General features: G+C 37.7%; 8 protein-coding genes and 2 pseudogenes across 15 annotated transcripts in view; 4 read left to right on the forward strand and 6 right to left on the reverse strand.

Annotated features, from left to right (window-relative positions):
• Positions 1-22,992: 22,992 nt before the first annotated feature.
• On the reverse strand, positions 22,993-24,011 carry LOC113562708 (annotated as a pseudogene).
• Positions 24,012-27,908: 3,897 nt separating this feature from the next.
• On the forward strand, positions 27,909-35,482 carry LOC109611152. The gene is made up of 2 exons (XM_020032576.2): positions 27,909-28,027; positions 34,791-35,482. The coding sequence occupies exons 1-2, from the start codon at positions 27,924-27,926 to the stop codon at positions 35,320-35,322; spliced, it is 636 nt and encodes a 211-aa protein (XP_019888135.1). The 5' UTR covers positions 27,909-27,923; the 3' UTR covers positions 35,323-35,482.
• Positions 35,483-38,663: 3,181 nt separating this feature from the next.
• LOC105282186 (nascent polypeptide-associated complex subunit alpha) lies at positions 38,664-40,960 on the reverse strand. Of its 2 annotated transcripts, none has more exons than XM_026973152.1 (6): positions 40,834-40,960; positions 39,933-40,200; positions 39,714-39,833; positions 39,406-39,501; positions 39,150-39,308; positions 38,664-38,942 (listed from the first exon to the last, which is right to left on the reverse strand). In XM_026973152.1, exons 2-6 carry the CDS (start codon positions 40,188-40,190, stop codon positions 38,928-38,930), a joined length of 648 nt encoding a protein of 215 aa, XP_026828953.1. In that variant the 5' UTR covers positions 40,191-40,200; positions 40,834-40,960; the 3' UTR covers positions 38,664-38,927. The 2 variants fall into 2 exon arrangements, with proteins under 2 accessions (XP_026828953.1, XP_026828954.1); XM_026973153.1 differs by lacking the exon at positions 40,834-40,960 and adding an exon at positions 40,542-40,699.
• Positions 40,961-42,673: 1,713 nt separating this feature from the next.
• Positions 42,674-48,111, reverse strand: LOC105282184 (endoplasmic reticulum junction formation protein lunapark-B). The gene is made up of 9 exons (XM_011343960.3): positions 47,464-48,111; positions 46,266-46,307; positions 46,000-46,187; positions 45,702-45,888; positions 45,421-45,432; positions 45,011-45,245; positions 44,723-44,884; positions 44,455-44,640; positions 42,674-44,309 (listed from the first exon to the last, which is right to left on the reverse strand). The coding sequence occupies exons 1-9, from the start codon at positions 47,488-47,490 to the stop codon at positions 44,200-44,202; spliced, it is 1,149 nt and encodes a 382-aa protein (XP_011342262.1). The 5' UTR covers positions 47,491-48,111; the 3' UTR covers positions 42,674-44,199.
• A 2,149-nt stretch (positions 48,112-50,260) lies between these two features.
• Positions 50,261-55,447, forward strand: LOC105282180 (DNA repair protein REV1). 2 transcript variants are annotated; one of them, XM_011343950.3, is made up of 8 exons: positions 50,261-50,438; positions 50,549-50,652; positions 50,780-51,604; positions 51,695-52,211; positions 52,293-52,734; positions 52,822-54,031; positions 54,911-55,053; positions 55,247-55,447. In XM_011343950.3, exons 2-8 carry the CDS (start codon positions 50,599-50,601, stop codon positions 55,389-55,391), a joined length of 3,336 nt encoding a protein of 1,111 aa, XP_011342252.2. In that variant the 5' UTR covers positions 50,261-50,438; positions 50,549-50,598; the 3' UTR covers positions 55,392-55,447. The 2 variants fall into 2 exon arrangements, with proteins under 2 accessions (XP_011342252.2, XP_011342251.2); XM_011343949.3 differs by having other exon boundaries at positions 50,780-52,211.
• Positions 55,408-60,337, reverse strand: LOC105282181 (GMP synthase [glutamine-hydrolyzing]). 2 transcript variants are annotated; one of them, XM_011343951.3, is made up of 9 exons: positions 60,186-60,337; positions 58,612-58,875; positions 58,282-58,494; positions 57,816-58,113; positions 57,200-57,677; positions 56,883-57,124; positions 56,619-56,789; positions 56,109-56,540; positions 55,821-55,922 (listed from the first exon to the last, which is right to left on the reverse strand). In XM_011343951.3, exons 2-9 carry the CDS (start codon positions 58,824-58,826, stop codon positions 55,821-55,823), a joined length of 2,151 nt encoding a protein of 716 aa, XP_011342253.1. In that variant the 5' UTR covers positions 58,827-58,875; positions 60,186-60,337. The 2 variants fall into 2 exon arrangements, with proteins under 2 accessions (XP_026828662.1, XP_011342253.1); XM_026972861.1 differs by lacking the exon at positions 60,186-60,337 and having other exon boundaries at positions 55,408-55,922; positions 58,612-58,826.
• Positions 60,338-61,622: 1,285 nt separating this feature from the next.
• Positions 61,623-71,085, reverse strand: LOC105282182 (tektin-4). Of its 2 annotated transcripts, XM_026973074.1 has the most exons (8): positions 70,870-71,085; positions 70,418-70,541; positions 64,417-64,712; positions 63,841-64,150; positions 63,536-63,750; positions 62,184-62,406; positions 61,951-62,105; positions 61,623-61,884 (listed from the first exon to the last, which is right to left on the reverse strand). In XM_026973074.1, the coding sequence occupies exons 1-8, from the start codon at positions 70,968-70,970 to the stop codon at positions 61,671-61,673; spliced, it is 1,638 nt and encodes a 545-aa protein (XP_026828875.1). In that variant the 5' UTR covers positions 70,971-71,085; the 3' UTR covers positions 61,623-61,670. The 2 variants fall into 2 exon arrangements, with proteins under 2 accessions (XP_026828875.1, XP_011342255.1); XM_011343953.3 differs by lacking the exons at positions 70,418-70,541; positions 70,870-71,085 and adding an exon at positions 64,921-65,049 and having other exon boundaries at positions 61,625-61,884.
• LOC105282183 (retinal dehydrogenase 1) lies at positions 63,705-69,696 on the forward strand. 4 transcript variants are annotated; one of them, XM_011343957.3, is made up of 11 exons: positions 63,705-63,844; positions 66,009-66,130; positions 66,472-66,610; positions 66,718-66,822; positions 67,685-67,786; positions 67,863-68,028; positions 68,123-68,427; positions 68,500-68,602; positions 68,743-69,250; positions 69,345-69,419; positions 69,506-69,696. In XM_011343957.3, exons 3-11 carry the CDS (start codon positions 66,578-66,580, stop codon positions 69,573-69,575), a joined length of 1,467 nt encoding a protein of 488 aa, XP_011342259.1. In that variant the 5' UTR covers positions 63,705-63,844; positions 66,009-66,130; positions 66,472-66,577; the 3' UTR covers positions 69,576-69,696. The 4 variants fall into 4 exon arrangements, with proteins under 4 accessions (XP_011342259.1, XP_011342256.1, XP_011342257.1 ...); XM_011343954.2 differs by having other exon boundaries at positions 63,799-63,937; positions 69,506-69,686; XM_011343955.2 differs by lacking the exon at positions 63,705-63,844 and adding an exon at positions 64,548-64,656.
• A 25,259-nt stretch (positions 71,086-96,344) lies between the features above and the next one.
• On the reverse strand, positions 96,345-97,365 carry LOC113562709 (annotated as a pseudogene).
• A 1,196-nt stretch (positions 97,366-98,561) lies between these two features.
• The window catches only part of LOC113562701, a 66,777-nt gene continuing 21,159 nt past the window's right edge, over positions 98,562-144,179 (forward strand). Inside the window, exons 1-2 of the mRNA XM_026972848.1 lie at positions 98,562-98,726; positions 132,702-132,767. Of these exons, the coding sequence (XP_026828649.1) occupies positions 98,562-98,726; positions 132,702-132,767 (231 nt within the window). The remainder of the gene's footprint in view (positions 98,727-132,701; positions 132,768-144,179) is intronic.

Consider the following 144,179-nt stretch of genomic DNA (forward strand, 5'->3'; position numbering starts at 1 on the left):
TCAGGGTTTAGTTCCTACTTAACTTGGGTTATATATGTAAACGCGACCAAATCGTTAACCATCTTGCCTGTATTCTCTACGGTCTGCGGTTCGAAAGAAATTTAAGCCCGTGGAATGTGGCCGGATCGCCGTTAATAGCCTGCGAAGATCATAACTCTTCGGGACTATATTATTTGTATTAGTTATCTCTCGTGGAAGCAACTCGCTGAAATTTACTAGTAAATCGGCCGGTGGGAAATAGGCGAATCGCCGGGTTTGTTATGCCGAGAGCTCGTTCAGGAATCCGGCTGTTGTAAGAATATTTCCAAGAGAAATCACAGTCATGCAATGACTGCAAGAAATTTCAAACTGATGATTAAAATAACGAACGTACAAAGAAAACTCTTCTCATGCATATTATACACGTATACATTAAATTAAATTCAAGACGTTACTGTTGAAAATGAAACAATTAGGAAGGAATAACTCATTTAAAACATCCGTGCGTATGTCAAACCAATCATGTTGTTATGTGAGTTCCGTTAACCCCCTCAATCTCTCGCAGCTTCCCGTTCTCAATGAAGACGCAGCAAAAACGTCGATTGCCCGACGATGTTTGAGTACCTGTCAATTTAAAATTGGACAGGCACGATAGACAAGAAAAAAACGCAATGTGCCCGTCCCTTCGTCCCTCGTTCGCAAAAGAGCAAAGAGTACGACAGGGGTGAATCGGTGGGAGTGAAGAAGCTGCCCAGTCCGTGCGCCGCACGAGGGAATTGGACCAATCAGGGCCATGGTTTCTGGACGCGGAGCACTATTAATCCCGGAGGATTTGCCATGGAGTTTTTGCGTTCGTGATCTGAACCCGGGGTGGCGTTGCGGTTGGAGCTGTGGTTTGATTTATCTCCAACCGCTTCTCACGCAACCGCGATAACTCACCGGCCCTTAATTTCTATTTTTCGCTGCGCTCGCCCTCCCTCGACTCCCTCTTCCCCACCGTCGTCACCCCTGCTCTCCTCCTGCTTCTTCATCGCGATCGCTTGTACCCCGGATACTCGATGTTGCTACGTACAAGCGACCTTGATCCGATCGACCGACATGGATTAATCGTACGGCAGATCCTTTGCCACCCCCCCCCTTCCTCCTCCCTAATCATGAAATGCAATAATGCCTGGACCTCGCGGTAATGATATAGATTAACCCTCTCATTAATTTTCCGCTGCTGCAAAGTTCAGCAACCGCGAGACACGTAGATGATCGTTGAGCAATTGCAACCCGAGCAGAGGAATTTTAAGAGACGTTATTTTTATCCACGAAATACAAGACACGTGTAACGGAAAAATACGGCACGGCATTTCAACGTTTATCTGATCACCTTGCGGACAACGAAGGAGGCCCTCTAATTTCCTTCCATATTGGATCCGCCATGGGAAAGCGGCCAGAGATTCCGACCACTGACGGTGCAGCAGATGGAAAATCAGCGGGCGCGGCGCGTTAGATCCTGCCCGAAAGTTTGCGCCATTCATTTTCTCCGGAAAATGAGAAATTGACGGATCGTGGGTGGAGCGGCGACGGCGCCGGGAGAAAAAAATGCGAGCGGTGGCCTCAATGGAGATGAAGAGGCAGTAGAAGAGGGAGGAAACAAGGGGGCGTAAAAGAGTAAGTACTCACAAATGACAAAGCGATGACGATGCGCGCGAATTCATTGATGGTGAGGGAAATAAATTACAAGGGCCGACCGAGCGTTCGCCAGTAGAATATTATCGATTACGGGCACTCGTGACGATCGACCAGGAAGTGCACTGAAATCCAATATTCTGGTTACGTCTTGACGTTGATGATTGTCAACGACGCGACCATTCGACTGATCATAATTAATTGTAATCGATACGAAGCAACGCAACATGAATCGACTCGCCAAGTCACGAAGTGAGTAATTAACGTAGGCGCTTAAAAATTAATTTCGGGAGAACTGGCAAATCAATTTTTCTGGATAGCACGATCGCACAAAGTAGAATACGAATCTTGTTTGCAAGATTGTACGCGCAGATTGATATCCCTTGTGGATGTCGTTAGCGATGCGTCTCGCTTAAGGGGGGAGCCTGCTTTAGAACGTTGAAAATAAGGTATAATTTTACGAATTGTTTTGGAGAAACTATACAGCGGATCATTATAAAACTTTGATGCATTTATTAGTACATGTTTAAAGATAAAAAAAATTATTTTTTTATTTGAATATATCGCCTGTAGAGGTCGTCCTGGAGGCATCTTAGTGCAGCTGGCATCGTCGATGAACCTTTAATATTCATAAAAACATTAAGTTAAACAATTACTTTTGCATGAAAAAGTTCAACAACTTTGCCTAAAAATCGTACTTTTGTGTTCTAAGCTCCACCATTTTGGCACTTTTCAACTTTTTTCTTCTCTCTTTGGTTCATCGACGATGGGAATTCATAAATAACGAGAACATATTTCAATTTTTCAGTTTAGACGAAATTCGGAGGCAGGAGAATGCTCAGCAATTTGCAATGCCGGCGACGCGGCTGCACTAAGATTTCTCCAGGACGACCTCTACAAGCGATACATTCAAATCAAAAAATAATTTTTTTATCTTTAAACATGTACTAATAAATGCATCAAAGTTTTATAATGATCCGCTGTATAGTTTCTCCAAAAACAATTCGTAAAATATACCTTATTTTCAGCGTTCTAAAGCAGGCTCTCCCCTTAATGCATTCGTCTTAACGATTCGCTCGGAATCATGCAATCATCAATCTTATTGCCGGCGATTGTACGCTTCACCGTCTTAATTCTGGAATCGGACGCATTCGATAGGGAAATCGATGGCGTTAAATCAGCCGCGCTTGACACATTACATCCTCAAGCTGCATTCATACGTTGAATTATACCTCCTCGACAAAGAAGCACAATTCGTAGGTGAGGTTGGGCTCGTCATCGCGTGGTTTCTCTTCGTCGGAACTCGGAGGGACCTCGACCAACTAGTTCTGGTCTCAGAACCTTCAGGCAATTCGATCCTACGTAATTGCCTCCCCGGCTTCGCCTTGACCTCGACTTTGGCTCCGACAACGCACCCGACGATTCTATCACGTCATTTTCTACGCTTAAATGACTCGATCCTTTCGAATATTCGCTTTCCTACGCGGAACCGGAGCCATCCTTCTTTTCATCCCTCGTCAGGACAATAGGAATATCGGCAATCCTGATAAAAAAATATTTAAGATTAAGAGACTGCTGGAATGAACGTAGTTCTTGGTGGCAGGACGCTAATATTCGAGGACAGATAAGCAAGAAAATTAACAATTGCAGCTGCTGGCGAGAATCTTTGATATATGTGCCAAACGAATTAATTTTGGGAATGTTAATAATGTCGCGGTATTAATTACGTTCTGAAACCAATTAAGAGGCACGTGATGGCCGAGGCACGTAATTTGATATCGATTCAATTATCACGTTTGTCTATTTATTCGACACGCGCGCACGTGATTACGCGATACAATTCGCACTTGTATTATACGTCGCGCTTTATCTTTATCAATCTGTCACGCTCAACACGTGCCAGCACAATAATATATCGCTGCCAATTAATAAAAAGTCGTGACGTAACGCGGTATTTCGGTCGCACAACGATGCTAATCGCCCGAAAAAATTGCGTATCGCGCTATTAATCTTCCCAGCTGTCATCTGGCACGAAGCTTCTTCCTTGCCACTTGAATTTTCGCTTCTTCGTCACTCCTCTGCGTTGATGGCGAACGCACGATCGAGTAATCGATCATTCGCTTGATCACGCTTATGGCTCGCTGTTCTCACTGGAGCTTGTGCCAAAAACTTCTCATTACATGAGTAGCATGAGATTTCGGTTAAAGATCACCTAACTACGTTAAATCTGTAAATACCACGAGAAGAGAGAAAATAAAGTTTGCACGAATATGTATAGTAATTACATAATTTCTTTCGTTGCTATATGTACGAGTACACCTTTTAAAAGATTGTGTGATTTATTGTACAGCTACAACTTTTTTTTGTTGCCAAGAATTTTCCACTTGCCTTGCCAGATTTCCCATTTGATTGAAACGCGGTCCACCTAGATAGATAGATAGAGAGAGAGAGAGAGAGAGAGAGAGAGAGATAGAAAGATAGAGAGAACGCAGGGTTTGGTAACAATGGCTTATTTGAAAAATCACGGAGGTGTGTCGATGGATCGTACCACGAGATACGCCATGCTATTAGAACAAACAGCTATCGATTAGAAGATGTAATCGCGAAGGGAGATCTTACGAGCGAGAAAGCGGTTTCGGGAGGAGGTGGAGCTTAACTGGCCAGGGTGTGGCCCTCGAAGTACCCCGAGGGGTAGTTAGCACATGTAGGAAACATGGTAGAGAGGGGCTGAAAATGATTTAGGTTCTTCGGATGTTGCGGGAGGGCTCGGGGAGAGAGGAACACGGTGGTGGTGTTCGACGAGGGGGTTGGTTTCAATATGAGCCAGCTGGCGCCTCGCACGCGGATCATCACTGATACCTATGTTCCATTTCGATGAAAACCGGGTTTATGTCCTACGCTTTGCTGCTGCTGGAAAAAAAGCAACGATCGCTCGCACTTGATACCAGATTCGGTCGCAATAACGCGGCAGCCAAGAGGCCCGGGATGAAAAATTGGTTCCTGACCGAGCACAAGGGCATTGTATATCCCATTCCGATATAATCCAGAAATTCAATTGTGCAACGCACAACAGCCATTTTGTAAACACGTACGCTGTTCTCCATATAACAAAATTTTGGGAAATTAAGTTTTTCCTTGCTTTTATCAATTTTCTTTCTGCGGTAAATTTTCTTGAGACTTCAAACGGAGAGATGTGGAAGAGTGTACAAACGATATTTAAATAGATCTGAACTATATTAATTTTTTTAAATAAAAGGGCAATAGTAAATGAAAGGCACGAACGTATACAAGGGTGTACGAAATTGCCGCAATTTTTCAAGTTTCTCCGTACAATACCCACAGCGACGCCTTTGCGGGATCATCGCAATTGCGAGACCGTGTCCGAACTTGTCCAAATATTTCCAGCAAAGGAACGAAAGGGAGGACGGCAGGATGAATGGCGGGACGACGCGCGTGTCGTGCCAGCGGGATGCAGTCTCGATGTCGCGACGGGACCGAGAGGGCACCCAGCGCGCCCTTGGGGCGACAATAAAGGGGCCCGCGGGATGAGCGGCCGAAAAACACGGCTACCGCCTACTCGATCGTTTGTAACGCCGCATTGTCGTCGTTGTCGTTGTTGTTGCTGCGGTCGTCTCCTCTGCATCGCTGGCGACTGCACAATGCGCGCCAGCCGGGATCGACAATGCGTCAGATTTGTCCGAGCGGACATTCTGCGGCCGTCACAATGGCGAACGCATCAGAGCGATCCACGTGCGTTTGCCAGCCTTGAGTCTCAAGGGATGGTACCACGCGGCGTCTTTTCTGTCCTTTACCTTCAGGCCCTTTACGTGGCGTTGTTCGTCGCCAGAGTACTCGACATTTATGAGTACTCATGGTACTTAAATAGCGAAAAGAGAAATGGAATATCTTGTATATCTGGAAGGAAAAGGATATATGTTGTAAATGCTATGTACAGACAAATAATGTCCTGTAAATGTGTGTCACCCTCCTGCATTCTCGATTAGAGAAAGTTACAGTAATTCCTAGTTTTTATTACGCTTTACCTTATCTTTTGCATATATATATATTTAATAACATTATAAAACTCATTTTATTTCCGTTCCGAAAAAATTATCGGCTTCTCGTTCCAGGTATGTCATTATGTGACTTTATTGAATCGTTTCTGTTCCATTGACATTATAGTATATAAAATCGTCGGGGTCAATGCAATTGCCACATCGCTGATCTGCCTATCTTCGCTGTATTTTTTTCATTCTCGTATCTCGTAACATTCGATTTAAGTCTTTTGCGTGTGATCCGTATGTGTGGTACTGTGTGTGTCATTTTTATCTTCAATCGCGATGTTCACACGCAACGCACAATCCCCACATCCTCTTTTCTCTCGCTAAGCTCTTCTCCAGAGCTTCCTGACTCCTCTTCGTCTGTGACTTTCGTGCGAAAACACGCGAGGGATCGAAAAGCGCTCCACGCGGCAACTGAAAAGTTTCTGCCAACACAATAAGACAGGCCGCGCGAGTCGGCCAACGAGGCCGGTTTCCGACACCTGGCAGCCCCGGAGCGATCCGCCTTAGAAATCGGAAATACAAATTGTCCGAGGGTGGAATGAGAGGAGACGTGCGTTGTATGTTGCAAGGAAAAACCACAAATCATCTCCTGCGGCCGCGTCCGCCCTGCGCTCTCCCATCGCCGTAGCCGCGCGAGTGGATCCAAAATGGCGATAACGAGCTCCTTCGACAAGCTGCTGTTACACGCGGTGAAAGTCAAAGATCGGATGTCGCCGTGGTCATCGGAGTCCCCATTGTCGACTGACACGTAATGATGAAACCTGCGAACTTAAATATCCATTCATTGTGTCGCGAATTTCGGTGATGGTGACCATAGGTTCACTTTCCAAACGCTTTGGGATCGAGAGACTTGTATTGGGTTGGCCAAAAAGTAATTGCGTTTTTTTTATATAAATAAAAGGCGAATTTTTCATGGGAAACAAAAACTTTATTAAACAATATATTGTCCATTTTGTTTGATTATCTTTTGTCATTTTTCAGGCAACTTCATGATTCCGCGCTCAAAAAAGTTCTTATCTTTTTCAGCAAAAAACAATTCCAAGAACGATTTCATATCCTCATCAGCAGTCAAGGTTTTACCATTCAAGGCGTTTTGCAAAGAACGAAACAAATGGTAATCCGATGGTGCCAGGTCTGGCGAATATGGTGGATGTGGTAACATCATGGTAACACATCCCATCCAAGCTGCAACAATTTTTCACGAGTGACCAAACTTGTACGTGGTCTAGCGTTATCATGGTGAAACACGACACCTTTGCGATTCACCAATTCTCGACGTTTCTGTTTGATGGCATCGTTTAATTTATCCAGTTGACGACAGTATACGTCCGAATTAATGGTTTGATTCCTTGCAAGCAGCTCAAAATACACAGTCCCACCAGACTGACAGCATAATCTTTCTTTGGTGAATATCTGCTTTTCAAGTGCTTTCAGCAGGTTCATCGCGCTTGCTCCACGATCTGTTTTGTTTGACGTTGTTGTAGACGATCGATTTTTCGTCGCCTGTTATCATGCGTTTCAAAAATCGATCATTTTCCTCACGTTTCAAAAGAGAACCGCAGATGTCAATACGCTTAGTGAGATGAATTTCTTTCAGCTCATGTGGTACCGAAATATCGAGCTTACTAATGTATCCAAGTCGTTTTAAATGGTTTTCAACACTCGATTTCGATATGTTAAGATTCTCAGCAATCTCTCGTGTCGTTAAACGCCGATTCGAATCGATCAGTGCCTTTATTTTGTTATCATCAATTTCGATTGGCCTTCCTGAGCGTGGTGCATCTTTCACATTAAAATCTGCAGATCGAAATTTAGTAAACCAATTTTGACACTGCCGCAGTTTTAAAGCATCTTCGCCATATACATGACATAACTTTTTATGAGCTTGCACAGCGTTTTTCCCTTTTCGGAAGTAATAAAACAAAATATGAGGAAAATGTTCTTTTTGATTTTCCATTTTGAAATCGACGGCAAAGAAACAATTGTTAACGAAATCGTGTACTTTCTTTTTGTAAAACAAGCTTGAACTGTGAGTTGTTAACCTACATAATGAATTTGCGGTTTAGAATGAAGTTAGTTACATTTCAAGACATGTATGTCCATGTATTGGAAGAAAACGCAATTACTTTTTGGCCAACCCAATAGATTCTTTTTACCCTCAAATCCCACGCGAAGTCTAAATTCTACCATTTTTAATTTCAGGTGTCTTTCAGAGACTTTTTTCGCTGTATACCGTTTTTCCTTATATTCCGGCTTGACGTGCAACGTGTTCGCATACGAGAGCAGGCTTTGGTCGTAACACTGAAATTAATTATGAACGATACTCACGATAACGCAAACGCTTCCCTCGCTCCAGTTCATCCCGTCGGGTGCTCGCAACGATTACTCCGTTGCGCTTGACTGACTTAATTACGATGGTACCGAACGCGCGTTGTATTTCTCGCAGCAACTTGTTCGCCAAACGGACGAGGCCAATTATTAGATGTATGTTAATGAGGCCGGCGCACGTTTATAAGGTAATATATTAATGGGATGAACGCCAGGTAATTATTGTCGCGTTATTCTCTGCGTGCTGATGATGACTCGGTTCCCCGCGTCTTTAGCGTGCATCTTCCGCACCAAATTGAACGCCGTCTCGTTACCTCGCGAGCGAAATCAAATTCGCGCCGCGAATAATAATCATACGTCCCTTACTTTATGCTCGCTCTCGCCTGCCATTCAAATTCTTCCATGCAAGCGAGATCTCACGTACACGGGACGCCAATTAGCACTATGGACACGGCGGATATTTATTTCAATCTTCGTCAAATATCGCCGCGTCCGCGGCGTAACTTCTCTTGGAATCGGCGGATTTGTCTCCAGCAGCTTTCTCGATGACGCCGAAATCATTTCGATCGCGAAAGCCACGTTCCGTAAATCCCGCTCCGTAAACCGTTGGCGGCTCGACTTGATTCGGAATTTATTCCTCTCGAGTCGGCTGGAATGAGGCTCGACATAAAAAACGGCACGAGGTAAAAAACTTGAAATTACAACGATAGCGACAGATAACAGTAAGAATACGAAAATACGTACGTACATCCTGGAAGGAAATCCCAGTTAGGGAGGAGTGCCGCTTCCTGAAGCTACTGCGAATCGCGAGACGCAATTTCGTGGCGTTGAAGTAACTTCAGGAAGCGACAACCAGGCTCTCGTCACTATCTTGTTTTCGCAAATTATCCTGCATACTGGCGAGCAAAGACTAATTGCGACTGCACGAGTCTCGTCCAGCCATCGACCCAGATCCGCCAAAACGCAGTTCCTCCTCTGAAGCTGGTGTCGCGCGGATCAGTTCTGAAGAAACCAGTTCCGGCCAGAGTCGGTCGTAAAACTGATGTCACGGCCGAGAGAGAAGTCAAGCCTGTCGCATCGCAAGTGGTCGTTGTTTCGAGTAGCAGTCGAGATGAGAAAGAGACAGAAAGAAGGAGAAAGTACGTAGGAGAGGAGAGAGTCGATTAGCCCCAGAGCCGTGTTATATTCCCGCGGGCGAGGAGGCACGACCGGGGCGAAACGGACGATGGTGCCCGAGGACATAATTTACGCCGAGGAAGGGCGGGTAGCGACAGCATTAGTAGCTAAGTAGGGCCCTACGTTATCCTATATCCCCGCGAGGATTGCGCCTTCGCGTATATACGCCGGAGACCCGGGCGATTCTCTCTGCGAGGAGATTCCTATCTGCCGCTGGCACCCGCCAAGCCGGAGAACACCGAGGCCCATTCAGATTACGATCTTCCTTCCTAACCAGCGCGCGGCCAAGTCGGGCCTTTAAAAGAGTGGAAAAAGAGTCGCCCTGGCGGTGCCGTGTCGTTGCCGTTGTCCTTGCGTGTCGCCGTTGATACCGCCGTGGCGTACGCGCTTACGCACCGGCGACACCTAGCAGCCGTGCGGCCATTATGCGCAGATGAGCAGACTATTACCATTTCGCTGGGATAAAGGTGATATCGGTTCCTTCCCGCGCGCCTTCTGTATGCCGGGTGTCGCGGAAGAACACGGGGTCACTGTATTCTCTTAACTATAAACACTCTGTAAAAAGTATATCAGTCAGGAGAATTGATCGTTTTAATTTGACGTGGTGCTGACAATTGATTTATCGAGTTAAGGGGGGAGCCTGCTTTAGAACGTTGAAAATAAGGTATAATTTTACGAATTTTTTTGGAGAAACTATACAGCGGATCATTATAAAACTTTGATGCATTTATTAGTACATGTTTAAAGATAAAAAAAATTATTTTTTTATTTGAATATATCGCCTGTAGAGGTCGTCCTGGAGGCATCTTAGTGCAGCTGGCATCGTCGATGAACCTTTAATATTCATAAAAACATTAAGTTAAACAATTATTTTTGCATGAAAAAGTTCAACAACTTTGCCTAAAAATCGTACTTTTGTGTTCTAAGCTCCACCATTTTGGCACTTTTCAACTTTTTTCTTCTCTCTTTGGTTCATCGACGATGGGAAGTCATAAATAACGAGAACATATTTCAATTTTTCAGTTTAGACGAAATTTGGAGGCAGGAGAATGCTCAGCAATTTGCAATGCCGGCGACGCGGCTGCACTAAGATTTCTCCAGGACGACCTCTACAAGCGATACATTCAAATCAAAAAATAATTTTTTTATCTTTAAACATGTACTAATAAATGCATCAAAGTTTTATAATGATCCGCTGTATAGTTTCTCCAAAAACAATTCGTAAAATATACCTTATTTTCAGCGTTCTAAAGCAGGCTCCCCCCTTAACTTACGCTGTAACTTAACTCGTAGATTGAAAAGTTTGACTTTCAACTAGACTTGAAACTCTGCTTTCGATTAATTTGAATCGTTGCCTCAATAGATATTGAAGTCTATCGTATCATCGAAACGTCCAATCGCGGGCAAGATTGTCAATTGAAAATTTCCTAAGACCCGTGAAACCTGTTTTGAATTTAAAATTTCCCATGGAATTTGAGGAGGAATCAAAAGCGTAAGAGAGGTTTAGATAGAACACCTTGTATACGTGAATACATACGTGTGTACATACCTACATAAATAGTGCGGATAATAGGTGAACATCTGTACCGGCGATGGATGGCGTATGCGACGCTCATTTCACAAAACGTGTGCTCGATATAAGGAGACCTCCTAAAAAAATCATCCGCGTTCAGCATCGTTGGCAGTCATAACACCGGAGAACACCGGGAACCACACAGATTACGATCTGCCTCCTTAACAACCGCGCTCAAGGCGCGACTTTAACGAGAGGAGGAATCGGATCGCGTCCCCGTTGTTCTAACGCGCTCGCGCATCGGTAAACGAGCGGAGATGCGGAGATTATTACCATCTCGTGAGAGGAGTGGCCCTTTTGTTCCCATCCGGCTTTTCATATCGGTGTGTGTGTAACCAAGCCGAATGCGTATATAATCTTCCTCGCTGAAGCGTATTAAGTTGCGTTTTTATGATTATTGACTGATGCGCCGGACTTTCACGACAATTGTAACATGCAATTTGCGCGTTTTCGTTATTTCTGAACTAGCCCCTACCACCGAAAAGAATATCTTTTAAATATAATATCTAAAATTAAATATAATATATCTTTTCAATAATATATTAAAATGTCGTTAAAGCACTAACTTATATCTTTTAAATATAATATCTAAAATTAAATATAATATATCTTTTAAATAATATATTAAAATGTCGTTAAAGCACTAACTTATATCTTTTAAATATAATATTTAAAATTAAATATAATATATCTTTTAAATAATATATTAAAATGTCGTTAAAGCACTAACTTATATCTTTTAAATATAATATCTAAAATTAAATATAATATATCTTTTAAATAATATATTAAAATGTCGTTAAAGCACTAACTTATATCTTACGAAGCTTCTAAACACGTTAAACCGATTTCAGTGATTTTACGAAGAAAAGAATTATAGCCTTAATTACTGCAGCTGCTAATAATTATCTCTTGCTCTGATCTGTGTTAAATAAAATTCTAGATTTTCATCAACAATATATTTAAGGAATGAAAAGTCTGCCTAATGATTCCCATCCTCGAAGCTATACACGTATAACGTGCAAGGCCTATCAAGGCAGTCACCGCCGAACGTATCGCATTCAATGGCGGACGTTACAACCTCATCGATGCAAGCCTTAAACACGAATGTCGGGGACGGCGCCGCGGCACAGGCAGGTATCCGAATACATTAAGGAGAGGAGAGAGCCGTCGGGGACATTAGGTGGCCGGGCGTGTATCCGATGCAACGTCCCACCAATTAATTAGACCCAAAATGGCCACCACACGGACGGCGGACCACCATTTTATCTCGAATGTACCACCGGGTGGACTCCGACGTTAAGCGTCGAACGTAGTCAGTCGTAAAGTAGAGATAAGTCGCCGCCTACCAGAAAGGATCGCCGAAACGGCAGCAGCTGCGTCGCCGATATTATGGCGCCGAAAGGAGGCTGGTGAGGATAAATCCCGGCAGATTAGATCACGGCGGTCTCGGGTTTCCAACGTCGTGGAACCGACCGGGCTTTAACGTTTAAACTTTCGTCCCGATATCGCTCCCGATGCCGCCGTGCGCGTTCGCGACGTCCAGCACACGTGAAGAAGTCCTGGGATCTACCAACGCCCTACTTCCGGTAAACCGCTGACCGAGTCGACATGCACGAATTCTACCTTCGGCAGCAACAACGTGCCAAATAATATTATATTTCAAGTTGCGCGAATTAATCAACGAAAAAATATTCGAGAAGCACGAGGTGATCAAGTCTATTTATTTAAGCAGTAAATGGCATTTTATTGGTCAGCCTTAGGATGACCGATCTCAATTAAAAGTGCTTATTTGAAGAGGAAGCTGAGTACGGTGAAGTTAAACACCTATTGGCCTCCGTCCACTCCGTCCGAGCACTCCATTTCAATCGGCTAACCTAAGCGCTCCCTTAGTTTGCAACCTTCGCAAGAACATGTCGGTCGTCGCGCCGGTGCAAATTTAGAATCGACCGGTTACAACGATGACGTTAATCGCCACGTTGGCGTTGGTATTATCGCGCTCACCAATGAAAATCCCGCTGCGAAATGATATAAATACCGAGGCACAATTACCGCGAGCGTAATTGCAGCCTAACTGCAGCGACAAAATGGCGGTGCATCCATGATGCCTCATCTCGTATTTCCAGCTCGTCCTGTTCTTGTCGCTCGAGTTTATTGAGAGGAATAAACTTTATTTTATCGCATAACGCCAATGCAGAATTAATTATTACACGCGTATTCATTGCAGGACTATAAAGAGACCTCGGAATCATCACGGATTCTAACGTCCGTAGATGAACGAGCTCGCACTTGCGCACCTACAAGTTATTTTCAAACAACGGCCGAGACATTGTCTTCTGTTTTCTTTCGTCGTTTGCTGCTGTAGCGGCAATTTCGAATATACTTAATACCATTATTTTCCTCACTTTACGATGCATACACATTAATCATAGGAGACACAAGTACGGTTTCGATCGCGGCCTCGCGCGGCTGGGAAGGATTAAATTGGCGCGACTCCTCGCGAGAGCACGCACGACAAATTATCCCCGGCTGATTCCGATGGCGCGGCCGCGCGTTAACGCACGCCGCTCCGCTAAAGGGAGGCATTACCGGGTACTTTATGTACCCGCCTCGACCTGGAGCACGCATTCCTGGTGCCCGGGCACGGCCTCGACGGAAACGGCCGCGCGATGCGGGGCGGAGAAGGTTTTGTGACAAGCGACGAAAGCGCGCGCGGGGGAAGACGGCGCTAATCGCTGCAGAGCACTCGCCGTATTCGGCTAGCTGTGCCTACCCAATCGCGGGGCATGCACCCGGTGCACCCCCGGTGCCGGTGCGGCGCAAGAGAGGCGCGAATTCTCGGTCCCTGGCGCGCTCGTAATTACCGCCAATTACAGGCGGACGCGAGCACGGGACCGATTAAAAGCGGGTTTCGCGTGCATGCGCGAACGCCGCGACACGGCCGGCATCTCGCGAGCCGCACTGCCCGCGGAAAAACGCACGTCGAATGCCGCATACCGCCGCGTGGTATCGAATCGCGCCATGCCACATCGAAACGATCGCGCGGATTCCGTAGCTGCTGAAATACGCGTCTCGACCATGCGACGTAATCGAACGAAAAGAGAAAGAGAATGTAATGAAGAATTAATTTGGAATTAATTAAAATGATAAACATGCCGAGTGCAAATTTGTTTTCATTGACCGATCGTAATGAAGTTCAGATAAAATGTAGTTTTTACATATATGATTAATATATAATATAAGCGGAGAGATTTGTAAGACTCTGTTGGTTTTGTTCTTTGACGATTTGCAAGATAATTAACATCCGTAAGTGGAAAATTGCTACGGTGGCGGTGTGCCGCAGTGTGAACAAGAATTCTCGGCCTCTACTGGTAATTAGCACTAATTACAATACGCGGGAACGGAAATTGAAATAGGCTTCTATGTACACTACACTCTGTTATTACTCTGATATTACTCTTGTTGCAGTCACGTAGTTAGAGTCTTTGTCTGTCGTGACTGGTAAAATAAATAAAATAGTATTTTATCATCAGTTAAACCGCAGCTTGAACAATGCTGGCAACGAAAAGATAAGAACACATGCAATGTGAAGTTTAATGGTATAATAAACTGGAAAGATGAATTCAGAAGTAGGAATCTAAACCATAGGTCTGCGTGTCGACAGATGCAATTAAGATAAGCGACTACTCTCTTGCAACCCATTACTTACAAAATAACGTGATAAACTATATGTGATGTTCTCATTTAGTTTTCCAAGTCCTTATTCCAGGTTTTGAATAAAATTAGTAATTATTTTATTTTTCTAAATACACACAGGAAATTGAAAAGATACTTTATACATCCAAATATATTATTTATATAATATTTGTCTAGAAAAAAATAATGTATTGATAAATGTGAAATATAATATAGATAATATTCTTTATTTTTTATTCTTGCCATGTAGCATCCTTTGTCTTCTTAACTACCGCAACTGTCATTAAATCTTGTCAAGATTTTACATGGATATAAATTGAGTAATGCATAAAATGACAAATTACTGGTTGTAAAAAGCCACACATGACATTTAGAGTGTGACATTGCGGTATATTGGTCAGTAAATACATCATTAAAGCGAAGGACGCGTAGGTACGCTAAGGTAGGTATATAAATTTGTCACGCAGTCATCACTGTTGTCACGAAAACACTGACGTTTTACGGGATTGAAAGATGCACAATTTTATATAATTAATAATATTTTAACCAATCAACTATCATCCATGATAAAAAGTACTATTAGTCAAATGAATCAACTATTGATATTATCTTTTTCCATTCCATTTCTCTAAAAATATTTATTATTCAAGGATGATATCACATGCATCTCCTGCGATGCAGCTGGACGGGCGCGAATGCGAGAGTGGTGATCGGCTCAGTACACACGCACTTACGTAGAAAATGGACACACTAACGAATTGTAAGAGGCGAAAAATAACTAGGAGACTGCCTTAGATTTGAACTCGAACTCTCCGGGATCCCTGGTTCACACGCCTAGGTCTTAGGCTGTACGGCCAATACTCCTACTGTTGTGATCAACTTGTTTTCATTCCGATCCTCTATACGACCTGTCAGTCTCGACTATCTTTCCAGATCTTACAGCTCGGCCAGCCTGACATTACATTCGTCCCCGAATGTCTCCAAATCGTCGGTTCACTCCACTTGAGTCCCTCCCAACCTCCATTTTTGGTTCACTCTTCTGAGTCTCTCCCAACATCCATTTTTGGTTCACTCTTCCGAGTCCCTCCCAACCTCCATTTTTGGTTCACTCTTCTGAGTCCCTCCCAACCTCCATGTTGGTTCACTCCTCTGAGTCCTTCCCAATCTCCATGTTGGTTCACTTCTCTGAGTCTGTCCCGACCTCCATGTTCAGGCTTCACTACCGGCCAGCTGCTTCTCAACTCCCTCCTCTCCGAGGGGTAACGGATGAATCTCAACTGTCTTCGAGGGGTAGCGGATTTTATCCCACTTCTGAATTGTAAGAGGCAAAAAATAACTAGGAGACTGCCTTAGATTTGAACTCGAACTCTCCGGAATCCCTGGTTCACACGCCTAGGTCTTAGGCTGTACGGCCAATACTCCTACTGTCGTGATCAACTTGTTTTCATTCCGATCCTCTATACGACCTGTCAGTCTCGACTATCTTTCCAGATCTTACAGCTCGGCCAGCCTGACATTACATTCGTCCCCGAATGTCTCCAAATCGTCGGTTCACTCCACTTGAGTCCCTCCCAACCTACATTTTTGGTTCACTCTTCTGAGTCCCTCCCAACCTCCATTTTTGGTTCACTCTTCTGAGTCCCTCCCAACCTCCATGTTGGTTCACTCCTCTGAGTCCTTCCCAATCTCCATGTTGGTTCACTCCTCTGAGTCCGTCCCGATCCCCATGTTCAGGCTTCACTACCGGCCAGCTGCTTCTCAACTCCCTCCTCTCCGAGGGGTAGCGGATGAATCTCAACTGTCTTCGAGGGGTAGCGGATTTTATCCCACTTCTGAATTGTAAGAGGCGAAAAATAACTAGGAGACTGCCTTAGATTTGAACTCTCCGGGATCCCTGGTTCACACGCCTAAGTCTTAGGCTGTACGGCCAATACTCCTACTGTCGTGATCAACTTGTTTTCATTCCGATCCTCTATACGACCTGTCAGTCTCGACTATCTTTCCAGATCTTACAGAATAATATAAATGGTAACAATAGTCCGAATCGGTAAAGGGCTATGCAAAGATTACAGAGTTTTATGAAACAGCGTCCCAAAACGTATCAACGAGCAGTGGATGCAGCAATGTCCCTGCCCGACTGAAGGAAGCTATAAATAGTTACTGGATTGCGTCGCAGGTGCTCTTATCGCAATACCGGTAATCGCGACGAAGGACGTGAATTCCTCAAACTGTACGGTGGGGTTCTTCGAAACGCGACCGACCGATAGCTGACCCAATGAGAATGCAGCGTCTAGATTCGGGGTGTTTTTCGACGGGACACTACTTATTTTTACCCTCCGCAGGTATGAAAAGTGCATTATGTGCTGCTGCACGCTGCATTTTAATATACTCCGAAAACAGGAAAGAGAAAGTACGCACGCACGGTGGCGGCGAGGTGGAGAAAAAAGGGTGCATGATTTCGGGCCAAAGGTAATTGGTGTCTTAAAATGTTGCACTGGAAAGCATAATCTCCCGCGGCGAGAGGACCATGAGGCAGAACGAGATGAGAGTACGTACATAGCGGCCAAAGTGGTGGCTAGCCTCCCAGCAGTGAGGGCTGGACGGGGATGGTAGTTTCTCCGCTAAAAAGGAGCAGGATAATAATGCAATTATGCGAATGGATGCAGAGGCGAGCAGCCGCCACGATTCTTATTAGCAGGCAATATTTTAATCCCAAATTGGATCTAATGATCCCGTAATTCGCGGCCGGCGTTATTACTCCTTCGGGCAAAAACGAGATGAAGCAGCGCGGACAGCGCAGATTGGAGCAACGATACCACGCTCATCCGCGAAAAAGCCGCTCAGTGAGAGAGATGCTGTAAAGATCACATGATATCAATATGTTATCGAGACATGTTGATTTGTTTCTAATTTATTGCTAAAAAATTGCGAATGTGTAGCTACTGGTTCTGAAACAACATAAAATTTTTCATAAATTTAAAGTCCGTTTTAGACTATGCAATATATTGCGCTAGATTTGTCGCAATTTCTTGATGCACTTGTTTGCTGCAAGGAATGCTTGCCGTTGAATTGTATTGTGTTTTATACTGTACGTTTTATTTGACGCAAGATTTGTGCAATATGCACTTGTATACGTACAATATGTACAAACTGAAAACATAGAGGAACATATCAGTTATATAGGAATAGCGTGCTTATTAATTCCTATTAGAATAGAACTTATTAGAATAGAAGATATAAGAACATATATAACGAAACGAATAATACAAAGACAATTACCATAACTTTGCACTAATCATAAATAAACAAGTAACAAAAGTTTATTCTTTTTCAAGATTCTTTCTGCACTAATGCAGGCAGCTAAAACGAACAGATCTCGAAACGTACATGGCGCATGCCAGCAGACAAAAACTTGCTCGGGAATAGAGCACGTTTTCTTGCGCAATTTACGAAACACATGCAATTTGCTTGCAATTTGTGTATAATATTCTGCAATATTTCTTGCTTTAAAAATTGTGTCAAATCTTGCGCAATATATTGCATAGTCTAAAATGGACTTTAGGTGAGATTAGAGTTAGGAGAACAATGATGCAATTGACACGTGCATAAAGAATCAAAGATCATGCTATCGTCGGTCTAATATGGATCATGCTATCGACAGTCTAACACGATCTGTCGATCTAGCACCAATCAAAAGGTCGTCGGTCCAGCATCAATTGTTAACGGACTCATATCTAGCGGTTCAATTCGCTCGTCCGTCCGTTAACAAACAGTAGTCAAAATTCTTGCCATGACGAACTTCTTGTGGTCACAAGCAGGTCTCGAGATATTCGTAGCGGCGGTCGCGTTTCCTCCTCTCGTTGTTCCGCCCAGTGAACATATATAGGTATTGTTGTTAAATTCGTCAAAAGAATTAAGTAATTCCGATTCACGGAAGTACCCACGTAGAAATTGCCGAGGTTGTTTAACTGGCCCAACATTGGCCTAGTATTGGTAGCCCAGAGTACGGCAGCGGCGTTACACTCCAGTGTCGGATCTGTACTGGCACAATACTGGCGGCCAGTACTGCAAAGAGTTGGCAGACAGTCTTGTCCCAGTACTTATTAAAAACCGGGCCATGTGACGGGCCATTATAAAATACAGACATGGACCAGTACTGGTTGCGAGACAGGCCATGCTTCGGCAACCGACACTGACCCAGCATTGGACTACATACATTGCCGATAATATATAACTAGCAATACAGGCGCGCGCTAGTTTATTTTTCAATATTCACTGAATGGCGAAGTGTGCATTTTTTTAAAGATGATGTTGGAGGATTCTTTTCGAGGAGCATAGCCCAGGGCAGATTATCTGAGGACTCGGTAATAACAAAATTCGTAACAAAAAACTGATTTAGAATAACTTAACATAACAGTCATTGGACTACATACCGATAATATATAACTAGCAACACAGGCGCGCGCTATAAATAAAATAAGAAATAAAAAAAAATAAAATAAAAATAATATAATAAATACAATTGTCAATATAACCGCACTGACAGCCACTATGCATTCTGACATTCGCAACACGAAGTTCAAGTCACACGAAATTCGTCGCGGAAAAGAGGCCTCAATATTCGATAAAAAAGAACTTCACGAAGTTAACACGCCTTTTTTAGAATAGGATTATAACAATATATTGATTCACCAGCGACCGATAGATGGCCAGATCAGGCGTGACGTTCTCGCTAGAAACATTTGCGTTATCACGTATAAATAACCATCCGGAAAACCGATTTAACATCTTTTTCTTTTAAACGCGATATTAATTCACGCGACATTTACAAAATGATTTTACTAATGTTGTTTGCATTAGTCTTTGTTTATAATATTTAAGTCACAAATACAAATAGTACAAAATACATATTATATATACAGGGTGGCCCATTTTAATTTATACAGTCGATTTTTTAAAAAACTAAAAGAGATACGAAAAAATGTTTCAGACAGACATGTCACGATTTCGAGGGGGACATAAGATGATACCATTGGTTTGACCTTGAATAGTCGTTTGAAGGTCACGCGAAGATCACCTTCAATTTCTTAAATTGAAACCCCAACTTTTTATTGCAGATTCTTATTCTCCATCGAAAAGTAAGTAAGTTTTGTCTGAAACATTTTTCCGAAAAATGTCATCTTATGTCCTTAAAATGATCTTCAAGATGAGTTTTGAGGACATTTTAAGGACATAAGATGACATTTTTCGGAAAAATGTTTCAGACAAAAGTTACTTACTTTTCGATGGAGAATAAGAATCTGCAATAAAAAGTTGGGGTTTCAATTTAAGAAATTGAAGGTGATCTTCGCGTGACCTTCAAACGACTATTCAAGGTCAAACCAATGGTATCATCTTATGTCCCCCTCGAAATCGTGACATGTCTGTCTGAAACATTTTTTCGTATCTCTTTTAGTTTTTTAAAAAATCGACTGTATAAATTAAAATGGGCCACCCTGTATATATAAAAAATACATTTATACATTAATACATTAATTGGTCCACTTCTATGCCCAATGCTGGTGCAGTTATTTACCCAATACTGGTCCATATATTATTGCCAGTGTCGGATCAGTACTGGCAATTAAGTACGGCATGGCGTTACACTCCTGTGTCGAATCTGTACTGGCACAATACTGGCGGCCAGTACTGCCACGATGGCAAACGGTGCAGTCCCAGTATTGGACCGTTTTGAAATTTCTACGTGGGTAGTGGTCCCGTCGGAAAACATTCCGCGAATCCGCTGCATTCACGCGTCTCATTGGGTCAGCTATCGGTCGGTCGCGTTTCGAAGAACCCCGCCGTACAGTTTGAGGAATTCGCGTCCTTCGTCGCGATTCCCGGTATTGCGATAAGAGCACCTGCGGTGCAATCCAGTAACTATTCATAGCTTTCTTCAGTCGGGCAGGGACATCGCTGCAATCCACTGCTCCGACTTATCCGATACGTCTTGGGACGCTGTTTCATAAAACTTTGTGATCTTTGCGTAGCCCTCCGATACGGGCTATTGTTAACATTTGTACTATTCGTTAGTGTGTCCGTTTTCTTCACAAGTACGTGCGTAACTGAGCCGATCATCACTCTCGCGTTCTCGCCCGTCCAGCTGCATCGCGACAAGATATCCGCCATTCACGAGCAAAATTTCCTTTCCGTTAGGGTGGAGTGATCTTCGCTCCGCAAGAATTTCCTGTCGCGGATCTCTGCAGCAAGCGTCCGGACGGATCAGAAAATTTCCGCTCGATCAGTACGGTGTATGGCTCAGTGTTCAGTGTAAATATTATAATTCTTTATTGGTGAATTGTTGTAATAAATTGTGAAACTCATTCGCATTATGCAATCTGTTCTCACTCGCCCATCAAGCCCTGTCCTTTCAACGATCCAAGTAGTCGCGCCACATGTCTGTCGCTCACTTCCGAGCTTCAAACACACACACACAAAGAGTGGAAGCTCCAACAAGGTGAGCCCATTCCCCCTCATCATAGTGTTTGATCGAATGATCTTTGATTCTTTAGGCACATCTGCTTACTTTACATACCTCTTTGAACGTAGAAAATATTACGTTCCTATAAGAACACTGTCCTCTACTATCTTACCAATTTATTTGAAAGATAAAGAAGAGAATAAACAACTGAGGAGTGACGATCATGAATTGTTGCGCAGCTGCATACTAATTGCGATGGTAAAAGTTTCCCCGCGTCGCGATAAATCTTCTGCTGGAAGGTGAATCATTGCAGTCCTTGGCGAGGAAGACGAGTAATCAAGTGCGAAGACTGAAAGAAAAGTAACTCCCGCCGATTATGCGGGCAAAGGCGCGAAAGAACATCGAAAGCAGACGAGTGTCTTGACAGAGGAGAGGAAAGGCGACGCGCACGCAGAATACAGCACAGAAATGTATACTCAGCCGTTGCGTGTCAGGAGAGAAAAGTCTCTCGGTGCGCGTCATAAGTGCCGGTCGCTCGAGCGAGCGAGCCTCCTCCGTATACTCATTTCGGCGAGATCTCGAGGGCGTGACGAGACGAGGGGGCGAGGCGGGACGAGGTGAGGCCTGGGACCAAAAAGAAAACTGATTGCAGGTACCCACGCGCAGCACTCAATTCAGATAATGGAATGACTTGATCGTACCACCACCTTCATCTTCGCGCGCGTACATCGTCCACCATCGTCTACCACCAGCCAAGGCCACTCGCCTTGACGGAATAAATTGGCGCGCAGGGTGCGTCACCTCCGCCCGACCGATTTTAATAACAAAGCAACGGGAACATCCGGCTCGCAATCGTCCCTTTTCTTCTTCTCTTCCTCTCGCTTTCGCTGTACCTCTCCTTTTCTTCGTATCTCTTTCCTTCTCTCAAATACGTCGGCTTAACAGAGAGTTTAATGGTCAGCAATGATTAATCGCGCTTGTGTTTAATCCGTGGTCTCGTATTTTAAGAAATACAGAGCGTTTGACTGCGCTCGGTATGCTTGCAGCCGAGCCTTGATCGTTGCTCGTTTTGCCGATCTAATTTTCCGCGAGGCACGAGCCCTCCGCTTCGATAAAAGGGTGCAACGCGATGCGATGATGATAGCGGTGTTATTAATCGCTCTGCGTATTTGTTTCTTCTTACATCGGCGATTGGAATCTGCGATAAGTCAAGTTTTAGCAGAACGAGAGAATAACGATTAAATATTATAGAATCACGGCGAAACGAATTCAACTATAGTACAGCAATACTATAATTACCGAGTAATTTGAATAAAAAGAAACAGGCTTTACATGTAAGTCAAACGCCTCGCGTTTTACTGGTCTCATACAGATTTCCACGCGAGAACTATAACCGACAAAGAGATTACTTAACAACGATATGATTACCAGCATTAAAACCGAAATCTGTCAGTGCGGAATACAGCAATCTACAATCCCGAGATTACGACAGTTGAATAAAATTATGAAGCCCTAATTAGATACACGAAGCGGACAGTTGGCGCCAAATTGCGTGCACCTTTCACACGAACGAGGGGGCCCGTCTCGTTCAATCATTCCGAGATGAATCACCCTGCGAGCTCTCCTCGAGAAGACAAGACATTCTCCTCTCTAACAGGCCACTCTCCTTGCCTTCTCGCCTCTCGTCTCTCGAGCATGGCAAAACGACTGACAGAAACAAAACGGCATCGTCATAACAAACAGGACGGATTACATGCTGGTAAGAACCGAGTCGTTTACCCACCTATAATTTCGAGACGCGGCTGATCATGCGTGGCAATCGACATCAAACAGACATCCGCGCGTTGCATCTAGAAGAAGCTAATGGCGAGCGAGATTTGTTTCTTCATTGATAGTTTATCTCCTTACGATCAAACAGATTAACTTTCTCGATGCTGAATTTATAACCACAAAGAAAATATTGGGTCATTAAGTATGAAACTTTACAAATAGAACATAAACTTTTGCATTTTTGGCACATGGACATGATTTATTTATTTTCAATCGAAGTATGCGCCCATGTTATCTACACACTTCTGCCATTTTAGTGGTAGTTGGTCTATGCCTCTACTATAGAAGCCAGGAGTACGGGAATCGATGAAGTCGCGGAAGGCTGTTTCGACTGCCTGTTGAGAATTGAAGAATTTTCCCACCAACAAGTTGTCCAAATTCCGGAAGAAGTGATAGTCGGTAGGTGATAGATCTGGTGAATATGGTGGATGACGGAGAGTTTCCAATTCCAACTCCCGTAGCTTTGCCACGGTCAGTCGTGCAGTGTGCGGTCGAGCATTATCATGCAACAGGATTGGCATTGACCGATTGACCAATTTCGGTTGTTTAATAGCAAGTTGTTGCATCATTTCGTCCAGTTGCTTGCAATATACTTCAGCCGTTATCGATGTACCAGGTTTCATAAAGTTGTAGTAGATAACACCTGACCTGGACCACCAAACAGTCACCATAAGCTTCTTCTGTGTAATGTTGGGTTTCGCGTGATGTCTCGGTGGTTCATCAGCGTTCAACCACTGATGTGAGCGTTTACGATTGTCGTAGAGTATCCACTTTTCATCGCAGGTCACAATTCGATTAAAAAAGATTCATTTTTGTGACGGGAAAGCAAAGAAAGGGAAGCCTCTAGACGTTGCGCCTGCTGCGCATCGGTCAATTCGTGCGGGACTCATTTGTCCAACTTCTTTATCTTACCAATTGCAGCTAAATGAACCAATATGGTGGGTATGGAAACATTGAATATCGATGCCAATTCACGTGTACTTTGAGATGGATCGGACTCTACTACGGCTCTCAAGTGATCATTATCCACCTTCGTCTTTGGTCTTCCACGTGGCTCATTAGCGAGGCTGAAATCTCCATCTCTGAAGTTTTTGAACCAATTGCCCACCGTTGCTTTAGTAGTTGAACCTTCACCAAATACAGCGTTGATATTACGAGCTGTCTCCGACCCTGTGGTTCCACGGCGGAACTCATATTCATAAATCACACGAATTTTGGACTTTTCCATAGTTCTATAAAAAAGAATCCACCAATAAAACTAATGAAGATATTTGAACAAACAAATATGACATTTGAAGAGCGAACATACATCTATCACACTAACCTAACCTGATACTGACGTCTGGCGCCAAATTTGAGATAACAAATGTTAAAGATGGCGCTTTTATATTTGTAAAGTTTCATATTTAATGACCCAATATAGAAAACGCGTGATATAAATATCAAATTATCATCGTTTACTCATCAAAGTACCGACTTTTTTTTACACGAACAGCAACTGCCTTGCATTAGAGATAGTCTTTTATTATTGTTTGCTGTTAAATACACTTTGCTTAATTTAATGCAAATATAGATGCAAGAGAAAACCATTTGCCTTTCTTGCACGTTACTTGGACAAAATATATGCAATGGGCAGCTGTAACAAACGCGATGCTGAGCTGCAATATGGCGGACGAGACGATCTAACCCGACCCACTACGTAACTACTGCATCTTTCTTTTTACGTTCCGCGCGCGAGCACGGCCTGCGGCCTTCTACCTCCTGTGCCCTTCACCGGCCTAAGTGCTTCCCTTACCCACCACCTATCCGTCTCTGCCTTCGCCTATCTTCCTGTTCCTTCGACTCGCAGGTTCCATTCGTTCTCGCCCTCTCTTAAACCGCCTTAACACACTCGAGAGGACGCTCTTCTTCTCAAATTACGCCCGGCGTCTTTCTCTTAATTTATTCGATCCTTTATTCTTTGCATGCATCAACTTCAGCCCTTTCTCAAGCATTCCTCGGTTCTTCTCATAAGCTACCAAATCATCCGTCTATCGTCATTCGAGACCTTTATCATTCTTTCTGACAGGAACAAGACAAAATTGAAAATTGAAAATTTAAACATAAGAATCGTTCAGATGTATTAATCATATACTATGATAGTATCATAAATTGGAAATATGTTTATCTCTGTTACTTGTACTTATCACGACTTATCGCATATTTTATCATACAGTCGATTGAAGTGCATCGCATTTTACGAGATTCGTTTCTGCGTGTGCATACCTTGACACATCTTTTCGAGAGTCTCGTCAATTAAGACCGCTGAGACTATCAATTTAATTCTGTTATTGCATCGAGCACGGCCGACTGCACCTTATCTCGCCGAATGCCACGCTCGCCCTTCACTGCGCGCAGTATTCCCTTTGCCCTATCTCCCCGCCTGTTTATCTCCGGCGCGTCGCGCATTCCCTTCTGCCTCCCTCCGTTTATCTGGCCGCTCGCCACGCTTGCCCTCCGTAACCCCTGAGCGATTCTCTTTTTCCGGCTATCTGTCTCTGCCTCGCCGTACTTCCGCGATACGTTTCGTGCGCGGCCACCTCGCACAGGTCACCCTCGTCCTACGTTAAGTCGCTATCATATCTCTCTACCCGTTAGATCCGATCGTTACGTAATCAGCGTACAATGCCTCCGCTCCGCACTGCCCCGCGTGCCGCGCGTTCCACGCTTTGCGCGCCTACCTCGATCTCTCATCAAGCCAAGACGTATTCCCCCATTACTTTTCGATGCTGGGGATATACGTTCCCCCCTCACTCGTTTTTACACCGTAATCTCCATCTATCGTCACTCACTTATCTGGTTTCTCTATGCGCGCTCGACCACTCGTGACCTATTCCGCCCTTATTCCCCTTCCTCTCTTCTCTTTCGAGTACACGCTCCATCAGGGACTCCTCTCCTCTCACCGAACCCTCGAGTCTTTTTTTCTATCCACCTTTCTGGATACTCCTCCTCGCTCGCTTTCTCCCACCCCCTCCCCCGTTTTGGCCGCGCCTCGTTTTCTAAATCTTTCTATCCGACCCATCATCCTACTTGGATCTCCGCTTGGATCGCCTCTAGGACACGATCAGAGAGTCCAATATTCTCCTCCCTTCTTGATCCTTCACGAATCTTCGCGTCTCAGTTCTAGCCCCTGTTCACCTCTCTCTCCCCTCTCCCTTCACTTTCTTTTGGCCTCTCTATCCCGGCTGATTCCCTCGCTCTCCTTCTCATCCTCTCTCTCTCTCTCTTTTCTACTGTCCTCGTCCCTCGGCATGGTCTCTTCGGCTCTCTCCTTCGCACCGCCTTTCTCTGTTATGGTACGATCCGGCGGAGCCGCGCCGCTGGCGGCACGGAAAAAAGGCGGCCCTAAAAGAACTTCATATTTTTTATACTCTGACAGCGACTTGGGTGGTCCAAAATGGCCGCCAATGATGTAATATAGTGCTCTCGCGGCGAGAGGCTCTCTCTCCTGCTTTCCCCTCGCCCCTTGCGGCGCGGCAGCGTATATATAGAGGTAAATTCACCACCTTCCTCTTCCCTCCTCCCTGCCGAGGTCCGACGACCAAACGGACTCCCTCCGGATCTCTCTCGTCTCCGTCCCCTATTCCCCTCTCCCTCGTGCACACCTAAATCTTAACCACCTACTCCTAAACCGCGCGTGTTTGTCGGATCCCATTGCCGGGCTCCTCTCCTGGGGCATGTAATTACTCGAGGCACGATGTCTTTCGGCTCTTTTGCTCCTCGACCCGTATCTCTTACCATTCCCCGTTTGTTCGTGTATGTGGGAAAACTGCGGGGCGGCGACGTATAAATTTGTTGCCGTGTACGGCGGTTGACAACGGCGGTGGGACCCTACGAGATGATGCGTTCTTGTACGTGTGTAATTTACAAAGTCCAGCGCTACCTGCCCGACCCGACTCGAGAACAAGTCCTCTGTTTGGCGGAGATCTTCTTATCGCTGTTTTGAACTGAAAAAATCAGGAAACTAATTTAATCCCTCGTGTGGATGCGAATTGTCATGGAGTATTCGTGTCAGATTGCCTCCTGTCAAGACGTCGTCTTTTGTAGATGTGCCATAATCGTACAAAATAAGATTCTCCGGGATCGCAAAAAATGTTAATCAGCAAACAAATGTACGAATAAAGAATAATTTTTATGCGTTACGTCGCAAGTAACGCAAATTGCTAACGTAATTAAAGCTTCGTTAATTAAGTTCACGATTTCTGAAGTTTATCGCGCGCGTGGATCTTCCGACGTTCGTAATTTGCCACGCTATTAATGTCGAAGGTCCATCAACTCTTGATATATCGTCGTCGGACCGTTAGCTATCGCGCGTCTATGATCCTGACCCATTACCATTCGTATCATCAATTCTTCATTCATACACACGAGTCCGCCGTGTCGTACAGAACGACTCAATAGAGTCGTTCGACGCGCGATCGGCTGGAGACACAATACCGCCGTGAACAGCTCGACGAAAGTACCGAATTTTCCTGCGGGGCTTATCGCTATTATTACGGTCACGAATCGCCCCGAAGCGACAGACTGTAATTGCCGGACGTGCGAGGAAACCTAATGCCGGCGAGGCGCAAACTTGGTATCGATGAACGTGTCGCGGACATGTTAATCTAGGATCTATCGCGCGCAAGTGTCGTTCCTTCCGTTGCCGGGATCTAAATTGACAGTTGACCGATTATGGTTGTACCTATTATAATTTAGTTGTTTGAAAAATGACAACCTGAGCAAGCTAGTAGATACAAGTCCAGTGCAAAGAATATGAAATCTTATATCTCAGCTGATACAATTAAAGACAGGTAAAATATATATAGTATATTTCAAACGTCCAGAAAATAATTATGCTGTGCATTAATGAAGGCAAATTAAGATAAAAATGTTGAGAGGAAAGTTGAATGTATTCTATTCTGATAAACATATCTTCATACAACTGTCAAAGTTTGACAATTATATTTTTGAATGAAAATATTAATATTTTACATGTTTGAATGTGAAATTTTGGAATGTAACAAATCAATTAATCTTACATGTCATTTTACACAAAAGAAAAGTTTCTATGGATTTGACGTGTCTTTGCTTTAAGCAGTTTCAGAGCCCCTGGAGGAATATGGTCCAGCGATTGCTCCAAGAAAGAAATTATTCTTCGAACTGCTACGACGTAGAAGAGAAACTAGATTTTACAAAGCCGTGTTGCCGCTTTGTTTTGTACAGGTATGTCTTTAGACATTTCAGGCATTTTGTGAAAAGATAATTATTTTATTTTCGTGAAAGCGCTAAAAACCGGTAGGACCTATAAATTGCTGTGCCCATATTAGGCATGCTTTGTTGTTAAGCATTCAGAAACTCTCTCGCTTGAAAGTTGAGAAATGGTATTTTGGAAATGTGGTATTTTAAGAACTCGCATAAAGATGTCGAGTATTATATCTGGCTTTGTCGGGAAAGTAATTTAGGTATTGAGGTATCAAGAATACTCGGGAAACGAGAAATTTCTCGCAACCAGAAGTGAGTGTGTTCACAAAATCCGCCATACTGCGAGCGAGCGGTTGCACCGTGAAAATAAGCATTTTCGAGACAATTTCCGAGAGGAGTAAGCCGTGCCCGATTCTCGAGCGGGCAACGACGGAGCACTACCATTTGCGGCAGTTCACTAATTCCACGCCCATCCTAAGTTTTACGGCCGACCACGGACCGCCGAGGTGAATCGCTCTGTCGAGGCAGCTGGTGTTTATCCGCGGCGGGAAATCTCGAACAAACGCCGAACGGAAACCAATATCCCGCGAGCGTTGCGGTTACGTACTCTCGAAGGACCGTCGGAAATTAAGACGACGAGAAAAAGGTTGCGTGGCGTTGGGTGAGAATTCCAAAGAGGATTCTCGAAGATACTTGCAACTTCTCGGAGAGATAGACTATTGTGTTCGGGTTTATCGTCCGGTAAATATAACGGAGCTCTTGCCCGAATTGCCGGGCTCCGTTGCGCTCAAGTGCTCGTAATTAAGACGCAAATTACGTTGCTGAATTATTCAATATCGGGCAAAGACTCGGAAAATCGACGTTGAGTACCAACTTGATTACGCGCTTAATTCGAAATATATTCCGGAATTACGCCTTTTCATCTGTTCGTTTATAAATTTCTTTATAATACCGATCGGGACACAGAAATGGGACGCTAATGTGATTTTAAGGGGGGAGCCTGCTTTAGAACGCTGAAAATAAGGTATATTTTACGAATTGTTTTTGGAGAAACTATACAGCGGATCATTATAAAACTTTGATGCATTTATTAGTACATGTTTAAAGATAAAAAACATTATTTTTTGATTTGAATGTATCGCTTGTAGAGGTCGTCCTGGAGAAATCTTAGTGCAGCCGCGTCGCCGGCATTGCAAATTGCTGAGCATTCTCCTGCCTCCAAATTTCGTCTAAACTGAAAAATTGAAATATGTTCTCGTTATTTATGAATTCCCATCGTCGATGAACCAAAGAGAGAAGAAAAAAGTTGAAAAGTGCCAAAATGGTGGAGCTTAGAACACAAAAGTACGATTTTTAGGCAAAGTTGTTGAACTTTTTCATGCAAAAGTAATTGCTTAACTTAATGTTTTTATGAATATTAAAGGTTCATCGACGATGGGAATTCATAAATAACGAGAAAATATTTCAATTTTTCAGTTTGGATGAAATTTGGAGGCAGGAGAATGCTCACCAATTTACAATGCCGGCTGCACTAAGATGCCTCCAGGACGACCTCTACAGGCGATATATTCAAATAAAAAAATAATTTTTTTATCTTTAAACATGTACTAATAAATGCATCAAAGTTTTATAATGATCCGCTGTATAGTTTCTCCAAAGAAATTCGTAAAATTATACCTTATTTTCAACGTTCTAAAGCAGGCTCCCCCCTTAACAAGCGCTCGTGACGCTCGCACGTAACACGTAAGCCAAGCGAGATAGAGTTATTTAAAATTGCAACTCGCGCCCAAATAAATAATTCAAAGCTTTTTTCCCCATCGTGTAACGATCTGTGTTTCCGTTACCGTTGCGGAATGGATGCAACAACGCGCTTTACGCGATTGCGTGTGCATCGTGCGCGCCTCACAATCGGCACGAGCACCCCCGCTGGAACAGTGAGGCGTATAAAAATCTAATAATGGAATAGTATAGTTTATTGCCTGTGTCAAGATCGTATCGCGTTATTGTTCAGAGTTCTTTGTAGAACGGCAGCCGAGCAAGGAGGCAGAATAATGAGGTGCCGCGGCGGCACGGCTGCTCAAACATGGCCGATGACGGTCCCTACGGGCGAATCATTCTCGCGCGCAGCGTTTCCTCCTTTGTTCCTCTCGCAATTTTCTCAACAATATCGCGATTTGACATGCGCTCGGCGAGGCCTCGCAGCGCCCAAGACGGTGCAGAAATGCCGGTTAACCGGAATTACGGCCGAATTACCCGTGGGCCAAGGCGCGCGGTTTGCTCGCCGTCCCAATTACCCCATGACGTCGTTAAATTGATAAGCTGCAACACGATCGTCATCGGCACCGCGATCGCCGATCCGCTCGGCGATAAAGCGAAATTCCGTCATCGAGGTCGCGTCGCTAGAAGTATCTGCCGGTATAATTTTCTCGTTATAGTCGAGCGATTAAACTCGCCGTTCCTCTATCTCGTCGAATCTTCGCCGTCGGAAACGACGGATCATTCATCCGCAATGTTGCGGAACGCAAAAAGCACGAAGACCGCGCCACAACGATGTACTCCGGCCGGATAACGACGCGGACAATGATATTATTATGCTCGGCTTGCCCCATGCTGTACCGCGATCGCTCGTCGTCATGGCGCCTTCTCGAGCCCGCGTATGTAAAAGTGCATTTTGCACGATTAACGACTTTTTACTGTCGGCATCTCTTCCGCGGGTATATGCGGGTACGAAGGAACAACGAATACGCCGATCACAAGCCATCAATTTAATTTGCTCGCTCTCCAATCTCGAGAGACATGTAATCGGTTTCACGGTGACCAATTGCGATAATCGATTGCACGATCACTCTGCACTTTCGTAGCTTATTTTTGATATTTGATACAGGATGTTTCACGTAATCTTCACTCCGTCTGTAAACAAAGATAAACAAGGATTAACACGATATTCTTCTTCGCAGTGCTATTTTTTGATATTTTTTATAAGTATTTTAGCAATTAAGTGCCAGAAAAAAACATTTGCAAAGATAAAGAGTAGAATAAAATGGAGATAATGATTTGCAGTTAGTTGTTTGCATCGCCCTGTAGATAGTAATATGTTAGCTGCCTCCTTCGATCGTTCGCGATTGTATCCTACGCAAGCAAAGGCGCAAGCAAGCAGCTTTAATGTATAACGTATATAGGATTTACCGCATTCTTTATGCTTTTGTTTTTAATGAGCGACAGATCTACTCTCTGCCTTTCTCTCTTTCTCTTTTGATCCATCTCTTCCGATCTCCACCCCAATCTTCTGCAAGCAACCGTCTTCATTACCATAATATACGAAGATAGCAGCACACCGTTAACCGTGAGAAATTGAATCGATTTCCCTAATAACAAGGTGCTAAATGATGGCCAACTAAGCGCATCAATTATTATTGCGCCGTCAACCGATTATAGCACATACTTGTCCAACCGGAACACGTTATTAACGCGATTTTTACAATGTCACAACTGCGATGAAGTTAATCACCTTGGAATTATTAGGTTGGCCAAAAAGTAATTGCGTTTTTTTCCAATAGATGGACATACATGTCTTGAAATGTAACTAACTTCATTCTAAACCGCAAATTCATTATGTAGGTTAACAACTCACAGTTCAAGCTTGTTTTAGATAAAAAAAAGTACACGATTTCGTTAACAATTGTTTGTTTGCCGTCGATTTGAAAATGGAAAATCAAAAAGAACATTTTCCCCATATTTTGTTTTATTACTTCCGCTGTGCAAGCTCATAAAAAGTTATGTCATGTACATGGCGAAGATGCTTTAAAGCTGCGGCAGTGTCAAAATTGGTTTACTAAATTTCGATCTGCAGATTTTAATGTGAAAGATGCACCACGCTCAGGAAGGCCAATCGAAATTGATGATAACAAAATAAAGGCACTGATCGATTCGAATCGGCGTTTAACGACACGAGAGATTGCTGAGAATCTTAACATATCGAAATCGAGTGTTGAAAACACTTTAAAACGACTTGGATACATTAGTAAGCTCGATATTTCGGTACCACATGAGCTGAAAGAAATTCATCTCACTAAGCGTATTGACATCTGCGGTTCTCTTTTGAAACGTGAGGAAAATGATCGATTTTTGAAACGCATGATAACAGGCGACGAAAAATCGATCGTCTACAACAACGTCAAACGAAAAAGATCGTGGAGCAAGCGCGATGAATCTGCTCAAACACTTGAAAAGCAGATATTCACCAAAGAAAGATTATGCTGTCAGTCTGGTGGGACTTTAAAGGTATTGTGTATTTTGAGCTGCTTGCAAGGAATCAAACCATTCATTCAGACGTATACTGTCGTCAACTGGATAAATTAAACGATGCCATCAAACAGAAACGTCGAGAATTGGTGAATCGCAAAGGTGTCGTGTTTCACCATGATAACGCTAGACCACGTACAAGTTTGGTCACTCGTGAAAAATTGTTGCAGCTTGGATGGGATGTGTTACCATGATGTCACCACATCCACCATATTCGCCAGACCTGGCACCATCGGATTACCATTTGTTTCGTTCTTTGCAAAACGCCTCGAATGGTAAAACCTTGACTGCTGATGAGGATATGAAATCGTTCTTGTAATTGTTTTTTGCTGAAAAAGATAAGAACTCTTTTGAGCGCGGAATCATGAAGTTGCCTGAAAAATGGCAAAAGATAATCAAACAAAATGGACAATATATTGTTTAATAAAGTTTTTGTTTCCCATGAAAAATTCGCCTTTTATTTATATAAAAAAAAACGCAATTACTTTTTGGCCAACCCAATAAATAAATCCATGCGAACATGCAAAGCAGCTTGTCCGTAAAAGACATTTTTATATTCGATAAGAATTGAAACGTATCCCAAACGTGCGAATCGAGCGGAGTCGCAATGCAGACAGTAAAATTTTAACGATCTAGTATACTTTCATTACATGCCGCGCACGTAATCGGTCCACGTTTATCGTCACTCGAATCGTAATCGGCCGCTATCACGCCAACACGCGTGCAAGCAATTTTTCTCGCACGCGCGACCGCGCGATGCAATTTACGATTAACGCGACATTTTTGCGCGGCGCAGCCGCTGCCGCCGCGTGAATTCACGGCCGATCGTCTTCATCACCGTAACACGCGCTCGAGATAAGGTCGCGCAGGCAAGTATTATATCTTCTTCACGAACATCGAAGCCGCACTTTCGGTATAATTTTGTCATTAACCCCCTCCCCCCTTACTCTTTGCGCACCCTCTTTCCCTCCCGGTGCGTCGCTTGCTGAGAAGTTGAGGATAGGCAGACGAAGAAGACAGGGGCGGATAGCAGTTTCTTAGTGTCTGAAGCCCATTTCTGAAAACTCTGGACGGATGCATTATAATCAGAAACGCTGAGAAAATTCGTCTCTTTCACGTTCTTCGTATTTTGACTTTGATATATGGGAAAAACAACAGCAATAGAGAAATCATTGTAGATTGTGCCGATGTGATGGAACCCATATGATTAGATATTTAATTTTATGGATCAAGTTTATTATGCATCTGTGTGTTATTATGTATCCTCGATGTTTTCACAAATTTTGAATGATTTGCACATCGTTAACACACACGCCGTCCAGATTATACATCCAGAATCTTTGAAATAAACAAACTTGCGATCATGATTGGTGCTTGATTTTCTGGATTGAAATTTGATCCGCATATCTTTCTCTAATTTTCTAAAAGATTAATAAACGTTTCCGAACGAGATCATCCTGCGGTGCTTGACGGTTCCAGACTCGGAGCTTAAGTCTCATTAAGTCGGCGTGCAGATCCGCCCCTGACAGGGCAGAGAGACGAAAGACGAGAAGCTGACCGTGCGGCAAGGAGAGGGACGAGAACCGTGGATCCAGCGATGATAATGATTCCGACGATGATAGACAGCTCGTTATTACTATACGCGTTCGCGCGGGGAGGAGAGGGGGGCGGGCGGCCGGTGCGCTCTCGTGTTTTAGAGCTGGGAGCGATTGGTCGACGCCATTACTCACACCGTTTGCGCCTGCCACATGGTCCGATAGGTCTCTTCTCGTCCTTTACCTTCTTCTTCCCTTCCCCCATCGCTGTGCTCGCTTCTCCACATGCGTCTCTCTTTTCAACCCTTTCGCCGTCTCTCTTGTCCGGCTTTGCTGCTCTTCCTCCCTTTCCTCTGCGTTCTCTCACTCTTCCTCATCCCATATGCCCGTCTGCCTCTTTTATCCTCTTTCTTTCGCCTCTCTCGCCCCTTTTTCCCCTCCGGTTCTGACTTTCAAGCGCGAGATCTGACGGCTGTATCGTATCTCCTTAGGGCGCGTATTTTGTTTGGCGCGCCCTTCAATTACCTCGTACGCAATTCGAATGAAGAAGAACAATTGCTATATTAGATGCTCCGCCGGGTGGGTGTGTGTTAATACATTTTACTCGTGTCGATCGCAGCCGCTTTGTGCAGCAGTTGATTATTTTCTTCGAGGCGCATGGAGCGGAAATAAGTAAGCTTGTTGCGCCGCTAGGCGAATGCTCTTGCTCTTTAAAAAAAAGAAATAACTTATCCACTCATCTATTTTACTTAAAGATTAAAAGAAAAATAAATAATATTCTCAAAATTGTAAGAAACCATATAAATTTCTTTACGAAAAGCAAGATTATTGACTATCGATAGCGCGATCAAGGATTGCATTAACACACGCACAGAACGCGCTGATTGGTGAATAATCTCATACTGCTCATCGATCTCAATGATTGTGAGTTTCTCTCCTCGTACCAGCCGAGCTTCGTCACGTCAACGGCATTCGTGGGGCATGATACGACATGACGGTCGGTTTGTACGCGACATTATGAAGATGTCCCCGATGTACGGCGAAACGACGAGGACTACGACGAAGACGACGAAGACGACAGCGACGGCGGCGGCGTGCGAAGCATTTACAAACATCTCCACGCTCGTTTGTGCACGTGTAGTGCGCGGCGGCGCGAGATGCACGTGCGTGTACACGCGTGTGGACGCACACCGGCATTGCACGCATTATCTGATGGCACCGACATACGTCTTGGCTGTCAGCCGATCGTTAAGGGAACAATCAGGGTCGCCCGGATCAATTGGGCTGGTCCTCTTCCTGTCTCCCTTCTTCTTCTTCTTCTTTTCAGTTTTCTCAGTTCAATCTTATTCTCACTCTCTGCGTGCGCATATCGTTGATATCATCAACGTGATTGATATTTATTGTCAATATTTTCACGCCAACAATATCATTCGATGTCTAAAAACTATTTCCTACTATGCAAGTGACATCGTTTTTTGAAAAAAAAGCGAAGACAAATGATCTTATTTTGTTATGAGCTTACTAATCTTCTTCTATATTGGAAATATATGGAATCAGATCAACTTAAAATAAAATAAAATAAAATAAAATTTATTAAACGGGAAGAACCCTCTAGTATACAGTAGATTACAAGAGAAAATGAAAAAAAAAAAAAAGCTTGCTTACATATATTGGGTTGGCCAAAAAGTAATTGCGTTTTTTTTATATAAATAAAAGGCGAATTTTTCATGGGAAACAAAAACTTTATTAAACAATATATTGTTCATTTTGTTTGATTATCTTTTGCCATTTTTCAGGCAACTTCATGATTCCGCGCTCAAAAAAGTTCTTATCTTTTTCAGCAAAAAACAATTACAAGAACGATTTCATATCCTCATCAGCAGTCAAGGTTTTACCATTCGAGGCGTTTTGCAAAGAACGAAACAAATGGTAATCCGATGGTGCCAGGTCTGGCGAATATGGTGGATGTGGTGACATCATGGTAACACATCCCATCCAAGCTGCAACAATTTTTCACGAGTGACCAAACTTGTACGTGGTCTAGCGTTATCATGGTGAAACACGACACCTTTGCGATTCACCAATTCTCGACGTTTCTGTTTGATGGCATCGTTTAATTTATCCAGTTGACGACAGTATACGTCTGAATGAATGGTTTGATTCCTTGCAAGCAGCTCAAAATACACAATACCTTTAAAGTCCCACCAGACTGACAGCATAATCTTTCTTTGGTGAATATCTGCTTTTCAAGTGCTTTCAGCAGGTTCATCGCGCTTGCTCCACGATCTTTTTTGTTTGACGTTGTTGTAGACGATCGATTTTTCGTCGCCTGTTATCATGCGTTTCAAAAATCGATCATTTTCCTCACGTTTCAAAAGAGAATCGCAGATGTCAATACGCTTAGTGAGATGAATTTCTTTGAGCTCATGTGGTACCGAAATATCGAGCTTACTAATGTATCCAAGTCGTTTTAAAGTGTTTTCAACACTCGATTTCGATATGTTAAGATTCTCAGCAATCTCTCGTGTCGTTAAACGCCGATTCGAATCGATCACTGCCTTTATTTTGTCATCATCAATTTCGATTGGCCTTCCTGAGCGTGGTGCATCTTTCACATTAAAATCTGCAGATCGAAATTTAGTAAACCAATTTTGACACTGCCGCAGTTTTAAAGCATCTTCGCCATATACATGACATAACTTTTTATGAGCTCGCACAGCGTTTTTCCCTTTTCGGAAGTAATAAAACAAAATATGGGGAAAATGTTCTTTTTGATTTTCCATTTTCAAATCGACGGCAAAGAAACAATTGTTAACGAAATCGTGTACTTTTTTTTATCTAAAACAAGCTTGAACTGTGAGTTGTTAACCTACATAATGAATTTGCGGTTTAGAATGAAGTTAGTTACATTTCAAGACATGTATGTCCATCTATTGGAAAAAAACGCAATTACTTTTTGGCCAACCCAATATTATCGAATGTGGTATTTGTAAAAGGATGAACAGATGGAATGTGAGAATTCAGACAGCGATCATCACTTCCTAGCTGTGCGAATCCCTTGGTAAAACTTTCATTTGCGTCCGATACATCTCAATGATTTCGAAATTTGAAAAGACTTCAATAATTCTTCAATATATGCGCCTGCGACGTCCGCGCACATCCCCCGTTACGCGAAATATATGACCGTTTACGTTCCCTCCGGCTGCTCCCGGAAAAAAACCGTGCTCCTTTATTACGTGACAATATTGCGAACGCTTCTTGCGGGCAATAAATGCGCCTTAAGATCCATGCCAGATGTCGCCAACGGATAGCGGGTCATATACGAGACCGAAATCTCAAATATTAGTGGGATTCTGGACGGGAACACGTCTCCTCTTGCGGCAATATCGCGCCCAGTCCGACATCGTTCTTCTCGCTCGCCACTCTTCTATCTCGCCGATATTCGGTGACGACACGTGCGCGAAATGGCTTATAAAACTTTTCGCGAATATCGTCATGCACACGGCAAGAGATCATCCCAGCCATGTCCTCCCACCCTCGCATTACAGTACCGCAACGTGCGATATCATGGTTCAACATCCACCAAACATCGAAAGATATTTGTAGAATATTGTGTCGAACATGACTCTTCCAAGAGAAGATGCTTACTTTAATATAAAAATAATTAAAATATTTCGTTTTCTATATAAAAACTATTTTATTTTATTTTTTCATTAGAAAAAATTTATTGATGCAATAAATTATATTAAAATACAGATATAAAAATAAGATCTGTGTGGTATTCTTAAATATATGTTTACTCTTAATTTATGTATATCATATAAAATTGCAATAATAATAATGCTTCACAAGTTATTAGTGCTGCTATCTCTTTTCAAATTCGTACATTTATATGTTCCATATTGCATGTATAAAAAATTATGAATTCTTTAAATATTTTAATCAATATTGTATATGTATATTGAATTAATAAAATATCAATAAAAATTATTAAAATCCATTTATTGTATATTTATTCAATGTACCCTTACTTATCTATTGTCGTACTTGGAATATCTTATGTGCCATTTACCGATATAATACATTCTAATACCAACTGTAGATACTCGATTATATATCAGTACATAAATATGTATATACAGGGTGGCCCATTTTAATTTATACAGTCAATTTTTTAAAAAACTAAAAGAGATACGAAAAAATGTTTCAGACAGACATGTCACGATTTCGAGGGGGACATAAGATGATACCATTGGTTTGACCTTGAATAGTCGTTTGAAGGTCACGCGAAGATCACCTTCAATTTCTTAAATTGAAACCCCAACTTTTTATTGCAGATTCTTATTCTCCATCGAAAAGTAAGTAACTTTTGTCTGAAACATTTTTCCGAAAAATGTCATCTTATGTCCTTAAAATGTCCTCAAAACTCATCTTGAAGATCATTTTAAGGACATAAGATGACATTTTTCGGAAAAATGTTTCAGACAAAAGTTACTTACTTTTCGATGGAGAATAAGAATCTGCAATAAAAAGTTGGGGTTTCAATTTAAGAAATTGAAGGTGATCTTCGCGTGACCTTCAAACGACTATTCAAGGTCAAACCAATGGTATCATCTTATGTCCCCCTCGAAATCGTGACATGTCTGTCTGAAACATTTTTTCGTATCTCTTTTAGTTTTTTAAAAAATCGACTGTATAAATTAAAATAGGCCACCCTGTATATATATAAATTACTTTGTTAATTCTTTTGTATAAGTTCACACCCTTGCTAGATACTTCTGTTTCTAAATATTGCTTTATAATATGCCAAAATAGTATATCGTACGTCTTAATGTATTTATTTTCTCTTTTCTTTTACACGAATAATGTATATACACGTGGTTTCAATTTTTCGAGACAATTACAAATGCGATCGATTTTCTCACAATGCCATGTTCATTATTTTGCAACGCATTAAGATAAAAAGACAACGCAACAAAAAGAAAGATGATCCTTTCTGACGATGTGCGGATGATGAAATCATGCTCTTGGTGTGGCTATCATATAGCAGCTTCATCATATAATCTTACTTCTAAGCAACTTCATCACATTGTCAATTCCTGAAATGAAAAAAAAAACAATGGAATAAGTTATCAATTCCGTTACATAGTGGAAAGTCTACTGCGATATGACGCAAAGTCAGTCTGCCAAGATATTCAACATAATTTTTGTTCTGAATGTATATGCGAAACCCTTGGAGAAATCATCATGTATAAATATAATATGCACAAATGCACGAAGGTGTACGTGCACGTTCTGGAACTTACCATAATAGCATTGACGATGTCATTTTGATTATTCTTAAGAGCCTTAATAGCTTTTCCTCGCGACACGTTGGCTTGACACATCACCAAATCGATGTCTTTCTCCTCCACACCTGTTTCATCCACTTCCTCTTCCGATTCCTCTTGTATAGGGGCGACAACCTGCGTCATACAAAATAAAAGAAATCGCGTTTAATATTTAACGATGGCTTCTTACGCTTCAATCAAAACACATTTTCTATACAGAAAAGTGTCTTACCGTGGTGCTGCCACCAGCTTCAGTCGCTGGGATAACTGGCGGTTCCTTGAACTTCTCAGCTGCTGCAACTTGCGCTTGCTGACTGAGATCCTCGATCTGTATGGAAAAATTATTTACAATGTAAATATGGATCACACACACTATGACATGACTATGCATATGAGCAATTATGGAATATCAGTCTGCCAAGGTATTCCTCAACACGTTATTTCTGCTTACATATGCGAAACTCTCCTTATAGATCATCATAAAATAAAAAGTTCAACAAATCTGTGATATTTCTTATTAGATGCAATAAAACTTCTTACCTTGGCTTCCCCGAATACAATGTACGTGTCTGAAGCTGGATTCTTCAAGACGTCTGGTTTATTTATGACAAACAGAATATTCTTTGATTTACGAATGGTCACTCTGTTGACTCCTTGAACCTGCGCACACAAAAAAACAAAGCAAAATTATCATCTCATGTGAAAAGAATTATACCTGTCACAATATTCGAGCTTAAAGTTCAATGATATGTTACATACTGGCTTTAATCCTAACTTGCTCATGAGCTTCCTGGCTTTCTTTTCTCCGCGACTTTGTTTAGCCTTGGAAACCATGTCAATAGGAAGTCCGGTGACAGTCGTGCCAGGGAAACCAACGGTGCCAGGAGTTCCTGCATCCTCCAATTCTGGAATAGTGTCATCCGAGTCCGAATCAGTTGCGGAGCCAATGCCTCCAACCAACTCCACCTTGGTAGGCTCTGAGCTCGCTGCCTTGTCAAGTTCCGTTAACTCTGGCATGGTTACTGTCCTGCAAACAAAAAGACAAATATATTATTACGTGATTTCTTCCGCGAAAGAGCTGGATCTTTCTTGTCAAAGTAACTCGTCGAAACGTGCTCCAAGTGATGCGCAATCACTTCTTGAAAAGATAATTGAAGTTTTTCGAATCTCAGAAACGAGTCCGTACACGCGGCGAACCTCTTGAAACCGGAAATAAGTACCATCAGCAGACGATTTACGTGAGGAGCAATGCGAAATCACGCTTTCGTACGAACATTGTTATAGATGAATACAGATTATGGCGTCCAATAGAGCCATCCATCCGAAAAACAACTCGCTAAGCACGACGGAATTGTGATCGATTTTTACCTGACAAGTTACGGCACTCGGAGTCAATTGCGGATGTAAACCTTGCTACTGTGAACCACGGTTGGAAGATGATTTCACGTTCTACGTCATATTTTGTACACGAGGAACAGTAAAAATCCGCGGAGACGAGGTTCGCTCCGAGCCGAGCTCGGTACTCGCGTCGATATCAGTAACGATAAAGCATATCATGCGCGACTATTGACACAGACATGGCAATTACTGTCTGATCTTGCAACATACACGCATTTTTCGTAACATTATGCAGTGATGTCAGAAAAATCGTTAGATTTACCTGGAACGTTCGTCCGTCGACCCACAACACTATTTCTATCGTGAACGAACACTACAGGCGATTCACACGCACGCTATCGCTAGTGAATAAACCCCAGTACTTTTGATCGTGCGAGTTTGCGACCGAAGCAGACTTTCGCACATGCGCAATTGCTGCATTCAGCAGACTCAACGAATGGACAACGTCACTAGATTTTCCGCTGAATGACGCTTCGGATTGGTCATTCAATGGAAAATCTAGTAATATTGTCCTGAACACAGCAAATACCAGCGTTGACTCTGGACAAAATGGATGGGTGCAAACTAGGGTGCAAATTAAGGGGAAGTTGGAGTTGCTAGTGAACTATTTTTTCACTATAGCGATGGTAATTGCAGTTTCGAAAATTCTCTTTATTGCTTGTGCAGAATAAAAAATCCTTTTCCACAAATGAAGTATAGATAGAAAGAAAGTCCGCTCTACAGGACTTTATATTCAAAATGGAAAAAAGTTAAAAACTTGCATTTGTCTTTTCTAACTTTTTTCCATTTTGAATATAAAGTCCTGTAGAGCGGACTTTCTTTCTATCTATACTTCATTTGTGGAAAAGGATTTTTTATTCTGCACAAGCAATAAAGAGAATTTTCGAAACTGCAATTACCATCGCTATAGTGAAAAAATAGTTTACCAGCAACTCCAGCTTCCCCTTAAGGTGATCCTAGAGTTGCTAGTGAACTACTTTTTCACTATAGCGATGGTAATTGCAGTTTCGAAAATTCTCTTTATTGCTTGTGCAGAATAAAAAATCCTTTTCCACAAATGAAATATAGATAGAAAGAAAGCCCGCTCTACAGGACTTTATATTCAAAATGGAAAAAAGTTAGAAAAGACAAATGCCAGTTTTTAACTTTTTTCCATTTTGAATATAAAGTCCTGTAGAGCGGACTTTCTTTCTATCTATACTTCATTTGTGGAAAAGGATTTTTTATTCTGCACAAGCAATAAAGAGAATTTTCGAAACTGCAATTACCATCGCTATAGTGAAAAAATAGTTTACCAGCAACTCCAGCTTCCCCTTAAGGTGATCCTAGAGTTGCTAGTGAACTACTTTTTCACTATAGCGATGGTAATTGCAGTTTCGAAAATTCTCTTTGTTGCTTGTGCAGAATAAAAAATCCTTTTCCACAAATGAAATATAGGTAGAAAGAAAGTCCGCTCTACAGGACTTTATATTCAAAATGGAAAAAAGTTAGAAAAGACAAATGCAAGTTTTTAACTTTTTTCCATTTTGAATATAAAGTCCTGTAGAGCGGGCTTTCTTTCTATCTATACTTCATTTGTGGAAAAGGATTTTTTATTCTGCACAAGCAATAAAGAGAATTTTCGAAACTGCAATTACCATCGCTATAGTGAAAAAATAGTTCACTAGCAACTCCAGCTTCCCCTTAGGGGATGCTGCAGTTGCTAGTGAACTTCGCGATGGTGCTGTCATTTGCACAAAAAAATGCTTTTTATAAAAATTTCGCAATTTGTACGCACAAAATTGCGACCATCCCCTCTTGGGATAAAATAAAGGAATATAATGAAGCTTTTTGAAGTGACTTTAAAAGCGTAATAAAAAAGAAAAGTGTATTCTCCTTTACAGAATACAGAAGAATACACCTCTTTTTTAAAATAAAGGTTTTAAAAATTTTACAAACGTGGAATGACTAAAACATTAAATATTATAAATATTATAGCACGAGGAAATGTTTAAGAGAAAATTATTAGTTGTATATTGCTAGCAGAATATAATGTTCTTGAATACGATAAATAACAAAGATCGTGTCGAAGGTTTATCGAAAATTGTATAATACCAACGGCATTCCAAATTACTAAAATATTTTTTATATGTACAAGATCATAATCGCATTAGAAGTTACATTGAAATTCTGAAAGAAATTTTAAATAATGCTTCAGATTGGCACGGTACAATCCATTATTAGGGAAAGCTGAAAGTACATTATAACAGAATAGAAACGGATATCTTTATAAGAGCTAAAGATTGAAGTAAAAACCGATTACAATCACTATAAGTGTCATTAGTCTATAATCACAGTGGATTACAATCATAAGTAACATAATGCATTGTACAATTTTTCAGGGATGATCGCAATACCTAATCCAGAAATCACTTTATGTGCTAAATAATAATTTTCTATACAAAAAGTGTTATTACCAAATACATCTTTCTTTCATTCTTTTCTTTCGCAAAACTCCTATACAACACAATTCATGTTAGCCTTAATATCTAACTCTAATTCAATAATTAATGTGCTGAAACATGTAACGTTTTTTTGCTTTAGTAATATAACTTTAGTTATGCAACTATTACGCAGTACATGTAACTAGTTTAACAACCAGATAAAAGGAATTGCAGAGCTTAAGATATGTGAGAAAAAATGTGTTTTTCTGAAAAATTTGTGGCCAAATATAAATAACGCTTTGCCTCTGCAAACAAGACAGACAGTCTTATAAAATGTATAATATATTATTATGTTTAATATAAGAGCCGTTTGATAAGTCTTTAGAAAATATATATGCATATATATATATATATATATACACACATCAATTATTATGTCAATTTGATATTAATGCCGCCATCTTATACATTTTCCAAGGACTTATCAAGCGACTCTCGTACGAACGTTTTTCATAAATATTCAAGTATTTCGCCGCATCTACTATTGCCATAATTTGCAACATTTCAGTAGATTATGTCTCAAATAATAAAACTTTACAGAAATATCTCTAAATCTATACGAATTTTTTGTTATTTATTTTCAATATTTTGTTATTAATGTGCAATAATTAAGTATTCCAATATTAATTTTTTACATGACATTTCTTCTTGTTATTTCAGCAACAACTATTATATGCTAAGCAGGTAAAAATTTGGAATGATTCCATTTATAATCGTAAAGATATACTTTTCATGCATTCTTTCAATTTTCTTGCAAATACTAACGTGATCTTTAGACACTAGTTGACGCAGAAGATTTATATATTTTGTTATATGTATCACCAACAATCATGTAATATTTATGCTATTTCTATATTATAGAACAGTTTCGTGTACAGCAACGTTTCACAATCGACACACTGGGACATTTATTTCCGTAACACAAGTACTGACAAGATATATTATGTCTCAAGTTTTCTCTAAATCGCGTTGCGTGTTAAAAAAGTCAACGAATTTTACAATTGGCTTCCATGGCTTTCTTTCTTTCACTTATTCATTTTTTTGCATTAAATTTTCGACTTACTTGAAGTTCTGATTTATAAACATTTTTCACCATTGGACTAATTATTTAAATATAAAAGTTGTGATTGTTGTGTATTGATACGTCACGTCTCTATCTTATCGGATTCGTTTTCATTTTCTAATAATTCTTTAGATTCTGCCTCCGGAGTATCAGGTGTTTCGCCTGGTCTTTCGACTACTTCAATATCCGAATCTAAAATGTATAAAAGGATTATAAATAAACTCATATATTCCTGTCTTCTCTATCAGCTATCTCAGAAAATATTTGCAGTAACTAAAATACAATCAAGCTACTATATACGTGTCGGTGCAAGAAAGAAGAGGAAAATATGTCATACCTGTATCCGATTGCGTGCAAGTCTCCGACTCATTAAGTTTATCGGGTTCCTCGTCTGCGTTTTGAGACGTAGTTTCGGTTATGCTCGCACTTACGACGGTGTTGTTCATGTCGAAATCCAATTTTGGAGCAAAGGGTTTCTGCTTTCTTGCAGGATTCCAGAAACCACAGTAACAGCATCTGTATGCTGCAAGAAATATATTTTCGAGTAATGCCATTTATTACAGACATGCTCCTGAAAGACTTTGAAAAGAAAGCTTCTTGCTTACCAAAATATTCGAATTCTTCCTTCAACGCCATTCCATTGTGAAACTCACATTGACGACAAATCAAAGCGTAGCGATTTGCAGGACCGTCACCTACTAGGTAGTCGACTAAACGGTCAATCACAGTCCTGTGTTGCGGTAGTACAGGTCGCGGCAGAGGTGATCCTAAAATCATGAAACGCGTAATCGTTAATCACTCGCATACGATTAGATGAGAGAACGCAAAGCGTCTCTTAGCATATACAAATAAACATTTCAACAAGTCATCTTTTTTATTACATATTTACTTACGGAAACCTATAGTTGCGGGGTTAATAATTCTGGCGCTAGGCGGGAAAGGAACATTTGCCGGTTGATTCAATCTCATTGGCGTTGACAGACCAGGAGGAATTACACCAGGCTGTATATTTGGTGGTTGGTTTTGCGCCGGTATGAGTCTTCTTCTTAATTCGGAATTGCCAGGCAGAGGAGATATTACAGCCTGCGGTGTAAGACGCCGAGGTGTTTCTGACAACCTTTGCGTAAGCTAAAAGCAGACATTTATTTCTTACTTTGACATATCACGATATTGCGAATATCTGTAAAAATATTTCTTTTTAGCAATACATTCTTCTCATAGTTTAGTTTTACATGTTTTGTCAGTTTTATTCAGTTTACTTTTATTCTTAGGCATGCCTCATACTTGTTTTTGCGGTACAAACCTTCGGAGTTAACTGTAAAGAAAAAAGATACAAGGATAGTAAGTTATATTTCAAAGGAAAATTAATGGAAAATTAAATAATGACATGTATAACTTTTAACTTAACTTTTTAGAAAATTTGAAATATGTAACTATTTTATTTCCAATTGCTTTTTTCTTATATATTTTTTTAAATACAAAGGGATTGCATTATGTTGTTTAGCACATTATTATATATATTTGATTAAATATATGAATTTCCTAATAAAAATTCAGATGATTAGAAGAACACTAGTTACTTACAGGTGACATGGTTAATTCATCTGGTGCAAACTTCAATAGTATTTCTTTAGCTTTCTTATACGTTTCTGTTTCAGTAACTTCATTTAATATCTTCTTTTTTTCTGCTACAATTGTAGACAGCTTTTCTTGATTGTGAGTAATTTTACGATTATAATACCATGAAACCATTTTCTTTGTTAAAAGTATCCTGGAAAGGGAAAAAGAAATAATTTGGATTGTATCTTCTATCAAAATATTTCCGTGTAAATTGAATAAATATCTTGTGATTATAAAATATATCGTGTAATTACAAACTTACAAGATCGGGAAAAGTAGTAATGGTGTTATGTAAAAGAGTTGATCATATAATGAAGCTGGAAAGAAACAGAAGTAAAAGATGAATGCTATCATGATGTAAAGAGCAACGCCATAAATGATGATAGTTCCCACTATCTTCTTATGTTTTTGCTCTGTAGTTTGTCCATATTGCTGTATGTCTTTAATTTGCTGAAAAAACAAAATTGCACAATGTTATTTTGTGTTATTATATTATATACAAAACAACAAAAATAATATGCTACTTACTGAATCAAGATCTTCCAAAATTTCAATGGTCGTTTTCTTTTTCTGAAAATAATAAATTAATTTTTTATTAATTGTACAACTATCTAAGATTTATTTTATATAAAAATAGCATATACAATTTATTTTATTATAATGTTCTATAATTAATAATTGACATAAATGGTTGTCAAAAGTATGATTTGATAGTTCTATAGAAAGAATAACAGATATAATATAAGTAAAACAAATGTGACAGTCATACGTAACAACATTACTAACGAATTAATATGATTCATAAGAAAGTCAAATATCTTGTCTGAGATACATTATTTATGGTAACCACCAACAATGCTTAAACACACTTTGACTACTTTTACATTCAATCGTTTATTAAATGTTCTATTTACAATACTATTATCATATTAAAAATACTAAAATAGATAGGATAATGGACAGAAATAAAATTGAAAGATCAGATGAGATTTGGAAATATCAGGGGAAATATTAAAATATTATAAAGTATATTAAAATATTCCATATGCTGCACTAATTATTATACATTAAGAATGTTACATATAAAATTAAGTGTGTCATATATAAAAATAAATAACAATATAATTCTAAATTTATCTTCTTAATTTATGGAGTATTTTATGCCACTCATGCATCCATAAAACAATGGCTTTCGTGATGCCTGAATTAGAACAAAGTTCATTGAATGTTAATATCTAGCTCTCACAGTGAGCCTACGGAATAAATTTATCAGCCAATTTTGTATACTCATGGAACGATGGTACCCAACAAGGAAGTACCTTACGCACAATGAGTCCCAGATACTTATAATTGCGGCGTGTCTCCGCGTGTTTAGACGGAAGAAAATTTGTACATTAGGCGTGAACGTACTTATATAAACGCAATTATGCGTTACGCGACCGTACTAGTTCGACGTTTGAAAAAATTGTCGTTTCGCGCTTTCGAAGCTTGCACAACTCGCAGCTCCGAATCTGTCACCGTCCCGTACGGACGGGCGCTATAAATAGCGATGAATGACATTTAAAAATATTACTCAGCGATCGCTCGTAGGGGGGTGCACCCGGAACAAGGGGAATTATCAGATGCGAGAGGTGTTCGCACGCCGCACGCGTTTAGCGACTCGGTGCTAACCTCAAACGCCAACGCGAAACGTCAGAGGCAGGCACTTTCGTCGTGACGTACTTACCCGGAATCTGGACAGTATCAGCCCCATGTTGACGACGCTGCGATAAACAAGCTGCGAGCTGCGAATTAAGGCTGCGTCGATCGCGCTTCACACGTCGGACGCGATTCGCGCAGAGTCCGACATACAATATCCGCCAATCGTTTTAAAATAGCCGTCCTGCCCCGCGAGCCGGCTGTTCCGCTCGACGCTGTCCAAATTTAAATGCCGCCGCGCCTTTTATCGCGATATTTATAGCTCGAACCGTCTACGAACTCGCTCGACACGTCCTCGCCTGCCGACGGGCCGCCGTTATCATGTTCGGCGCGAGACGAGCGCGAAAACAGCCCTGACCGGCTGTCGGAGTGACCGGCAATCAACAAGGCGCTCGCGCACTCGGAAGTCTCGGACGAACTGTTAATATGCGCGCACGGTCGGTCGCGTTCCGCGCGATACGCGCACTCGTGCGTACGTGCACGCAACGACGATTCATCGAAGCCGGGAGTGACGCGCGCTCGAAGAGTCTACGTACGGCACTGCGCGACGAAATGAAACCACCGAGCGAATTTCCGACCAAACTGAACCCGCTAAGCCGGAGCAGGATCGGACGACGGACGGTGGGTGCACGGCGTGTCGCACCCCCTCGTTGCACCGCTCGCAAGTTTGAACGTGCAACTGTAGAGCATGAACTCGGCGATGTGCCAGATCAGCGTATTGCGTACTCGATCTGTTGATGTTGACATTAAGGGGATGCTGGAGCTGCTAGTGAACTTCTTCGCGATGGTGCTGCCATCGCACAATATTTGCACAATAAAATGCTTTTTACAACAATTTGGCAATTTGTACGCACAAAATCGCTGTTGAGCGGTGTTTGGACACAATTAAGGAATATGAGGATGCTTTTCGCAGTGACTTTAGAAGCGTCATAAAAGAGAATTCTGTGTTCTCCTGTATTCTAACCTCTAATCCTAAAGGAAAACACAGAATTCTCTTTTATGACGCTTCTAAAGTCACTTCGAAAAGCAGTCTCATATTCCTTAATTGTGTCCAAACACCGCTCAACAGCGATTTTGTGCGTACAAATTGCCAAATTTTTGTAAAAAAACATTTTATTGTGCAAATATTGTGCGATGGCAGCACCATCGCAAAGAAGTTCACTAGCAGCTCCAGCATCCCCTTAAGGGGAAGCTGGAGTTGCTAGTGAACTATTTTTTCACTATAGCGATGGTAATTGCAGTTTCGAAAATTCTCTTTATTGCTTGTGCAGAATAAAAAATCCTTTTCCACAAATGAAGTATAGATAGAAAGAAAGTCCGCTCTACAGGACTTTATATTCAAAATGGAAAAAAGTTAAAAACTTGCATTTGTCTTTTCTAACTTTTTTCCATTTTGAATATAAAGTCCTGTAGAGCGGGCTTTCTTTCTATCTATACTTCATTTGTGGAAAAGGATTTTTTATTCTGCACGAGCAATAAAGAGAATTTTCGAAACTGCAATTACCATCGCTATAGTGAAAAAATAGTTCACTAGCAACTCCAGGATCACCTTAAGGGGAAGCTGGAGTTGCTAGTGAACTTTTTTCACTATAGCGATGGTAATTGCAGTTTCGAAAATTCTCTTTATTGCTTGTGCAGAATAAAAAATCCTTTTCCACAAATGAAGTATAGATAGAAAGAAAGTCCGCTCTACAGGACTTTATATTCAAAATGGAAAAAAGTTAGAAACTTGCATTTGTCTTTTCTAACTTTTTTCCATTTTGAATATAAAGTCCTGTAGAGCGGACTTTCTTTCTATCTATACTTCATTTGTGGAAAAGGATTGTTTATTCTGCACAAGCAATAAAGAGAATTTTCGAAACTGCAATTACCATCGCTATAGTGAAAAAATAGTTCACTAGCAACTCTAGGATCACCTTAAGGGGAAGCTGGAGCTGCTGGTAAACTATTTTTTCACTATAGCGATGGTAATTGCAGTTTCGAAAATTCTCTTTATTGCTTGTGCAGAATAAAAAATCCTTTTCCACAAATGAAGTATAGATAGAAAGAAAGTCCGCTCTACAGGACTTTATATTCAAAATGGAAAAAAGTTAGAAACTTGCATTTGTCTTTTCTAACTTTTTTCCATTTTGAATATAAAGTCCTGTAGAGCGGACTTTCTTTCTATCTATACTTCATTTGTGGAAAAGGATTTTTTATTCTGCACAAGCAATAAAGAGAATTTTCGAAACTGCAATTACCATCGCTATAGTGAAAAAATAGTTCACTAGCAACTCCAGCATCCCCTTAAACGATATGGATTGTAGGGGTATATCACGAATTTGCATAAGCGCGTAAACAGATGCATAAGGAATTTGATTGGTCCATTTGCTTACGCACGTGCTTACGTGTGCTTATAGACCAATCACATTCCTTATGCATCTGTTTATGCGCTTATTCAAATCTGTGTGGATATACCCTAATTGTTAAACATCAAGGTGCGAAATTTGGCATCGCGACGAACGCCAAAGTACATAAAAAACTATTAAAAATTAAAACTTTTTGATCACATTTTTTGTAATGGCAAGGTATTCAAGAGAATGCTAAATTATACGTAAATATTCTAGTAGGACGTATGTGTTTCTGCCCTATTTCTTTAACTAAACAATTTTCTTATATTCTTTACATTTCTATCTGTCGTATCGAATAAGTTTTGATTGGTATTATCGTTGTCGTATAAACTCTCTTGATATTTGGGACTCCACTATCGATCCTTATTAAATTTCGTTAAAGTCAACCATAATGAAAATCATTACACAGAGTCGTGTCGCCACGTACCGGAATTTATTAGAACTAACTCACGTACATTTCCAAGGTTATGTACTCCAATGTCACTACCTTGCTCCGTCAACAATGTTTAAAGTATGATAATTAGATAATTTAAACTGGAGCAAACAATTAAGAGATGCAGCTTAAATTTCTACGTATTAAATTTGCATGACAAATACCTACAATAAATAATAAGTAAGTAAAGGATTAGTCATTTGCTTATAATTTATTATTAAACATTGCAAATTGTATAGTTAAATGTTTGCAAATTTATATGGGAATAATATAAACTTTTTTTTTTCCAGTGTATTTATCAACAATTAGCGATTTTGCACCGGATTAAATTAATATAATTATGTCAAGGAAGAAAAGAAATCATGGACGGGGAGAAACTGGTTTTGAACATTGGGTAAAGCAAAATAGACAGACCGTTTAAAATTCTCATTATATTTTTCATCAGTCTTATTTTCTTACGTATTGAGAACTCATGTATTTTTTTTCAAGAACAGATATAGCAATAAATATATATATTTCAGGGTGGTTACATGTCTGCGAAGAAAGCCAAACTGGAGGAGCAGTTTCATGACACCGCCAACAAGGAATTTAAAGAATCGTCAAAACTGTTCGAAGGAATCGCGATATTTGTGAACGGCTATACAGATCCCACATCCGACGAGCTCAGACGCCTAATGATGATGCACGGGGGTACGTATCATCATTACATGCGCCCCAAAATCACCACTCACGTCATAGCGTCCAATCTGCCGTATTCTAAAATAGTGACGTACAGGAAGAGCCAAAATCCAATTCCTATATGCACGCCAAAGTGGATCACCGCCAGCATAACAGCAGGAAAAATTCTAAACTTTCAAGATTATTTACTTTATTCAAACAGCAGCAAGGTGCAGCCTCAGTTAACGTATACATTAAATAAAAAACATAAAATTGATACCGCTTCAGCTGTGCATGATGAACGACGTACTGAAAGTTCTGAAGCTTCAATGAGCACGTGTCACGATGAAAATAATGTAAATAATGTATTGGAGCATTGTGCGACTAATGATGCGGTGAAACGTGATGCAGCTAGTACGGCCCAATCTTCCAGTTCAAGAACAGGCGCGCAGTCTACGAGGGACGCCGAGTTTCTGTCGGCGTTTTACAGTAACTCGAGATTGCATTATATCGCCACTATGGGAACCACTTTTAAAAACTACGTCAACGAGTTGAGAGACAAGAGCGATGGAGCGTTCCCCGGAATGGAGCGTTTAACAAAATCGAGAAACGCAAAGAACGCTACAGCTTCAGTCGCTTGCGAGTCGGATTCTGAAGATGATACAATTTGCTTTAGAAGTGACGACAAGGTGGGAGCCAAGCAGGAACGCGTTATAATGCACATCGACATGGACTGTTTCTTTGCGTCCGTTGGAATGAGAAATCAACCGGAATTGCAGGGCCTGCCAGTAGCGGTGACGCATGCGAGGGGCAACGCATTCTCAGCGAATTACGACGGCAAAGAAGACTTTGGATCGTTATCGGAAGTAGCTTCGTGCTCGTATGCGGCGAGAAAGGCTGGTGTAAAGAACGGCATGTTTCTGGGAGAGGCACTGAAACTCTGCCCAAATTTGAAGACGATCCAGTACGATTTCGAGGGCTACAAGGAAGTTTCTTACGTACTATACGATACCGTGGCATCCTACACGTTAGACATCGAAGCGGTGAGCTGCGACGAGATGTACGCGGACTGCACCAAGATTCTTGAAGCGTCCGGGCTCTCGGCGTTAGAATTCGCTACTATAATCAGGGAGGAGATAAAGCAGAAGACGCGTTGTCCAGTGTCCACGGGCTTTGGGAGCAACAAGTTGCAGGCGAGATTAGCAACGCGAAAGGCCAAACCCGACAATCAGTTTTATCTGACCGGGCAAAACGCGGAAACGTACATTCGGACTTTAAACGTGAGGGACTTACCAGGCACGTGTAACAATAACTATCGTGTGCCGTTTGCAATATATAATTGCGTCAAGGTTTGAATTCTCCGATTTTTCATTCCAGGTGTTGGCGGAACGACGACACACAAGCTGCACGAGATGAACGTACGTACGTGCGAGGATCTGCAGAAGATCTCGTTAGGGAGCTTGCAAAAGGAGTTCGGTGGGAAGACGGGAGAGCAATTGCACAAGATGTGCCGTGGCCTGGACGACACGAAGCTAAATCTGGAGCACGTGAGGAAATCGGTATCGGCTGAAGTTAATTACGGCATAAGGTTCCGGAACAACGGCGATGCCATCGACTTTTTGAACAAGCTGTCCACGGAAGTGTGCAATCGATTAACGGCGGCCCGTGCAAAGGGTAGATGCATCACCCTGAAGCTCATGATAAGAGCGGAGGAAGCACCGAGAGAGACTGCGAAGTTCATGGGTCACGGTCCTTGCAATTATCTAACGAAATCCAAAAATCTTATAGCGGCTGTCGACGACGTCAGTGTCATTAGGAAGTAAGTTTCGCTGTTGATTTATCACTCGTTAATTTTTCTGCGTCGGTTTTACAAAATCGTACGTAATACGTGTGCCTCACAATGCAGGGAAGTTGTAAGCATCTGGAACCAGTTGCACTTGACGCCTGAAGATATGAGAGGAATCGGAATACAGATATCAAGACTAGAAGTATGCAAGACCAAGCAGAATAAAGATAATTTGATGAATTTCTTTAATAAAATGGAGAAATCGCAACCACGTGATGGAATATTGGCAAACGAGGTTCAATGTGACTCTAACTTTAGTAACGAATCCAAGCCAGATAAAATATCATTAAGCACAAAATCATCAGCAGCAGCGACGAGTGTTTCTGACGCAAGAGATGACAACAATTTGCCGCTGCAATCGGCACAACTTTCCGAATCCGTCAGTCCACGCGAGAACGGACATGTAGCAATATCTGATACTCGAGAACGGTCAGCAACGCTTGCCGTCGAAACGAAAGATAAAAATTTACATAATCGTAAGGCGAGTGAAAATAAATCGAATAAGAAAGCGGCACAAAGACAGACGTCGCAAGAGAATTTTTTCAGACACACGAAACCGAAAACCGGAAATTCATCCAAGTACGAGGTACCGCGGATGCAGGACATCGATATGTCGGTGTTAGTAGAACTACCCGAAGATATAAGAAACGAGATATTGGACGAGTACAAAAGAAATAAAAAGCAGTCTCAAGCTGAGACCGCGAACTCGGCTGTTGCGGTAAACGAAGTGATTGCCGAGAAGAGTTCCGATGCACATGATTGTTCGCAGGTCGATCCGGACGTTTTATCGGCGTTAATGAAAAGCAACTTGCATCCCGACGTGCAACGTGACGTACAGATGTATTGTGAAATGAAAAGAGAAGCGAACAGAATGAATCTTAAGGAAACGAATGAAGGAAACCCGAGTAAGTTAACTGGGCAATCGCAGCAAGCGGATCCATCTGCGAAAATCGATTATGACGGCAAGAGCGTGGAATCTATTAAAAATGGTACTTGTACAATGGAAGCTGCGTGTACGCTACAAAAGGATGCAATATTACGTGCGAGGGGATGCGAACCGCACGAGAGAGATACCGTCGACGAAACACGATCCGCGATGCGTCGAGTTAATCAAGATATTGAGCTCTCACACAATAATGCTGTGATGGATAAAGCCGATACCTTTATTTTACAGAATTTAAGTATTTTACATAACAATGAGAACGTAGATAAACATCAGGAAATGTTGATTAATCTTGTGAATCATCTCTTCACCCTTCCGTTACACCAGGTACCGCACAATTATTTGTTCAGACAGAAAATATTAAATAGGAACTGAGTTCTCGCATTTCTATTTTTCTTTTCGCGATCTAAGCGCACGTAACTGTTACGATCCCAATATTAAACAGCGATGTTACAACGTACAAAACTATCTCTTAGCGAGTGACACACAAACCGGGTTACCTGTTTATCGCCGTAATATCGACGGGTGTCTCGGGTCTCGGTTTCATTTCTACATTTTTTCTTTTTAATCAGACTTCGTATTTTATAAAATGATAAATAATAATTCCACGTGTTCTTTTTTTTTCGAGAAAATGATGTCCTTTTATCGACAAATGCGTGGTTATGCGTTGGTGTTCAAATCCTTCAATCTATAGAATTAGGTGTGAAGTATACTTGGTATGCAAATTGTGCAAACGTGACCATCATGCCGAACATTAAGTAGTAACTGTGACATTGGCACAGCAATGAGTAAAACCATGGAAGATTTATGTTTGGTGACGATAAAGCGTGTCGATAATACTTCATGAGAATTATTAGCTTATCACAGTATGTTGCTATGTTGCGCGATGCTATTTATTTCAGTGTATTTTTCGTTTTTTAGATTCACTCTTATCGTACACTTAGAAATGATAAAACTTCGGAATCTTAGAGCTAGCTTATAAATAAACATGGTATAAACTGTTAACGTACTTCTCCCCATACGTATGTCGTTGAAATAAATACTAATAAGAAATATCTGTTTCTTTCTTCTACGCTACGTTAAATAATTAAAAAGAAGAAAAAGGAAACGAGATAGAGATATATCTTCAACAGAATTAAAAAGAACTCCTTATTTACCACCAATAATATGCTTGAACTGAATTAATATGTAAAAACATTTTAATAGGTGAAAATGCAAATACAAACATGGGTTACTAAATCTAAAGTCGTGAACGAAGTGGATTTTCTTTCACTCGCGACGTTTCTCAGCATGCTTCCACAGAAGAAACGTATCGAAGATTTACACGTCTTGTTGAAAACCATGCACAGGTAATAATCTGCCCGTATCAAGTATCGCGTCGTAATAAATATCTTCTTTGTTGCAACAAATGGATAATCAAAGTAATCAAACACGTTAGATTTTAAAGAACGAACATTGCTTTGACTGATGTCCATGATCGATAAGCGAAAACATTCGGCACGTGATAAACTTCAAATTATGTCTTGCCTATTCGTTTTGCAGATGCACGATGGAAACTGAGAACTGTATTTGGCATAGGACATACAGAAGAACCGTGAAGCACGTTCAACGGTATATGCAGATCGAGTATAACAACAATTTAATGGTACCATCGATCAGATGTAATGATTCGAGATGTAATAATTAGCGATAATAACTGAATACGAAACCTCGGGGAATTTAATAAATTAACAATTTTACAATAAATGTGTGTAACATAAGAATCTTCTATTTACAAGCAAAACGTATTTACTTACCTTTAGGATTTCGAACGCAAATATTCTTTGTCTAGAGAAGCCAGTGATATACGGCTCGTTTAATGCATGCCTTTGAAAAAGTTCGCTCGGTCTTGTATAAATTAGTAAGAAGTCATCAACCTCGATTTCGTGTATCTTTCGTACTATGTATATGTATATATGTATATACATATAGTGTGTATACTGTATATATATATATCCATATATATATCTATATATTTGTATATATATATATATTTTTAAATATACTTTTTCACTTTGTAGTCGTCACGCGCGCGTAGGGATGGTGAAAAAATAGAAAGGAGCCAGATGAGCGGTCACTACTCCCATTCGGTTGTTCCCGGCGGTTTAGACGTAAGATCATATAAAACGCGTGAGATTCCGGGCACCGTGGATATTTCAGTTACCATCTTTTTCACCACCTGTGGGCACGATTAAACTCGGTTATTCTTATAATAAATATGTAATCTATTATATATCTTATTTATGATCTTTATCTGTGATATGAAACACAAATGTGATATGCTAAATATGCACATTGATTACGAGTCACATTAATATTAAGTTTGCTGTGATATGAAATGGTAAGGCCACGTGAGCCTACTTACATGTATTGGCAGATCCTTGCCGGGAATGGCGGGTATGCCGGTCATAAAATCGTTAGTGCAGAACGGCCTAAGCACAACGGAGCGTTGACATGACAGCGTTCGGCATGCTGCATCACGGTCAAAGTGTATGGGAATTAGGACAACGGGCATCTGGCTGACGGCCGACATGCAGCCGTTCGCAGCTAACACTTGATTGGCTAAGTGGTCCGCCTGTCGCAGAGTCGCTATCACATTCGAGGTGAGATACGTGGGCGTGATGTCCTGGATCGGATGGTGAAGCTGTGGCCCGAAGATGTAGCATACGCGATTCACATTGTGGCATACGCGTGGGATTAACTGTGCGAGGAACAACATATCCTCCCACTCCACTCCCTCGGAAACGGTCTCTTCGCATGATAAACCTACGACGTAGCTGTAACTTCTTCGATCACCCTGTAAACGACAGAAACATTCAGATGCAAGACTGTGCTATCGATGCTCCTTGTTTTACGCCAAATGATTTTCAGGTACCTGAACTCCTACGCTACGAATGGGCAAGAGTGTCGCCGCGATATGACGATGACTCGAGACTCTACGGAGTTGTTGACGTTCGCCTTCGGTTGTCGCACCCTCCACACGGTTCAACAATGCGTGCTTCTTCTGAAGCATCTGTTCGTACTCGGCCATTATCTTCACTATGACCTGGCAAATCAATACATTTCACGTCGACGATTGAAAAAAAAGGTAGAGCTTAGCCGCAGGATCTCGATATGGCCTATCTCGCGTTTGCGATACCTGTGTTTCGGAGAAGTCCTTCTCTATGTAAGGCTCATCCGCGCAAAGAATTCGTACTGCGAGTCCGGGACCGGGGAACGGATGGCGCGCGACGAGCGCCGCTGGCAGGCCGAGATCGCTGCCCAATTGTCTCACTTCGTCCTTATGAAAATCTTTCAGTGGTTCGACTACCTGGCCCTGCGCTCGTAACACTCGTACAAGCTCGCTATCGTTGTGGTGCGTCTTTATGGCGTCTGCTTTACCTGAATAGATGGTATTTGTGTGATTGTATATGTTAGAGACTGAGCAAAGATTCTAGAATTAGTTGAAAGATGTACCACTGGCTAGAGCGCTTGCACTTTCTATAAGATCGGGCCTGAGAGTGCCCTGTCCGAGGAAAACGTCTTCCGGCTTCAAACCCATTTCGGTCATCGCTTCGTTCGCGACCTTCACGAAAACGTCTCCTATAATTTTTCGCTTCTCCTCTGGATTGGTAGTCTCGCACAGCATCTTGGTTAATCTGGTTCTCGGGCTGCTCGCCGTACCGCACATCCCCTTGTTATTCGTAACATTGGCGTTTACCATCGGCGCGACGTTGTCTAACGGAACGGTCGTCGCGCCTTGCATGAAACAGCGGGCAGCGTTCACCACTCTTAATGTAACGCACAGTTGGGCTAAACTTTGTTCCACGAATTGCGTCTCTCCCTTACGCATGAAGCCGTTATTAATGTGTAGAGCTATAACTTGATCCTTATTTAAAGCTTTCTGTAACAGAGCTGCGCACACTGTCGAGTCCACGCCACCACTCACTAATAACTGTAACAAGACAAATCTCAGGTATACCTAGATGCAACATTCTATTGCAACGCACGTTCAAAATACCAAAAATCAGCATTTTGAAGCTCGATTGACGAGAAGATTGAACGGACCAACTTCCGCTGGTTAATTGCTCACCAAAACTTTTTTGTCGCCTACAGTATTTCTGATGTATTGCATACACTGCGCTTCCCGGTCATGGAGCGTATAGTTACCCGTAAGGCCAGCGATACCGAATAAAAAGTTATGTAGCATTAATTTGCCGTTAGGCGTCAAATCTACTTCCGGATGAAATTGCACGCCATACAAGTTCATCTTATCGCTCGCTATGCCCGTTATAAAGCTTGACGATCTGGCAGTAGTACGAAAACAGTCGGCCACCCTGTTTATGCTATCTCCATGTGTAAGCAGTACCATTTGTTCTTTGTCCAAGCCCCTGTGTAATCAACAAATTCTCATATTACATCTTCCAGGCGTCTAAAAGGAGAAGGAGGAGGAGGAGGAAAGGGGCAGTGGTGTTCCATACAAATTCTAATTCAGATAAACAAGTAGTATCACATTCGGTCATTAAATACTTCTTCGCGCAGCTGCATAATCTACGTACTTAAATAACAGGCACTTGGTATCAACTTCAATAGGAAGTTGACCGTCCTCCCGACTCTCCCTTCTGGTTACGGTACCACTGAATTCTTTGTTCATCATCTGCATACCGTAACAAATGCCTAGTACAGGAATCCCTATTCGAAAGATATCAGCATCGTATCTAGGTGCATCTTCTGCGTATACTGAACTAGGACCACCAGATATTATAATAGCCCTAAAACAATTAATTTAACGCTTAGATTGGGACAGCTCTATTTACCTGCTGCTTATACATTATTATTATTATTATAATATAACGCAAAGCTAGCATTATTAAACACGTGTATCTTACTTATATCCCTTTTCCTGAAGAGTAAAAGCAGGTGTATCAAGTGGCATAATTTCACTGCAGACATTTAATTCACGAACTTTCCGGTCAATTACTTTCCCATATTGTGAACCTGCGTCTAAAATGGCCACCCTTTCTTCAACACTGTCCATGACTACTTCATCGGCACCATTATTTCTCTCGGAGCGGAACAGCAGTCCATCGGCACTTTTTTCCATCTCAATTTTACGTTTGTTAATATTGTATGTCGTCGTTATATCGCTAAATCTACAATGTGACAAGAAAGAAAAATACATGTACAGAAGTAACAGAAACAGACATTGGAAAGCAAATGTGGATTATAATGAAATCATAATTTATTTGTAATAGTATGTAGAGAGAAATATTGTAATTGTATATTAATTAACTTATTAAAAGAGATTAATGCATTTTTTTTCATTAAAAAAAGAAAAATATACATATATGTATAATTTTTGTTACAATATATGTCAAAAGCAGAATGTTTTCCTCCAGACTTTATCACTAGTCTCCGTGATTGCATAACTAAACTTGCTCAATACTGTTTTCATTTAATATCGTTATCACCAAGACCGATGATGGAATTCAAGTGCATCAATCTCGTAAACTAGTAAAGTTGTTACGCAACCAATCATTTTAGCATATTTTAGATGTTACATTTTTTGTTGCGTCTTCTACTTTGAAATATATTAATATATCATCCCTCATCGAGCGCAGCAAGACGCTTATGTTAAGCGCGTGCATATTAAATGGTTAATATATACAAATATATATAAATATTTAATATATATAGAAAAATACTTTATGTACACATTATGCTTTTATATTTTAGCAGCAAATCATTTTTTCCATCTATCATTTTTTTCCAACTATCCGACACATTATGTTAGAATAAAATACTAGTCCCTAAAATTTCTTTATATTACACATATGCAACATTTATATAATTTTTATCACAGATAATAAATAATATTGTATCATTAGAATAAATAGAATCGCACACGTTTATGTACAAATATGTATAAAAAAAATATATATATAATTTGTATATACGATTAAATGAAAACGATTTGTTTTAACACGTGCAACGAGATTTAATGTATGATCCGAATATATGCACGACACTTTTGCAAGTATGATTTCATGAATATCTTGCTCACGCATACAGATTGAGAATTTCTCCATTTGAAAAGCGGAGCAAAGTATTTACTACCTATCTTGCCATTAATCGTACATTAACCTAGTGACAAGTGCGAGATCGTGAATAAGAATGTTTTCGATCCGGAACGCAAGTGGACATCTTGACAGACTAATGTACGTTAACTTTGTCAATTCCCAGCCGAGCGATTCGCTCGGTATAACCTAACACGTGCTCCGAAAGCGCGCACGAAGTCGTGCTCGCGAATTTCAGCGGTGCTTCGCGCGCGAGCGATCAGTTATTTAATGAAAAACAAATCACCGGCCGTGTGAACGCGCTTTAGCGAGACATTCGCGTAATATATCTATTACTACCGCTATTCCGCGCGCCAGGTTCGATCAGAAGCAATCAGTGGGCTTACCGGGTCGTTCGATGGGAAACACCGTTCACGAGGACCACCGAATAAAGTAAAACTAATTACAGAAGAACAGAATGGACAGACATCAGACAAGGCGGCCATTCGATCGCCACAATGCAGTGCGATCGTTGACTGCTTTCAAGTAGCGGCTGCGAAGGCGTGCCAACCTCACGGCATGAAATTATCAGGGGTCGAAAGTCTCTAGAGTGGCGTCCAGGCGCGGATTCTAGGGCATTTCGAATGTGTTAGCAATTTCCTGAATTTGAAATCAGTGGGTGCGGGTGCATCCAGTAGCACAACCGCTCGGTGAGCTATATTGCATCTAATTGATTTGTTCCTTTAGATCTAAAAATATGAGTTTTTTAGGAATTTAATAACTCTAATAAATATTATATATTATATATTAATTAATTAAATGCAGAATAAGAACGATATATTGGAAAATATATATTCTCCATAATTTTTAACTACAAAAGGCCAATAGGCAGGTAGAAAATAGCCATCTCAATTAGTAAAAAATAAGTTTTACAATATATGTTAATGTACATTTCATAAATATATATATATATAACATCATATTTCTTTGAAATGAGATGTAGACTGTAAGAAAGCGAATTAATGGAAGTGCATTAAGGGGGGAGCCTGCTTTAGAACGCTGAAAATAAGGTATATTTTACGAATTGTTTTTGGAGAAACTATACAGCGGATCATTATAAAACTTTGATGCATTTATTAGTACATGTTTAAAGATAAAAAAAATTATTTTTTTATTTGAATGTATCGCTTGTAGAGGTCGTCCTGGAGAAATCTTAGTGCAGCCGCGTCGCCGGCATTGCAAATTGGTGAGCATTCTCCTGCCTCCAAATTTCGTCTAAACTGAAAAATTGAAATACGTTCTCGTTATTTATGAATTCCCATCGTCGATGAACCAAAGAGAGAAGAAAAAAGTTGAAAAGTGCCAAAATGGTGGAGCTTAGAACACAAAAGTACGACTTTTAGGCAAAGTTTTTGAACTTTTTCATGCAAAAATAATTGTTTAACTTAATGTTTTTATGAATATTAAAGGTTCATCGACGATGGGAATTCATAAATAACGGGAAAATATTTCAATTTTTCAGTTTGGATGAAATTTGGAGGCAGGAGAATGCTCACCAATTTACAATGCCGGCTGCACTAAGATGCCTCCAGGACGACCTCTACAGGCGATATATTCAAATAAAAAAATAATTTTTTTTATCTTTAAACATGTACTAATAAATGCATCAAAGTTTTATAATGATCCGCTGTATAGTTTCTCCAAAACAATTCGTAAAATTATACCTTATTTTCAACGTTCTAAAGCAGGCTCCCCCCTTAATTATGATCCAATGAGAGAAACCACTAAAGATGATTGATTTGAGACACGTAGGAAAAAAACATGAAGGAACAAAAAAAGACATTGATTGATATGTTGAATTTTATAAATTACAATGAAAATTGTTAATCCAGTTAAAATCCAGATAAATCTGTGGCAGAAGGAAAAAATGAGCGCAGTAGTTGGCCTCGTTCTTTGTCTATGCATAAAGTCTTCCGTTTCACCATGATTTCATGTTCAAGGTTGCCTCTTGTCCTCACCAATTCCGCCTGGGACTCCTCGGCGCGTTTTAATTCCGCTAGCATACCTGACGTGCGTTCACCAAGCAATTTCACTTCTTCAACAAGCCTGGACAAATTAATTGTTTATTCTCATGTCTTGCATTTGCCGATTGAAATCATTTTAGAGACTCACGCAAATTGAGCTGCATCTCGACAGCTTTCAACGTTGCGTCGATGTAATCGGTCGTCTAATCTCGTTTGCGCCAGTTTTGTCGAATTGTCCAATCCTTTTGCCGAGTCCCGAAGTGCCTCGATCAGTTTCTCCGCACTTGCCAGTTCACGCAAACACTGGAAGCAAATATATATTTTTTTATCAACTTTACTTGATCCTGTCTCGCGCTTGATTTCATCGTAGAGAGATCTTACGCGAAGTAACTCGTTCTCCAATTGCTGAAGGCACTCCTGCGTGAGATTCACTTTTGTCGCGAGCGCGATATCGACGCAAGCCGCTTGATCACGTAACTCTTTAATGGAACTATCGCATATCGTTTTTAGCGTTGTCCTTAACTGCATCGAGCTTTGTCTAGCGGCATCTCCAGCGGCTAATGCGTCTTGCGTGAAGTGATCGTAACTCGTGGGAGTTGATTGACTAATATAAAAAGAAACATGAATTATGTAAAGTGATTACATCAGAAGTGGATTCAATCGTGTTTTTATATTGCATCGGTGCAGAACAAAAATGATCGATTATGCCAGTATGTCTATTGTATACTATTCTGTCTATTGTTCTATCTATTATTCCAACTCTGAATTATTATCGCTATTTTTTTATATTAAATTTAAATTGTATTATTCCTCATATACAGGGTGTTTCCTCTAACTGTAGCACTTAGAATATCTCTGCTTCCTTTGATGACATGAAAAAAGTCAAAGGACGAAAATTGTTCGATTCAAAGAGGCTAGTACTCTGGTAAGAAAATTATTTTTTTAAATGTGACCTTTCACAAGATATCAAGGTCATGAATATTTTTTTAAATGAGATGGTATATTTTCCTTAACGAAATTGCGGTGCACGCACGCTGAATTCTTTCTCGCATATCTTCAGGTGTTGTCGGAATATCGCGATAAACTTCATTTGCACGGAACATACTCAACGAATCATTTCCTGATCGCTGGATTGGGCGTGGTGGAAGAATTTCTTGGCCGGCTCGATCACCAGATCTTACGCCTCTTGATTTTTTTCTTTGGGGATACCTAAAAAATTAAGTTTATCGCGATATTCCGACAACACCTGAAGATATGCGAGAAAGAATTCAGCGTGCGTGCACCGCAATTACTCCGGAATCTCTCAAAAACGTAAAACAATCGTTTATTCATCGAATTCGAAAGTGTATGAAAGTAAACGGTGATCATTTCGAACATCTGTAAAAAAAGGTATATCTTTGTAGTTATACATACAATAGAGTTTCTTTTCCTAAACGTGATTTTTGTGGTTCAAAGTCATTTGAAGGTCAACATATTCTGTATGGTTGAATTTGTTTTTTACAAGCTACATCATTTCGTTAAGGAAAATATACCATCTCATTTAAAAAAATGTTCATGACCTTGATATCTTGTGAAAGGTCACATTTAAAAAAATAATTTTCTTACCAGAGTACTAGCCTCTTTGAATCGAACAATTTTCGTCCTTTGACTTTTTTCATGTCATCAAAGGAAGCAGAGATATTCTAAGTGCTACAGTTAGAGGAAACACCCTGTATAAAATGGTGCAAACTTACTCGGCCGGAAATCTCGTAGCTCCAGCCTTCCACAACAGGAGCGGCGAGTCGTTAGATAAATTCACACACACGGAGTCCACTTTGTACGCGTGAATTTTATTGGACCAATCACTTTCCAGCCGCGCCTTCGCAGCCTTCAATTCAATCATTTGCGTCTCAATCTGTTCGCAGTTGCTCTCCAGTACGTTTTGCACTTCCGAGCAGAGCGCTATTTCCTAGAATATTCGAAAATAATATTAGAATCGGCGACTCGGAATTAAAGAGATTACTGATCGCCGTGAGTGGGAAAATTAATTCAGTTCAACCTTGGTGAGTTGCTCCTCGACCTCGTCGCGGACGAGATCCGACTCCAAGCGAGAAGAGCGTAACTGCAAGAACTCGCCTGCGATAGATGCGGGTATGGTCAGTACCGATAAAGATCGTTTCACTCGACGACGTTCAGCCTCCAACAATTCCATTTCTTCCGTAATAGTGGAAATCGCGTTTTCCAATTCTGCTTTCCAGTGGTACACCACGTTAGCTCGGTCTTTTAATTTTTCCGTCGTCTCCAACTGCACTTGGTCGGCTGTTTTGTATGCTTGGTCCACGTATCGTTTCACACCGCTCATCATGACTCTGAAAAGTCGAAAAATATAGATACAAATATAGACAGAAAAATAATATAGATATAAATATAGATAGAAAAATAATATAGATGTAAATATAGATAACATAGAAAAATATAGATTTGATGAATCTCGCAGATTACGTGGAACGGATTTCTGAATTGATTTTCGAGCAGTTACATCCGCGTCAGTTCTCAAACTTTATAGATCGTTCGAGAGAACGTAATTTCGCGAAACAATCGCGGATTGCGTGCGCGATTTTGTCGACTCACGTACTGAGCGTCGCAGATTTTCTCGTTCGATTGCTGAAAGACACTCGAATTATGCGCCCGCCATTCACTCGGTCCACAGCGAGTGATGGAATATCGATTTGCCACGGGTCTCAAACCTGTGATCCCGCCTTTAGGAGAGCAAGTTAGTTTGCCCGTGGCCCACGGGTCGAGTGGCCCCATCGAATAGTCGGGCTTCGATGGGTATTCATCTTCTGGTTGAGGGAAATAGAGCGGAGGCTTTTCGGTACCGTCTCCGCGATCGCCTCTGTGCTGTTCCACCGCTGAGCATGGCTGTGTTTTCTACCTCAAAATGTTTAAAGGCTTATAAACGGTGCTTACACGGCAACGTAATAAATTAATGCAACCTATTGCAAGAGAAACTATTAAGTTATTTGGCTTAGTTTGTTCTTTATTTCTTAAAAATAGTTTTTAAAAATAGGCAATTGCTAATTAATTGTATTTCGCACATGTGTATTGATGAGACTTAAATGATACAAAAAGAACTCACCGTAATTTCCTGTTGTGAAACATGTGATTGTGGTGAATGAGATACTTCGACGGAACAATCATGCTCGACTGGAACATCACCAGACATTTTTGGAATGATTTGATGATTTTACAAGATCGAAATAAGAACTCGAAGTGCTGCGATATGTAATGTATCGATGATCTAAACCTTGAGCGTTATATAAAATATATTTTCTTTGCTGCGCGTTTAGATAAAATCATATCTAAACTGTGTGTTCAAGCTTTCACTCGTATCGTACCATGGAAACCTGATTTATCGATTTAATACAACATGGAGATGCATTACTCCATTCTCGTTAAATAACGCAGTAATATTTTTTAGATAAAGCCATACTCTCCTTCTGTCAAAGCAAATCAATTATTTTTAATAAGCATAATACGTGATCAACTTCACGACATTTATGTGTCCTATTAAATTGCGATATTTAAAATATTACATTTCGTTATTTCGTACTTGTAAAATCGGATTATTATCTATTTATATTTTACATTGTGCATTATAAAAAATTGATTCTGAAAATATCGAGTAAAAAGACTGAGAAGAAATAAAATATTCATGATTACGTATACAATAAAATATCTATAAAAAATAATCTTGTTCATGATATGTTTGTGCATAAACACCCTATGCACGAAAATATTGATGAGTCGATGTTGTTTTATCAAAGTCGGGGCATGCGCGGAGTCGCAAAGATTTCTCTTTACCAATATAGAGATTGCCGGGTTACCACATCGTTGCTTGATAAATTTAAAGTTTCCTAAAAGATAAATCCGAATGTGTAATTGAACTTGAAAGAGTGCATCGTAAAACCCAGAAGATACAGCAATTTCCTCTAATCAGCAGATGTAATGAGAAATTAAACAAGTAATTTGATAACAACCAATATATTTGAAGACCAATGCACAATGTATCCAAGATAGATCCACTAGTTCTACATTCTATATACGCAGAAATTGGACACACTGATATCTCTGCGTAGAAATAGTGGACTCGTTGTTTTCAGCAAATTGGCAAATACGATTTAATCATCATGATAAGAGAAATATCATTTTGCCGGGATTTTACAGGCTGTGCATGAAGAATTGTAAAATAAGAAAGAAGCTCTTGCACTTTTGGAATTCGAGTATATTGCATGGTCGTGGCTACAAGGAAGACGTATAAATAGAACATTATAAGATCAAACTAAAAGGTAAAACAGTATGGAAATTATGCAGTAGAATTGTTCATTCTGTTTATATGTATATACTATTATTCTATTATTATATATTTCTCAACGGTGCTGATAAATTATTAGTATTATTTTTATTATTATTTTATTATAATTTATATATTGGATTAGTATTAAAAATTTTAACGTTTTTGTAATAGTACTACGTAATAAATTGGACATTGACGTTTATCAAATAAATGTATGCATATATGTGCATATACACTCGATAATTACAACGATATATCTTGTTTTCGTTTAAATACATGGCAAACATATCGTAAAAAAGGATAAAAATGTTAAATGATATTATCACGAACCAGGAATAATCTTTCAAGTGACGAGGCAAATAATCAATGACTCTGAAAACTGTGCGAACACGAGCATTTATTCGCTGACTGTTGCCGAGTATAGACCGTTGCGGATAAGATGGCGAAACAAGTACAAATTAAATACACTCAAGTAAGTAAAACACAGAGACATATAATATCTTATATTTTATCATAAATTTATATGATGTCTTTCTTAACGTGTCTTTTCGAATTAAATATTTCAAATGCTATTTGCAGCTGTTTATCGACAATGAATTTGTCGATGCTGTGAGCGGCCGCAAATTTCCAACACTGAATCCCACAAGTGGTAAAGTTATCGCTGAAATTTCCGAAGGAGACAAGGTAAAGTCACTTATACGTTATTATAATACGTTATTATATGTATATTGCATAAAATTGAGAATTGTGAAGGTATTGAATGCTGTCGAACATGGATTAAATTTTATAACAAAAAATCTCTCGCAATGGATTATAAACGGTTACAATAATAAAACCTTATGCTATTTTTGATTTGGAAATCTTCGATATAAAACAAAGCTAGTACCTTTATTTTACTTTATTTGCTCTAAGTCTTTCCAAAAGATCTTTACAAAAGATGTAATGGCTTAATGTGTGGAATACCGAAGAAGAACAGCAAAAAGTAAAAATTAATGTTTTATTAATCTGAGTTTGAATCTCTATTTGAGACTCACTACTTTTACTTGCATTTTTAGTATTTAAAAAAAGAATGTAAGACTTAGAAAGCTTAGCTTAGATTGAATTAGACAAACTGCTTAATCGACATAAGTAAAAAGCCGACGACAAAATTAGAAACGAAGCTTTTCTGATGAGATTCTGACGATACAAGTGCTTTTTTTTACTTCATTGCTTTGTGCGATGAGGTGGATTATCAAGAACGGTTATTTTACACATTTTTATACAATATTTACAAAATTATTCTAAGTATGCCTTCATGTTGATTTTACACTTTCTTTGTACAGTTGTGTACTCTTTCTCGAAAATTCTTAGCCTATTGTTCATATTTTACTTGACATAAATGAAGATATGAAACATATGTGGAAATATTCAACACGTGTTATATGGAACAATATGTGACAAATCAATCTTTTAATCTTCATATTTCATATCTTTAAATTCTGGACTTCTTGTTTAATCGTTTTAATTAAAAAGACTCCTTAAAAAATGGAAGAATAAATGTTTTCAGGCTGATGTTGATAAAGCAGTAAACGCTGCCAAACGGGCGTTCGATAGAAATTCAGAATGGCGTAAAATGCATCCCTACACGCGTGGGCAGCTGATGAACAAGGTAGAACTTTATATCGAGTTGTTTGCTAGTTTGTTTGTTCAAGAACTTGCACTCTAAGTACAAATGAATAACATAGTTCGCAGATCTTGTCACGCGCGATTTAGATTATATCGCCACTCTCGAAACACTTGACAATGGAAAAACTTACGCAAGTGCCGTTGAAGATATACAAGCAAGTATCTGTACTCTTCGTTACTATGCAGGCTGGTGTGATAAGATACATGGGGATACCATCCCGACAGGTAGTCATTTTCCAAATTCTCCAAACCTTATCATCATGTTGTCGTAATTCTGATTTAACAACAAGAAACAATGTCTTATTTATTGCTTGATTAGGTCATACCAGTGTGACACTGACGCGAAAGGAGCCAGTTGGCGTTGTAGGGCAAATCATCCCCTGGAATTATCCCTTCATGATGTTAGTTTGGAAGTGGGGTCCTGCACTGGCTACTGGATGTACTCTGATCTTGAAGCCGGCGGAGCAGACACCTTTGAGTGCGCTTTACGCAGCTGCTCTCGCTAAAGAGGCCGGATTCCCAGCTGGTGTTATAAATGTTATCCCAGGCTACGGGCCAACTGCTGGCGCAGCTATTGCTGAGCACCCGGAAATTCAAAAAGTTGCCTTCACCGGATCCACTGAGGTATTCATCAGATAAATACGTCATGTATACAATAGTACATATGTAATACGAGTAATTATGTTTTTTCTTTAGGTCGGACGTATCATAATGGCAGCTTGCGCTAAAAGCAATCTTAAGCGTGTCAGTCTTGAACTAGGTGGCAAGAGCCCGCTCGTTATTTTCGATGATGTCGATGGTACGTGTTGCAAAACAGTTTTATGCAACCGTACATATTATTCAGTCATGAATTTTATATCTCGATTAACTCTGCAAAACATTTTTATGCAACCGTATATATTATTCACCTTGACTAACTATTCTTGTTACTATTCGTAGTGAAGGAAGCTGCGGAGATCGCGCACAACGCAATATTTGCGAATCATGGGCAAAATTGTTGCGCGGGATCGCGCACATTTGTGCACTCGAAAATATACGACGAATTCGTAAAGCGTGCTAAACAATTGGCGCTCAATAGGAAAGTGGGAGATCCGTTCGACAAAAAAACTGACCAAGGGCCACAGATTGACGACGAGATGTTGAACAAAATTATCGACTTAATCAATTCTGGTAAACAGCAGGGCGCTGTCGTGCAGGCTGGTGGTAATCGCGAGGGCAGCGTTGGCTATTTCGTGCAGCCTACTGTTTTCTCAAATGTAACCGACGACATGAGAATTGCTAAGGAAGAAATTTTTGGCCCGGTGCAGTCGATCTTGAAATTCGACACGATGGACGAAGTAATTGAACGTGCTAATCGTACAAATTATGGTCTTGCCTCCGGCGTCATTACCAGAGACATTAATAAGGCTTTGGAATTTGCTCAAGCGGTGGAAGCTGGCAGTGTTTGGTAAATACAGAAAATTTTGTAAATTTTATGAATTAATAGTTTATACAAATATATATGAAGTTGTCTGCATGATGATAATTATAATAATTTCCAGGGTGAATTGTTACGATGCTATTACACCTCAAACACCATTCGGCGGATACAAAGAGTCTGGTATAGGACGTGAATTGTAAGTGCAAATTAAATGCTGCTAGGCTCTATTTTATAAAGTGTAATAATACATATATTGTTGAGTCCGTTGCATTTTTGTTTTAGGGGAGAAGAAGGCCTAAAGGGATATCTCGAGATTAAGACAGTTTCTATCAACATCGCCAAAAAGAACTAATTGAATACGGATGTTTGCAAGTTTCAAAATAATATATCTTAATTTGAATATTTTGGATACAATTGTCCCGAATAAAATTCATGTAACCGAATGTTAATAAAATTATATATATGTAACGAGATTTGTTGTAAATAATATTAATAACAAATTGGCAAACAAAAAACAACATATTTAAAATATATAAGCTTATTTTTTAAATTAAAGTTACGTCTGTATGATATTTCGTTTTTATAAAGAAGAAAACATCATAAGTATTGTCTGAGGTTTTAATATTTCCACTATAAAAATTTTATGGAGATATAATGTGTTATGTGTTAGATATCAAATATATCTCAAATAAATTAAATAATGCAATAATTATGACATAATTATATATACTAATAAAAAAGTTCTTGATGACAACATGATGAAGCAAATAGTTCAATATCATAGACTGCTAAAATTTATCATCAGAAAGTTATCATGGCAAGGAGATTGAGTTGATAATATTTCACAGTAATAAGGAAACTGATTTCTATAAATATTATATTTCTGTTCCATTTGAAACAAAATTTTGTAAACTTTTATTTTTTAAATATGTATGACATACTGATACATTTTACCTTTCCGTAACACTACTGCAGAATAATCTTTGACGTATTATCAATCATCGGCGTCATCTGGTGGTATACCTAATTCCTCATCTGTCCATTTAGTTACATCCGGGTATGGAAACTCTCCCTGAAAAATAAATTGGAAGTTATTGATATTAATATTAGGATTATAATGTATGTACAGTTGATGCAGAGTTACATACATGACAGTAAAAATGACAAATAATTGGGAAATCATCTCATACTTACGACAAGGTGACCCCAATCGTGCCAGAAGTGCCATAACACCCACCACCACATAACACCTCCAAGAAATTCTGCAGCCCATGCCCACTTCTTATCTTCTGGAGGAAGTTTACGATAACTTACTGCACTGGACACAAATAGAATAAAAGATTACTAGATAGAACATAAACGATTTATAGAAACAAAATGAGATCTGTTATATAAATTACAACAATACAAAATTTATGCACACATACCTACTATTATAAAACACAAAAATTACATTTGTCCATGTTTGATAATTGGTTAAATAATTATGGATAATTATACACGATTATTACACGTTTAGATAACGTAAATAGAATTTATTCTTATCACTATCCATTTTATCATCATTATTTAGCACATTTATGAGCACTAGTAGTAAAACATTAGAACATAACCTACAACGTGGAATTATATAATACTTTACTCACTGATGACCTAATCTAACGAAACCCAAATTCTGTGCGGGAACCTTCGTTTGACTATTTATGTAGGCAGTTCTTAGCAAATTCAATCCTCGTGATGTTATCATGGTTAAAAAAAGCTCTTCATATCACTTGCAAGGACTCGTCAATAAACTGCACTGAACTGTACTCACTTGCCCAGTGCAAGTGTTTCTCGATACCACGAGCAGATTGTACAGCTAGTTCTGACAGTCACTCCTAGATGGCTGTTGGTACGGTCAAAGTCACGCTGCGAAGCGCTTCTAGACACTTTCTATCCTTCTTCTCATCTGACAGAAGGAAAAGGATAGAGAGTGTCGGGATTTCGAAGGGGACAGTCGTCAGGTGCACAACGGTTGTTCCGAGTTTTCTTTTTTTCAACTTGTTATTTCGTATTTTGTATTTCACTCATTTTTGCAATTGGCCGTATCGAACCTGAAAAGGATCGGGTGCCATTAAACACTAACAAGTAACACTACCCAAGTGTCACACGCCGATTTTGATAAGCTTTGAATATGTTGTTGTCTAGGTCAAAATATGAGATACATATTTTTTTATACCGGCCCGTTTTGCCATTAAGGGGGTGAAACACCCTCTTGAAAAAAATCGGGTTTTATATTTCTTAGCGAATACCGTCGAAACAATAAAACATATAAGAAAAAGTTTCAAGTAAAAGTTTTATGGATTCTAATGTACTTTATAACAGTGCAATCAGATTTTTCGAAAATGTCATATTTTTCGAAATTCCTTTCCCCCTCCACAATTTTTGAAAATTTTAAAATTTATCTTTCAGCAAAACTTCAAGCATATTTAACGACAATTCAACCATATATGATAAGGTCATATTCTGAAAACGCATTTTTCAAAAATAAGCTAAAAGTACCTCTATATCGCTACATACGCGCCCCGTCCGTATTCTCGTATTTAATACGCTAGTTACTCCTGGCAACAGTTTTTTCGCACAGAGATAAGAATGAAGTCGGGGGATTACTTTTAATTAACAAAATAAGTCAGGTTTTCGCCCTCTGCCGGACCCAGAAATGGTCAACGTAGAGCTGACAAGAAAATTTTACTTTTTTTATTTTTATCAATATTTCTAAATTTGTTTGTTTTTTTCTCTATAATTGCATATATACTAACATTTCTTATGAATCTGATTGCACTGTTATAAAGTGCATTAGAATCCATAAAACTTTTACTTGAAACTTTTTCTTATATGTTTTATTGTTTCGACGGTATTCGCTAAGAAATATAAAACCCGATTTTTTTCAAGAGGGTGTTTCACCCCCTTAATGGCAAAACGGGCCGATATAAAAAAATATGTATCTCATATTTTGACCTAGACAACAACATATTCAAAGCTTATCAAAATCGGCGTGTGACACTTGGGTAGTGTTACTTGTAAGAAGAAGAAGAAGAAGAAGATAGAAAGTGTCGAAGCGCTTCGCAGCGTGACTTTGACCGTACAAGTCAAACGTTCATTGTCTCTTTCATAATGTGATCGTTGACGGTTTTTTCTTACTCGTAGTGTACCAAATTGTCTTGCTCGCGATATAATCCGTAATATTGCACTATGTCTATGTCGATCTGGATATCGTTCATTTAATACTCTTGCAGTTTCAGCTGCATTTTTTCCACATTCACCAAAAGTTATCAAAATGTCTACAATTTGTGAATTATTGTAATTAGCCATTACGTTCAGTGCTACGACTAATCTCATACTAAGGCTGCGTTCGCTTTGGCACTCGCAACGTTTGTAAGCATCACTTGTCCTTACAATCTTCGTAATAATAACATTATGATAGCAGTTTCCAAAGAAAACACAGCTCATAAACATAGACCTAGACATACTGAGAGCCAAAGCGAACGACAGATGGATACACAGATCATACATTTGAATTTTATTTTATCATGTATCTTTGGCCTTGATTGATCTTGAATGTTTTTATGTAATGTATCATTAAATTTATATTAAAAAGGGCTACTATCCTATAAAATTAAAAATACAGCATCCCATTAAAAAAAAAGAAGTTGACTTTGAAATGTCCTCCACGCCTCCACTCATAAAATAATCGTATCCGTTATATGGTGTCCCCCTTTGTACTGAACATATCGGTATAAACTCTTTTTTCATGTCTTCAAATTTCACTAATAATTAAATCGGTCACTTTATACGAATCACCCTGTATATACAGAAAATTCTTTATAAGCTATAATAAATCATCATCGATATCAGAAGCTCATCGATATCATCTTTATCGCATTGATCGGTCATACAGGTATATGTTACTGATTGACAGATCGTTGTAGTATTTTATTATTTACTATTTATTTTACACTGATATTCGAGTTTGGCTTGGTTCGTCGTGAAGTTTTGATACAATTTGTACGTTATATCGCTGGATATATTTCTCACCATTCACATTTTAATGTTTTATGCGTTAAACTACAATACAAACATTATTATTCGTATTTAATCATAGATATGTGCTAATCCATCTAAAAAATAAATGAGAAGGCTCAAGAAAAAATCAAAATGGTAAAACAAGAAAAGAATCAGATTACGTACTACTGAAAAGTGAGTTGGAAGGATCGGAAGCTGATGTAATAAAGCAAGTAAGAACAATAAAATCGTGAAAGTATTGCGTTGACCACACCGGTGTGAACCTGGCACCTGACTTTAACGAAATGAAAATTTTCGGGCATATTTCGTTTGTACCTCGTTTGTACCTGTTTGTACCATCGTTCGTTTCGTTTGTACCTCAACAGTTTAAAAGTTATAAGGGATCAAACAATAGCCAGCACCCGACTAAAAGATATCCGCATTTTAATAATGCCATTCGAAAGAGTATGGTTTGTACCTTCAGGAACCATCGTTTAAATCGTTTGTAGCTCAACGGAACCGGAAGTACAGGCTCTTCAAAAAACATCCAAGAGGTACTTTCGCCAATTTTCGAGATATTCGAAAACGGCCAACGGCGGTCGAAAGAGCTCGTATAGCGCCTGTTTGTACCTCCGTTCAAATCGTTTGTACCTCAAAGGAACCGGAAGTACAGCATTTTCAAAGTAAAACAAATAGTTGTTCGTACCTCCGTTGTTTGGAGAGATATCCGAAAATGCCCAACGCCATTCGAAGGAGCATAGTTTCTACTCGTTTGTACCTCCGTTCAAATCGTTTATACCTCAAAGGGACCGGAAGTACAGGCTTTTCAAAAAAAAACTTGAGTTAACTAAAATGTCCGTGTGGATTCTTTTGGCAGAATACAAAAACGCAAAATTTTAAATTTTAAATTGTATTACAATTTTGTATTAAGAATAAATAAAAAAGCAATTTTGTTTAAAAAATCTGCACGGACTTCTTAGTTAACTCAATATTAAAGTTTCATTTATGTGACAAAAATATAAGTCTACATAAAATAAATATATATTCTTTCAAAAAATGTGTAATAATTGAGCGTAATAATTGAGTGACTGTGAAAAACGTTTTCATGAGGTATAGCAGTTTTTCCTACTCAAAATACAAAGTGTAAAAGGCATCTAGCTATTTCATAAAAAATCAGTATAATTACAAACTGTACGCATTATTGCTACTAAATTTTCTAAAGTGTAAAAATGGAGCACTCAACCAATGCGCGATGAAATCCCACGAAGTCCATCGTAATTCGTCAGTTCATTGATGAAATTTCTGGAATCTAAAACTCTTCCAGGCTAGAATTCCTTGTCTTATTGCGTATTCTTCATTGACAGTCTTTACTTCACTTTGCACTTTACACTCACGACGCATCATGAAAGTCATGAATGAATATCGTATGTCGGAACAAACAATCACTTCACTACACTAATTGCTGCGCATTATGATAGCGAGCTTGTTTCTGCAATATTTATTTAATATTTATATATAATATATTTAACGGGCGTTTGTACGATGGCCGTCGCTTAATTTTTGCGAATTATTCGCGGCATTATCTCAATCTTTTCGCAATCGAGAACAAAATCTCATTTAATTGATGATGCTTTTGCCACATTATGCTGGGGCTTGGCTATCTTGGAAGTATAACAGAGAACAAGATTAGAGGTAAATGAAACTAAATCAATATGGGAGCAACGCGAATGAAGGTCGCCAGTCTCTCCCGAGCAAAAACCATGTCTAATATCGATTCAATCTCCTTAATAGCGAATCCTATTCTAAAAAAGGCGTGTAACTTCTTAAAGTTCTTTTTTATCGTCATTATTTAATGCATATTATAATAAATTCGAAGTTTAGAATTCAGGATCGAAGCTTAGTGTATACGAGCGGGTACATATACAGGGTGTCCGAAATAAAGTGACTCAGACGGAAAGTACAGGTAGATAGGAGTAAACCGAGAAGAAAAGTCAAATACTATTTTTCGAAATTCGCAATAGTTATTAAGTTATTAACATATACGTCTGAGCCAATAAACGCGCTGAAAGCGTTAGGCCGGACTCGGGAGATAGAGCGAGAGGCGGGGTCAAGAAGAGTGGGGCGAGGGGGGAACCGCGAGCGACTCGCGAAGCGCGGCGCGTGACATATGATACCGCGCCGAGAATCTATTACGTATTTGTGCTTTCCATACATTGCTAACGAGGAAACAATTTTCCAGCGCGGTGTTTTTAATAGCAAGGAAGTGATACGTTATCATTTCCACACCACCTAGCGGTAGATAGCTCGGTGCGTTTTTTTTTATAGTGATTTCCCCGGTAGGCCTAATCCACTCTCATTATTTAATTCGATTAATTTAATTGAATTGTTCGAAATGTCGTCCCCTTTCTCGTACGCAGAGGTCGGCTCTTCGTACAATATCGCGTATGGCACGGTGCGTCTCAATTTTTGTACAGCGCGAAAAATTGTACGATATGTTGGATAATATCGCTGTTTAGTACTTCGAACACCTTGAATACCTCAAACCGAGATTCCCGCGAGCCATCAGGCAGCAAACAATGTTCGTGTTTTGTCTACAGTTGCTGAAAGTCAATTGAAAGTCATGTTCTGCCTACACGATATTTTCGCACGATATTTTCTTGTACAGTCGCGTATAAGTCTCGTGTTCAAGATATTCGAAGTGTTCGAGGTGTTAGACAGCGACGATGCGATATACTACGGAAGAGTATACGAATATGATAGTGGCTTATGAGCTAGCAGGCGAAAATGCGCGTCTCGCGGCTCGGATTTATGCCTAACGATTTCCTGGGCGTGCATATTATCCAACATCTCGTACAATTTTTCGCACTGTACAACAATTGCGTGAAACGGGGTGTCTCGTGCATAATACGAGAGGAATTCCAGTGCGTCGTGTTCGAGCCGACCTCTGCGTACGAGAAAGGGGACGACATTTCGAACAATTCAATTAAATTAATCGAATTAAATAATGAGAGTGGATTAGGCCTACCGGGGAAATCACTATAAAAAAACGCACCGAGCTATCTACCGCTAGGTGGTGTGGAAATGATAGCGTATCATTTCCTTGCTATTAAAAACACCGCGCTGGAAAATTATTGTTTCCTCGTCGGCAATGTACGGAAAGCACAAATACATAATAGATTCTCGGCGCGGTATCATATGTCACGCGCCGCGCTTCGCAAGTCGCTCACGGTTCCCCCCTCGCCCCACTCTTCTTGACCCCGCCTCTCGCTCTATCTCCCGAGTCCGGCCTAACGCTTTCAGCGCGTTTATTGGCTCAGACGTATATGTTAATAACTTAATAACTATTGCGAATTTCGAAAAATAGTATTTGACTTTTCTTCTCGGTTTACTCCTATCTACCTGTACTTTCCGTCTGAGTCACTTTATTTCGGACACCCTGTATAAATCTCAACCGTGTTAGTTTGAGTTTCGTCGGGTTTCAAGAACGAATTCACGATATAACCTTCACCTTAAATTTTTCGATAGTTATCGTAATTAATCATATGTATACGATTGTGTTCATAGAATTGGATATATAAATGATATAATGTGAATATCACAATAACTAGAAATTTAATGAAAATTAACTTGAGATTAAAATTTGCTAGGAAATATGTTTGAATCGCGCGAATGTATAATAGAAATTATTATTATTGTATATATATATTCAGATAAATATTTCCTGGAGAATATATTTGACGATTTGAAATATAAATCAAAGCAGCAAAGGAATTAATATTTGCTTTGTCGTGTTTTACAGACACTGAACTGATGCCGTATTTTCGCGAGTGCAATCAAGGACTGAGAGGAGGAGGAGGCTCAGGAAGGGCAATGGGCGACGCCAGGGCAAACGTAAGGTGAGTAATTGGTAGATTTATTTAACAAAAAGTCGAATTTCCACGTTTTATTATTTATGAATGAGATAAATACAATTTCTTTTATAAAATTTGACTTGCATCATCAATTAATCACAAGTTTTAATTGCAATAATAAAAGTTGGAATAATTATTTCTGTTCCAGATTAAACGGATCTTATTAAGCAGATATTTTTTTTTATATTTATTTTATATTTTTATTAAATTTTTATTAAATTTATTATATTTTTATTTACTTTATATATTTATATATTAAATGCGTGTCTGAAATTTAATCAGCTTTTCATTATTTTTGTTTCAGAAGTGAGTAGCAGAATGTGTGTGGCCGATCCTGAATCGCGGCTGGCGAGTGACAAGCAACAGTATTTTCTATGGTGGTGGATATATTTTTGTAACACTCAGTGCGATTTACTGTAAATAATAGAAGTAGATGCTTTTCTATGTAGATTTGTGCATGCATATACGAATTATTGATTGAAGATTGGTATAAATCTTAATGTGTTCATTTTTAGAAGTTCATTTTCATAGACAAATTTGGTTTTAAATCCAACATATTTTTCAGTTTATTGAATCTGTATTATATCTTCCTATATTATATCTGTATATATTTTCATGATGGATTTATACCACTTAAATCATTAATTTAATTTTTCGCCGTAGACATGCATAATTGTCCAAATACATATGCATAATTGTCGAATGAAGCAGTACTGAAATTCGCCGCAGCAGTTGCGCCAAATACGGCGCCACACAGATTTCGTAAATTTCTCGAATTATATTAATTATTATATTATTGCGGTATTTAATTATTCATCCACTTAATCGAATATGCATAGTTTTCGCGATGCTATTAGAGACACGGTGCGATTAAATACACGCGATCAAAGAATAGTTAAGATGAAAAAAGTTTCAATTATTTTATTCGTATTCATTAAAAGATGCTGCAATCTAATCATGATTATAGTTTATTGTTCAATTTTTCTCGTTATATTGATTGATATCATTTATATGCTGCTCGCGAATATATATTAGAAGACTTCGCGATCGCGTTATAAATTTTATTTTGAATAGAGAAACGTAAAACATTGTTAAATAAAAGTAAAATCGTTCTAAAACAAAAATAATAAATATATCGCGCAAACAATCTTCGCAAATACATTGTGGAGCCAGACTTCACAAATACATTGCAGAACAATGTCCGCTATTGCGGAAATAAGCTTCGCCTTGCTATGCGGAGCAACTTCATCGTGGGATCACGCCGCCAGTCAGTGAGTGAAGTGAAGTGAATTTTGTTCAGACAATATTCGTTCTTATAATATTCGTTCGATAGCTTTCATGAGTATCGCGTCGCGAGTGTTAGCGCGAGTGTTAGCGCGAGTGTTAGTGCGAGTGTTAGTGCAAATTAAAGACTAAAGACTAGAGTGCAGACTAAAGATGAAGGATGCACAAAGGAAGGAAGTCCAGGAGGTGAGGAGGTTCCAAGCGATCACTTTCATCGATAGATGGACTAGGATGGACTGCGATTTCATCGCGCATTGGTGAGTGCTGAATTCTTTCGCTTGTAGAGTAGTAATAATGCATGCGGTAGTTTGTGAATCGCACTGATTTTCAATAAAAAATTTATTATAATTAAATATGTTTTACACTTTTTCATAAAGAAAATAATTCATAAAGCATTTCATAAAAACTAATGTTAATGTCTAATAAACATTTTTTTACAGTGAAATTTAAATTTAAATTACAGTGAAAGTAAAATTTTTTCAAGTCTTAAATAAAGTATGTCTTTAGTTGGATTGATATTTCACTGTGGATTTCAAGGGCCAGTCTATTATCTTTCGGGCGATTACTAAAAGATCGCTTATTGTCGATACACGTTACACAATGCGGAATATCATGTAACGAGTCGCCATATCGTATAAATGTGATTAAATACCAAAGAATCGAAATATTCATGATTGAGGCTGTGTCACGAATTTTTGTACTCAATCTTCATAGAATTAACAACAAGTTAACTCGTGAAAGTGTTAAAGCGAATACGCATCGTGTGTGCTATGTTTTCTAATAATTTAAAAAGACGTTTCTCATTATAATATTCAATTAATGCGTTATAAGGAATATTACTTGTCGATGTAGTGTTATCAACATCATGAAGAGCAGAAAATGTTTACTTGTTTTTACGACTTAAAAAGCATCATTTATCGATTAGAAATTCTTTTCGGAATATGAAAGTGTCACTAGCCAATAATATTTAAGATTTACTATAATATTTAGTATTATGGAGCGTTTGTGACAGGAAATCATTAGATTTAAGCTAGAATATAAAAAAATCGGAAAGTTTGATACTTTGAGCTTGTAGGCTGTGCCAGGCTTGACGCTTATTTTAACAAAAAAAAGAAGAAAAATAGCTGCTTTTTGGTACTTATTGCTTGGTAAATCAACACTGCACAATAAGTTTGTTGTTTACAGTTGCAAAGGACCACTTATGAAAATATTGAAAAAGTATCACTTATACTTCTCGTACTTGAAATGAAATGAATATATTGTAGATTAAGCGTTAGAGAGGAAAAGAGAAAGAATAGAAGATCGTACGAATCAACACGAAAAGTTCATATGGAATTATAAAATTGTCATTCTGTTATTCTGAAAATTCCTTTAACCGACCAATCTGGCAATTGTATTGATTACTAAATGCACAACGTTTCAACCATGCTTCTAGTCCTTATAAAGTGTCATATAATGATTTCAGTAAATCATTTTCTGGAATTGACATAAACAAATAAGAGAAAACAAATTTTTTAATAAAAGTTATTATGAAAATTCACACTCACTAGTAGGAAGTGACTTTCAGCAGAAAAGTAGAAAAATTTTTTCCCAAGGAATCACGTCCGTCAATCATTGAGTTCAATTGATATCAAGGTGAAAGATTGCTATGTGTTTTTCAAAATTGTAGCGTAAACACCTACTAAGTTTTCGGTATCTTTCTGTAGATTGATCGAACTAAAATATCTTTTCATGAAAAACATCTCTGCAATTTCTCTTTTTTCGATGGTGATTTTCATGATATGAAATACTAACATTAGACCAATCAAAATCATGATTATTAGAAACTCCATGTTTGCTAACAACGGAATGATTGCTTTTGTGTTTCCTGATGTTAGATTTGTGTTCTCTGATTCGTGTATCGAGGTGTCGCTTAGTTTGCCCTATATAACAAGCGTGACAATTTAAGCAATTAATTTTATATATTACTCCTGTTTGTTGACTATTCTTTGTGTGTCCTTCTCTCGTTTAATAAAACGGTTAAGTTTCTTATGAACCGTATATAGAGTATCACCCTGACAATGTTTCAATAATACTACGATGTTTTCCCTCAATCGTTTAACGTACGGAATAGTTACAAAATTTTTATTTTTATTAATCTATGTATCTCGGATGTCTTTGCATACAACATCCTTATATTTAATTTCTTTCAGTCTTTGTTTAATAGTTTGTTAATAAAATTCAAGAGGTAACAATTATTGAGTAAAACGGATCGAACAATTTCAATATTAGAAGCATGAAAATAAATGTCTGATAACAAAACTGCTCCATCAATTAAACCTGTCATTACACTAATTTTATGTTTTAATGGATACTTAGAAAAGTAATTAATATAATACGTCCAGAAAAAATTAGTACGATACCAATTAGTTATCAATCTTCCATTATTTCTGATGATAGTGGTATCCAAAAAATTAATGGAATTATTATGTTATTCTTTTTGTATCACGTGAATACTTTGTTATTTATAAGTTTATTAAATATAATCTATTAAGTCTGTTAAGTCTATTAAGTCTATAAATTATTGTAAAAGTTATATCTATTACTGAAACAAATTTTCTATGATTTGTAACGACTTGTTTCATCTGGCTTATTAAGGGGGGAGCCTGCTTTAGAACGTTGAAAACAAGGTATAATTTTACGAATTGTTTTGGAGAAACTATACAGCGGATCATTATAAAACTTTGATGCATTTATTAGTACATGTTTAAAGATAAAAAAAATTATTTTTTTATTTGAATATATCGCCTGTAGAGGTCGTCCTGGAGGCATCTTAGTGCAGCCGGCATTGTAAATTGGTGAGCATTCTCCTGCCTCCAAATTTCATCCAAACTGAAAAATTGAAATATTTTCCCGTTATTTATGAATTCCCATCGTCGATGAACCTTTAATATTCATAAAAACATTAAGTTAAACAATTACTTTTGCATGAAAAAGTTCAAAAACTTTGCCTAAAAATCGTACTTTTGTGTTCTAAGCTCCACCATTTTGGCACTTTTCAACTTTTTTCTTCTCTCTTTGGTTCATCGACGATGGGAATTCATAAATAACGAGAACATATTTCAATTTTTCAGTTTAGACGAAATTTGGAGGCAGGAGAATGCTCAGTAATTTGCAATGCCGGCGACGCGGCTGCACTAAGATTTCTCCAGGACGACCTCTACAAGCGATATATTCAAATCAAAAAATAATTTTTTTCATCTTTAAACATGTACTAATAAATGCATCAAAGTTTTATAATGATCCGCTGTATAGTTTCTCCAAAAACAATTCGTAAAATATACCTTATTTTCAGCGTTCTAAAGCAGGCTCCCCCCTTAACCACGTTTACACCCTACATTCAGGCCGGCCTATACCTCAAATTCGACCTAAATTATTTTAGGTCGCCTGCTGTAAACACTTGGACAATTCGCCTTAACTTCAGGTTAGGCTTCGTGATCTGACCTAAACTAGAGTTTGCTTTTGTGGCGTAAACGCGTGACGTGATCTAACAATTTATTTATTTACGGTGAATCAGTGAATTTGAAAGTTTTACAAGCGTTTGAAACAAAAAATTTTAAACACTTATCGTTATTACTGACACCCTAAGATGCATAAAAATTCATGCAGTGGCAGTTCTCAGCAGGACTCAAGTCCGTAAGTAACAGTCTTTGCTGATCAAAATACAATATTTACCGAGATAAAAATCACGTTATTCGAAAATATTTCGTTCAACAGCTCTAAAAGGAAACGTAAAGATTCCAATTGAACCGAAGAAGAAACAAGAAGTTTCATCGATCTTTGTATTGAAAAGAGGAGAGTAATATAATATAAATAATGGACGAGAAACGGTAGAAACATATAAACATTTATAATTTATTGGAGCCTAAAATGAAAGAGAAGGGTTTTATCAAAAGTGGCATTCAAATGAAAACAAAGGTAAAACACACACATAAAGCTGGCGGAGAACTTTGCAGAATTTTTTACGAAAAAACAGGCTGAAGAAATGCAGAAAATTATGAAGGGACAAATACGTATGTTTGATGATGCAGTTTGACATGCACAAATGGAGTATCAACGACAGTGGAAGGAAGAAATGATGGATAAGGAACACCAGCATCAGATTTTGATTTTGGAGAATTTTATGAAAGGGTTAGGAGCTATGCAAACAGGCAACTTCAGTATCCTCAATTTACACCAACGTCAATTCCAATGCATACATCTCCGTTAACTTCTGCTCAAAATTTATATCCGTACCAATTTTTATCATCTCCTTCCTTATCACGCTCTCACCAACATCTTCTTCTTCTAATTAATTAATTAGAATTATACTTCATATACATGTACGGAAAGAAATATACTTATCCTATGTATTATAATTATTTTATAACAAAAGTACAATAAAAATAAAATACCAATATGAATACTGAACAAAGTTTTTTGTTATTTTAAATATCTTATCTTAAAATACTTGTACGCAAAGAAAAATTGTTACATAAATAATCCGTTAAATGTTTTCGAATAGTTGAGCCAGAAATATCATCACGTTCTCGGTTAATAACATCTACAGGCTGTGGATAAATTATTTCTGTTTAAACCACATCATTTAGCCATTGCTGAACAAACTGTTCCTTTTTAGATTCTAAAAAAATTTTGTAAAATACAACAAGAATTTGTATCTGTACAGCAGTATTCTACCGTAATTTGTAACCCATGTGAGATGTAATAGTTATATGTCGATTTGGCTTTTGGAATTGTATTGATGTTATGTTTCATAATGTAATAGCAAGTTATTGTTCTTCTTGACGAACTAAAATGTTTGTGAAATGGCGGGATAAGAAACGCGGCTTCAATTTGGAGGCAATTGTAATAAACAAGTTACTAAAATTGTCGAATACGTAACGTGAGACATGTTAATTTCTTATTATTTTCGTGGAGAATAAGAATGCATGTGATAATTTCTCCATTGTAAAAGAATTCTGCAGAAATCTGAAATATATACTTTTTGCCACTATGTTTATTACATCTAGATTTATGTATTTTTGTAATAATATTCTTAATATTTTATATTGCAAGAATTATCTTTAAAACGTTTTACCGTTACTTTTGACTGTTCAAATTAATATTGTATTAACTTTAATTTCTATTATCTTATTTTATCTATTTCTATTATAATATAATTGTAATTTTAATTTAAGTTATATATACATACATACATGTTTTGTATCTATGGTTACGAGCGTTCGTCGGCGTAAGATACTGGACGCGACGGCCTCCATAAAACATTTCTTTTATATTAGATACGATCGGGGGCTGTGTTATGGCCGAAACACCAATACGGGGTAGGTCTAGGGAGGGTTGCTACTGGGGATGCCAAATGTCTTACGCTCAAGTTGTAAAAATGCCTGCTCGGCCAATAGCAACGAACCGCGACGCTCTCCTAATATACTACAGCGCCCCTTTGCGCGGCAAGTTTCAGTCATATCACAAGATAATGGCGAACATTCCGCGGCTGTTTTACTTCTACGGCTTCCATCGAATGTTAAGCTGTCCTAAATTAATCTCGTAAAAGAAAGAAAGGAAAAAGTGGTAGCGTTTGTTTTTATATAAATCATCCTATCTTGTAAACGTAAATTTATTAATATAAAATATAGAACACATTCCAGAATGTAATTGTATTTTATATTTGTTCTAAAATGGAATTCATAAAGTGTACATTATTTTCGGTAAAATTTTGGCTTTTGGAATTGTATTGATGCTATGTTTCATAATGTAATAGCAAGTTATTTTTCTTCTTGATGAAGTGGACTAAAATGTTTTTAATACTTCCAATATATTATTTTATATTTATAATAGTTTCATTATGTAGATATTTACATGTTTTGAAATACATATGATTTTTAATAATTATAGAAATATGAGATATATTATACTTTGTGTAGATACACAAGGTTGTGAATTGTAAGAAATGAATTAAATTAACTTATATTTTACTTTATTATTACTGAATGCACCATTTTTTAATACGGGGAAATAAAATGGTTTTTAAGTAAAAATAAATTAATAAAATAATATAATAAAATGGTTATTAAGATTTAGATATATTGAAAGATTGAAAATTTGTATATAGTAATATAGCAATCAAATAAAAGGCTTTTTTATAATAGTTTATGACAATTTACTGTTATGTTTTTTGGCCTGTGTAACTCTATTATTTTCGAGTATCTAATGGGAAAGATCTTACATAACATACATAAGTTACCATTGAAAATGTATAAAATGTAAATGTAATTACGTTATTTTATGATGTAACGTAAGTAATGTAACTGTTTATACTAAAATTTTTTTAATTACTTAAATTAATTATTTAAAAGGAGATTTTAGACATATTTCAACAAGATGTTCTGTTTTCATAAATATTAATCTCGATACGATTTTGATCTTTCATGTAATTCTATTTTTCCTTCCAATGTATTTTAAGGAAATTTATTAAAATAAGTTTCCTAAAAAATGCAGTTTTAATGTTACATTTTTTGTTATTTATTTAAAATTAATAGTATTATTATTAGCTTAAATTTATATATAAATAAATTCTTAGATATGATTATGATTTAAAGAAATAATAAGAAGTTTTAGTCATTCGGATAATCAAGTATATGTGAGTACATGATTTTACTAGATTTGCACATATTCCAGAGTAACCAGAGTTACTCTATCATACATTTATATCAACATCTTGCTCGAATATTAATTATAATTTTAGTATCGCCGTTTCGGTTAATCATATTTACTTCGTGAAAATTTTTGCTTGAAGAGGGAAAACTTATCGACGATTTACGTTCATGAGGCTGTTCGGCGGTTTTCCACATACGTTCCTCGCAGGTTAAGAAACAAACGGGCTAAGCTGCATCCCTTTACGACCGCATAAATTGCATTGGATTGCAAATTTTCGAGGACATAATAACGTTTCATCGTCAGTTTTGCCCCTACAGCAAAGAGACAGCGTTCGTAGATTAGATGGCTCGTTCGATGGGCGATAAGCGAAATACGTCGACTCGTATCCCGTTACCCCCAGAGACCATCCCTCTCTAGTGACGTGATACGCATGCTATTTCGTTCATCTCTTCTTGCTATGGAACAAATGTTCCAATGGGGTGATGCTATGGGGAGGGTTACCATGGATACTGAGTCGGCCATCTTGGTCCATGGGCGTGGGGGATATGATAGACTGGAGGAAAATCCGATAAATTAACTGCAGTACGTGGGAACGTACTTTGTCCCAAAATGGCGGCACTGTTTCCAGCTGCGACATACTAGAATATTAACATCTTAAATACGCTATTGTGTTTCCCCCTTTATGCAGATTAGTTTTGTGTTCAGTTTTATTAAATCGGGAATGAAAAAATATTCATATGTCAAAATTTTCAAATTTATTGCGTTGTTATTTAAAGAAACGTTATAATTACATTATACATTTTACTAATTTCAAGTGTTAGATTGTTTGAAAATATATTGATAGTAATTTTAAATATATTTAATATTTGACTCATATATATATTCAATATCTTCTTAAAGTATGATAATGAGTAAAATATAAGGATATTCCATAAGGATGAAAGGGTACTTTACAAAATATTTTGTAAAGTGCCCTTCCATAAGGATAAATATTACAAGTTTGACTTTGCTTTTTATGGACTGCATTTTCTTGGGATGATTTAATTTCTTGCCTGTTTAAAGTTTCCTTGGTTATTTAATCTGAATGATAGCTTTTTGTAGTTATATCCACAAAGAATCACACATAAAATTTCGTTATCCATCTAAAGTGTAAGATTCTCAAACGTAATTTTATCCTACCGGCTGTCAATGTGTTAATTCTATTATTAAAACCAAATATTTAACTTTTTTGATCAATTTTGGATAATTCATATTATAAAATATTGTTTTATTTAAATGTTGTATATTTTTAATGTATTTATATAAACAATATTTTCTTTGAATAAGTAGTTCATATCGCAAATATCACGTAAATTATGAACTTAATGAGATAACCCTACCTAAAAAAATAAATATAGAAATATAACTTAAAAAGGCTGAAAAGCAATAAAACTAGATTCGGATGTGACTTCAAACGAACGTTTTAGAATTGCATTCTCTTCACGCATATTTGACATTATTGTATGGTCACCTTTCCGCAATGTGGTGTTCGCCCAACAGAAGGTTTAGATGAATGGGTCGCTAAAGGCGTACTTTTATTGCGCTTGTAAATATTATAACCCTATGCGGGTTCTGCTCCTGTTTTTCTATAACTAAAGATCTTTCATAATCGAAAGAACTGAGAAAAACTTTTAAAAGCTACTTTTTTAAAGGATACTGTCAAGCTATTATGTTCGAGAGAGAGATGTTTCTACACCTATATGTTATGGTTCTAAAATGATAATTTTTTATTTAACAAATATGTTGAGGCGAGTGTGAACTGATTATTTCATAAATACGATCAACATAAGTTTTTTTCAAATTTTTACGTGTATGATATAATTAGATTAATAATTATGGTATAACTACATTACATTTAAAACATATACATTGTTATTGATATCTTTATAAGTTTTACCATATTCCTTGTTCAATATAAAGCTTCCTTTTGAAGAGATTCGATGTATAAAGTTTACTTAATAATTTTTTATATTTAATATTGAATATATTAATAATTAAGTCTTGGAACAAGATGTCCTAAATTGACATTTTTCCTATTTAAATAAAATTTAAAGAATATTTTATTTTTATTCTTAATTTGCAGGTTTATTATTTTTAATAGGTTGTGTTAGGAAAGATGTAATGCATGTATCTCGATAACTTTGTTAAGGAAAATCTGATATCAGCTTCATGTAGAAACACAATTGTAAAACTTGTTCAAATTTTTAATAACTATATTCTATATGTTGTGCATTAAATGTAGTTAATATAGCTGGAGCGTGTCGTTAAACTGTACTCCATTTCGTAACAAAGGCTGTGTACAGTTTCTTTTACTTGTCAATAAAAACGTGCCGTGCTCTGTTTCCTTGGTAACGATCGTAGAATGTGCTTCCTTCTTTGCAATGAAGTCCAACATGTTTCTCGTGGAAGTAGCAAGGAAGTCGTTAGGCGCCGGCACCTTTGATGGCGTAGCAGCTGTTAAATTACCAACTAGTTTTGCCAATCTACTTAGTGAACGAGTAAAAATGTCGTTCCCATTCTTTAATTTTCTTTAATTTCTTGAATCAGTTCAGAGAATAAATGTTTTAGATTATTTTTAAGTTACAGTTTTCAAACTTTTGTAGTACGATATTCAGATTTAATTATGAAGATATTTGTTATGAATTATTTTCCTTAACAGTCAAACACAATTTGTATAACGTTTTTCAACATGCAACATAGAAGCGCGATTAAACCATTCTGCATTTTTCGACGTGAAATAGCAGCGCGATTGCAATATTTGGCACTTTTTGATGCGAAGCAATAGCAGTGCAATTGCTCATTCGATTGCTCACTTCTAAATATAAAACAAGCAGCGCCATTGCACTGCTACTTTTCAATATAAAAAAATAATGCAATTGCGATGCTTAGCACTTTTCAACATAAATCCTGCAAAAATGTACACTCGCAAGTTAAATTTGTTTTCTTTAATGCGGATATGGTGTAAATACATATAGGTACACAACATACAGGCTGTAAATTTAAAGTGCATTTACGTAACTGCGGTGTTTCTCAACTATATGTTGAACATATATTTTGTTGCAAGTAGTACTAGAATTATTGCTGATATAGAGGTCTTCAGGAGGCTGTTTACGTCTACTAACTACCACAATCATTGTTTTATAAAATTTATTGGATGTAAACTTGTAATAAAAATTTGAAAAAATTACTCGAATAATCTTATTTTCCACTCTTAAGTGGTTCTTAGTCCTCATATTTGCAAAAGGAAACAAATATTTTATATTATAACACGATCATTCTGTAATTATATTACTTAATGTATAATTACGAGCAGGATACGTTCTTGTACCTACAATGTCGTTGCCCCTCAATATCGTCAAGCTGAGCCCTTTGCAATTTGCTGAAGAGAAGCAGCGGCGTGCCATAGGCTGCGGAGACGCATATAAACCCATATCTGAGTAAGCTTGATATTTTCGGTTCGTAAAACTTTATGGATGGCAATATCCCAAAGCGACGTAGTACTCAGCAGATACTAGAATTTTTCTTCGTGTCCTATATAAATGTACAGGAAGTTTCATCAACGTCAACGAACCCTTCGGATCAGATCTTCCTGTTGTATGTTATATAAATTTTCCTTTTCTTCTTATCATGGAATTAACATAAAAATATAATGTTGTACGTGCATGAGATATTAGTCATTTTTAATTCGTTATTGATATAATTTTATTTGGTTGGCAAACATTGTGTCTAATTTTTATTTATACCATATATATATTTATAAAATAATCATTTTTATTATTTTTATTTATTTTAGTTATAGATTCTTTGTGATATGCCCGAACTTATACAGGGTATCTGACACGTTTTATGTCTGTATATCTTCTTGTATTTTCTTTTATATACTATTAATTAATATAATTTAAATAGGACTTGTATCCATAAATATTATGATTTTATATTAATTTTGTTTTTTTTTTAATTGTTTGTTGTCGTTTCTAGGTTTTAAAACAATTTTAATGATAAATGGAAATAATAGTTACATCTTATGTTGATATTACGTACACATTTGGTTTAGTATGTAATATTTAATTTTGTAGGCATGTGAATGATGCTATAATACATAAATTAACTTATAAAACTTTTTAATAATTGAGTCGTTAACTTATTAATAACACATATTTGTTATAATTTACATTACATTAGATTTTGTTTAATAAATTTGTGGCGACCGTGCGCCTGACCAGTAGCAACCCGGCCACTATATTATGAGATAAGCGATCACTTGGTGCCAAGCCGTCTGTTGGCGCGCAACTGATTACATGACTCGCCGCTAAGAGTCGCAAACGCCAGACGCTATCTCGTAATCGAATTAGCACGTAACAAGTATATAAGACCTAACCTCTTTTGACTTAAGCCAGCACACGGTGCTTGTTTTCGTGCTGGATTTCTAGCTAGCATGGAATTGCAATATCTGATTCGTTGCCTGATTTCAAGCAACGAATCACATGTTGCATTCTATGCTAGCTAGAAATCCAGCATGAAAACAAGCACCGTGTGCCATAAATGTTTTCTTATCATGACTGATGCGTTGTCACATGAGAGGGCAACCATGGTGTAAATATACACCATAAGGGCAACAATATTTGTAATAATGTTTGTACGGAAAATCGGAAACAATCCTTTAGTATCGCCAGAAAAATAAGTCAATAAACCAAATACTCCTCTGATTGACCACAACTGGCAGTTTATTAATTAAAATTACACTACGTTTCGGTCAAAGGTTCAGGCCCTTTTCAAGTGAATATTTAGATAGTCATTTTCTAAAAAAATAATGCTCTAAAAATACATAATAACTTACTGACTGAAAATGACTAACTAATCTACAGGAGCAAAATTAAGACCACCGCAAGCATCTCCGACCAAACAACAACTGAACCCACGAGGAAAACAGGTCGCTAAGAATGTTTCAAAATATGGTCGTAAACATCAGGCAAGTTGTCCGTGTCCTTTTTCAAATTGATGGAATTAAAATGTCTCTTAATAAAGATCATTTCAGCTATCTCTCTCTTTTTATTATTTTTCTCCTGATGTAAAACTTTTGCGTTTGACCAATCAACCTCATGATTATCAACTAATCTGTGTTTGCTGACAACCGAATGATTACTTTCTTGTTTAGTTATATTAGACCTATGTTCCTTAATACGTGTTTGCAGATGTCGCTTAGTCTGTCCGATGTAACATGCATCGCAATCTGTACATTCAATTTTGTAAACTATCCCACTTTGCAGGCCATTCATTAACTTGTCTTTCCCACGTTTGATTACGTTTTGAGACATTCTTAGCGACCTGTTTTCCTTGTGGGGTTCAGTTGTCGCTTGGTCGGAGATGCTTACGGTGGTCTTAATTTTGCTCCTGTAGATTAGTTAGCCAGTCATTTTCAGCCAGTAAGTTATTATGTATTTTTAGATCATTATTAGTTTTTTTTTTTAGAAAATGACTATCTAAATATTCACTTAAAAAGGGCCTGAATCTTTGGCCGAAACGTAGTGTAATTTTAATTAATAAACTGCCAGTTGCTGATACTGCCAGATAGCTTGTAATATTAATGAAAAGTATGATACGTATAATCCGCCTCCATCAAACACCGCCTCATTATCAGCAGCATCATCGCTGATGCCACCAGTAACCGCCAATATCTTCGCGACGCGTACACATGGCAATCATCGTTGTTGCAATTGACTTCAATAGCAGAATGTTACTGTAGTCGATATCGTCGCAAACAGCATCACTGCGGTCCATACCATCATAGCCGGCATCGCTGCAATCAACGTCATCGTGAACTGCTTCAATAATTATAATCGTTGCAGCTAGCACTTCCAATGACAAACGACAGCGTCGCCGGCACTAGATTACATAACAGCAATGTCTTATATAGAATTATCACTTTATTAAGCATCGTCCATCTTGACGTATTGCATATTGTAGAGGAAAGACGCCAGAACCGACATACCATTTTGTTTTTGGAGATTATTTCTTAACTTAAAGCTCGAAATAAAAATTTGCGTACACATATGTATACTGGAGACTGTCTCCTATTATATCTTGTATATCATTTCCAGTTTTTAAGAAAATAACGTTTCTCTAAGACACACGAAACTTGAGCTCTGAGAAATTGGACGTCAAAACCGACATCTATTAAAATTATGAAATATATAAAAAATATGATAATATATTTAAATACATGATCCAAATAACACATTAAACGGTTATATAATATAAATTTCTTAAAAATTTTATATTTCAATAGTACTTATAACAGTATTTATGTAATAATATACAAAACATATATGTAATAACAAAAATAAAAATTCATGTCAAACATCATATATTCTGTCAAGGATCAAAATTAAGTTATGTCGCAGAGTAGTACACGTATCGCATAGAGGATGTCGGTTTACGGCAAACTCTCAAATTGAAATTCTAAATTTTTGAAATCTTACCGTAAAAAAAATAATAAAGATAAAATAAAAAAAAATATTTTTAGAAAGCTACAAGCATGTAGAAGAACTTGATATTATAAAAAAAGATAACTACCGTTGTTTAAACTACGTAATTTGTCAAAGAACTTATGGAAAAAAACTTTCGAACTTCAAGAACTCAATATAAGCTCATTTAGTATATAAACAAACGAGAAACTATGAGTTCTTAATACGTTAACTGACTAAATAGATCGTATTTATATTAGTTTTGATAAAGTGTAACATTTACTTTCTGAGAAATAGGGATATGTCTCTTTAGGTCTATGTCAGTTTCAGCGCCTTTCCTCTATTAGATGGTTACAAATATAAAAATCTTGCGGAAAAGTGTACATTGGAAAAACCGGGAGGAAGATCAGTATACGGACCAAAGAACATCAACGATGTGCCAAATACGGTCACTTCTCTCAGTCAGCCTTAGCCGAACACTGGATGGAGACTAAACACTCCGTTCAGTACGACAAGACTACAATGGCTCCTTCACAAGGCTACTTTGCCAGAAAACATCGTGGAGGTTTAGAAATTTTGAAATATCCTGTCAATCTGAACCGTAATAAAGATTATCAGGTAAATCCCATTTGGCACGCGGCCCGCCCGGTTTTTAATTGATCAGCTGATCAATCAAAAACACCATGATCGGCTGAACCCTCCACCCCAATTCGAACATAAAAAGCGCTCTCTCATTAAAGCAGTAAAACAAACTCGAATGAATTTAACGAAAACTCAGAGAAGAATCTTTTCTCGAACTCGAAAGGGAGAAACGTAGATCGGATCGATTAATCGATTAATTAAGGTGGATATATATAAGGACTATTGCAAACCAAGGGAACTCAATATCGGAATTCCTGATGATGCAATGCCTGCGAAACGTCGACATCAAACTGTCATGGAACGCGGTATCTATCCGGAAGCTATCACTACTGACGTAGATGATTACAAGTTCATTAAATTAAAGATATCTTCTTTTCTTCTGGATCTTTTCTATTACTTTTAAATGGCAGGATATCGTTGATTTGCGTTCATTGACTTCAAACTGCTCTACAAGCTCTTTTAATGTTTGGAATTTTCGTTGAGCAATACTTCCAATGCATTATTCTCCATCTTTTAGTGATTTTATGAACTTTTGCAAGTATCTAATAATAAATAATATATAAAAAACAGCTTTAAATACCTGCTTTGAGCATCTCTACTCTTCTCCTTTGTCTTCTCTTCCATCATTACATGCGTCCCACATGTATCACTGCGTACTGTCTTTGATTCACCCTGCAGGTACATATTCAACAGTAGATTCTCGAGTTTCTGTTATATCCACAGATGATTCTTTCGGACACTACCTTTCCAACACGTATCGTGTAGCGTTACTAAAGTTTTTGTTAGGTGGCTCTCTTGTATAAATATTTTTTATAACACAGCACAGAGCACAGAGAAAAATAATTGAGATATTACTTTTCAAAACAACAATTATCTATAATTTTTCTTTATTTATTGTTTTTTCACAAGATATTAATCTTTTGTGAATAATGAATATGTACGTGCGCAACAGAAAACATCGGCATAATTGATAAACATAAGCAATTTAGCAACAAAATTAATATTTTGCGATTAATGCATATATGTATGTTTCGAAAATTACAAATTAGCAATCATACCAAGATTGATTTCATTCATTTTACAAACATATCTCGCTATCTCAATAATGTAGCCAGCTCTGCAGAGCACTTAACGTCGATTTGCTTCGTTCGCAAGCGGTTGAAATGTATTATGATATCATACATTATACGATACCGTTGATCTTGAAAATTGTTCGACTAAAACTGCACGTAGAAATAAAACTAAACGACTATAAATAAATATGTATATGCATATGTATATTATACAAAATCCTTTAATGTATAAACCTAGAAAACCATGTGTAGAAAGTTTATGTATTAAATCTGTTATTCATATACCAAGAAAATAAATACACACACACAAAAGAACTTCAAAAAAGAATTTCTAGAAAATGAGTAGAAAATTTGACGTAATCATTTTTAAACGTCTCTATTTATCTATTTCGCAAAAGAAATAATGTTAAACTATACTTATTACATAAGTTATCGTACGTATAATTAATTATGAATTTATAATAAAATATTAAATAATAATAACATGAACAAAAAGATGCTTTTCATCAATCGTCGGGTAGAGGAATTTGGGTGGACTGTTTGATATAAGCGTATCTTATGACGTTGATATACTCGATTGTGTATTACACGCTCTTTGACTTTGTCGCCGCAACAGGTTTTTGAATTGACACTTTATTTTGAGTTATCTGTGAAAACAGCATCACAGTTTCAACTACAAAAAGCGACGAAAGAAATGATGAAAGATGCACCGTGTATTTGCTTGTACACCATGATAATCAGTTGAACAAACAACAGGCGAGTCGTCCGCGGCGACGGCCGTCGGATCTCGAAGGACTCGGCTGGCTCGTGCAACCGTTGACGATCAGTTTCTCGTGAGCGGTATGTCAAACCACATTGCATTTGTATATTCTTTCGTGGAATATGAAGAGAACGAACTCTGTCAATCGGCATTGTTTCAGTGTAAAGTTTTTGCATGTGTTCGTCCAAACTATACAAAAGAAAGAGATGAATATCATAATAAAAAAATGTAGGAGATGTGTTCTCGCCATAGTGAAATAAAAATAATGGAACTTAAATTATTCTCTATAGTTTAAATATCAAGTAAATAATATATTAAAATACATATGTGTGTGTGCGTGTGACAAATATACATGAAATATTTAATAGATGATACATATTCTCAACCCTTTCCGTAATTATTTTTATAGTGTGCTTATTTTAATAAAAATTACATCGAAAACACATTGAAAATGAGAAAGACTCATTGATAAATATATCATTGATGCAGTTCAAACATAAGATTCGCTGAAATAAAATCGTTGGCCAGTCACACGGGACATAGGACCGCAAAGGATTAATCCAATTGGAGTTGTTGTTTACCTCTTAATTGTGCAATTTGCAACAAAATAAAGATATTGTGCGTTTAATGTGTTTCTGTGTCAGTTTACGTGATCATCTAAGAGCTTGTGAAATGCAATACTATCAGATCAAAGAGACTGCTATGAAAAGCTTGTAAATAAATAGCTAAATAGATCAATTATTTTCACAAAACATTAAATATAGATAATAACATCACGAAATATTAAATATAGATAATATTTTCTAAGATAAAGTATATTAATATGAAAAAAGTATGTATGGAGCAAAGGGTTGCTTTTCTCTGTGTGATATTTTCCTGCATAACTCATGGTTCAGTGAAATCACTAAAATTAAGTGACGTCACTAAAAAATGCAAATATTATTTACTACTTTGCTTCAATTGTGCATGATTTGTTCACGATTAATCTCCGTATTACGCCTACGCAAAATTGGCAAAATGTACTAACTTCGCCGTCGGCAAATCAATGATAAGTTGCTGTGTGTAGGCCTGTGTGAATCAACGTAGTCATGCAAGCCGCGTAGAAGAGCAGGGACAAGAACGCCTAAAGTGGGAGAACACGTAAGCACGCTGTTTTTATAATACACGTTAAATAACTTTACGACGCCTCAAGTATCGTAGCAAATTGATTTCGTAACGACAATCAGGGAATTAATGCACAATAAAAGTATCATGGCGGCAATTAAGCCGAGCACTTGCTTAACTGTGAACCGCTCGCGGCATTTCAGTCGCGCCTGGGAGCGTGGAATGAATGATACATAAAGCGGATCGATGTGCATGACAGTATTGTACATGTCTACGACAACTTTTTTTAATATCAATGCAAAACATTTTCGCGAGACGTTCAAAGAAGGAGAAAAGGGAAGATGCAAGTGTGCGTGAAATTCTTTTGTGTTTCAATTTTAAATTGCAGTTGAAATATATATATATATATATATGTTATCGTTAAAGTATATAATGTCGATATTATATGTAATACTTAGGTATTTCATGAACCGGTAGTTAAATTATAACCGACATTATATACGCTTTAGCAGTAACATATTACATAATTGCAATATTAAAACCTTGGAGGTACCGAAGATACGATTTTAATTCCTTTTTCGTGCCTTCGATGATCGATATGCGCGTATACTCGTATCGGAGGAGAATTCGTAGGTAATCGAAGGACAATTTGCAAATGTGAGATGTGTAGTGTATGTGTTACGCTCGTGTGCTTATTACGATATTAGATCACTGAGAGAACCGACCTGGTGGAGACACGGCGCCGCGTTTCGCGTGCGTATGTTGTGTACACAATTATTAAGTGCTTACATTTATGCCTGTCATAATTGGCTTCGTTAAATGAAGAGAGTGACTGAGGAATTAGCTTGCCGGTAATAACGCGGCTATTTATTAACACGTGAAACGAGACGCCACGGACTTCACGAATGAACCTGCGTTCGCAACTCGTGAAGTAGATCTCCTCTTCTTTAACGCATTCGGCGTTTAGTCGTAGCTTTTTCCTTTTAGAATCAATGGTGAGTATTTAAAACTCAGAGAATTTGCTTTTTAATATATTGGGTCATTAAGTATGAAACTTTACAAATAGAACATAAACTTTTGCATTTTTTGGCACATGGACATGATTTATTTTCAATCGAAGTATGCGCCCATGTTATCTACACACTTCTGCCATTTTAGTGGTAGTTGGTCTATGCCTCTACTATAGAAGCCAGGAGTACGGGAATCGATGAAGTCGCGGAAGGCTGTTTCGACTGCCTGTTGAGAATTGAAGAATTTTCCCACCAACAAGTTGTCCAAATTCCGGAAGAAGTGATAGTCGGTAGGTGATAGATCTGGTGAATATGGTGGATGACGGAGAGTTTCCAATTCCAACTCCTGTAGCTTTGCCACGGTCAGTCGTGCAGTGTGCGGTCGAGCGTTATCATGCAACAGGATTGGCATTGACCGATTGACCAATTTCGGTTGTTTAATAGCAAGTTGTTGCATCATTTCGTCCAGTTGCTTGCAATATACTTCAGCCGTTATCGATGTACCAGGTTTCATAAAGTTGTAGTAGATAACACCTGGACCTGGACCACCAAACAGTCACCATAAGCTTCTTCTGTGTAACGTTGGGTTTCGCGTGATGTCTCGGTGGTTCATCAGCGTTCAACCACTGATGTGAGCGTTTACGATTGTCGTAGAGTATCCACTTTTCATCGCAGGTCACAATTCGATTAAAAAAAGATTCATTTTTGTGACGGGAAAGCAAAGAAAGTGAAGCCTCTAGACGTTGCGCCTACTGCGCATCGGTCAATTCGTGCGGGACCCATTTGTCCAACTTCTTTATCTTACCAATTGCAGCTAAATGAACCAATATGGTGGGTATGGAAACATTGAATATCGATGCCAATTCACGTGTACTTTGAGATGGATCGGACTCTACTACGGCTCTCAAGTGATCATTATCCACCTTCGTCTTTGGTCTTCCACGTGGCTCATTAGCGAGGCTGAAATCTCCATCTCTGAAGTTTTTGAACCAATTGCCCACCGTTGCTTTAGTAGTTGAACCTTCACCAAATACAGCGTTGATATTACGAGCTGTCTCCGACCCTGTGGTTCCACGGCGGAACTCATATTCATAAATCACACGAATTTTGGACTTTTCCATAGTTCTATAAAAAAGAATCCACCAATAAAACTAATGAAGATATTTGAACAAACAAATATGACATTTGAAGAGCGAACATACATCTATCACACTAACCTAACCTGATACTGACGTCTGGCGCCAAATTTGAGATAACAAATGTTAAAGATGGCGCTTTTACATTTGTAAAGTTTCATACTTAATGACCCAATACATGTTCTTTTACATTTATATCAAATGCTTGGAATTTTCTTATTTTTAATGGAGATATATGTCTGAGAATTATATGCATGTTTCGTCAACGAGAGAAACATAGTTGGGTTCTGTGCGTCTTTAAGCAGTTTATTCCTTAGCCCTGAGGTTGTCGGATTTGTCGTATTTTTAAAAACTTTAAGTTGTTTAATTCATTTTCTGTCGAAATAATGACTAGCTAGCTACATCTCATTCCGATTTTACTTTGGTTTCTGAGCCTCCTTGCGAAAGGATGCTTCACAAGATACAAGCAAAAAAGTATTCCTGGTTTCAAGATGGAAGTTTCTCTTTTTCTAAGTCAAATGTGACAGAGATGTCATATAGCAAAGATAAATCTAGACTTTGAATGGCATTTTTTAGGAGAATATACATTGCATGTATGTACATCTAATGAATTTTCCCAGTTTCGATTTTTATTGATAATTCCTAACTTATTTAGCTAGATATCATGTTTCTTTAATTTAAATTATGTCTTTTAACTTCTTTTTCTTTTCATTAAAAAATATCAGTATATCTCATATTGTGCATAATATTTAACAAGTTTTTAAGTTTTTCGTAAGATTGATATATTCCTATCTCAAGATTAACAAAAGATCATGATTACTGAAGAAGAGAGTTTCTAACTTATAGAAAGAAGTTTATTGCAGTTACGTAAAATGAATTATATAAATATATATTTCAACTTCAATTAAAAATTGAAACACAAAAGAATTTCACACATACTTGCACCTTCCCTTTTCCCTTTCTTTGAATGTGTCACGAAAATGTTTCGTTAAAAAAGCTTGCAGTTATAAAAAAAATATGTGGACTCATTGTGTGGCTTAATTTTGACATCAAACCAGAGACCTTTCTTAACGTGGTCCATACCTAATCTCTGATGCTCACATTCCTAATGCATGGAACGAGCGTCCGAAAATGGATGTCGCGGCAACCGTGGGAGGCATTTCGGCATCTGGAAAAAGACGATGGCGCGCGGCAACTCCATCCAAAGAGGTAGATTTACTATCAGAGAGATTTCATTCCTCTGGGGTTTAGGTTTTCTCGGCAATCCCATTACGGAAGTCAAATGTGATTTAGGATCTTGGCCTTATACCATGCACCAGCTTAGCCATAGGCTCGAGACGGCCATGGTGTACACCATAGGCGTTTCATATCTCCTCAGGACAGATACCAACCGCCGTGCTCCTCGAGGTTTCACAGCCAGCCATAATCATGGGCGTTTCCAGACGCGTAGCGAGAATTAACTTCTCGGAGGCTTTTCTAATCAATATTCCGATCGTGGAGAGAACAGTCACGGCAAGAACGTCTAGAAAAATGGCCGCCGATTCAATGCTCTATTAAATATTAAAATTTAACGCGTTTAAGTCATGTATAATATTTAATGACTTTTAATTGATACTATTTTTCCTGTTACGAATTACCGCATATTGATGAATATCACAATTTCTATTTGTTGTAGAGTGTATTATTTAGCTCAATTATTCAGAATAGTGTTGTACATTGATCGAGAGCACATAATGTGATCAGAAGAAATCAAAATAATTCGATTTGCCTTCATGCAACTATATATTATCATCGTTAGTTCGGCCCTGTATTTCATCTCGATTTCAAGACATGGCCTGCTGACTTGAGACATGTCGTGTTGCGGGTTCGAGCCTCGCTTATCCGCATTTGCTATACCCGTTATTATGCAGACGATAATGGTCGCCGCATAAATATTCACACCGGTGATGCCCATAAATGCTACCGTTGCCGCGCGCTGCATGGTATATTCGATATATGGGTAACATGCGTATGGGCATTAGCGTTTGCTACGTAATTTACCATCTTGGATCAGCATCAAATCCTTGATCCTGCTGAGCAAGCGGATTATTAATCACGTGTGCCGACGTGAGGCATTTCGATTGGCTATCGAGAAGTTAGTCCTTGCTGATTGATATGCGATTTATATCTTTAATCTAGAGATGGATTGGTTTCGTTTATCGAGAGTCCAAGTCCATCTGATTTTTTGAAATCGATGTTGAAAAAATGCCCCGATATTTTTATTCTTATTTACCGATATTTGCCTCCTTTTTCGTTTCTGTAATCAGTTCTATCAGTGCATGATCTAATCCCAAGCAGGACATCAAAACTGGTCGGAGCTGTTTTCGTACCATATTGAAGCAAAGCATCGTGAGGGGTCCACTTACACAATTATCTACTCGCGGAATCTTCTTGGCGGTCGCTTGCTTGCCGTTTTACTGCCTGCCGCCTGCTCTCTCTCTCTCTCTCTTGCTCTTTTTTAGTTTTACTTCCAAGCTGCTCTTTTTAAGACTTTTCTTACCTTTTCTTTCTTTCACGCAGTCTTTCGCCTGGCCTCTTCGCATCCTCACGACTCGACGGTTGTTGCCGCCATCCTCTCTTTCTACACGCCTCACTGAGCCGTCCCCATTTTCTCTGGTAACTTCGTCGACACCGGTTGTGTCGAAAATACGAATAGCGGCAGTGACTGCCGCGGAAATTATAACAGGTCCGAGTGCAAATTCATTCGATGGATCCATATGGAAATAACGAACAAGTGCTACATGTAAATCAACTATGTTGAATGATATTTCAAGAAGAAATTTTGATATTGCTTTACATATAAAAATAATTACGCGGTTTAAACGAGTCATATTACCATTTATGAATGGTTGATGTAAAAATAGAAAAAGACATTACATAGTTATCTCGCTTGCATGCAAATGAAAAAATATTTTAATATGTAAATTCAATTTTAATATCTTTTATAGAGACAAATAGAACTGATATATGTATATAAAAAGAAAATTATAATTTTTTCCTATAAAACAAGTGCACATGTACATTGCAAGTTAAATTTATATTTTGCATAATAATTGAGCAATGCAAAACGCAAGTTAAATTAAATTAATGGATTAAAAAACTGCGTCAGCGAAGAAAGCGTTAAATGTGTTTCTTGCTGTTCGTAACTAGGAAGATACGAGTAAGAAGTGTATGTTACGATTAGGCACCTTAGTCGTAAATATAGCAAGCCATGAAACGTAACGAATTTCGAATTATGCGACATTCTCGCTATGCGCGATAACGACTTTAAGCTTCATCCCCGTGTATTCAAGAATTCTTTGTAGTAATTCATTTCCTCATAGTTCAAGTTCTTACAGTAAGAATTTTATACTTTTGTTAGAAAATAAATTAAGCTTTCATTATAGAACGAAAAAGGAAGATGTCGGATGGAGTAAAATATAAAAATTACTTTGGTTGAAACACATATCACGAAAATATTTTATTATTGATTTGTATATCCAAAAATTCTTTTACGATAGAATTTTTAGGCTGACTCTGGAATGCTTAATGCTTTTATATTTTGGCGAGGGAATTCTATCCCTGCTATTGCTCTGCGGCTATTAAAACCAGTGTCACACTGGACCAGAGTGATTTGTGTTCTTGATGGAAACAAGTTTCAAACTTTTTGTCATGGCGGCTAAAATGGTGAAGAGACCACATTTTTCCTTTTTAAGCATCTTATAGCTTTCTGGCCTTTATGTGAGAGCAGCGGACTATATACAAATTACCGCGCCGAATGTAATCCATTTCAAATTTCAGCTTACAGGGGAATTTCTCAAGCGTAACTCATACCAAGAAAAGATTAATCGAATGAACGAAATTGGCATTTCGATTAATAAAATACGTTAAAAAAATATAATGTTGTTTGTATATAATCAACATAATATCCGTTAATTGAATGATTATAATCGCCTTAGTATTTTCTGAAAATCAGTTTCGAATTTGTTTCTCAAAACAGAGAGAGAAAAAGAGAGAGAGAGAAAGATGGTTTTTCACACTGTTGATTTATTTTGTCTTTTCGATCAACGCTCCGGGACGCTTTCGGGATATGGCGGCTAAAACGCTGTCTAACAGTGAACCACGTTGGCTCGTATTTCGAAGCATGCATGGAGCAGAGTGGACAGTCGTAAATACACGTGTAAATATATAGCGGCTGTTACGTTGGCCGCTGTAAAGTCGTAGTATGTAGCCAACGTTAAATGTTCGAATCCTTACGGGGGATTTGTGACTACAATGAATCTTATTTTGCGCAGCGTGTGATGTTAATCGGATTACGACTAAACTTTTCGAATAAATGATGAAGCATGCTGGAAGATTTAACGAAGGCGGGTGGCTTCGTTAAATAGTAAAAATAGTAGCTGTTATTTAGTAATATTATACAAATTGCTTGAGATAACGGGGAAAGTAGCAATTAGTGATTTATATGGTATTTAAATGGAACTTCATAATATAACATAATTATTGATACTTCTTTATTAATTTTCTAATATATTCATTATTAATATTAAAATAATTCATAATTATTAAACTTCATAATTTGTAATATAATTTAGTCCAAATAATGTATGTGTAACGTCGGTTTTATGTAGTTTAATACATAGATTTCTCTTTATCTTCAGATATAATGTAATTTAATTCAAACATGGTTCAGTTCTCTGAAAAGAGTTGTTTCGATAAGATGCTTTAGCCGCATTTTTTGCGTTAACCCTTTTGAAAGTAAGTGAAACTATTTTGACCACTGAGAAAATCGGAACACACTGTACGGAAAAGGGAACACGGAAGTGGTGTATAACCAAGAAATTCTAACACCAGAAAGGCCAAGCAAAAAAGAGCGGTTTTATGTCGGCCACTCAAAACGAAATCCCTACCAATAAAATAATTAAGGTCAGCAGGATTCTTTTGGCTTCCTGCTTTACCACTAGACTCCCAGATTCTTTTTTCACACGCGGTTGGTTTTCTCAACTTACTTCTGCGAATCCTTTCAGGTTACTCCTGAAAACGTTCCTCCAAGTCATGGCATTAGAAATAAGAAACTTTTTAAATAAAAAATTAATTAATACGAAGGTTGATTCAAATTTTTATTGATTCTAAATATGTATCCGACGAATCAATTAGGTATTGAAGAAAGACTTTATCATCATCTCTGATGTAGTTATATAATTAGACTTCTTGATCAATTCACTTATGTCTCTCATTAGTGCGCTAATAATACTGACACTTAAAAGGTAATGATTGTTCTGGACATATTCAACTTGCAAAACCGGCTTAATTATATACAACCAATCAAGGCTTGAGGTAATGGATGGCAAGCATAATAAAAGCAAATTACTCGAAGTGCGTATATTAAGAATTAATAAAGTTATGTTGCAGGGACAAGTTACTCTTGCATATGCATCACGATTTATGAAAATGATCATTCAGTAAATCTGAGATAAGTACCTACGCATGTAAAAAGTAAATTTTTTATATGAATTACGGAGAATGACACAATTATTATGCAGTATACATATATCCTATTTCAACAGACGATATGTAACGATATTGTGACATTATGTGTGCTTTCGTCAGGAGGGAATTCACAACCCAAAATTTTGTACACCACTGCCGATTTTAGACAATGCTATAAAATTCGAGAAAACACTGCCAATTAATTATTCTGACAATTTAATCAAAATCCCCCCGTACCTCCCGTAAAACGACAATTTAAGTTCACAATTGTCTCAATCAATCTAAGAATAATTAATATTAATGATTTATAATGGACCGCTGCTTACTTTTTTCGGTCCACTGCCGAATTTTTGTACACCAATGCCGACTGTGAATTACCCCCTGGCTTTTGTAACACTTGACACGCAGTTAAATATATTTGTATATTAATATGTATTATATATATGTTATTATATTAATATAATATTTAATATTATATTAATTCGAAGTAGCCGATTGATTTCCGGTTCCTGTCGGTACCGTGTGAAGACGAAACTAAACGTAGGAAATGTCAAATGTACTTATGTGTCGCACTATGAATCGATAGAAACCAGTAAAAATCAGGTCGCTCATGAAAGACGTTGACGTATGCTGCGCTGTGATCGTGGTCGAAACGATTGTCGAGACCGAGTAAGTGAGATATCAAGGAAAAGCGATAGTTCTCGAGGGAGACATAGATACGCGTGGATATACATCACGGCACTCGGAGTGCTGCATTTAAAAGGATTTACGGCGTCAACAAAAATAATCGTTTAACGCGAGAGAGGGAGGAGGAGGGAAAGAGAGAGAGGCACGCGTTTGTTCAGCGCTGGATGACCGGTCGAACGGTCACCCAGTGTCTATTGCCCATCAAATGACCAGTCGAACGAGCGCTCTTCGGGAAGACCGACTTCCGTGAAGAAATGGCACCGATTGTCATTACAATCGTAGATCTGTACTTAATCCTTTCCTCGCAGCTTGTCCAAATTACGCGATAGTGTCGTAACGCAGCGTGGCAGATAATCGAAAGTAATCGCGACAATATTAATGGTCCATGTGAGTGCAAAGTGGGAAACGAGGTAATCCTGAATCTCCATCTACGCGTATGACACAGCGATGGCGCTATGAGATTCTACTTCCGTCTCAGATTCGCAGTTTTGTTTTCAGGTAATGTTGCGATACACACTGCCGTTGCGCAAGTTTATATTGTATTTATTCGGCAAGGGGAGTCGCAAAGAGGATGCTTAAACTGTAAAGTGGTGGTGTGTCTTGTCAGGTCAAAAAGTAACTATAATCACAGAGGGAGGTTTTTGGTATGCGTAAACACAGTGGCAGTTTCGTCAATTTCGACATTTCGCACTGTCGAGGGTCATCAACAAAGGACTACGGTGATGGTTACCAAGTACAACCGGCGATATCAGTCGAGGGATTAGAGTCGCGGGAATATCTCGCTGAAATTCCGCACATATTCACGTCGCACAATCTCGAGTTTAATAGCGAGGATACACGACTGCGGAGTCTGCGATAAGGACACTAAAGTATTATATATATACCACGAGTTATGTACTTCGTGTTTTTATGTGTCAATATATAAATTATTGTTATTATCAGTTTTTTTAATGCAATCGAAAATGCTTACGTATTTGGCATTTGGTAGAAACTGTGGCAATTATAATGCTTGTAACAGTTTGAAGGTTTTGAAATATTGAAGAACTTTCCTTCCTCACTTTTACATTTATTTTATCGAAAAATTAAAACAGTGTATACGAATAATGCGGACAGGATTGTGTATGTACTGTATATACAGGGTGTCCCGGGTTTTAACCGACAAACTGCGGGAGCATATTCTACTAGTGGAAATAAGAAAGAATTCTTATATCGAGTTTGCTTAGAAATGCTTTATTACAAAGTTATAAACTAATATTGAAAAGAAATATGAGATAAGTAACAACGGATTTTTTCACAAAAATAAAAATTATCTACGCAATGATTTAGTGACGCATTTCAAAATGTTGTCCTTGCACATCGATGCAAGCTAGACATCGACGCAGTACAGAATTTGTTACGGTACGACATTCCTGAAAATTTTGTTGCGTCTCAGTAACTGAATTAGTAATTCGTTGCTTTAAATCTATCTGGTACTCTCCTGTTAGGAAATCTACGTTGATACTCTCGTACGGCAGCTCGTGCATTTCCGTCACAGAATCCGTACACGAAATGAATATCGGTGTATTCCTCATTTGAAAACACTTTTGGCATTCTGACAGTAATTGCTAGTTGACACGACGATTGAAATCTAACAGCTACTGTTGTGAAAGTAACAATCATATTGAATCGTTTCAACATAGTGAACATGAATACATGTGAATACACGTAACATAAACATCTTCGACCTTGCAAATTCTACACTATGTTCCGTTGTTACTTATCTCGTATTTCTTTTCAATATTGGTTTATAACTTTGTAATAAAGCATTTCTAAGCAAACTCGATATAAGAATTTTTTCTTATTTCCACTAGTAGAATATGCTCCCGCAGTTTGTCGGTTAAAACCCGGGACACCCTGTATATATATGTACAAATCTATAATACTTGTAAATTCTTCCTGCAGATAACAATGTGGAAATTTATTTCATACGTCGACTTCAATTTATGCGGAATATTTTGCCATTATACAGTTAGACAGCTTTTAAGACTACACGATGGCGACGGCCGGTTGACTGTTATCTTTGTTCCTCGCTTTAGACTGCTTGTGCATTCGCTCATGCTAACCGAAAGTTATCATGAGAAAGATAGTATTTTAGCCTAGGCCACTGGTTTATGACAGTTATATTTTGTGCTACTTAGATTTTAGAAAAATATGTGTATAGCTGCGCCCTTTATTCTTAAGATATCCTTTTCTTTTAAAATCAGAAAAACCTTTAAAGTTATATAAAATATATGATATGTAGAGCAAAAATTACATGTAGAATGTATCATGATATTTACGTTTGTACACGCGAGAAAATGTTGTTAAATATATAAACAATTATTTATATAATTGAAAGAGAGAGAGAGAGAGACGGAGAAAGCACACTTCGAGATATATGTTTAAGTAATAATTTATATTTGAACTTTATAAATGACATTACAAACTTATTGATCATTCCTCTGCTGAGCCGTTATTACATCAAAATACCATAAGTATTCTATAATTCAAAATAAAATACTAAAATGTCAAATGTACCTATTTTATTAGATGAACATTGTCACTCACCAAGCCTTAATCGACGCGTTTAGATAAAATTTGTTCAATCAAGAGGAAATTTAAGTCATAATCTTTTTTATAGTACATACGAAAGTTCTCTGAGCAATGCTGTAGACATAATGCAGTACGCACGAGTAAACATTTTACCTACCGAGATTTATGGACAGAAACGGAAATGAAGGGGACTATCGAGAAGGCATGTATTATACGTATAAAATATAATATATTTCAGTACTCTCATGGAAATTCATGTGCCCTTCTCAAAGTGTGCGTTATTATCTGGACTCACGACTTACCATCTAATCTTCCCTCTTTCGAACGCGCAGTGTCATTTCCTTTCTCTCCCTTTTATTTCCTATATCATCCTCTTCCCTCGCGATTTGTCACCGCCCTTAAGTACACAAGTTCCATCTCTGTATGTAGTAGTTGAAATAATTCCATGTTCTGTTGTATACCGTTTCGTTACGTTACTTTTCAATCGAAAGTTTCACTTACACCACGTAGCTATATTTCCATAGAAAATTAACTATTAGCAATAATTACAAGAAGAATAAATTATCGCCATACTCTGGAATATAAGCAAGAATGCAGTATAAATGATTCAGAGACAAAACGAAGACAAACATTGTAAAAATAAGTGTGTCTTTATCCAGTTGCATAACAAAATATAACAGAAAGATTTTGTTATTGTTTGTCTTTTTTGTGAGGTACAAATAATTATCAAATACATTTATATCGGACTTAGTTGAAATCAATCATTCTTGTTCACGCGAGCAAACTAGTAAAGAGAGACACACAAAGAGGGTACCGCTAAACACTCCAACTTATAACTATAAAAGCAAGCGTCAAGTATAATAAACACAAGTTAATGGTATCGTTGATAGAATCATTCTGTTTGTCTGGAGATAAACTAAGTTCCCGAATGAGTTGAGCGAATGTGATTTCTGTGTACTTTTCAGGAATTTATTTTTTCATGATTCAATAGTTATTAATAAAAAATTTATTCGTTTGTGTTCTACATGAACAACTCACTTGCAATTCAATAAAGACAAGACTTAAGGATTTAAGTCTGTTAAGCAATATTACTCATTAAGCAAAGTTACTCAAGTTACTTTGTTGTATATTTGTAAAACGTTTAAGAGTTGTTAGATTTATTTTAACATTTTTAACGAATTGTAAAAGATGTGATTATCAGTATTAACGATCACAAACATGATATAGCGTACCTTATGTCGATTGGATCACATGGATTGATTAAACTGTAGCGTACATTTGGAGGAGGAGGAGAAGGTGACGCGATATATTGCAAAGCACTTGCCGGGACTTTTACGACTACACATTGTATGTTTATAGAGAGTAAATATTTAAATATGCTGTGATGTTTCAGGTAATAGAGCATGTATATCTCATAACAATTTTATGTTGCACGCGTTACAACGCCTTCTGTAATGAAGCGTTCACTAAATTATTTCGCGTGTATACGACGCAAAAATACGTAAGCAATTTATTTCAGGCATATTCGTCGCTAAATCGCGACGTAAAGAGTAATGCGCAAGAATCCGATGGAGGTAGAGAAACAAAGGAGTACTATTTACCCCGAAGTAATAAAATATTTATAAAAATCGAACGTGCCGAGAAACCGACCCTGCCGATAACCGCGAACAGTCGAAAAGAGAAGAAGAGACACAAAGAAGAGAAATTGCAACTTGCAGCCATTCACTGTTGGTGGTTAAGTGTTATTATAAGCGTCGTGATCTGTACGAACATTGAGGACCCTCTCCAAAGGCACATATAGACGGCTCTTCTGCTCGTATACTCAGCAATGATTTCACGTTTACGCCCTGGCTGTCTACGTTGGCAACATTCTGAAAATGCTGATGGCAGGAAGGCAGAGCGAGGCAGAAAATATGCCTCTCTGCGAGACAAAGAAAGAGAGAGAGAGAGAAGAGAAACAAAAAAATGAAAGAGGAAGCAAGAAGTGCTAGCATAAAGAGAGAAAAGGAGAATACAGACGAAGAAAAAGGTGCCAGATAAGAGAAGATGAAAGTGAAAGACGAAGGCGGCGGCCGATAGCGAGCGGAATGGGGTGGGATGTCGAGGCAGAGGGAGGTTTTATTTTATTTTAATGGCGTTGTAAGCTCGGCTGCGCGCACACCGAAGCTACTAAGACTTGGTCTGCCGTTCAGAATCCTCGGTCTAACATGACTACACAGGATTTCGTCTCATCCTTTATTCATGAAAGATTCTTCTTATTCTCTTTCTTTCCCCTATCTTTTTATCCATGAAGAATCCTGCGTAGGAAAACAAATGTTTTCAGCTAAGTTATTTATAATAATAATATAACAAATCTGAATTTTTCTCAATTGATTAACAATGCAAAAGAAAATTATATAAAGAATTACAGTATCAAAATTTCAATTTAATAGTATATCGATTATATTTCGCATAAGTTTCTTTATGACATAGGCAGAATTTTTTATTCATTGTTCAGTTGACATTATAATGTTGTAACGTTTGAAAAATATTTTTGATGCATAAATAATATTTTATCATCCCTTAACGATTCATTAAAACTTATGTGGTTTAAATTTCGATAGAGACGAATTAACGTTTCATGCATAGCTAAAAAGTTATTTTTAGTTACGTTGTCGTTACGTACCGACACCTTTAATTCACTTGTGGAGCTGGAGATAGAGTTGTAGTAAATGGCCGTTTATGAGATCTTAAACAAGGTGTGAAGAGAGGGAATATTGTGAATATAGCGTACGTTAGAAAATTATTGAGCGATGTAATTCCTGTACGCGTATTCTGTCTACTTACTATTTTCAAAAGAAAGGAACTAGCTAATTATACAGGGTGTTTCCTGAGTAAGTAGACAAACTTAAGGAAGATATTCCTTGGCTTATTTTAAGAAGAAAAGGTCATATAAACATATGTCCTAAACTGCTTTGTTTTCCAAAAAAAAGTACATCACTGTTTTCGTTCACTTTTCGTTTATTATAGAACAGTTTGTGTTATTGCAAATGAAACAAATGAAAAACAATAGTAACCAAAAAGAAAAATTATAACGAAAAAGAAAGTAGTAACTAAAAAGAAAAATAATAACATCACAGTAACTGCTGAAAATGTCCACCTGCAGCCATGATACACGCCTCAACTCTCCTTTCCATTGATTGACGTACACGCTCAAAAATAAAAAAGCAGTTTAGGACATATGTTTATATGACCTTTTCTTCTTAAAATAAGCCAAGGAATATCCTCCTTAAGTTTGTCTACTTACTTAGGAAACACCCTGTATAGTGCACATTCTAAAAATTGCATTGCATTTAGTAGATTCGTTGTGATTAGATTAGATTAGGTTTCGTTTGTGGAATTATTTTTGATTGAATGCAATTATGTGTCTCGCGTATACGATCCGATTGAATTGATTCCTCAGCGCAGATCCATTTTCCCCGGATTGTTAAGTTCAAATAACGTGGGGATACGACAGTGGGATATACGACAACGTACGCAACCTCGATGGTGTTGGAGCGACTGTCATGTCGTTATTTATGCTGCACGGCTCGCAATCCACCCTCCGACGACAGCCAACGGCATAAATCCCTCGTGTCCCATCTCCCCGGAACGTTTCCATCTCTCCCTTCTGGCTCCCTCCACCTATTCATTCTCTCTCTTTCTCTTCCTCTATCATTCTTCCTTTGCGTTTCCTTCTTGTTTCCTCTCGTCGCTCCTCTTCTTTCTTCGATTTCTCCCCTAACCACGTGTATCCAGCCAAGAGAGAGTCCTACGGACTTTTGCCCTTATATATATTTCCCCTACCCGGTATTCGTTTCTATCGTTCCCCGGTTATGGTGGTGTCAGGCAAGAGCACCGGAGCGAGCATAACATCGACCCAGCTCGGCCAGCCTCCGCCTACCACCACAACGACCTCGTGGCGCTGCATCGCCGTTGGTGGTTCACCGTGAACTGAAGGACGTGTGCTTATATGATAGTAGAGAAATTTATGGATGCTTTGAGGATGATATCAATCGTTGTAATATTAATAAATTGAGGGATGTATTTACGTTGCTCTCAAGCAGCATGTTGGAATGTTGGAGTCTTGTCGGACATTCTTAACGTTTTTGGGACGATCTTGGGATTGGGTGCGTCACTTACTCCAGCAACTGTCTGCTAGCATTATTATCGAATACTTGTGATTATTGTGGGAAAGAAAAATATAGACGGGCAATACGTACGGACAATACGGGCAAAACGGACATTGACGGTTCTTTCTTTTCCGGTTTCGTAATCTAATGAAATAGGGGTGTATTACTGTAGTACATATAGTGTACTATGTATGCATTAATTCCATTATTACCATTATTACATATGTTCTTATATTGTGACTTTTGATTTCAATTGATACGATACCAATGTCTTTTTCTACACAGTTTTGGTCAATAGGAACCTACCTTTACCTCGTTTAATTACCTCGTTATTCCGCTATCTCATAGCTATCGCTAAACGTGTTGATGTTGGGATAAAAGTGGGAATGAGTGTACGTCCGGAAATTACGAAGGGTCGTGCAGATTGTATAGTAGTATCATAGGACTGAGATACAATGATTGACAAAGATAGACAGAAATAAGAAGAAAAAGAAGAGTACGGATTCTGTAACACGGATAGATGAAGATAGAATTGTGAGGCGGGTAAAAAATTGTAGGGTGCAGATATGTCACGATGACTCTAAAGAAGACAACTATTTTATACTTCTTCAAGTTTTCTAACCGCACGTGTGCGTAAATAATAATTCCAAAGCTGTGCCGTCCAATTGAGTATCTTTCTATTTAGTAACAGACACATTAGCAACTTCATTTTGTATTTCAGAACATTCTTTCTATTAGAAAAGTTGCGATTAATGGTTTTCTGATCAAATGTCAACATAGCAGAGTAGATATAATTACCAAAGTGGAATTAGAGCTTTGTGTACGTACGCAATAGTAGTAGTACTAGCTATAGTTAAAAATAAGCTTTAAAGAAGAGGTAGCAGGGCTCGGGGAATAGGGGGTGACTGGCCGTGAAATTGAAAAAGTTGCCAAGGCCCTGGAACACCGAGAGTGTCGGCGTTGGCAGGAGGCGGCCATCGAGCTCTGTAATTTGCGTTCATAAAACCTCACGGAGGCTTAAGCTCAGGCTTGTCGAAGGGAATACCATTAGTCGGTCGTGAATTTATTTTCATTTAGTTACAAGAAAATTACGCGCTACGTTTATATCTTACATAGCGTTCTATATAGTTAGAACGCAAGTGTCGATGTATATTTTATCGTTGCAACGGAAAGAAAATCATGCGCTTCTCTCATTGGTTCATCCGTTGCACCATATTTGGATAACTGTGGAGAAACTGGCTATGGCGACGGTAATATTGCTAGCGTGGAACTGAAATGTTAGATATTTTGTTCGCTCAAAAATAGTCGATTGTACTATTACGTGGAAAAGTGAATGTATAGATCATTATAGTTTGAGATTACGTTATTGGAACTCACTGAATTAAAGAAACTTTATGTGCTACGTAAGATAATTACGTGTATCATTCCGTGTAAAGTTTCTCCTAAGGATTTCTTATAGTTATAGATTACAAAAATTTGCGAATTATTAGAAATAACTTTTTACCGTGTGATGCATACATAAGAATTCAAGACAAGAATTAAGATATGTACGTAACGTTTGTGAAAAGACGATGCGCGCTGACAAGCATATTTAGCTATTGGTCGCGGGCTTGATATTGACGGTGGAAACCCTGAATATCTATTGCGAGAGGGAGTTACGGAGGGGACATACGAGGGGGAGGTATCTATTGCGTCAACTTCCTGTAGATGGAAGGGATGAATTTGCGCCGCGACGTCCGCGCAGGGGTGCAACGACGCCGACGCAGAATCCGCGGGAACCCGGAACCGCGACCGGAATGCCCGCACCCCATTTTGATTCGCCTCGAAGGTTGTGAGGATGCGTTTACTCAGCACCGGTCGCTGAGTCCATATCTACCGACGGTCGTAGTCACGGAGTCATCGATCGAGTTTCCGTTTACTGCGGTCTCTTTTGTTCCCCGTCGCGTTCACCGTCACGCACTTTCACGAGCGGGATCCGTTCTTGTTTGTTGCGGCTGAAATCCTCTGTCTGCGAGTTGCCACGACGATCCGCGTTTCCGAATATTTCAAAGGTAAGTTGTCCATGGGACAAGTACCTGCTGAAAGCATTATGTGAATCGCTTATATTGTTCCTGGTTGAATATGCTTATTTATTAATGTTCTACGACCGATTAAAAGCCTCTTGACAAATTACGAATTAATTAGTTATTATTGTATCTAATATTTGACGTTATGATATGATATAAATTAATATTTAATGAACAATATCTAAAATTGTAGGTACTGTTTTAAAATAAAAATAGCAATTTAGTTGCTCTTAATCATTCTTTCCGTAGTTAGTGCGATAACCGAAGTGGAACAAAGATAAGAGCAGTTATCTTGTAAAATTATCATTTTGGCACATTATCGTTTGCACAATCGGCGACTATTTGCCTTCGATCAATCGACTTCACTGTCTATCCGCATTTTATGTGTGCAACGGCTTTGGTTTTTTTATAACAGTTTTATATCTCGATTCATTAATTATTGAGATCTATGTAATTTATTATCAGTGTATCTCAATATATTTTCAACATATAAGTAACAAAAGTAACAAAAGTTGCATTGCTTTACGTAGAACATTCGCGCAAACGATAGCAAGTGAAGGGACGCTACATACAATTGTTCCATCTTTCACACATTTCATATATTTTCTTGTTATCATCAAGGTTTTCTTGTTATAAATTACGATGTACATAAATTGTTGCTACGCATTCAACTGACGTATTATATGTTTCATTTCCTGAATTTCCTCAGTTGAGATGCGACACTCGCGCAAAATTCAAATATCATTTTGCAACGTACAATGGTTTATAATAAAAGTTAATGGTTCAATCATCATATCTCTAATTGCTCATATTTGCGTAGATCGATTCATTCTCTCGTATGCAATAAGACAAAATAAATGAAATACAAATTATCTACTAATTGTTCGATATAATAATGCAATACGTCAATTAACTCTTATAAGATTCGTAGACTCAACTTTGTGCAAAGATTCAACACTCAACGTTTTGCAATTACATTTTATTACACAATATTTGTTATTATTAAAAAGAGAGAAAGAGTTAGTAATTGTTGAGAAATATAGTTAGGGGCTTTCACCTAAATTTTTATTTTTATTTTTTATTTTAAATTTCCACTTTGCTAAATGTCCATGTTATTCCGTAGGGTAAAGCGAGGTAATTTGAATAACGGGGAAATTTGAATAATAGTAAGCATTTACGAGAATTTCAGAAAAATATAAGACGTCATGTTTTACAGTATCTTCTTTGTTGCTAACCTCAAACATAAAAACATGGCGTCTTATATTTCTCTGAAATTCTCGTAAATGCTTACTAAATTTCTCCGCTATTCAAATTACCCCGCTTTACCCTAACTGTCTTCGCTTGTACGGCAATCGCAATTATTGTATTATAACTTGCAAAATAATTGCATACTTGCAAAAAGCAAAAGTATCGCGAGATGATGGATTACACCAACGAAAAATTAGTTTAAAATATAATTTTCCTGGATTCTAAAACACAATGATAATTATAGATATAAACTCTTCTTAAGAATCTCAAAGAGATTTGCTACTTGATTTCTTATCTTTTAAAAAATGTGTTTTTTATTTAATGTGTTCTTGCATTTATTATTTCGTTCACTGTTCTACGACAAGTAATATTTTTGTATTTTCCGTATCTTTTGTAAAAGCAATTGCATTTTTTAGATTAATTTAGACATGCTTCTCTTAATATCACCTGGCACTTCTCAGTTCGACACAGAACGGCATATGTATTTAATTAGTAAAAGTGAAACAAGCGGCATGGAGACGTAAAAACTGATTCTGAAATTAGATAGGATGCTGTCACGTGTTCATTACGATGGCTACGAGTGACAGGTGGGCCTTAAAAAACAAAAGACTCGTGTACTCTGTTGGTATTTTCCATTCACTGCGGACTCGTGGCCAAGCGGCGTGTAACGGCAATAATGAAGTTGCATAGTTATGTTAATTGAGAAGTTAAACAGAAATAGGAGCATTAAACACATTTGGCCCGCGGAGTTTGTTGATATCCGACGATGCGGTTAATGCTCATTCGCTTATGTGATAAATGTGCGCGAAATCGCAAAATCACGTCTTAAATCAGCTTAATTGACCTAACGTGCTTTGTTCCTTCAAAGCCTTGCTTAATTACCGAATTCTCAAAAGTGCGACTGATTTATTAATGATAATAACGTTTTGCTTGATCTCTAAGATTCGTACTCGTAACGTTTTACTTTATCTTACCTCTATCGACCGTGCATCATCTATTTCATATTCCATGTGTTTTTACAATTACTTTTCTAGCGAAAGATATTGTTTTATCTGGTGGAATTTCTCGTATAAATTATCAGAATTTCGAAAATATGAGAGCAATCGAGATTTGTTACAAGCAAACTATCGAATTAAGTAGTAATCATAAGTATACGGATGTTTTAACATAAGTTTGTGAAAGAGATCTATCGTTATAGCACGACATGATACATTTGACGCGGTGTTTAATAGATCGTAAAGAACCTTTGAGTGTCACGATAAATATAACAACTCTTACTATGGATGTCCGTGTCTTGTGCTTCGAGCATTATCACTTCCACCAATATCGAACAGTAAAGCAAATACTGTCCTTTTCCATGTGAGTCCCATATTAATCCCATGTTCATTATATGCCATAGAAAAACTTGAATTTTAAACGAGCTTAAATTTTTGGGTATAACACCTACAATTCTAGTGACAATTTATATGTTATATTAGAAAGCTTACCAATGCATTTTTCCGTGTGCACAGATTTTCGTAGTTTGTATGCAATTTATTTCATGTCGCTAACAAAGATCAGAAAGAAATTTAGCTGATGTTGTGAAAAAGATCTGATAATTAATGATCTTGCTTCACTATGTGTGTGTGTGCATATGTACATACATATATTATATACAAGGAATATAAAAAGAAACGTAGAATGCAACATAGTGAGGCGGGAAGAGAGATGAGGAGAACGGAGGGCCAGATCCGGGGCTTTTGGCTGGCTGCAAGGATCGATTCGTTGCTCCTCAGCGCGAGTAAACTCAGCGTCGAATCTGCCCTCCTGTATTTCTCTGCTTTCCCCTTTCCCTGCACGCATATCCCTCTTTTTCTCCGCCTTCGAGCACTCCCTGCTCCCTAACAACCTGCTACACCACATGATGCTGTGCTAGATGCTTTATTCTGTGTTTTGGAACTCTACAATACTGTCTTATTATAAACATGGTAATAACTTTCTTAATAAAAACGCAATATTTTTTATTTTACAAAAGAGTTAAAGAGTAAATAGATTTAAATGTCAAAGCTATTTTTAAAACAAAAGAGAATGTAGTTTACGAAGAGGCTTTGTTCGTGAGGAAACAGCTGTACTTTTTGAAATTTTCTGTATAGAAATATGTAGGTGTGGCTTGTGACATGAGACAGAACTAGCTCGTATTTTATTTTGAGTATCAGACTCCCCCGATCTCTCGAACTCTGCGTGAGAGCATTCTGTTCGCTGGGGATGAAAGGAAGCGAAGAAAAGGAAGGCGCGGAGTTGTATATTTTAATGATGACGCAAAGAACTTTCAAAAGAAAATATATCTCTTAGTGATCATACGATTTCTATTACAGTTAATTTATAAAAGAATTCGGATCATACTAAATATTATCATAATAAACATACATAAATATGTTTAGATCAGTACAGCTAGAAATTACACGAATCTTATTTTTTTAATATTTAGCTATATATGGTTAAAATTCTAGATAATAAAAGAGGAATTCTCCAAGTTTTTTAAAGGAAACTATTTCCACGCACAACAATTTGTATTTTCCTTGATAACAAGGATTTGTTTCGTAACTGCATTCATATTTTTCTTGAGCACCCGATATATTGCGGCATCCGAACTAGCATTCTTCGTTGGTGGGGGTTACTCGACAAGACGCGTCAGAGCAAAAGGTTGCTTTCGTTGGGTAGGGGAAGGCTGCGAATCGGGAGTGGTGTGGAGTACCGGACGCTCTTTTACCGTACCGCAGTTCACCAATGGTGGGGGTCGAACCGTATCGAGTGGCGTTCGAAAGGGGGGTCAGGAGGGTGGAGCGTGCAGTCTGCGCGGCAGAACGACCGGCTGAGTGCGCGGTACGTCCCATCCAGATATCATGAGCCTCATTTCACCAACGTGGTCCATTGTTATGTGCTCGAAAGGTACTGACGGAGTACATTGTTGGCGGCACGCACGCGCGCACGACCTCCTTTAGTGACCTACGTCGTCGATGTCGGTCTCACTGCTGTCGTAGCATGAAGCCTCGTACATTGAACGGCCACCGGCCTTTTTGAAGATTCCGTGCAAATTGCCCAGCCCAGCTGTATCAATGGTCAACCTTCGCGGCGGGACACGTCATTCATCTTTTTTCTCTTTCTTTTATATCTCTCGATTTGTCGGTTTTGTTCTTCAGTATCAACGAGCGCGCCGATTAATTGTCACGGATTCCCCTCATGCCCACTCGATTGGCATGCTCGATAAATCTCATGGTAATCAGTGGGAAAATTCAATAACATACTGCATGAAGTGATAATGTTGCAATGACCTGGTACTCTCTGGTGATAGTGAGGATCATTTGAATAATGAACGAATCTTTTGCATTTGTCACTTAAAAAGACTATAGTGAAAGTGATTAGAGAATATTTGTAGTGTTAACTTTTAATAGTCTTAGTTTTTGGCCGTTTCTTGAATTTCAAAGCCTCCGTTGGAAGATTCCGTAATATCTGGTCAGATGACCCGCCGAAACTCAAGGTACGATATGGAGTTATTTTTATATTATATTTATATTGGTCACTATAACATAAAGTAAAATATTAAATTAATCACATACTAAGAAAGCACATCTAAAAATATAAAAAATGGGGAAAAGGTTACTACGTTGATAAAAAGAGATATATTAGCATAATTCCAAATTTAATACGAAAATATACTGTTATTCTAAAATTTAAGAAATATTCTCGTGCTGTGATGCATGTATATACACGTCATAATGTTGCATGATTTAAATAAAATGCTACTTGAAAATGTGAAAATATAACGTTAATTTATAGGGAAATGCGAATGATGAATTTAACACGTTTGAATATTACGGAAAATCCGCGAATGGGAAGGTCGTGAAGAAATTGAGCTGGGTGTGGATCGGCGCCGCATTTGCCCGTTAGACTTTTTCATTAGTTTGTTTACACTAAGAATTAGAGAGTAGTTCTAGAGACAGGATAGAGTCACTATGCAAAGAGCTGTGGAATCTGTGTGCCTAACGGTACAAAGTTTTCGGAACTGTGACATGTCCTCAAGGAAATTATACAAAGAAATATTTAATTTCTAATAATATAATTTTTTTACACACTCTGATATTCGAGTCATGAGTTTTTTATGCATTCTGTACTATTGTAGTTTAAGGATCGGTATCCATATTGGGTTCGAATACGTATTAGTGCACATAATAGATAAATAATACATAAATTATATTTAGGAGTAAAGCGAAAGTTGTTTTTATGCGATTTTCATGTATTGCGTTGTGTGTCACTTTTATTACTGCATCGTGCTTTTCGGTATTAGCTTGGAATTGTGTCATAACATACACGATCGGTTTTATTTGCATTTAACTTCACGATATTTACGGATACGATGAACAATAAAACAGAATCACACAAAAGGTACACAATCGCATGTCACCTACATGTTTAAAGTTCGTAAAATATTTACTAGTCAATGAAATTGAAAGTATGATTTGGAAACGATTCATTATAGCATCGCTCGATTCCACAAATGTAATTTGTGAATTATGTTTATATAAACTTACTCTTTTCATCAGTCAGTACTGATGACTCCGGATAGATTCCGCGTTCCATGACGGCTTTGTGCCGACGTTTCGCAGACATTGCAGTCCGCATCATCGGGGCTGAGCTCTGATACTGAGCTCCCTTGGTTTGCAATAGTCCTTATATATCCACATTAATTAATCGATTAATCGATTCGATCAACGTTTCTCTCTTTCGAGTTCGAGGAAAGATTCTTCTCCAAGTTTTCGTTAAATTTCATTCGAGTTTGTTTTAATGCTTTTTCGTCTTATGTATTAATGAAAGAGTGCTTTTCATGTTCGAATCGAGGTAGAGGGTTTTAATTAAAAACCGGGAGGGCCACGTGCCAAATGGGATTTACCTGATAATCTTTCTCACGGTTGTCAGGTTGTCAGGATGCTTCCAAATTTCTAACCTTCACGATGTTTTCTAGCAAAGTAGTCTTGTGAACTTACTCTTTTCACCCTTAGTTTTTAAAAACGTACGTAATTTAAATATATTTATAATCAAAACTTAGATTTTAAATGTATCAAAAATAGAGCTTGTTTTTACTTCTACAAGTTTTTTAATTGCAAGAGAAAGTGTATGTTTCAAACATTGTTGAGAAAATATAATTGAGAGAATATGGTTTGCTGATTTTTAGATGGAAATTATCTCTAATCTTCTAAAACACGATATTCATCTACATATAATTTTTATCCGTGTTTAAATATGTGATATGGGAAGTTAATTACAGCTATACATTTTTCTAGCAACAAGTTTTCTTCCTTACAGCTCAAACGATAGATAGATTTTATAGAAAGACATGAATTGCTCAATTATTATACAATAACCATAAAGTTTTATACAACATCTTAGGATAATTATACTGTCGCTTGTTAACGTTCATTTCTTAAAGCTTTGAGTTTCAAAGATACTTAAGTGATTATTTTTGTTTTTCACGATATAATAACTTTCCTTGCGTGCTTTAACCATACATGGTGCATACATCTACTTAGCTTCCTAGTATCGGTAATATATTTGTAGCTTCAATCTCCTATGGGGTCATTCGCGAGAATTTAAAGTCAATAATCTTGTTACAACTCACTACCGTTCACTTTTAAGAGAATAGTATACATAACCCCGTGGTAAGAGACACGATAAACCTTAAGTGTCGGTTTGCACGGTAATTCCTTCCTCCGCAACCATTATGAACGGTCGTTATCACATTACCTATTGACCTTATGAACAGGTGAAAGATGATTCTTGCTTCTTGTTTGTCGCAATGAAATTTCATGAATTGTAATTAATAAAATTAATCGGATCTTAACATTACATTGTTCAATCAGTTTTAGTAAATATTTCTAAACCCATTAAATACTGCACATGCTATCTTACTTGAATTAAAATAAAGTTAAAACTTGAAGTACTATAGATTCAAAAAGCTAAAATTAGAGAATAACTTAATGTTTTGTTTGTTATATGATATAGATCATTATAATAAAAAACTAATGTTTTTTGTTTTAATGTATTTTTATAAATAATATTACTATTTAATCAATATTTTATTTTTAATTAACTTGTTTACAAATTTGTGGAATCAGTATATAAAAGATATCTTTATATTATATTTAACATAACGATTTTTTATTTAGTTAAAAGAAGTGTTTTTTGTTAGATGATATAATAATTTTGCATATTTATTAAATAACGTAATTAACTGAAAGTTCTGATGTAAATAATATTAATATATAAAATTATAATATTGAAAGAAATGAAATTAATTAAAATAGAAACTATGAAACAGTTAACCGTTATGTGAGTGACGGGGTACCCGGGTAACTTGTTTGTTCTCTACTCGCATTAGAACTCTTAAACTGGCGATTATTTTAGCGTTATCTTTGGACAGATTGACTCAATGGGGAACGTAATTTGCAGGATATCAATTTTCTTACAAAATGTCCGAAGGTATCCGAGTACCTTCATCACACCAATTAAGATTTTTTTCGTCACTCACATAAGGGTTAATTAAATTGAAGCAAATTACATATTGTGTAAAATGAAAAAATATTATTAATAATATTGCAGTTTGATGATATTTATACATATTGATTACGAATTAATATATGGAACAATATATTTTTTTCGTATAAATTGTCATTTCCTATAATTCAATCTAACGTTTGCGTTACTTTTCTAACGGTATACAAAGTGTACCAAAGTCGAGTAAAGCTTGCTATCTACAGCGGCCATGTTGAAATTCATGATGGCCGCCTTGTCTTCCATAATGCCTCGCCCCCATAGAGAATGGTACCAATAGCGTTCGCGAAACTTTCATTCGTCAGCCCTACCCCCTACTCGTAATCCACGAGCACAACCCCACCATTCTCAGTCTCCTTCTTAACGTTTATATGGGGATGTTTTCTCCCTCCACCGTTTTATCTTTGGCGGCCATCATGGATACGTGCGCGCGCATATCTGATTCACCTTATGAGACTGTCTCATTATATCCCACGAGATAAGTCTTTAATGGTGTATTTGAGTGTGTGTATGAGTTAAAAATTTGTGATATTTCCTAACTTGAGCCAAATTCCAAAAACCAAATTTTTCTCAGAGTATTACTTACAATATTACGGTTTTATTAAAGTATTATAACTATTATTTTAAGTATATATTTGATTTTTATTATAAATATGTACTCCTTATGATCATTTTCGATTCAGTCTTCGTCGATAAACGTATTATTCTTTATCATTTTTATATTTTTATTATATTACCTTATTACTACTAATTTACAAGCATATAGACATAATGTTACCAATTTTTTATTTTATGCTTTTTAACGTATAATATTAAGCCGATTGTTTTCCATGAAGATTATAAATTTTCATATAATAAATAATTATTAAAACATGTAACGATATGGTATAACGAAAAACTAATTTAGATATGATAGATAACTAATTTATCGACTTACCATACGCGTAATGAGTATCTTTAATGCTCTTTATTGTCAGATGGTTATTCGTTTAGTTTGTTATTCATATTCGTTATTATTTAATTTTATTCGATGGTTTTCTTAGTTTAGTTGTAGACATATTATATAATACATATTAATTTTACATTTTAATTCTTATTCTGAAAATTATGTTTTCTTAAAACTTGGTATTTATTAAACAGATATGAGAGTTCTAATATTTTTTGTAAGTTATTGCAATATTAAATAAATATTGTTTAACATAATCTATTTTCTTTTTTATTTTACCTATTTTTAAAGCTTATATGTTTATTTCTGTTACTCATTTAATTGTTTATTTAATTTACACTTGTTTTATGGAATTTTGCTATATGGATATTAAACGATTCATGTTTAAATATTCGTAATCATGTTACAACTTAACACAAGTTTGCAATTAATATAAATAATAATAAGAATAAAGTTTTGAAAATTGTTAATTTTTTGTTGTCTTTTGTAAAATTTATTTACATGGTTTTTTATTATATTGTTATAAATATATTTTATTTCTATTTATATTTAAATTATAATAAATAATATTATATATTATTTATCAGCAGTAGGTAGAAATATGAAATCTATCTAAAGTTTCTGCTGATAAAGAAGAAAATATACTTTCGTTCTCATACCGACATTTCTGAAACCTCTTATATCAGCTGAGGTTTTCGTATGTAGCTACAAAGTATATCACGATGTAGGTTGACTGAGATGTCGCATTGAGAAAGAATATAATAGAGACCCTCTATAGAGGGTCTCTAGAATATAATAAATGTCCTATAAGGATTCAATATAGTATATCAATTTTCATATGTATATTTTTTGTACAATTTTTTGTTATTTAAGATATGTATGATATTTATTCAATTAAAATGTATTTAGATAATATTATTATGAAATTAAATTCATATTTTAATACAACGTATATAGAAAAGAAGTTTCAAATGTTATATTGCATTCCATGTGTAATCATTAACAAAAATTAGTTTAGAAATACAGAAGAGTATTTTTTGTATATCGAAAGTTTTTGAAACAAAAAAGATCTCTGTAACATTCCATCTTCTTAGAATTCACCTATTCTCTCAATCACGCTCGTAATCGAAGAAACCGATGCAAAAGAAATTGCTGCGGTTTTGTCAAGAAACCTGCTTATTATCAACTCCCAACTTATGCATCTTTATGTTTTTATCTGGGATAATTTCAGCATTGTATAATGGAAGACAACATCTGGCGGGATTGTGTGTTTGCGTACAGATACCTAACTTGCGAACACATTTCACAAGGCATGCAGATTGTTTCTTGTATATGTACCGGCTAACTAACTGGCATGCTAGAGTAATTACCAAGCTCGTCGAGTGCAACGTGGCCAACGTTATCAGACGTTCGCCTAGTCGGTGGTAACTTGTACACGTATGTCTGTGTCCGCAAACGTACACATACAACATGCCCATGATTGTACCATGAGCGAACGATGCAGAGTGCGTTCGAAAGAGCAATACAGAAGGAAGGAGAAAGGCAAACTCATACTGGTGCCTTGTGCCTGCAGGAGAAAGGAATGGTATAGGGAGCGAAAATAACGAGGACAGGGTGTCTTGGAGGTTACGTTCAGCGGGATGGGGAGGGAATCTGAGGCATCGACTTGAGGAGGGAATTGGTCGAAGGAAACGATGGAGTGAAAGAGAAGCGAAGGGGGAGGGATGGAAGATTCCAGCGACTTCGCGGTTAATTTGTAGCAGTGCGCACCTCTACGTCTCCCGTGCGCGTATATATTTTTCTTGCGTTCACGCGCCTGCATCTACATTTGCACGTATACGGGTGTTTGTGATTCCCATGTGCTTTATACACCGTAGTTTTACGTTTGCGCACCGCGATTCGTCGAGAAGCGGTAACGACGAAGGTGGGGCGAAGAAGGGAAAGAGAAGGTTAGAGGGGACCACCCAAGAATCGCGAGCGTTTTTCTTATTTGTGCTTTTCCGCACAACGATATCTTAAGGTGTCCTCCTTTACTCTTACAGGTTTATCGCCCCCTCCCCTCCCTCCAATTTATGAGGTTTGCAACTCTGGCAAAACTGATGTTAATTAAGATGCTGCTGATGGTTTGATAATGCTGCTAAAAATTGATAGTGTTTTAACAATGTTTCAGGAGATGGTACACTTGTTGTACGAGTAATATAATATCACTCAAAGTATTATAAAATTGAAATTTTGATCTAGAAACGCTATTGGTTAAGATTTAAACGTGGATCATTTATTAACACTGCATACATAATTAATAATAATTTAAAATACATAACTATAGTTGTTTGAGAAAAGTAATAATCATTCAATAATAATCTTCATTTCAATAATAATTTTCGATAATAAAAGCATTAAAACTATTGACGCGTGGGTCTAATTGTATAACTTTTCATCAAATGTTTTAACCAAATCTTTACAAAAATCTATCCGCATAGAAAATGCATAAATCATGTGTGCATAGAAGAAGCAATTTAAACAATAATAATTTCTCAGATTTAAACACGGTATGACTTTTTGACTTTTTCATCTTTTTATCATGTAGCTATACATATATCACTATACAGTCAGGCAGCTAGCTGCAGCCATCGATTTCTAGGCACTGGGAAAGCGCATGCGCTCGCAAGAACGAGAACCCTCCCCGTTTACGGTATTCTCATTCTTACTTTACTCACGGGCGAATGTTAGTTCGAAGGCATTAATACACTTGTAAGAAACTGAAGCTGCGCAGTTAGATAGAAGTTTTAATACTCACAATAATATATATAATATATATTTTTCTCTTTTCTGTTTTAATGAAGGATATATTAAATTACAGAATAAATGTTTTATAAGATTTGTTTAAACTTTTTGAAGACATTTAAAAGTTCATCGATATTATAATACTAATATGATTTGCGCGTATATAGATAGTGACTCTTTTAACTATTAGTTTGGTTTACACATATACATATATGTACATAGCAATAGAATCTATAATATTTACCTGAACATAAAGATCTACAGTCCTTACAATTTAGAGAGAGTTTTCAGTACCAAAAGTACTAGATTAACGTTATCAACTTTGAATTCTTTCTCAACGCTTATTTTGTCGAACCAGCCAACCCTTTTAACGCTGGTAATCTCCGTACCCTCTATGCGGACGTTCCATTATCTGGCCATCTTTACTCACCTCCATACTCGGGTCGAGGACTGAACAGAAGGGTAGGAAGATAGGGAGAGAGGGTGAGCGAGAAAGTGAGAGACGGAGGATGACGTGAGGAGGGCCAGGATGGATCGAGGTAGGTTTTATGAGCGCGCACAAATCTCCTCATCAAGCTCCCGCAGGATCCAACGCCCGACATCCATGGGGGCTGGAAATTGCAGGGCGGGTTTTGCCATCGTTTCAGGGGAGAGGGGATCGTCGGGCACACAAATGAGGCAGCTTGATTCCAATTATTCAGTAAATTAAATACGGGGGGAGTTGGACTTTACGGGCGTTCCTCCGAGTTTCACTGTTATTGTACAGGGTGGTGAATCTGACGGGGGTGGAGAGAAAGGGTTGAAACCGCATGCTGCTATTGTATCTCGTCGCGAGGGTTCCATAGGATGGGTCCCAGTTATCTGTAGTTAATACTCGCACTGTTAGGGTGAATATGCGTAAGCGGAGAGCTTCGGTCTTATCGTAATACTGTTTTGACATAGAGGAAACATTTGGTAATCTGCCATGACCATACTTTTTTACGTTGTCGTCCGGCCATCTTTTAAAATTAAATATGCATGTATATTGAATTGACTTTATCACATAAATTTTGTGCATGTAAAATTTGTGCTAGTAACATAAATTTATTTTATTTTAATTATCCGTACACATAATTCATACGCATTGATAGTAGTTATTTTCTATACACTTCGTAATGAATGATGCTTACTACCTTTGTTTAATACTAAAATGTATTAATCAAATATTATTTTTATTGTATCACAAATATTATTTTTATTGTTTTACGTATCTAACTTTCCATAAATGTAGATATTTAAATATAGTAGTGGCATTTGCGTCCACTGTTATCAATCCTTCAAACGATTTATAAAAGTTTTCTCAACAACCGGCTGCTTTAATTCGTATTTTCTTTGGGAACTGTGCGCTTCGTCTTTTACGAGCGCGTATTTCTCTTCCCTATCCTACAGTTGGAAACGAGCTGAGTTTTCCCTCTTCTGCCTCCACTATTTCTTGTCTTCCTTTTATTCCATTTCTTTCGAGTCGCTTTTGTGTGTGCAGTTTTGGCAATCAACCATTATTTTTATCTTTCTGTTTATTGCATTTTCTTATTTTTCTTTAGATATTTGATGATTGTTGGATATTGTGAAAATTAATTTATTAGATCATTAACTGAGTAATCCGGATCGTGTCTAGATAGCGATGAATCAAACTAAGCCCATACATATGACAGCACAACATAGCTTGTCGTATATTAATTTATAACAGGATAGGCAATGTTTAAAAAACACAATTATCCAAAAGATCACTACAATATTTGTATCGCTATCTAAATGCGACTTGGATTACTTAGTTAATGATCTAATACTAATTGTAATTTGTAAGTATTATATCGCGAGATGAGCGATTCATTTGAATCTGCAAATACAAATTTTATAGAAACATTTTTGTTCAATGTTTATGATGATATAAATACGATATTAACATAAATACTTACGTAACATCAGTAAAATCAGTTTTGAGATTTCACAAGGGAGAATAAAATATTTGAAAGGGATACAGGAGAATGAAGGCGTGTTCAATAGCTGTGTATGTGTATAAAATATGAGATGCAACCGGAGACAGTTACTCGGCCTGACGTCCGGAGGGTATATGACATTTCTCCAAACATTATATAATTGTATTCACGTGGGCTGCCCGACAAAAGGGAAGCGCGATCGAAGTTGAGAGGATTCGAAGGAATGTTCGGGGCGGTTCCGCGATGACTGGAGAAGTTTATAATCCATGACGTTTCCGGCTTTGCGAGGGAGCAAAGGGATTTCTTATGTCTCCTCGGGCAAGGAAGTGCCTCAGATTACAACCAGCTGCATCCGCGTGTTCTGAAATATGACGGCGGCAACGGAATACGCGCGGGAGTATTTTTTAAAATGGCTACCGCTGAGACGCCATTTGCGTTATCCTTTTCTTCGGGGATGGGTGATAAACACTCAGATTATCTGCGTTCCGTTTAACGGTGGACATCTTTCGTGAAGCTCCCTCGGGGATGGGTCGCCGAGAAATGTGTTGCATTCCTTTCGGTAAAGCACTAGCACACCAACACGCGAATACGTTAGAATGACACGTACGAGCTGACAGCGTCGTATATTTCAAAGAATATTTCTGCTGCTGTACGCTTATACCGATGTGGTCACCATCGCGATGCCTGCGAAATGAATGCGTCTCTTATGTTACAGATGAAACGCATTCTTTTTACTGCTTATCTAATTTGCGTCTGCTTGTGCATCTTGCTAATTGCATCTGGCTTAATTTACGAGCCGTCCGCAATGGGGTGGTAAGAAAACGCAATTCGTTGAGACGCTCCTAGATTGCTACTTCAGAGTTAAGACATCTAATATTGAAGTTTACTTCAAACTCCTCGAAGAGAACGGCCATTAATATTAAGTCATTAAATAAGTAATCCGGGTCGTGTCTGGAATCGAACTAAATACTTATGATTGCACAACATATTGGGTTGGCCAAAAAGTAATTGCGTTTTTTTTATATAAATAAAAGGCGAATTTTTCATGGGAAACAAAAACTTTATTAAACAATATATTGTCCATTTTGTTTGATTATCTTTTGCCATTTTTCAGGCAACTTCATGATTCCGCGCTCAAAAAAGTTCTTATCTTTTTCAGCAAAAAACAATTACAAGAACGATTTGATATCCTCATCAGCAGTAAAGGTTTTACCATTCGAGGCGTTTTGCAAAGAACGAAACAAATGGTAATCCGATGGTGCCAGGTCTGGCGAATATGGTGGATGTGGTAACATCATGGTAACACATCCCATCCAAGCTGCAACAATTTTTCACGAGTGACCAAACTTGTACGTGGTCTAGCGTTATCATGGTGAAACACAACACCTTTGCGATTCACCAATTCTCGACGTTTCTGTTCGATGGCATCATTTAATTTATCCAGTTGACGACAGTATACGTCTGAATGAATGGTTTGATTCCTTGCAAGCAGCTCAAAATACACAATACCTTTAAAGTCCCACCAGACTGACAGCATAATCTTTCTTTGGTGAATATCTGCTTTTCAAGTGCTTTCAGCAGGTTCATCGCGCTTGAGCCACGATCTTTCTCGTTTGACGTTGTTGTAGACGATCGATTTTTCGTCGCCTGTTATCATGCGTTTCAAAAATGGATCATTTTCCTCACGTTTCAAAGGAGAATCGCAGATGTCAATACGCTTAGTGAGATGAATTTCTTTGAGCTCATGTGGTACCGAAATATCGAGCTTACTAATGTATCCAAGTCGTTTTAAATGGTTTTCAACACTCGATTTCGATATGTTAAGATTCTCAGCAATCTCTCGTGTCGTTAAACGCCGATTCGAATCGATCAGTGCCTTTATTTTGTCATCATCAATTTCGATTGGCCTTCCTGAGCGTGGTGCATCTTTCACATAAAAATCTGCAGATCGAAATTTAGTAAACCAATTTTGACACTACCGCAGTTTTAAAGCATCTTCGCCATATACATGACATAACTTTTTATGAGCTTGCACAGCGTTTTTCCCTTTTCGGAAGTAATAAAACAAAATATGAGGAAAATGTTCTTTTTGATTTTCCATTTTGAAATCGACGGCAAACAAACAATTGTTAACGAAATCGCGTACTTTCTTTTTCTAAAACAAGCTTGAACTGTGAGTTGTTAACCTACATAATGAATTTGCGGTTTAGAATGAAGTTAGTTACATTTCAAGACATGTATGTCCATCTATTGGAAAAAAACGCAATTACTTTTTGGCCAACCCAATAGTTTGTCATATATTAAGGTAATTAGAATAGGGCCTTAATTTTATAGCAATATAGGCAATTTTCAAAAAACAAAATTCTCAAAAATATTGCTACATTGAGTTGTATCAGCATTTAGATGCGACCCGGGTTACTTAATTAATAATCTAACAGATTATTTGTATATGTATCGTTATTCTAAAATGATCGTCGAAAGTATTATGCCTGTGAGTGAAAAGTGAGTATGCTGAATATTTCGCACGCACGTAACAAACAAAACTCAATTTCGTGAGTTTCCACAGAAACATTCATCGGTATGCACAGTATTATGGCCGCATATGCAACGATATTCTCGTCTGAAGTTTCTCTATCGCCGGTGAGATTCTCGGATTTTTCGAATATTCCATCAACGTACGGAAGTCGTATATTACGAACCGAGAATGTACGCGCGGCGGAGGCTCGGGGCGTGCTTCGCATGCTGGCGATTACTTTTACCTTCGTCCTTTCGTCCTGGCAGGCGGTAAACGAGCAAGCGGTCCTTCCTTTGGCCTGCCCTCTGCTGCTTCTAGGCCCACCCTTTTTGGCTTCCTCCTCCTATCAAACCATCGTTCTTTTCCTTTCCCGTCCGGCGTCTACCTGCGTTTTTAATGTCGCGTCAACGGATTGGTAGTCGATTTACTACTAATGCCTAAAATAGGTAAAAATACCACAAGCTGGAGATTGGACAAGACAATGTTCTTAATGTGATAATACACATGTATAGATTACGCGCTTTTATGTGTACAATTAAAAACAATATCATATTATTAATTATGAAAAGAACTACTTATATAAAACATGTGTTACATGCAGATAATATTATATACAATTCCGAAATAATGATAAATATAGTATAGTAATAGTATAGTGTGAAACGTAATACAAATAATAAAAATAACTGTGTTCATAAAAATTCAATGTTAATAAAAAAGATCAATTAAGTGATCATTCTGCTTCACTAATTCCGCTTATGTACCTTCTGATGTATTACGCCAGACTTTATTCGATTTCGAACTTTCTAGTCTTCGAACTTTCTAGTAACCTGTCGTTGTTACTCGACCTAATCTGTAAATCTCTCAATCATAAATCGAACGCCAATAAATAGAGTAAAATGGAGGGTTGACATAAAAATAGCGTACGCCAGGCGCCATCGTGATGGTATTATGACTTTCGATTTATGACGTCACATGCGAAAGGATGATTGCCTTTCGCGATGAGTGGATGTCAAGGGGAAACATTGCACTGCCTAGACTAGCTTGACCAAATCAGATGTATGGGAAAACAAACCTTCTTGGATGATTGCTTTCTTCTGTAAAAGCTATGGATATGTAATATCTGCTTTGCGTTAAAAAACATCTTCTTAAACATCAAGGATGTTTCCATATTTTTACATTGTTATTTGATCTATCTATTTAATACATCCATAAAAAGTTGATAAAAAGATGAAACTTGTTGTAAAAAAAGCTAAATTTACAGAGTTCATGCAATCAATAGGTAAAGTTATGAATTTTGATATTACACGAAGCGTGAATATCTGGAACAAACATGCAAACGACAGAAAACATTGCCTACATTTTTCTGAAATAAATATTTGTGAAAAATTTTATTTATTGTGAGAGCATTGTTATATATGTTCCGATTAGACAATCAAATAAATGATATAAATGCTAATAAATCAAATAAATGCTATGTTCTAGAACAGCAAACAGATCATACTGATCCATGGCCGTCGGTCGGATTCGTTTCTACCTTTGTCTGCCATTTCCCTGTGTAATACCGATATCTGTCCGACATTTTATCGTCGGCGATGATTTTTCATCCGACATTCGTCGTTTACTAAAATAATTAATTTGACAAGTTTACATATATACAGGATATTGAAATGTTGGAAAGATTATTGTATATTTTAGTATACTGCATTACTGAGATTAACAAATTATCTACATGCAGCACGTTAAAGCTTAATTTAAACATTTTATGCCACATTAACAAGCTCAATAAGTTTATTAAATAATAAAAGATAAAAATGCTAGGAATAGTAGCAAATATTTCCGCGTAAAGTATATTTTAATTTAACATAAATGTGATATAAATATATATGTGTTTATAATATAATTTGTAATATACATTTAATATATATTTAGTTCTTATTTTGTTATATACTCAAGTAAACTCAGTAAACGCAAGGGAAATAGAAGATAGCAAAGCGACGTGCTAACGTCCGTCGGGCGACGCCGAAATGGCGACCTGTTTTATTATTGGACACTTGAAGTGCCAAGCTATAAGCATTTTGTCTTAATAAGTGGTGTCATGTAAAAATTGGCTATTAATGACTTTAGATGACAAATATTATGCACATATTGCAACGTGTTATAAACAAAAAAAACATTTCAAACATAAACTAAGATGAATAGTAAGCGTTACCTATGCATTCATGCAAACATTAATATTTCTTCACAACCAGGTGCATTTTGTATTAGATTTTCGTAGGTGTGCACTTTTTAGACATATACAACTTACAGAAAAATGTATTTTATAAAATATAGATTAAATTTCATACGAAATATCATGAAATTTGAATGTGCAACATTTTTAGAGACAGATAGTGTTAAATAAAAGTAACATAGTTATATTAGTAATGTTAAATAAGCATTGACATATGTATTTCAATTTTAGTTGTTTTTATTATAATTGATGTTATAATAAAACGATATTACAAGCAATAATTGAATGTCTAAGGAAAACGTTTATATGTTTCTACCGACGGCGCTTTGCTTATACGTTAGACGTAAATTGAAAATTTCTAGTTTTGGATTGTAGTTAACTTATTTGTTACTTTGCATGATAAATATACATTACAAATAAAACAAAATTACAAATTAATACAATATTTATAATATAATTACAATATGAAATTAGAATAGAAAATTATACAATTTACTATTTAAATATTAAATACATAGATAGTATAAATGTTACTTAACTGTTCTAAAATCTTGTTATTAATAACTGGTATTATTATATATTTTTATCATATAAAATTATGATTAAACATTTTAAAAATCTGTAGTTTTCCGCATAGCATGTACACAGCAAAAGACATTTTGTACTTCTGTTAAAAATAATTTTCGTTAAAAGTTTTGTGTTAAAACCGTAATATAGCAATGTGTAGATTTAACAAATTGTCGTTGTGTTAAATTTATGATTAAGTAATCCAAATGTTAAAATAATATATTTTATATTATATGTAATAGTAAGAATTTCAGTCTACAACAATCGCCATATGTTAAATCAACTTTTTTCAAACGCAATGATGACGCAGTACGAACTATAGAAATAACATTTTCCTTAAATAAAATTTAACATTATAAATGTCCATTTTACGTAAAATTTGCTTCCAAACATAGTAATTTTTCTATTAAATGTTTTATGTTATATTATCTACATAATATTGATGTCATTATTTGACATAGTCACATTATGTTAAATTAATATAAAAATTTAAGTGGACCGTTGGACATGTGAAATTGTATTGAATTAAACACAAACGTTTTTGCTGCGTACTTTTGTCAAAAATATTTCAAGGCTCGCGGGTTCCGACGGAAGTCCAGTCCTTCGTGTAGAAGGTCAAGCAGACAATTGAGAAATCGTTGTAAATCACTCACGAGTTTTTTCTTCTACAAAGGGTTTTCCACTTCTTCCGCCAATACTCCAATTTTTTCCTAGCGTCCCGCATTTGCTGAAACGAATAGAGATTCAAGGACTCGTCGCAATATTATATACAATGATACTTTTCGTCTATGTCTCACGTATCTCGGGAAACAGTTCTCAGTTTTCGTTTCGACAGCATCGTATGCTGACGTCTCTTCGCATGATCGATAGTCGTGAATAAACGTTAATTAAAAATCAAAGATCTTTTCCGTAGTGCGCGATGTTCGTTGACGTGGTTAAATTCCGACGGCTTTTGCGTCGCTTTAGCTCGTTGACAATATTTGCTATTCAGGTAATTTGTTTATTTAAATTGTAATTTTGGCATACAGTTGTTTTCGATGATTATTATTAGTGCAATACTGAAAAGTGTGAGGAAAAGAAAAGAGTTTAAAAATGGGATTTTAAAACCGGATATTGCAACAGAGGACATCGTACTTAAGATGTACAGCAGTGTGATATTTTCTGTCATCACAAATATATATAAATCAGATAAAAATATAAATGAGAAATAGCTTGCACTTTTTCTTATATATTTAACAATTATTTTTAATAAAAAATTAATGTGAAAGCCTCAAAGTCAGAAGAAATTAATGCTATGATAATGTGAGCGTGTGATTATCATTTCTATAAGAATAAATGATTCTAGAAGATTCTAGAAGAAGAATTTAGGATTCTAGAGGATGATTCTAGAAGATGATTCTAGAAGAAGAATTTAGGATATTATATATTTTGTTTGAATTGAATTTTAAAAACATTCATATTAATACACACAAATTTGATTACAGGATTCCTCATGTGGCGAAGAAAAATTATCGCCATTGGTTCACCACCGTAGTTGCAGCTTGTCGAAGGTGAGTGAAAAAAATTTATAAATTTGTTAAAAAGCTCTCATTTAAACATGCAGATAAAACAAGAATTGTGATATCTTTTAATTGGATGATAACATGCTGTTTAATAAACGTTAGGTACATGCTAATTTAAGGAAAGTTCGATAATTTGAATGCTATGCAAATAGTACATTGCAAAATTTTTACGTTCTAGATTTTTAATCTTATAATACTTATATAGAGTGTTACAAAAATATGTATATGATTTGAATATTTTATGTGAATATAAAAAAGTAGATTTCGAAAGAAAGAGAAGGAGAATTAATGTGATAATGTTTGCTTTTGATAGAATGAGACATTTTTGGTAAAATAATATAGATATATTAACATAGAAGAATGGATGGAATTATATCAAAGCATTTCTTTGATCTTCGAACTGATAAAAATAGCAATATGGTTTGTTATTGACATATAAAGCATGAAAATATTTCTTGTTGTTGCAATCTAATGTTAAGGTAATTATATATCTATTCAGTATTTGTTCTTGTTCAAAGTATTTCATAATTTTTCTTTAGTTTAGTTTATTATGTAAGTTAATGCTTCTTTTTACAGTATTATCTATCGTTGGAAACAGTTTCGAAAGCGTGTATATGAATAGATAGTTTTAGTAGAAAGTACAATACTTTGACTGCGGAAAAAGGATTTGTAGCGCAATGCAAGACAATCATTCCTTATACTTGAAATTATAGTAATCGTGGGATATACACTGGCAAAGAGAAATCGTTATTGCCCGCGGCAATCAAACATGCAACAAAAACAAATACGCAAAAGCTTTACACGCATTTGTTGCATGCACTTTTTCATATTAAATTCTTTGTGCAACAGAAAATAACGATTAGAAAAATTTTTATGTTTAAGGAGTGAGAAAACGGTATAGATAAATACTTTTCTATCGATTATTATGAAATATAAAAGCATCTTAATAGTTTTCTAAAACTGATGATTCATTTACGAGTTATTAGTACGAAACGTATATCACACAATAAAGCTTTCTCGTGTGCGTGTGTATAGATAAATACTTTTCTATCGATTATTATGAACATTAAGTATTTCCATATAATATGAAAATAAATAGAACTACAATTTTAATTCTTTGTTCTGACATTCAAACAAACTCGAAATATATAATGCTGATAAGCGAATGCGGTTCATTTACAGCCACTTGTTTTAATAACCATTTAAAACAGCGATTTACCGCCGCTCATTTTAACAAGCATTTAAAAAAGCTCCTCATCCAGCAAAATCACGATTACACTTACGCGTAGTGTCTTCTCACTCCTCCAACTCGCTAAAATGATCATCGTCGTCCGGCGAGTCGGTCGCGATCGAAGGGCGGCGTACAGCAATTCCGTTCCGCGACACACGCGTATCGCGTTCACCGTGTTGTGTGTCTTCTCCTCGAAAGACTGTCGAGTGCCGGCGGCCATTATTTACGCCCGCGCGCGTGAGATCCTCGTTTTATAAGGTGATAAACGCGAGTCTCTAGCCGCGTCCTCTCTCGCGCGCGCGAGAATGGCCGAAGCGCCGCGGAAAGTGGTCCGGAACATGCGAGCTGACATGCAAACTGACTCTCGCAATACTGGTGGTGTATACCCTCGCATGTACAGCGATGGGATTCATTGCCGCGCACTTGCACACGGGGAAGCGATGCTTAAAGTGTATTCATTACGGAGGCGACGCGGCTCGTCGGCTCTCGCGAACGCGGGAGTCGGTTCTGCTTGTCCCTCGAATGGCTATCATGAAGCCATTAACTTTATTATACCGAGCCATTAACTTAAATATTACGACTCGCGTGTCGCGCGGCTTCAGACTCCCTGATTTATTGTTGGGGAAGATCGTGATGCAACTTAAACGCTGATGTGTTTTTGTCACGCGCGCGTCTGCCGTCACCGTCGTTCACCTGTCGAGTCCCGGACAGGGCCGATGGTGTCTAGGTGTCTGAACAGCTGATGTGGCACCGCGCGATTGACTAAGCATGATCTTATTGCGCAATGCCAAGACCTCCAAATCATCCATGAACGTGATTCAGTCACTTGGTGCAGATGGGAAGTTTCATCGATGTCGTGTTACGTCCATGACGTAAGTCGTACAGATCATGCAGAAAGAAGCTTGCAGTGCCCGGATGAACCGATGATACTGATCGCAAGTGTAGGGCCCATTTGTGAAACGCCCAACGAGAAGGGCTAAGTTGAATATAATAAATTAGAAAAAAATGCCATTATAACGAGAGGGCAAAATATTTTACCTGCGCGGCTAGATCGGATGCGATTAAGGCGAACAAAGAGACGGGTGTTCAAGGGGACGGGGCTCGTAAAAAAAATCAAGGAAGGTGACATGTTTCGCTGAAGGAGTTGGACGCCCGGCGTAGTGGGATTTTATATGAGTCTCAGGATTCGAAATGAGGATTTACGAGCAGGCCGCGAGACGCGGAGGGAACATTGTTTCAAAAATAAGACATCTTCGAGCTAACCTTCAGATTCTATCCTACCTACCTACGGTAGTGATCGCTTATATGCCGCCCGGAGAAGACACCATCACCAAAAGACGGAGATACTCTAGGATGAAGGTAGATAGGGAGGAGCAGCCGGAGAGGAAGATCGCGCGAGGATTGGGAGACAGTTGTCTGAACAAGAACACAGGCGCAAGAAGAAAAGAATAAGAGAAAAGTATTAAAGCAGGAATAAGGGAGATAGAGGCGGGAATATCCTCGGAATGGCGCGCGCGAAGGAGATTGAGAAACGAAGAAGCCTTCAACAAAGAACGAAAGAAGGAAGCCTGAAGACAAAGAGATTCGATGGCGAAGGGAAGAGACGAGGACGGAGAGACTAAGCTAATGAATACGGTAGAGGAACGTTCCACAATGAAAGGGTTTTCCATCGACCCACGATTGTGCGCGAGCCTATAAGCATGTAAATGGAGTAGATTATTTCAACCTGCGTATCAGCGCGCATCATTTGAAAATCTTCAGCGCAGAAAAAGGTAATAGCGCGAGGTACGCATACGCATCACTTCATGAATTTATTATTATCCATTATTATCCGGTGGATAATCAAAGAGCGGCTCCTGTGTGAGGTGGCTGGCCGTACTTACTGGCATTTCCTTGTTTCTTTAGCTTTCTCTTCGCCTTTCCGTACTCCATTCGCCCTGTCAGCCGATCGAGGCAGTCGATCGTTTTATCGGTGGTCTTTCCGCTTGCAATTTACATTTTTATTACCTCCCTTCAGACCATCCTTCCATGGTAACTTGGCAAAAAGCTGAAGCAAAAAGTTGCCACAGCCGCGCTAGCGTAATTTTTATTCTTTTCTGTTAGGCCTATCGAAAAAGTTTATTAATTGTGATTATCTTAAAAGCGAGATAATTGAGTAGCTTGAATTATTTGAAATTGACATGAAAGTGCACATTTTTATATGTTTTGCTTACGAGAAAGAATAATTCTATTATACTTTTTTAAAGATAATAATTATATCTTAGATGCATAATAGAAATTGCACTTTTCGAATAATATGATAGAATTCTTTGAAAAAAGGAATGACAAGAAAATATTAATTCCGCTGAGAGAGGTATAAATTTGATAGAATTTTGAAACGCTATCGGCGAACGTTTTTCGTACGTATTAACGATATATACCAAGCAGTCGTTAAACTTGGAATAACCAAGTACTCACATATATGGTGTTTCGTAAATTTTCCAGCAGTACTCTCACGTCGACGTAGCAATTTAGAAACTCCCCACCTTCAGGTTGCGCTTATACACATTACGCCAAGTATACACATCACTTACGTGCCGATGTAATACGGAACACCTGCTCGAAAGAACAGGGCAAAGTTGGAACAAAACGTTTTAGCAATAATCTCACCGCCTTTTCTTTATTTTCACATTTTATATGAAAACAATTACAACAATCTCAGAAAAGTTCTTGTATCAGCGAATGCGTGCGGACGTTGGTAGAATTCTTTAAGCATTTAGGAAAAAGACTGAAAATCTATTCATTTGCTACAAGAAATATAAATTATGTTCGCGACATTAGTTTTCGCAATTTAGGTTTTACTTTAGAATGTGCGTTTTTTGTTTGAAATTTGCAGAAAACCGTAAATGTATCCTTGCATCTCCGTCGTGGTTCTCATAGTTGTCTCATCGTCTATACAAGCCCCGATAACGCAATTATTTAAGCAAGATGGATATCCCCAACAGGGACCGTAGAATATTGGCATAATGTATTATAGTAAGCGAACTTCGAATTTATTCGATAGTAAGGTGGCGCATTAAGATGGCTCTTAATGAGGAAAGTTTTCCTTATAGCAAACATTTAAAATTAAAATATAATCTACCTGTCTAGCTTGTCCCTCTACAGTTTCTTACCCCGGTGGGATTTCGCGCTCCTCACCCTTTCGTGACCCTTTCCACTACCACCCCATGCTCCGTCGTTATATCGACCTTTTGAGCTTTCGCAGTAACATTTGGAGGTCGAGCGGCCATGTTCTCGTATAGATTGGTGGAGAAGGTTACAGTGATGAGAGCCGATGCATCTCACTTCATAGTTGTAGTACGAAAGAAATACGCAATATCCTTTGATAAAGTGTGCAGAATTCAATTGAACGATACTTTAGTTAATATTTTTTAAATAATATTGTATATGCTTATATTTTTTTGTATAATATTATGTATGTCCAGGTATCCTTATTGATCTAATTTTTCCCTTTTTGAACTGATTAATAGAAATTTATATTGATGATTCATTTACTTTAATATTATTACTATGTTGCTAGTATGTGAGTTAATATTAATAGCGAGTTATTAATATATACGAAACGCAAATTCAAGTTTTGCATGTGCAATATTTTACATATAATATGAAATTAAATAAAACTATATATATACAAAATTTTAGCTATTTTAGTATTCAAACAAGATTTAAAAAAAATCGAAGTATTTAATTTAAATGTTTATATAAAACAATATATATAAAATATATCATTTTCACAGTTATATCAAAATACATGGAATTTTTATTGCATTAAATCTCAGAAATAGTTTCCCTCGTGAATCCGTAAGACTGTTTTCTCAGCATTATAGTTTCTAGCTATTCCCGGTTCGAAGCTAGGGTATGTACGTAGGTGGCTGTTGTTAGGGATGGTTTCGATATTGATCCGTTCGAGAGAAGAGCTTGACGGGGTGGAGCCGCTTCGCCCTAAGGGTAGTTTTCGCCCCACCGCTGCTCGGTAGTCACCGATTGGACGAGAGAAGAAAGATGGCCGCCGGAGCACGTACCGGAAACGTGATGCTCCGATATAGTCAGATCAAGGCTTTCCTTTGGCTTTTCTGTCCTTCCTCCTTCGTTCCACAAGAAATAAGTTCTGCAGCCAAGAGTGGACCAAGCGAGCGAGAGAACCTTTGCCGTATCTTCTCCTCCTCCTCCTTCTCCTCCTCCTCTTTCTCCTTCTCCCTCCTCCGTCGGCTTTTTGCGAAATTTATTACGGCGATATATTCACATCCATTAGATACCTCACTTCTTTCGCCTGCATCTTGCTCTCCGTCTTTCTTCTACCTTCTCCCTCGTCCCGCCTTCGCCTTCTTCCTTTTTTCCCTCTTTATCCCAGCCTCCATAACTGAATGCACTCTACCGAGATCCGAGCATCCTTTTCATTCCGGTCGGTTGCATGCAAAGTCCTTTAAATGATGGCCGAAAGCTTGTTTAGGGCTTTGTTTAAATCCGATTTAATATTTCGTCTGGAGTGTGCCAGGCGAGGCAACCCGCTGCCGACAAATTACGTCGGGGTGTTGTAATAAAACGTATAATTTCGGATTATCAGATTGCTGCATTAATTTGCCACGTCACATGATTGAACTAACGATCAAAACAATCTTCTTACTCGCATGAGAAAACTAACTATACATATAATAACTGTATCCGTAACACTAATCCGTTTAATATTTCATGTTTTTCTCATTTAGTTTCATGCGTCAATTTCATAAACCGTTTAATAGTTTTGGTAATAGTTTAATGGCTGCTTCTTTTATTTATTTTCTTCTTGTTGATTTATAAATCATTAACATAAAACCTAAAATATAGTTGCCTCAATTTTATATCCCTCAGCATTTTGCTTATCGTGTTACTCGCTCGAGCTGCGAAAGGGTGATGAGGTCGTGAATCCTGAAGACTGCTTGAGAACCACAGAAGGAACGAGAAACTTGGAGGTTGAGATGGTTTGGTCCCCGGGAGCCGCGGTCGATACTGCGTCTCTGCGAGAAAGGCAGTGTTGCCAGTCTCTTTATTTGGAATTCGCACTTTCTTGGTAGCTTCGCTTGCAGTCTACTTTTAAAACATTCGATATTTCGAAATCTTTTTAAGATATTTTAATGCTCTTCAGTTTCATGAAGATAACAGTTAATAAGCAAGCAACATCTGTTATCTAATATATTTGCTAAGCATCTATAATCAAAGAGTTTGGTTAAACATACATCTTATATATATAATTAATTTTAGTATTAAAATATAAATTACATAGAAATGTTATTAGCGTCTGCAGAGATGTTCTGGAGCAGCCAGATTTCTGTAACGTGTTAGAAAGGAAGGGATCTCTCACGGAACAATTCAGGTATATCATAGAAGTATTCAAGAGCGTTTTTGCAGGCACCAATAAACGGTTTATGAGAGCTTCGACCTTTCGTCGAAACCTTGAATCATTTCGGCATTTAAGGACAGCGGAAAAAACTGTATCATGACAAATCTGAAGAGAAACATCGTTTTGAAGAATAAACAGACCTTTTAGGACGTATAGTTTTTTTATTTGTTTCTTTACACAATCCTTTTACAGGGATAGAGAAAATGTATTAGTCGAAGATTTATAAGCCTGCATTGATGACAAAGATCTGAAGGTTCCTCAATGTAAGATGAAATAGAAATCTTGAATATATGCGTTAAAGATAGGTTGTGTAAAACAAGATTGCGATGAAATATAACAAACTATTTGTAGGGAAAATTTAGGAATCAACGTATTCGGAAGAATGACGTTTTGCAGATGTGACAAAATATATAACATGTAAAATATACAATATTATAGAAATTGGAAATTTATGTACGATATTACGTAACGATCAATTTTCTTTTATTCGATTATTTAATCATTCATATGTAAAATTATAAAGAAGTATGTAGTAGTCGATCGGTGAAGAATTACGGCGGATATCATGTTAATTTTAACATAATATCATATGTACATAATGAAAACCTGATGAAAATTTTAATTAGACTTACAATGGTAATCAGGAGAGAAGAAACACAAGTTAAAGAAGATCAGGAAAGAAGATAGACAAACATTTCGTGAACGTAAGCAGCAAATGAACCCTGATGTGACGAACAAAATCCTGTGGCCGTTGAAGCACGTGCTTCCGCTCGTTCACTCTCGATTTCAATGTGTTTTTATTGCGTCTCTTAAATTCGCATTTATGAGCTCTTATGTTCTCCCCCGTCTTCCCTTTTCTTCTATCGAAGTGACTGGACCGAGTTGTAAAGCACTACGCTACGTAGAAGACAAATCGTTCGGCGTGAAGTTAAATAGGTGTTAATTGTATTGATATCCCATAACAATTGCAATCATAAATACTTTAATGAGTGGAGCGACCTTGACGATTTTATTGGTTCTTCTCATAACACGTGACAGCTGTGAGTTCAGTGACCAATTATTTTGTTGCGTGTGTGCGTGTATTTATACGGCATTAAAGCATCGGCTACGCCATATTTTCTGAAATATCGTATGCTGATTAATAGGACTGAAGAGAGAGATCTTCACTTTATGTAAAAAGTGATATAAAAGTCGGCAACACAACATTTGCACATTGATTTTATATGTATATATAATAGCCTTCCTTGTAATATTATGTTTGCAAATTTATTATGCCGCTTATAAATGATTCTTTCGCCGGTAGCAGAATAATGTATAATAGTATCTGATTTTAAATCCAGAATGTTTTAGTAAAATGTCATCTAAGCTATTCAGTCAATCACAAATTGTTTCGATACAGAAATGGACATACATAAAACTGATAAAACATTGTCTTCGATCGGAAAGGACAAATCATTATTTTTTATTTCTCTCTTTTCTTTTAAATTCTTTTCTTAACTCAGGCATGACTTTGCAAATGCAGATTAATATATAAATAACACATGAATGAATGAAGCGTATCTTATCTGAAATGAATAATTATTCGGCAGTAATTTATGTGATAACTGTTCTTTAAATATTCTGCAATGATTGCAATCATAAATATCTTGATGAATAAAACGGCTTTGCTGATTTTATTAGCTGTCCTTACAACATCCAGTGCTCAAGTTTAGTGGCGAATAATTTTATCGCTTCTCTGTATCTACATACAGTTATAACATGAAGCAATGCGTAGCGATTACACGTGAATCAGCCTAATTCTCGCATGTTACGTACAATATTATGCGCAATACGAATGCGATATGAAGAATCACGAGCGTAAATCATTATGGCACATCAAAACAACTTGAAAGTACTCGTAGACTTCTCGTAGACTTCTTTTTTTTCTAGAGCCAAATCGTAATTTGTGAAGATAATAAATTCTCTCCGGAGTTCAGTTCATTAAATAGTTACAACGAACGTACATTATATTTCCATAAATGGAGGCTTCTGGCACGTTCCTCTATCTATTCTGCCGGATTTTCGATCTCTTCTCGGAGATCAAAGAATACAAAAGACGATTGCGTGGGTATATCCTTATAGATATCTGTTACAGATACGCGCTACAAATTTTATGCTTTGATTTCCAAGGTTGTAAATTTATTGCCCCGCGGGCTCGGACTTCGCGTTCCGACGGCCTTTTTGACGGGCGATGATCAAGAATAAATTATGACTTTACAAACCCATTGAACACCATTTAAACGCAGTGGCCGCCTATTTAAGTCCAACTGCCTACAGATTAAATCGCTATAAAATAATAAACGTAAAACATGCTATATATACAGTCAAATAGGAATAGTTAATCGATTTCTATTCACGTAATGTCTGTTAATATTAAGGTTTCATTTTCATTTGCGCTTTTAGTTTTGAATTCGTTATCGTAATAACAACATGTAAGACACGAATACATGAAATAATTATTCTCTCTCTCTCTCTCTCCTTCTCTCTCTGTCTCACGTATAAAATAAATACATTTGGATTAACTTTAAGATCATTTGCGGTTCTTTTATATTTCAAGATTAATGTTATATGGAATATAATATTAAACTTGAAAATGTATTAATATTAATAAAAATATTATTTAAGACTAACGAATTTGTTGGCGCGTAGTTGAAAATAGGTTCCTAGAGCGAGAAAATTACTGCATCTTAGTCTAACAAATTTGTTGGCATGCAGTTAATAAATTTATCCGACCATCAGATATTGCCAGTGTATCGCGATTTAAAATATGGATTTGAATTAATAAAAATATCTTACTTTTTTTATTAATAAATTTACTTTGTGAATTATAATTATTAGCAAGATAGTGAAAACGAAATAAGATGCCCACAAGCGAGCGGCCATGATGTGATTCAAGTAGAAGGCAATCTATTAAGATATCGTGGGCTGGACCTGAAATCTTGAAATGGCCCGAGTTAACCAATCGCGGACATCACCATCGAAATCTGCTCCTTCCACCTCGGTGCTATTTTAGAATTCACGTTGACCGGTCTTTCACGACCACGCTTGTTACCCGAAGTATTTTAATTAAAAGTTCTTAAAGTCCTGAAAGTTGCGCCGCCAGAAGTGATAAAGATACTTGACATTTTTATCGCCCATTTTAAAAGCAGTCGATGAAGACGAGTTGCCGCAATTTAATATTACAAGAAAACCAAGTATATTGTTACTCCCAACTTGATATAAATTTAAGCAAAATACGACTAGATATATAATATATATTACAGAAATGAAGAATACTACGAAAATGACTCAAACAATATTAAACTTGCATCTCAACACATCTTATCAGCAATATTTAACAAAGTTTTCAAAAGCAACATTAGGCAATCATATGCTTCGCGCTCAGGTTCGATGCCACTGCCGGGGATGATTATAAAGATAGCGATGAAGATGATTATAATGATGGCAGGAGGTAATAAGAGGCTCCGACAGTTTGCCAGTACCGCGAGAAAACACGGCAATACCGTTTCCACCGCGAAGGATGTCCAGGTGAGCGTTAAACGTTTCCGAGAGACTAGTAAGTTCAATCAATGGCGAGCCTTTGTTTCGCATTTGCGGGAGAGCGTTAAAAGCCAATAACAGGCACCGAAATAAAACTGGCTAGTGACTCAATCTGCGGTGCTCCGCTTCATGGTATAGTAACTCGCTTCTTTCCTCGGTCGTCCTGAAATTCCAAGCAAGACATGAAGCACGGCCCACAAATTATTTTCATGAATTCATCGCTTCCCTCGTTTTTCGCACGTGTCTCCAGCTGTGATTGACGCGCGTGTCTCGGTCCAGAAAGATACCTGATACTGCACGTTGATTCTTCTCCGAGTGTCAGTTCGCACGTGCTATTTCTTAGAGTAATTTTATCCACTTGCGTGCTATCTACATGTCTACATGTCGCGCTGAAAGATATCTTGTCAGCGTATCGTTAGTGGATCAACTTGGCGACTGCGCAATATCAAGAAGCAAACGGCAATAAGACGCCGAAGTGGCAATGACGGAAAAGGGTTTAGTCAAAGCAGGCTACGGAGGATCTGTCATCGACGCAAGTCGGCGTTTTACAAAGTATAAGGCCGAGGCATATTGCCTGCAGGTGCTACACGGAAGGCAGTCCGCAGGTAGATACGGTGGCCGCCTGATTGGCCTGCTTCGACCTGACTCCGTCCTACAGTTTTGTGACGGTAGTGTGCGAGGCAAAGAGAGGCGGTCGTTGTTACGTGTCGCTCGCAACAACTCGTCTTGCTGTGCCTTGCTCTGCTGCCTTAACCGATACAACGAGAAAGAGAGAAGAAGCAAAAGAAAGAGCGGAAGAGAGAGAAAGAGCAACAGATAGGGAGAGAGAGAGAGAGGAAGGACGACAGCGAGAGAAAGAAAGAGAGAGACCGGTATAGTTCGAGCATAGTAAATCCCGTTGGTTGGTACTACCTACGGTCTCTCTGGTCTGGCTTGCACGCGTCTGTCGCGTAGTGGAGCTGCCAAGCTTTGGCAGCGAGCTAACTCGTTCAGCTCGCCGTGTGTATTTCCGTTTCGTTACGTTCACTAACATTGCTTTGCCGTTCGGCTGCTAGGCAGAGTCGAAATCTTGACAACGCGACGTATTTTCTTACAATTTGTGCTGACGCTGCCTAAACTCGGTAATGTCTGGTGAAGAATGCTGTTGTTGCTGTTTTATTATTGTTATTTCTTT

This window comes from Ooceraea biroi, chromosome 10, assembly GCF_003672135.1.
Source record: "Ooceraea biroi isolate clonal line C1 chromosome 10, Obir_v5.4, whole genome shotgun sequence".
Taxonomy (NCBI): Eukaryota; Metazoa; Arthropoda; class Insecta; order Hymenoptera; family Formicidae; genus Ooceraea; species Ooceraea biroi.

Excerpts from the sequence above, each read along its gene's own strand:
- LOC105282181 (XM_026972861.1), bottom strand. The coding sequence starts at position 58,826 with ATGGAAAAAAGTGCCGATGGACTGCTGTTCCGCTCCGAGAGAAATAAT. Across the intron at positions 56,790-56,882 it reads AGGACTTCTCCGAAACACAG|GTCATAGTGAAGATAATGGC; the intron begins GTATCGCAAACG and ends TTGATTTGCCAG. Across the intron at positions 55,923-56,108 it reads GCAAGGATCTGCCAATACAT|GTGGTGAAAAAGATGGTAAC; the intron begins GTAAGTAGGCTC and ends TCGTGCCCACAG.
- LOC105282183 (XM_011343957.3), top strand. The coding sequence starts at position 66,578 with ATGGCGAAACAAGTACAAATTAAATACACTCAA. Across the intron at positions 68,029-68,122 it reads TGGGGATACCATCCCGACAG|GTCATACCAGTGTGACACTG; the intron begins GTAGTCATTTTC and ends TTGCTTGATTAG. Across the intron at positions 68,428-68,499 it reads CCTTCACCGGATCCACTGAG|GTCGGACGTATCATAATGGC; the intron begins GTATTCATCAGA and ends TTTTTTCTTTAG.
- LOC105282180 (XM_011343949.3), top strand. The coding sequence starts at position 50,599 with ATGTCAAGGAAGAAAAGAAATCATGGACGGGGAGAAACTGGTTTTGAA. Across the intron at positions 52,212-52,292 it reads AAACGTGAGGGACTTACCAG|GTGTTGGCGGAACGACGACA; the intron begins GCACGTGTAACA and ends TTTTCATTCCAG. Across the intron at positions 55,054-55,246 it reads TTGTTGAAAACCATGCACAG|ATGCACGATGGAAACTGAGA; the intron begins GTAATAATCTGC and ends TTCGTTTTGCAG.
- LOC105282186 (XM_026973152.1), bottom strand. The coding sequence starts at position 40,190 with ATGCCAGAGTTAACGGAACTTGACAAGGCAGCGAGCTCAGAGCCTACC. Across the intron at positions 39,502-39,713 it reads TTGTATTCGGGGAAGCCAAG|ATCGAGGATCTCAGTCAGCA; the intron begins GTAAGAAGTTTT and ends TTTTCCATACAG. Across the intron at positions 39,309-39,405 it reads AAGCTGGTGGCAGCACCACG|GTTGTCGCCCCTATACAAGA; the intron begins GTAAGACACTTT and ends TGTATGACGCAG.
- LOC109611152 (XM_020032576.2), top strand. The coding sequence starts at position 27,924 with ATGGTCCAGCGATTGCTCCAAGAAAGAAATTATTCTTCGAACTGCTAC. Across the intron at positions 28,028-34,790 it reads TGCCGCTTTGTTTTGTACAG|CCGAGCTTCGTCACGTCAAC; the intron begins GTATGTCTTTAG and ends TCCTCGTACCAG.
- LOC105282184 (XM_011343960.3), bottom strand. The coding sequence starts at position 47,490 with ATGGGGCTGATACTGTCCAGATTCCGG. Across the intron at positions 46,308-47,463 it reads TGATACTGTCCAGATTCCGG|AAAAAGAAAACGACCATTGA; the intron begins GTAAGTACGTCA and ends TATTATTTTCAG. Across the intron at positions 46,188-46,265 it reads TTTTGGAAGATCTTGATTCA|CAAATTAAAGACATACAGCA; the intron begins GTAAGTAGCATA and ends TTGTTTTTTCAG.
- LOC105282182 (XM_026973074.1), bottom strand. The coding sequence starts at position 70,970 with ATGATAACATCACGAGGATTGAATTTGCTAAGAACTGCCTACATAAAT. Across the intron at positions 64,713-70,417 it reads ACGATTGGGGTCACCTTGTC|AAAACACAGCCATGCTCAGC; the intron begins GTAAGTATGAGA and ends ATTTTGAGGTAG. Across the intron at positions 61,885-61,950 it reads CGAGATGCAGCTCAATTTGC|GCTTGTTGAAGAAGTGAAAT; the intron begins GTGAGTCTCTAA and ends TAATTTGTCCAG.